The following is a 138,115-nucleotide window of genomic DNA, read 5'->3' on the forward strand; positions in this document are numbered from 1 at the left end:
GAAGCTGTGGACACCTCAAGCCTGGAAGCGTTCAAGGCCAGTTTGAAAGAGGTCCTGAGCAACCTGGTCTAGTGGAAGATGTCCCTGCCCACAGCCAGGGGTTTGGAAGTATAGGATCTTTCAAGTCCTTTCCAATCTAAATCATTCTGTGGTTCTATGATTTCACTGCAGTAGCCAGATTAAACTTTGGCTTTGTCCCTTCTAATTTTTGTCTCTGCATAACCTCATGACACTTAAGAGTCCTCCCGAGTTGCCTGCCCCTTTCTCCAAAGACAATAAACTCTCCCATTCTCCTGTGTTCCAGCCAGAGCTCCCTGTGGAACCCATTGCCAGTGGGACTCGTACAGAAAGCACGGAGTCAGGTCTGTCTTCCTAGGTCTCATTTCATAGGAACAATAGCTAGGAAATATCTCAATGGCAATTCTTGCCTGGTTAAGTTCATCTCTTAAATGAAAAGAACCATGCCCTCTTGCCTAAGGTATTAAAAATGACCAAGTGAAAGTTAAATACCAGAAATTGGTGCATCCTATATCTGCCTCTGCCATTGGCTTACAGCAGGCCAGCTTCCACATGCCTTCAGTTTTTTCCTCTCCCAGGCAGTTCTACCTCCAAACTAGCCTGTTGTACAGTGGCACCAGGAAGGGCATTACTTATGGAACCTCCCCTCTTGGTGCCTAAAGGCTTAGTAGCCTAAATTCAGCACACAGAACCTAATGGAGGCCAGCTAAGTGATATGGAAAACACCAAAAGTAAAGCTATGTACCCCTTTCTCACTTGCAATGAAACCCCTGCAGCTGGAATGACCGTGGCAAAGCAATATGCCTGCAGCCTGGGGGAGCCCTGGATGTGCAGGATTCACTTTCTGCCTGTGCTGGTCGGAGCATGGAAAATGAGCTGGGGCCGTTCTTGGTACAGAGGAGGCCAGCGGCAGCCATTCACTGCTGAGTGAAAAAAGGTGTTACAAAATTACTTTCTGAAGGAAAAGCAAACACAGCTGCACCTGAACAGCTTCAGGCCCTGGTGATGTTTCAGCAGGCAGGAACTGAATGCCTCGTCACCCTTCTGCTGGTTTCATTAAACAGAAATTAATTATCTGGAATTTCCAGCTTCTTAGGATCATTCGCACCCAGTAAATCAAATCAGGGACCTCAGGCCTGCGGGAGAATCACAGTGCAGATCCTTGTGCTACTGATTCCATCTCTCCCCACTTTTCTAAGTTCTTGGTGGCAAGGTCACTTAGGTTAGACACACAGATCACAAGAAGTGCTCCTGTAATACACACAGCTCACAAGAAGTGTTCCTGTAACTTTCTGTACAATGAATTAAAGTGAGATTGCACATCCCAAATCTTTGTTCCCCTACTGTCTGATTTGAGGAATTTCTGGAGCAGCAATCTTGCTTCCTAAAATATTTACTGTGTGGGGCAAGGAGCACAGAGAAAAGACAATGTTAAAAGCATCACCCAGGCAATGCTCTTTTGACTAGTTCTGCCCTGAGCTTTCCCTAGGAGGATCTGAAAGGCTCAATGTCCCTAGCAAAAGCTCCTGCAATGGCTGCACGCCAGCAGAGCAGGGCTCGCAGCTGTGAAACAAGTGCTGCCACAAGCAGCAGCTTGGCCAGGGCAGCAAATCAAGAGGTGGGAAGGAGCTGATCTGAAGGCCAAACCTCCTCAGCTCCTTCTAAAGGGGCTGCAACAGTTCCTCATTCCAATGAGGTGGAGTGCTGGACACCACAGCTCTGTGTGAGGACTGGACACAAGGTTGCTCCCGCTGAGTGCTGTGATGGTTTCTGCAGGAGCTGTGGGCTCCGGAGTGTGCCAGACACAAGGAGGAGAGAAGGAGCCAAGTGCACTGACAGACACACCTTTGCCTTGAGCATAACCCGGCCTTGCCCAAACACACTGAAAGCTTTCCCCTTTGGCCCATGGCTGGAAACGTCAGGTCAGCTGTTTGACAACTCAGGTTGGTTTGGTGTCAAGGAATTTCCCTCAGAAATACTGGGTTTGTCTTCCTCTGGGCCTTCCTCTCAGCAGCCTTGGGGATGTTCCTGTGTGAAGCCATCACAGTGGACTACTAAATATGATTGCTGGCCAGGCGCTTTCTGCTAGGAGAGCCCTGCATACTGTTCCACACATCCTTCACAAAGGCCATAAAACCAACTCCAAACACTCTGCCTACAGCAGCTTTTCACAAAGGATTTCCTGCAGAAATCCAGGACAACTTGCAAGTGAGCATCCAAAAGGTTTTGTCTTGTTCTGACAGCAGAATTCTCAATGATCTGAAGCAATTTCATTCAGATGTAACACAAGAAGTGAGTTTTGTATTGAAATGTTTCATAATGAATAACAAGAGCATGAGGTACAGGGTACATCGTGCAAAAGCATGAGCATATCCTCCAAAGTGACTAGTTTGACTGTCCATTTTATTACTCTTCTATTTATTCCACTCAAGTACCAGTACTGTTCTTACTGCTTTAGGAGCCTTAAAATACAACAGTTCCCTGCTCTTTACAGCAGTTAGCACCTCTGTCTTTTTCAGGGCCTAGGCCTGGCAGTCAGGCACCCCTGACACATTTAAAGCCTCCATTCACCCATGTTACAAGGTATCACCTAACTCCAGAGGCACTGAAGTCCCTAGAGAGCCTAAGTGTTCATGGGCTGATGCCTGCAGAGCAGTCGTGCATCTGCCCTGATGCTCAGAGCCCCACACCATGGTGCCAAGAGGACCCAGCACATGACAAAATGCTGATGTTCCAGTCAGTACCAGCCAGCTGGCAGCATCTGCCTTGGGTGAGCTGGAGGTCACAAAGAGGCAAAGGAGTAATAGTAGTCTGTCTCTGCAGCAAACTGTAGTGCTTACAGGGAGAAAGACAATAAAAGAGCCTCCAGATGTGAGCATGCAACACATTGGACCTGGCTGATGAAACCCTGCAATGGTTTGGCTCACTGACCTGACAGAAAACACCGTGTTTCCCTACTACATTCACTTCCACTGTCCAAAAGTGAACAAAGCCAAAGAAGGGCATGAAAAGTGGAAGGCTGCAGAAGCTGGGCCAGCTTTGCTGCCAATTCATTGCCTGGCCTGCAGAGAAGTACAAATCCTAAGGCCAGAAAAAATGTTTAGGACCTCTGCAGGCCACAGATTTTGAGTAAGTGAACTTCAGTTTCTGACAGGGCACTATCTCCCCCTGAAAATACAAATGATGATTGGAAAGTTTTGCAAAGCTCTCAAAGGCCCTGGGGTGATAAATAATAGAGGAATAGGAGTGGCTACCATGGTCATGCAGCAGTCTGCACCAGAACCCCAGCTTGCCCAGCCCTCCTCAGCCACGTCCCCAGGAGCTGATTTATAAATATGTGCTCAGGCTTCCTGCACAGTGCTGGCAGCTGAAAGTCACAGCTCCACAACCAGGTCCACCCTCCATGGGCAGAGGTGGGTGGCACAGCAGGGCCTCTGTAAGGAGAGGCCCATGCTGGTCAGGGCCAGTCCTGCCACAGTTCCAAAGGGAATTGAGATGTGATGTCCCTGTCTCTTTACCTCAGCCCATGAGCTTTTTTCCATCTTCCTCCCCTGCTGTCCCATTGAGGAGGAGGAGGAGGAGCAAGAGAGCAGCTGGGTGGGCAACTTGTAGCTGGCCAGAGTCAACCACCATGGATGACATTGCTCCACTGGATTGACAAGAGAGATGAACAATGAAGCATCTCCATGTAAGCTCCAAGAGAAACATTGCAGGGACCAGACTTCACACAGCCCACTCTGATTGCTACAAGATAGCTCCAATACAAAGGCAAGAGACACCAGCATAAAACACTCTTATAACTCCTGGAGGCTGCCTTTGGCAGGGTCTGGAAAGCATGGGAAGAGAGCTGCAGCTCTTCTAAGTCTTCTCGTTGCTTGCAGCTGAATTGCTGTTTCTAAAAGGAAAGTACAGGGCTGCAGTTGAGTTCTTCCCTTGAGGGACACAACAGAGTTGAACTTGCATGGTGGCTCAGTTTTGTTTCCCCACCATCTCTACTGAACACAGATTTCTTGCAAAAACACACACAGCTCCCACCCACTCTGTCAGCTTTTCCACTCTTCACATACTAAGCTAGAATTGTTCCCCATGAAATCAGCCTTTAAACCTTTGAGAGTATAGAAATGCAGAATGCTGAAGTTCAGACTGGAGCAGGTGAAACCCTGCAGACCTTCCCTCTCGCCAAGATAACAGAGCACTAGCATACAAAACAGCATTGAATGCTGTTTTTTTGAAACAGTTCTGTTTATTTGACTCTGACAAGTGAGAGGTGATAGCCAACAGGTCTGACAAAATTATGCTGAGAGGAATAAGATTTTGGTGCTCTTGGGAAGTGCTTTTAGCAAAGCTAAAAAACTGAAAGTATGCCTAAAAAAAGGAATCAACGAAAGATGAGATTCTGCTCACACCAGCAAAGCTTCCTGCACCAGAGAAACACACTTGCTTCCCAAACAAGTTGGGAAGCACAGAGTGTACTGATTTATCTTCCATTTCCACAGACATCTTCTCACAAGGACTGGATGGCATCCTTCATGGCCCCTGCGTGCTCTTGGACTCCAGAAACGCTATCTCTGCCTTACTTAAAAAGTGATCATGAAGGTTTGTCCTTTTTTTTGCTGCCATTCCAACATTTCCAGAACACTGCAGCATCCTTTCCCACAGAGAACCCATGCAGGGTGAGACAAAGGGCCAAAGGTCACATTCAAAGGAGCACACACTGAGGCTTGTCCATGTGATGGCCCACCAAGGCCTGGGAACAGTTCCCAGGCAGCATGGATGGAGCAGGAATACTACAGCAGATTTGTGTCTTCTGCATGTCCTTCACCATTCTGCAAAGCAATCAATGCCTTGGAGCTGCAGACTGAAAGACAAGAAGAAAAACCTGCCTTGACCGTCATTTTATTTCTTCCAATCGCCAAAATTTATATTCCCAATTTGGGAGGGTATTTGAGGTATTTTGTAGCCTGGCTGAACAACAGAAGCAATCTGGAATTTGGTCACCTTTTCAAAATAGTTTGGGTTGCAGCACTGCTATCAATCCATCCCTCTTTAAATGCTGGACTTTGATGAGTCCTGGGAAAATCACTGCTTCCCAGAGCACTCCTGAACATCTACTGAATGGCTCTGGAGCAGGATTTCACTCACACTGCTGTTTCACTCCACTGTACCAAACCTCAGCAGCTCTCCTGGCCAGGACTGAGAGGGAAACAAAATGTTCAGGCTGAAGTCTGAATTCAAGATGTATGAATTCAATGGGTTTGAATTTAGAAACAAAAACTACAGCAACAAAAACACCAAGAGACAAAACTGACATAATGCCCAAAACTGGGGATTCTTTTGTGAGTACCTAAAGGAGATAAAATTAGCATATTAAAGGCACTTTAAAACCAAACAATTCTAAAGAAAAGGTGAGCTTAAATTCTGTTAAAATGCTTCAGCCTCTCCACAATAAAAAGAGCCAAAACCCTTCAACATTTCTTCAATTTTCCCCTCCCTTATAATTCATTTCACCCCCTCTCTCTTCTGTGCGTCAAACTATTAGTCTGCTCATAATACATTTTGTCCTTCCACAAATGTATAATTTCTAAGTTGAATTGAATCTCATTTAAACTTCAAGCTTCCAGGAGAGCAAAATACCCCACTTCTGAGCTAACAGTCATCTTACACCAACACCAAAATAACTTTTAGGAAAAAATGGTGGGACTAAAAGGAGATGACCCACAATGAGCAGTGAGGGCTGTGGGTCTGGCCCATGGTGAGGAGACAAGGATGGGCCTGCCCATGACACTAGAGGACACTCGTTGTCCCACCAGCATGTGCAGTGAAGTTTCCTACTGGCAATATTTTGGAAGCACCAAAAAGGACCTGGGTGCCACCTAGTGCTGTTTTACTCAGACATTAATTGTATAGAAATGCAAAGGCTAATTATACCTAACTTTTACAGGTTCAGCACACCATGCCTCAGGCTGGCTTATCATGCTTCCAGGCACCTTTAGAAGATCCAGGGATGTGTGCCCAAATCCCCCTGTGCACTCACAAGCACGCTGGGTGCTGAGCAGATGCACAGCACTACATATTAAAGAACCATCTTGAATGAGCAAAGAATGGCAAACCAAGACAGAATTTATGGAACTAGGAAAGGGGATGAGACAGCCCTTGGAAGCACCAAAATGGTTATCAGACCCCTTCATAAAGCAACAAGCAAGCACAGGTTTCAGTGCCTTACAAAGGGAATCTTCTGTGGAATTGCCTTGGAGAGTAATTGATTTACAGAGAGAGGGAAAATCTTTCCCATAAGCATATTTCACTGGAAGCAGAGAACTGTAGAACAAGAACTTTTACTTTGAAACTCCTTTTATTTAAAGGCAATTTAGCCTGAAGAATCCACCAGAGCTCACATTTTCCAGAACAGCCCTCCCTTCATCCTATTAGCTTCCTTCATGAAATGTACCCCTTTCCCAAATATTTAATTGTAGCTACAAACTCCATTTCAGCTGTACACCTTACTTTGAGGAGTCTGAACACAGCATAGGCTTCAGAGAACCACGGGTTTGGAGGGGACCCAAGCTCCTTCCAACTTACATGTTCTGGCAGTCAGATGAAACAATCACTACAACTTCCCATCCTCCTGCAATTCCAGAGTTCACACCATGGGATTTTTTGCATTACAGAAATCACACTGCAGCTCCAGCAAAAGCAGAGTCTACCAACCTTCACTATTAGCCCTGCTTTCCAGAAAGCCAGATTCACTAAGGGCAGGAGCCTTGATTTGATGACAGGAACTTCTAACTTGAAGCAGCTGAAAGGGTCATCCATTCCTGTACCAGACAGTCTAAGATCATTCCAATTTGGCTCAGCTCTACACCACCTTTTTGAAGAGTCACAAATGGTCTCATCCAGTTGTGAGTGGGAAGATTTTCAATATTTTTGTTGATTTGGACATGAAGAGAGTCCTGGTGATGCCAGTTTTCCTGCGAGGAAACAGAGTCTGCACTAAGCTTCTCTCTCCTGTCCCTTCCTTCCTGGGAGCAGGGAACCAACACCCCAAAGGCCACAGATCAATTTCTGGAAGACTTAATCTTGGTTTATGCAGAAGCAAAAGGGGCAAAGGGCAAGACTGTACAGAAAGTGAGTCTTCCTTATCACCAAGCAGTTCTCTTCCATGCAAAGAAGGGTGAATACAGTACCAAGCTGATGTTTCATCGCAAGACAGCCCACACAAGAACTTGGTTATCAGGCTGTGTGCCATCTCCATAGTTTTTGGGTGCATTTCTCAAACATCTACATGCTGATGTTGCCAGGAATCAGGAATTCTTTAAGAAGTAGTTGTGCATCCTAAACCTTTCCTTATTTTCTCCCTTTCCATGCCATCCTCCTCTCCAACAGCACATTTTGCTTTTGTTTGTTTCTACTTAACCAAGGCCATTGAGATACTTGATTTGGGACAGAGAAGTCATCAGCAAAAGTCATTTTGGATGAATCCAAAAACGTGTTTGTTTTGTTGTTTTTTTTTTTAAAACAAGTAAATCACTTCCCATAACACAGAGGGAGGCCAAAAGCAGAACATCCATAACTCTGACACTGCACAGTGTTTAACAGACACAGGTGCATGTCCCACACAGGCAGCTCTTACTCCCCTATGAAACATCTAAGAATTACACAGAACACTGAAATACTTAGGAAGAGAGGCAACAAACACTTCTTGTCCCAAGTGCTGGTGAGGTACTAAGTCCCCTTGGAAGCAGAAGCATAACAAGAGGCAAGAACGTGAACCACCCCACTTTACAGCAGGGTGCATTTAGGAACGATGCACGTAGGCCATCCTCAAAGGCGAGTCACAGGTTGTTCCTGCTGTCCGATGATGTAAGGAATTTTGTGGAGCTGGTCTGGCACCCGCTGGCCATCTCTGGTATTACTCCTTACCACAGTCAGTTTATCTACTTCTGTAGCTGGGAAGGCCACAGCATGGAAACACATCAAACAAAAATCCCAGAGGCCCTGCAGTGGTGCCTGGACAGACATTAAACACACACCTATAAATGAGACATGGTAATAGCTGGGCAAATAAAACCAAAAGTTACACCTGAGGGTTTCCATCCTATTGATTTCTTGGCTACTTAACTGGAGAGGTTTGCACTGGACTTCATAGAAATTCTCATCCAACCTCCACTGCTCCAAATGAGCAGCTGTTCTGTCCTCCTCATTCTCTTAATTGCTCCCAAACTACCAGGATTAGATTAGAAGGGAGGACCTATCCCATTTCCAGCCTCTCTAGACAAAGGAGAAGACACACAGTTTAGTCCTCAACTGTCTTAAAACCTTGGCTTTGCAGATAAAGTTTTAAGGATTAGAAAGTGCACTGCATTGTCAGTTAGCAGCTCTCAGATGAGGGCAGTATTTGACCAAGGAGCCCAACTGTTTGCAGCTGCTACAGCCACAGTGTCACACAGAGCAGCTGCTTGAGGGATGAGGACAGGGTGAACTGGCTGTTCTAACCCCAAAGCAAGAGACCACAACTCACCCCCTGCCACCAGCTGGCCGGCATTGAAACAGATTCAGAATCTAAATGTCCGTGAGAATCAAGAATGAACAAAATGCCCTTAAGATCCCCCTGCTCTTCCTGCTGCCATCTTCTCTCCCAGCCCTACTCCTAGCAGTTTTTGGTGCATAGCAATGGACAGAGGCTATGCAAACCTTACAGGTAACAAGGGGCAGTGGTGGCAAGTTCCTGATGCCACCATTCCCCACACCCCAACAGTGCAAACAGGATACTCTGCTTGTTTTCACCCCAGTCCAGGGCTTCTGCTTCCCAACCCAAAGCCTGCCTCCATGCAGTGACAGGATTGCCTTAAAAACTGACACATCAGTTCAGCCTCATTTGGTGGCTTGAGTACAGACAATGTACAAGTGTTGGCACTTATTTTCACAGCATCTCAGAACTGAAAACAAAGCCCAGCTTTATACAGCAGTAAGACTGATTTACTGTCAGTTAAAACCCTCTGAAGACTGTGAAAGCCTCCACTTGCTGCCCTTCTACCTCCAGCTCTTCAAACCCAAGAACACCTCTTCCAGCTTTGTCCATGACACGATTCCCTGCACTTCCAGGCAGTGCTGCAACCCCCAGTGCAAGCCAAGCTGCGGACAAATCAATGGAGACGACTAAAAGAGAGGCAGACAAGAAGTCTGTAACAACTGAGCTTTGCTCCTCCACTAGAAATCTGCTTTCTACAAGCAGCATCTTTAACCACCACCTGAAGCTACCTAAGGTCTCTCTCAACAAACACCACGGGACAGGCATTTGGTAAAAGAGATGTATATTTATTCACTTTACAAAGAGGGTGGTATTTAGTTGCAACAGCTCCATTTATAGACAAATATATTATTGTACATTATAGTGGTGAATGGCTCAAACCTTTACCTTGTTTTGCTCTTAAAAACGTGTTTGCACCACTTCAGCTTCCATTAGCTGAGCAAATAGCTGTCCTTGTTCTGCCACTGAGATTAAAAATCCATAAGAAAGGTATAACTCTGTGCTATGTATTCACAAGCATTCATCTTCTCCTTCCCGTGTCACTCCCCTCTCCCCACCCAATTCAACATGGTCTGTCCTCTGGGTTAGCATTAAATTTATATACAGCCTCCATTAAAACAAAATTAGGAGCCAGTGATAGTTCTAATGTCCTTTTAAAGCACAAGAAAAGTCATTGATTTGTACATATAAAAGTCTTGAGTTCAAATTTGTTAAAAAAAAAAAGAAAAATCCATTTTTAAGTCAAGTCGGCATTTACATATTGCCAAAGTATGGCTAAGCCAAATGAAGGGGGGGGGAAGAAAAGAATTTCAGGACAGAATTTAAATATTACAAAAATATTTTTTTCTTTTTTCTGTTTCCTTTTTTAAAAAACAAAAATCAGAAGGATGCCCACTTGCTATTGCTAACTGAAGCATGGAAAGAAGGTATAGACCAGATGTCTTTGATCCTTGAATATTTGAAACAAATTCAATATAAAGCTGAACCAAGTTTCCCACACAAACAGCGGTGGCAGATTTATTTCACTTGAGATACAAATGCATGTCCACATGACAGGCATAATCTGACCAGGAGGTGGAGGAAATGTTTCTCTAAGTAAGCGCAGGGAAGGAGGGCGAGAGAAGGCTGGCACGGTTAAACATTCTGGATTCAGAAATGCAGTGCCCCACAGGCGCCTCTGCACACAGGCTGTGCAATATTCTGCACTCCTGATATGCAAATACAGCACCTTTCAGCAACAGGATCCAGAATCAAAGAGCTTGGTGGCCCACTTGTTCAAACCACTAAATTACTCTTTCGTGCTGTTATTCTTCTTCACTTTCATTTTCTGGTTCCAAATCAGAATCACCATTAATTTCCTTTTCAACAGTCATGTCTTGTTCATCAGATTGCTCCTCTTTTTCTTCATCTTCATCCCAGTTTTCCTGGGGGAAAAAGAAAACAGATATGTTTGAACCTTTGTTAGTCACACCATTTCTGCTACAAGCAAATGGGAGATCTGGTCCAACTCCACTTACGTCAGAGTCTTTATCTGCAATCATCTCATCATCTGAGCCTTCCTCCTCTGAGGACTCTGTAAAGAGAAAACAATCTTTCAGTCTGGGGAACAGGCTTTAAAATATTGTTGTGCAAACAAAGTCCAGTCCCACGTGCTGCCAAATCTTCAAGCTGTGCTATTTCCATACCAAAACTGATTCTACCTTGAGATGAGATAACCAACATCAGTTAAGACCAGGTCACTTCCACTACCAATACACAGGGTGAAGATGCAGCAGGAAAAAAGCCAAACTGGAAGTATGCACTCACACACATGGACACCCCCTACACTGATGTCCTGCTGACTCAAACATTGCAGTGCCTTCACTGTATCTACCTTAGCACAAGGGCAGGTAACAGTAGAAATTTTAGGTTGCCAGGTAAGTTAAAGCAGCACACCAAACTTCCAATTTGCTGATTTCTTCATTTGTGCAGCAAGGCTGGGAGGGAATTAAAGGAGATAAAAGGAAGGCAAGGAAAGAGTAATTAACTACAAGATGTCTACATCATTCGCCACTGATTTTCCTGCCATGGACATTTCACAAAACCCCTCTATCTGCAGAGTGTATGATGGTAGATAAGCACAGGAGCATGATGAACAGCCATCAAGTGTAGGCTCTCATGTGAATTCAAGAGCTCAGCTACACTTAGCATACAACACTTACCATCCTCATAGACCAGCTTTGCAGTCTGATTAACCTCGGGTACATCCTGAACTGTTTGTGATGCTGCAACCTGAATGGAATTTGCAGATTAGCCTTAGATTAAATCAAATATTTCAACCTTGAAAGACAACAAAACTCCTAACAATGTAAATTAAATCTACATTAAGGGTAGTACACACTAATTCACTTACAGTGCTGGTTTAACAGCCAGAAAAGTACAAATGGCAAGGTAAAATCAGAGAGGCATCTGTTCCAAAATGGCCCAGTGCCTCCTATTTATTCCTCTTTAAAACTCTGTGGGTGAGCAGACATATCCAGCAGGACAAAACAGTCCCAGTGAGCAGCTCAGGGACTGACAAGACAGTCAATTAATGGCCTGCTCTGAGCGTTATCATTGTCCCTGAACAGCAGCTGCATTAAAGTGCCCAGGACAGATCACATCAGATGCAATCCCAAGAGGAAGCAAAGTCTGCAAACAGTATCCCCGCACATCCCATGTTATGTAGTTGAAGCTCACCTGGGTGACAAGAATGAAGAGTCTTCCATGCAGACGGGAAAGCTTTTGCAAAGTTTTTACTCTGCTCTCCATCAACTGGTACAGCATTCCCAGCTGAGGAATAAGGTCTGGCAACTTAGGAGAAGAGACAAATGAAAGAAAAATGAAGCTGTTAACAAACACGTCCCAAATGTTTTTGGTTTTTTAAATTACTTTTGTTTTGTTTGGAGCAAGCAATGCTTGCTTACATTATCCTAGGCAGAAGGGAGTGCTGAGGGTTCACAGGAACCACCTGCAGCCTGATCAATTAACGCTTAGCCATGCTTAGAAGTATCATCTACTTTTAAAGCATGGCAGTTCTTAGACTCCTTTTCCTTTCCAGTCTCTGCCACATGCAGGGATGGAGCACCTGTGTAAGTGGGAACTGAACATACACCGGTGTCCGAATGCAGCCTCAGCAAGTGTGCAAGTTCTGCTGCTCAGCAATCCTGTAACAAATGGCAGAAAGGAAAGACACTGCCCAAACATATTTTCCTTAACCCACCAAGAGTGCTGTATCCATCACTTTTAAGGCAAGGTTAGACTTCAATCCAGAAGCTACAGCATTCCTTCTTATCCTGCCAACTTTGGCACAGCCCTTTCCCTATAAATCTGGCCATGCCCAAGACAGCCTCAATATGAGCATTACAGGAACAAAGAAAGCAGTTCTGTAAGATCTAATGACACAGGCTAGATTACTCTTGGCAGTAATTTTGTTCCCTCTCACAGGTGTGACATAACTTATCTTGGTTTGACTTTGGGATGGCTATAATTATGTCAGGAATGACTGAGGCCAACAATTTGTCAGCAATGTGCAGTAGGTTCAGCTGAAGTGGTGTAAGCATAGCTCTCTATACATTGATTTGAGCACTGCCATATGCAGAGAGCAGGAAACAGATTCCTGAAGAAAATACATTTATTTAAGCATTTAAATGTACTTTTACTTAAGTGCATTGGCATGAATGAAAAATACTTACTGTGGAAAGGTAGGATGCATGTAGGGTAAAAACAGACTTAAGCCATCGAACCATTAGTGAGGCACTAGAAAAGAGAAATAAATTATATCCAAGAGGTACTGGCTGACAGACACACATTTTACATTCTAGATGCTAAATAGTTCTATATAAAGCGATCTTTTTTAATTAGAGGGCAAGGTAAACGCTCTCTATAGATGGAAATGTAAAGTTTGGCTACCTATATGAAGTATGCAAGTTATTCATTAGGAAAGGAACAGACATTTCAGTAAGGGACTAAACCAGGCAAGCTCAGGGTATGCTTCTGAAATTTTTTATGGATGGTCTCAATGAATAAAAGATCAAAGCATGCTACTTTCTTCCCTACTTACAAAGAGGGAATTTATATTTAGAAAAAATAAAGTCAAACCCAAACCAATCTAACCCCCACAACTCAGCACAGCCCATGTCAACAAAGCTGTCCTTATAGCAACCATAAGATGGAGGAGGGGAAGCTGGTTCTGTTATTAGACATTAAGAGATGTCTAAATACATTTGATAATTAAACAAGCTCTGCACCTGAGAGTTATTTTATTTATTGATCAGATCCATAATGTAAACATCTGGGGCCTTCAGTTACATTCAGAGTTACACACTCATTTTAGGTATCCTTTTCCCTTTTTAATTTCACATTAGCCACCCTGACAAAGCACTGTTTTAAGTGTTTTAAGTTCCTCTTTCCACTCTCAATGAGATGAGTTACTACCTCCAGATTCTGTAGTTTAATTGCAGTTAGAATGGAAATCTATCACATACATGGGAGGAGGGACCATAACATACACATGTGAACAGTTTTTGGTGATTGAACTGTAGTTGAATTGTCTCTTACCTGTATGGGTTGCCCTGCAATCTCTTTGTAAGCTGAAAGAAAAACAAAAAAACAAAAAAAACAAACCAGCAATAAGTAACAAACACAATGAGTTTAACCCCAACATGAGATCATCTGATAGCCCCAATACTGGGGGGCAGAAAGTTCTTCAGGCATTTGAGGTTTTCTAGGCTCAGCCACTGCCAGGTTCCAGAAAATTACAATGCTGGCTCTACCACCCTCTACACAGGCTGGTAACTTGCAGAACCTGGGTTTCAGTATTACAAGAAAGCTGGAACTCTTAACATGCAAAATATCCACTGAAGCTTAAATGTGGCAGGAATAAGTGGGAGGAAACCTCTATCATGTCCATTTATCTGCTTAGTAGAGCAGTTGTTACAGGGTGGACAAGTTGGGGAAATAAGTGAAGAAAGCATCAGGTAAAGGCCACTTCACACAACAAGCCTGGAAGAAGACACAAAGGTCTGACCATCCACTAGGATTATAGAGCTAAACACTTGCACTTAGATTCCCCAACAAAGGTCCCAGAGAAGAAACACAGCATCTCATTAACATAAGCCTAAGGAGGTGCTGTAAGACCAAACTTTGAGCACCAGGCCATCTGCATAATTCAATTAAAATCAGGTAATTAAAATTCAATAAAAAAATTTGATTGCATTTGTGGTCAGCACATTAAAATACAGAAGAAATGGAACCATTCACTTATGTAATAGAATATCATTCACATAACAAGAGCTACAAACCATTGTTTGGTTTAAAAAAGTAATGTCCAGTCAAGGCTAATCATTAAAGTATTTCTGTCTAAATAGAGTTATATTTAATATCACTGCATAAGCTGTTCAGAAGCCAAATCCCTTTTAAAATTACTACTTGGTGAGGTTTGAAGTTTAAATACAGCAAATGGACTTACTGATGCTTCAAATTATCATCCATGTTAGTAGCTGAAAAGAAGATGTAATGGTGATTGTTTGCCTTGGACTAAACAAGCTTTTTCCTCATCTCTTCCCTTTCTTTTCCCACACAATCATTTAAGATAGTAATACATAATCTAATGCTCTTCATAGCTTTGACAGTGACACTTGGTCCTTTGGCTAAGCTTCAGCCAGAAAGATAAAAATGTATCTGGGATAAATTAAGAAACATTTCAGTCCTCTTATGGCACCAAACCCATTTCAAACATATCCTGGATTTTAGTAGCTAGCAGGCAAATCACACATGGCTTGTATGACAGTACAAGCACCGGCTCTCTTACCTCATGGAGCAGTGGAATGACAGCATGTATAGGCATTCTGGCTACTGTGTTCTTAACTATATTTTCTTTCCTTGTGTTAAGCACTTTCTGTTAGAACGAAAAAAAAAAAACGATCAGAGAATAATTCAGCTTTAACAGGTGTATGAGCAATCAGCAAAATCAGAAATTCCTGCCTGTAAATCTCTTCCTACTCCACTACCTTTGTGCGCTGAGGATGACAAGCAAAAGATTTGCAAAGAAAATTTTCTAAGTCAGGTACAATTAACAAAGACAAGACAGATAAACTCATCTAAAACAATCTAGTATTGCCTCTAGCCCACCTGCCCCATGTTACAAATGATGCATTACAGGCACATGAAAATCTCCCTTGATATTTTCTGTTTGACTTCCATAAAGAAATGCCTTTCACCAGTTATTTGTGACAAGAAATTTCTAGTCAGGATCAAATTCTTAACAGTTCCCTACCCAAGCACTATTATGTCCTCCCAGTCCAAATGCAAAGATAAGCTTTTCAAATGAAACTTGTCATCAATCCATTTTTCAAACAGTACCTGCTTGAAAAATGTACCCTCAGGAGACTAAGCACAGATTATGCTCCAGTCTAAGCTAAAGGGAACATAGCTGCATTGGTAGCATCACTTGTAAAACATCTGAACTGTGACACAACAAATTTACCATAAACAAAATGCCTCAAAGTTTAGGGACTGACTCAGAAAGCAAGGCAGGTAACAACAGAAAAGTAACACCACTACTGTAATTCAGAATAGCACTGCCTTGAGCAGCAAATCAGCTAAAAGCAGCTGGGAGAAAGAACAGGTTCTGAACTGTTAAGCCTTCCCGGCTTTCAGGAAGGCTTCACACCAGCCCCAGTGAGCAGATCCAACAGCACACACTGAGCTTGTAAGACTTACATTTAAGATTTCAGCATCATTGCTTTCCAAGCCCTGAACCAGCAGCACGGCAAAGCTGTCTGTTTGGGGAAGGCCACCTGGAGTTTTGACTTTGCTCACATCAATATCCAATGCCCCAAGGCGCTCCTCAATACTCTCCTGCAGAGGGGAAATAAGGGCAGTGCTACGTCAGTGTCATTTTCTCACAAATATCAGCTGAAAGCAAAGTACCCAACTTTGAGCATTCCTGGTAATTCCTGCTAATACACAGATTTGGTATATTCTTTTAAGTGCACTGACAGAAGATAGCGTGAGAAAACAAAAGCAGATGAAGTTTTGGCTGAAAAGCACTAATCCATCTTGGCATAGGCAGCAACAAGCGTGTGACAAAGTTGTGCAACAGCCTGGCAAAACCACAGGCAAGGCACAGAGGGCTTGAATGAAGGAAATGTTTTGAGCAGGGGGAAGTCTCTTTCATACAGAACCATGATATCATTAACCTTTCTTCCACAGCAAACAAAGCAAATTCAAGTTCACTTAAACAAGGTATAGCAAGGACTTATAATTCTAGTTTCTCCATTCTCACTGAGTTTGAAAGAAGGAGCCCATTACCTCTGTCTCTCCTGGTTTCCTCTTGTTTTTCTTTTTCTCCTTTCCCGAGGCTGGAGTTTTGACAGCTGTACTATGTCCTGGAATGCCAGGCACTAGAACTTTGGTGTCTGAGTTCACAACAGGTGTCTTTACCTAGTACACAAAGAAAACCACATTTACATGAATCGCTAGTATCTTGAGATTTCTTTCAATTTAAAATATAATTTATTCTGAGACTCTCACCAGCCTGACACAGCCCACTTTCTTGACATAATTAGGCAAATCAGACAAATATTTAAGAGAATGAGTAACCTCAAGAAACAAACAGCTAATTTGCACAATTAACTAAAGCAGTGGTCTCTCTGGAATCACCTGTGAACCACTTTTCTTACAAGCTTTTGCCTTAACATTCACAGAACTGTTTGTATTCATCAACAAATATTTGGATGTTTGCTGGCAATAGATACCACCTGTGCTAACCGTCAGCTCTATAAACCACACTTGCAGATTAATTCAGCATCCACTGGAAGGCAATAACTGACCAAGAAAAGCAGCACAATGTAACAGCAAAAGGTAGTCACTATTCCCTCCAATCCCAACTCTTCTTCTAGGGATTGTTCAGACACAGAACTCAGTTGTCTGAATTAGGCTGTGACCACAGTGACAGAGACACCTTAGTTTATACTGAACAAACTAAGGTATCATCTTCAATGAACACAAAGAAGGTGGAATTTTGTATTTAACAACCAAATGCTCCCCTGGCTCACAGAGAATGTAGAGCAGTATGCCAGTTCCAGAGTATCAAAAACACATTTTTTGCTACTTCCAGAACACTGCTTTAAACCATAGCACTTTCTATCCAGGCCCATTTTTTTAAGTACCTCTGAAGTTATAAAAGTATAATCTACTACACTGAGCAAAGCAACTTCCAATTTCCAAAAAGCTGATTTTCTGCATCAAGAATTTTATAATAGAACACCAGTGGTGATAAAATACTATCCCCTTTGCTCACCACATCTCTGACCTCCTCCACACACGGCATGCTCAGACAGCCAAGAGAAATGCGTCTTCACTGGAATTCAGCAAAAAGCGAAACCAAGATGGGTATCATCACTGCATGCCACAGAGGCCCTGCACCTGTCCCTGCAGTTCAGCCCTGCTACCCACCAGCTCTAGGACTGGGGAATCAGCATAAAACCCTGCCTGGCTGATAGAGCACCGGATCCAGTCGATAACTAAAGGGTCAGGAAAACAGCACTGTCTGCTCACTTCACTGATGCTCCAAGCATTTTGTATCTTCAAGACCTTGAATATGCACAACGATTAAGAACTTGACATCCTGTCTCTAAACACCCAGGGGATCCTGCATGAGAGGACACCGTGCCAAGTGGCCTCAGTGGACACTGCTGCCATGCAAGTGCCAAGCTCACATTCCCAGGTCCCTGTGAGCAGGAACACATGAAAAAAGAGCAAAAAGAACTTGCCCCTCAAGGTTCCACTACATTTTATTTAGACTCTAATACACAGTCACACCACATTCACTTCAAACTATCAGGGTCAAAATGGTTGTACAAACCAACAGACTGTAAGGGAAGGGCTGATCTTATACAGAAAAACCCCACCAATGAGTCCTGTCTCTGAAGCAGACCTGCTGAGTTACGAGAGGGCTACTGTGTGCTCTCACACATGCCAGCACACAAAGCAGCCATGAAGAACTCTACCCACAACTGCTGGAGTGCTATGGACATCTATAGCTACCTCTGCAGCTCTGAGCAGGTCCATCCAAAAATCCAATCTCATTTTAAGAGACCAGTGAATGTTACCTACTTCATTTCTGAAGTAAAACAAGAGAAGCAACAAAATCACATTTCATACAGAGCTCACCTTTGTCAGAGCAGCATCTGTTTTAAGTGACAACACTTTCTGGATGTCCCGTACCAAACATATGTGGGATTCACTGGTGTTCAAAGACTAGGACAAGAACAAAACCAGTTAATATATTTGACATTCACACTATGACACACTATATTTCACACTATGATTCATTATGTTACTGAAAGATGAGAATGAATTCAAATGGTATAAATTAGATTTTAGGTTTTTTCACTCTAGAATAGCAGCTCCTTTGCATATCTGCCTTTTGTTACGTCTGTACTCTCCGAGGACATTTACACAGGTAAACTGGAATTGTATTAAAACCAGTTTCAATGGCCTAATTCAGCAACAGCTGAAATGGCAAGAAACAGCCAGCAATGACGTCAACCTGTACTCCAACTGAAAAAATGGAATACAAATTGCCTTTCCAAACAACTCTGGGGCAACAGTCACAGCTCCCAAAACAAGGGCAAGGAATATGTTTTGTATTGTTATATCATTTCAAAACAGTAAAAATAAAAATAATTAACCTAAAAATTTCTTCAACTGAAAGCAGCATGCAGTCCATATTACAGAATCCAAACCCTCTCTGTTAAGTTTTACATACCACTTTCTCTATGATGGGCTGTAAGGTGTTTCCATACACCAGCAGCAGAGACTGTTTGTCTGTGCAAAATGCAGCTGCTAGAATAGGGACAGGTTTTGGTGTGGAGTCTCCATCATTCCCAGGTGTTGCTATCTGAATAGTACAGTTTGATGTTAAGGGTTTTTTGCAATAACTGGAAAAAAAAATTAAAAAATTCCAAGATGTTTAGCTTGAACACTTCAATATCTTGCACATCTAAGCATCTTTCATTAGCAGGTCCTCAGCAAACTCAGCCATTTTGCACCTTTTATGGATGGCTAAGATGAGGCACAGACAGACAAAACCTGGGTTAAAGCCACACGTGATACCAAAGTGCAACACAGTCCCCAACAAGTGAGTTCTTCAAAAATGTGTCCAGTAACCCAAGACAAAGAAGCAGCTGGAACCTTGTTCATGAGAATATACAAGAGCTAAAAGGCAACAGCATAACAAAACTGAGCTTTGCCTTGCAGTAACCCCAGACCTTTCCCAAAGACACCCTCAAGATGAATCCTAACTTACCCATTCAAGATATGTTCAAATAAATGCAACTGCCCATCTCTGCACACAACTGCTAACTTCACAGGCTGCAAGAAGGCACAGTAAGAGAGTTTCATTAGATCAAAGAAAAACCCTCCTGGAAGTTCAGGACATTAAGAGACAGTTGTATGGCTACAATTTGAATTTTTTCAGAATTTAAGAACATTACACTAAATCTGAAAGGAAGATCAAAGATGTAATCACTCAGGAACATGCAGTACAAGTGTTAGAAGATTAATATGCTAACTCTCAACTATACTGTGTCACTAGTAATATATCCTGAGTTAAACTATTTGCACAGTAGCAGACCCATGTCTGGAGGCATCGCTCTGAAAAGGTGCTGATGCTGTGAATATGCATGAGGAAACAAACTGAGATGACTGCTCTGAAAAACTAAATGACGGGGTACATTACAGAATACTCTCCAATACATGCAGGAAGAGGGAACTGGAAATATTAAAAAAATATAGCATGAAATACTGCTCTGAGAAATGGAATTTAAAGGCAGCAGGAGAAAAATGTTTTAAATAATTATGGGAACAGTTTGTGAACATGTTTCACATTCACACATTTTTCACAAGGCAACTACCTCGAAAGACTTGTGCTTGCTAAAATTGAGAGACTTGGCAAATGTACACTGCTACTTTAACTCATTGAAGGCTACTTACTTCCAAATGAAGTTACACTGCCAAAAACACTTGAAATCAGAAAAAAACCAGGACCATACCCAAAACAGATTTTTAGAATTAGAATTAAGAATTAGAATTAGAATTTAGATTTTTGTGTTTCTCTTTGCTGCCAAGTTCTAACAACCATTTTGATTACTAACTTCCTCTAAAAAGGAAGCAACTGACATTTCCACCATCACGAACAAAATTTCTGAAAAAACCCACTGAGCTTGCACTTAGTAGCTTTGAAAAGGAGCATTTCAAACTACCAGCTTTATAAATGCACCTGTAAATATATACAACCTTACACCCATGATTTGGGATTTGGATCTCATCTCTGCATAACAGAACCCAAATGCAAACCAAGCCTCTTTCTTTACACCCTTAAAAGGAAACTGATGTGTTAAGTGAAAATTGTTGAACATATTTGTTTACAAACTATTGCTCCTACCTCTTCTTTGACTTCTGATACAGTCAGGTCAACAAAAGTTGGTTCATCTGTTACTGTGAAAAACATCACAGCATTCTTTTCTTTCCTATCTGATCTGATCTGCCTGGAAGACACAAAAAGTACAAATTATTTACCACAGTACGACAAGCATCCCCTGCACCAGACAAGCATTATAAAGCCTATAATTCACTAGTAAATGTGGTGGTATCTACCATATCCAAAAGCACCACACTGACATTTTAGTCAGAAATTTCAGCTTAGAAAATGTTTTGACTTCCAAGAGCAAAGTGCAACTCCCAAGTGCAACTGAGAAAGAAAACTTTGAATAAACCGTAGAAGTAGTGCAAGGAACAAGGAAGTTTATTACACACTATGTTCTGGCACACACTAGTGATACAAATGGCAACTGGAAGCATGCTCAGACACAGCCAAGGAAAATCTCGTCTTCACTCAACAATCAGTGAGTCGAAACCACCATTAAAGAGATCATCACTGCATTTTTCCAGAGTGCCCCTTCTGCTTTACCTTGTCTAATCACAATCACTTGATGAGTCTATGCACAAACTGATCAGTCACAAATTATGCAAAGCTTACATACCACACACTCAATAATCGGTCGTGTATAGCTCCAGACAAGAAATAAAGTCCTGTAATTCCATCAAAGGGTTTACTTTCATTCATAGGTTTCACTGTGGTAAACATTAATGATGACACTGATGTAGCATGGCCTGTGAAATGCTAAGAGAAGAAACAAGATCTTTCCATGATTGTCATAAGCAGTCATATGGCAAAAATCAAAACATTAGTTAACAAAGATCATTAGGAAGATTCAAGCGTTACTAAGTCAACAAGGACAGCTCAGTGTCTTTTAACTAGTGATCACTTTCCTTGCATTTCTGCACATCAAGGAGGTTTTTTCTAACCTGCCAGATACTTAGCAACATTTAAAACTTAAATGGGGAATCAAAGGCAAATTCAGAGGCTAAATCACATCCACCTGTACTGCGCTTACTGTCACAAAGCACTCCCCTCTGCCCCCGCAATTTTACACCTCAACCTTTCCAATGGAACTAGATCATTCTCAACTTTACCAATGGACACGTTTGCTGACACTGAATCTGGGCAACACACCACCCCCAAGCCCCCCGCCCAAAACTGGTTCTTCCATCTACTTCAGCACATAGTGGTTTTGGTCTCTATAGAATGCAGACATACATGGTAGCTGCCATGTGCCAGCAAGCCCGCAGTAACAGCACATGTGTACACACTCACCTGACAGGAGATTCAGAGACTATCCCTGTCCTGTCTGCTAGCAGGCAAGAGAACACGGCAGCATTCACGGATCAGCTAAAGCATGGCCATTTGCTCAATGTCTGAGCCCTGCTCAGGGAACAATAAGGAGTTGCTCCTATGCCTTCCAACTGTTTCAACAGCAAAACTGATAATGCCATCAGTTACATGAAGTTTAGAAAGGAAACTCGAAGGCTTTGTGGAGGGACTCATATTAAAACCCATGCCAGCAGTAACTGATACGGTGGTGAACTGAGTTCTCCTGACAGAAGGGTATCAGACAGGGACCCAATTAAAAAGAACAGCATCCATCTTTCTCCTACAGCCTTGAGAAAGGATGCTGGCAGCATGCTCAGAAACAAAAATTTAATGTCCTCATTCAATTCTCAGCAAATGGAAACCACAGTTTAGGGTACCATCACAGCAAAAAACGTCCAGCAATCCCAAAACTGCTAATTGTATCCTCACTCACAGTGAAATGTTTTAGATGTCTGATCAGGAAACACTAGATAGGTAGTGTCACCAATCAAGAAGGGTATTTTTTTTCATCTAGTTTAACAGAGGTACAGTATTACTTACTCTGTAGACTTCTTTGGTCTCCAAGTCCCACAGTTTTATAGTTCTACCGGCTGACAGCAGCATTTTTCCATCTGGACTGATGCATAGACAGGTGACACTGCTATTGTCGCCTTTCCACTTACTAGAATTTGGATGGAAAGTTTTTGTACAAAAGGAGAAAGATGGAGAAATAGAAAAAACAGTATTCATCAGGATAATCTCAAAACCACCGTGATGGAAAATTTAAGGCAAAATTTAAAAACCAGTGATTTAAGTAGTCAAGAGGTCTAAACTATTCTGCTTCTGGACTTTGCCTTCAAATTAGTTTACAAGAAAACCACAACTCAAAAATATGAAGCTATTCAATAGTGAACTGTTGACTTATTTTTAAATATTTGCTTATTCTGAATTCCTCTCAAAGTTTTCTACTTCTGAAAATAGGGCAAGAAGAGCCATACTATTTTCAAGACTTCTCTATTTACCAAGCCATTCAAAAAGGCCTTCTCAACACTAAAATTCTGAGTTTCAAAGCCAATTCAGCTACTGGCCCTCCTCCCAAGTCTGTGAATGTCACTGACAATCATAAGCTTCACCTTAACGGTCTACAGTTCAAAGCAGTACTTGAAAATAAAAAAAAAAAAAAAGAAATGCTGTCATGAAAAGCCTGAATGTGCTTTATTGATACTTATGTGGTTCTTACAGGACAAAATTGCAAGGAAAGCACTAACACAAATCCTTTACAGAGAGGAAGTACCCTGCAACACACCACAGTTTGACTGTAAACAGCCTCTCTGGAAATACTTCCAAATAACTCTGACATGCCCAAGCAATACCTCTTCTATTTTCTAAAACAAGGATCATTTTTGATAGAAGCTGAACATTTTACAGCCCTCAAACCTGAAAAACAACATTGCACTTTACAGAGAGTATGACAAGATCTTGTATTCTTGTCCAAAGACAAGGTCATGACTAAGAATTTAAACCACTTATTAACGTAAAAAAGGTTCTGAGCACATCCAGCATAGAATTACAAATAGCAAATCGTGTTTAACCAACCTGATTGCCTTAATGAGATTGCCTTGGTTGATGAGGAGAGACACATTTGACTTCAGCAATGCTTCTGACAAGGTCTGTCATAGTATCCTTGCAGCCAAATTAGAGCTATATAGTCTGAATGGATGGTCTCTAGGGAGAGTAAAATCTGGCTGCACTGCTGAGTTCAAACAGTTGTGATCACTGGTATGAAGTCCAGCTGATGGCCACTGGCCAGTCACTGGTCACTGGTGTAACTCCCTCTAAGGACATCCCAATACTATTTAATATCCTCCATAACTGCCCTAGTCTTCATTAATAATCTCAAAACAGGAAAGAATGCACACATAACAACTTCACACTCAATCTCAAATTAGGGAGAGCAGTTGATATCCTGGAGGACAGGGCTGCTGTTCAGGGGCATCTCAGCAGGCCTGAGAAGAAACAGGCTGTCAGAATCTCAAAGCTGAAGAGGAAAATGTAAAATCCTGCAGGTGAGATGAAAAAACTCTGGTACAGGTTGGGGACAAATAACTAGAAAGTAGCTTTGCAGAAAAGGGACTTGCAGTCCTCAGAGTAAAGCTTAGCACAAGCAAGCAGGGAATCCTTGCGACAATGAGGTGAGCTGTCTATGATCTGCATTACCCAAAGTGCTGTCAGCAGGTCAAGGAATGGGACTCCTGGGCTCTGTGCAACTCTTGAAACTCCACCCAAGCACTGCATTCAGTGGGACGGGACAACAGTCACTAACATGGTGGAGTAAATCCAGTGGAGGGCCATGAAGGCACCTTCAGGACCAGAGCACATAATGGAAGAGGGAAAGGTGAGGGAACTGGGTGTGTTCAGCTCTAACAGAGAAGGCTAGAGGGAGATTTAGCACCTTCTGCTACTTTACACAGGGTCTCAACATAACACAGCCAAAGGAGGCATCTCTTTCCTAGGGGCACCAAAGAGGCTACTGATGATGGGCTGCCTGCAGTGCCCATGCCAACCTTAATAAAACCAAGAGTGCAACAGTGGGAAATGTCACAGAAAAAGGAACAACGTCAAGAGAAGAATCAATCAGCCATCATACAGTAGGCTTTTACTGAAGAAAGGTAATGAAGATTGTTAACAGAAAACTTGGTTTCTTCTTTAAAGTTTAAAAATAATTTGACTTTATTGCAAAAGAAAATAAATGCCTACAGCAGATGTTTTGGTACTCTGCACTGAGCTCAATTTTGCTCAGTGGTACTTTTAACAGTAGCAGCCTGCTCAGACAGCCAAGTGGAAGTGTCCCCACTGCCCATCAGCGGCAAGCGAAACCAAGTGGGTTATCATCACAGCAAGGCCTTTTGAGAAAAACTGAGTGCAAACAGCAGGGTTTACTGGAATGAGATCATCCAGTATCTGCTCAAGGACTTTTTTCTACAATTTAGATTTTTCAGAATTTAATGGGTCTTTTAGTATTTCAGTCTCCCTAGAAGATGGTATGGAGGGATCCAAACCCCTCACAGATCAATTTCATGTAGCCTTTCCAGTACACAGAGGAAGATACCCAACTATGACAATCATGCTTTCATCCCTTAAAACCACTTTCGACCTCAGAAAAATAACAGCCAACAGTCACTTTGTGGGCATGAAGCCTGGAAAGCAGAATGCAGCATTTCCAAAACCTGCAAGAAAGAAAATACACAAAAGCAAGTGTAAAAAAAAGCAAGCGAAAAGCAGCACTACACTCACCACTTTACTTTGCAGGTCTGTGTGCTCCATTCCACGATGTGTTTATCATCTGAACAGCTATACAAGCAGGAGTTGTCTTGATGCCATCTCACACAGTTTACTCTACTGTCGTGACCACCATCCTACAAAAGGTAACAGAGGGTCAACTCACTGGAGTAGTCTTGACGACTGAGTCTTCCCCACACCAACAATGTGAACAAGGTGCTCTTTCAAGAACTAAATTCCAATCACTGGCACCTTGAAGAGTGTGTGTGGTTTTAAAGAACATATATGACAGCTATATAAATTAAAGGTGTTTCATATTTTGGTACATACACAAGTATTTTGGCTTGGCTGATACAGCCTGGAGAAGAGGAGACGTTGTCTACAGCTTCCTCACACAGGGAAGCAGAGGGACAGGCACTGATTTCTCCTGTGGACAGTGATAGAACCAAAGGGAATGGCAAGAATTAGGAAGAAGTGCTGGGAGAGAGAGAGTTAGGGTGGATATTGTGAAAATAATATCCACAGGGCACAACCTCCCCAAGGAAGCAGTCACAGCCCCAAGCCTGCCAGAGTTCAAGAAGCATTTGGACCATGCTCTCAGGCACATGGTGTGATTCCTGGGACTGTCCTGTGCCATGTAGAAGCCTAGAAGATAGTTTAACATGTATGTCTCAAACACTGATAGCTAGACAGCCATGGAACCAACCAAGTTGGTAAGGACAGTATGTGAGAAAGAACAGGATGTAGCTGGAGGAGGGGACATGTGAAGGTAGGACACCACTTCCCTGGTCCACCCTTGTTCTGCCTCCAGGTGATCAGCACAGCACAAGTGCAGAAAAGACTCAAGAAGTGGGAATGTACTGTTGACAAAAGGTACCCCCCAGAAGGGGGGGATCAAGACCACCCAAGATCTCCCCCACAAAGCCCTCCAGTCCATTTCCAGAAAGGTCTAGAACAAACTGCACACGGTAACTTTGCCCCAGGTGTCTATAAAAAGGTGCTCCCACAAAGCTTGAGTGATGGATGCCCCAAGACACTGGACACCCCATCAGTTTGTTTGATGCTGGAGCCAGGACTGGTGACTCTTCTTTCTTCACTCCTTTCTTTCTCTCTCTTTCACCCTACCCCTTCTTCAAAATCCACTGCTATGCATTTATATTAGAAGACACCAATTTCCATGCCAAGCGTACAATTTACTGATAAAATTTTGTAGATTTTATGGAGCCTGTGCCTTTTGTCATTCCTTTTTGACCACAAGCATCTACACACCTGCATGCTTCCTTCAGTTTCAGGGTGGGATGCCACCAGAGAGGAGCTGGGCTGTGATGATCCCTTCCAACTGAGGATATTGATATTCTATGTTTCGACGATTTTTCTAGCACTTCAAAATTAGGGAAAAAATTGTCTTGCCTGCTATTTTTATACACACAGCCCAACAAGGTGAGCTGTATGAAATCTGCTCAAAGCAGAATAGCCACAGGTGTCTTGCTGAAGTCACCGAAGTGCCTCCTTCCTTAAGGGCACTCAGAGGTGAGTAGTCTCCCCTTTGTATCAGCATTCAGGAGCACACTATTATCAGACTACAAGTCCCTTTACGCAGTATCACTTCTCTTAACAACCAAAATCTCTGCAACTCTAAATATAACCTTAAATTATTTATGAAAATATTTAATGGAGCCTATTTCACTATTTGGACTGTAACAACCTGCTCAGATTACTCCCAAAGGTACTGCTGCAAATGAGCTTTAAGCAAGACAAACTACATTGTAATAAGATATTCTGTTCAGTAAAAATAGCGTAAAATATGCATTATTTTAACAGGAATAATCTTTTAATTCAACCTTTATGTAAAAAAAACCAAAGTGTTCATAAAACCTACTGTCTTCTGTGGAAAAAGACTATTTTAAAACAAACAATTAGACTTTTCAAGCATAGTTTTACCACACAATAGAGTTGATATTTGTTAGTTACTGTCACTTGCATGCATCATAATTCTCGGAAATTACTGCTTTCTCTAAATTCATGTGTTTATCACCCTACCAATAACTTTGAGTTTAGAAGCAAAAGAACACCCAGGTATCTCAAAAGTATTGCACAGCTATTCATATGGATTTATTTTGCTTGTTATGCAACCCACAACCAAAACAGAGGTGCTTGGGAGCTTGGAAAGGCAAAATTAAAGACACTGTATCATTCAAAAAAGATCATGTGCTGAGAGCTCAAGAGCTTCCACAAGGGAGGTAAATTTACAGCAGAGTCCATCAGTGTGACAGCTGTCCAAGCTTTGATGAGTTCTCTGCCCTTCCCTCCCACAATGCCATGCAGGAACTGAGGGTATGACAGTCCAATCAAGGATTTAACTGTCCAATGAGGATTTTCATCATTACTGTTATTTTTAATGGAAAGTAGCAAATCCATGGATGGTATGAGAATTTCGCACTAACTTAGAAACCAAGGTTTTTCGGCCTAAACTGACTGAAACCGTCAGTGTCTGGTAGTATGTGATGAAGAGTGCATTACTTACTAGCTTGCTCTGTAATTCTCCTTTTACTGTGCTGTACAACAAAATGCTACCAACTGCTGTACCAATAGCCAAGATATCTAACTGCTTGTCCACTTCTCCAACTTCAGACTTCCGTTTTTTCCTCTGGGGGCCATCCTGGAAAACCAAAAGAGAGAAATCATGAAATTAATCAGTCTGACTGGCTAATCTCAGTGTTAAAGCAGAGGGAAGAAAAACCTTAAGAGAAGTTTGAGACCCAGACAGCCAGCACAAACACCGCTAAGACACAAAATGAACACTGAAGTGTACCTAGGAACTTATCTTGTACCTCCGTGTACAGGGTAACAAACTTGCTATGAGTCACTTGGAAACACCTGGTGGAGGCCAGTTTGCTACCATCCCAATCAAATGCATGTGGAAAAAAAACCACATTTAAATTTTTCACAAGTTTCCTGCCCCAGAGGCAGAAGATAAACATGGTTAGAATACTTCATCCACAAAATGGAAACACTTGATTGATCAGTTTATTTTTTCTCAAAAGGTAATCAAAAGAGTCTTGCAAATCTGAAGCATTCATAATGCTTCTTAACAAAGTACTACCCCATTCCACAGAGGGAAGTGACTGGGATTCAAAGGGAAGGGCTCTGCCCAAGTCCTGCTGTCTGCACCAGAGGTCCTCATATGATCAGATAATTCATAAGTCTTCACTCTCTTGCTCTGCAAGTGCCATCAGCCACCTCAAGGAGGGATTTCCCTTTGTCTCCCTTAAAACTTGAGAATGCAGACCACTAGGAAGGGGAGAAGGAATAAAACTGGTTCTTAAACACATGAAACTAAAATAAAGAGGGCAGAAGAAGTCATCATATTCATTGTCACTGGGTTAATCACTAATTGCACACACACAAAAAAAAGCAAAAATAAAAAAACTGTTCAAGGATGTGAAGAAAAAATCACTAATGCCACTGAATGGTTTTTAAATTGGACCTTGGTAAGTCTCCTTACATTTGTTACATCATAAACATGATGTAAAAAGCATTCTCTCCAATTTAAAAATTACACACATCTTAATGCTTCCTCTATACAATAGATCTATTTGCACTGACAAGCACCCTGAGGAAGCCCAAGGAGACAAAATGTGAGAAACCAACTCTGTTCAAGTTCCATGTAGTGTAGCTGATCTGCTTTACAACAGACATGACACAGTGAACACAAATAATTTCTACTCAGGTCCAGGAATATGACAATCAGGATGTGGCAGTTTTCACCATGACTAAAAGTTTGACAGTGAAGGACAAATACTTTGTCTCTTTGAAGCAGGATTTTCTGTTGCTCTGTATTTAACAGAGCTAGCATCTTCTGCAAAGAATAGTGTTTTAGTTTAGGCTAAGAAATACAAAATTGCTGTAAAGCTAACTTTTACATCAAAAGCAGACTCTTGAGAAAAGATTACAATTAGGGCTTTTTGCAAGTAGGCAAAAAAGTAGGCTTTATCTTTCCTGGGAAATAAAAGTATTTATAAAATATTAAAAAAAACAGATGCTGATAAACTACTGGCAATTAACTGAGAATTAACTGAATGTATTTTTATTAATTTAGTATTATATTTTAATAATTAAGAAATTAAGTGAAACTGCTGTCTGACATGCAAAGACAAAGGCCACAGAATGGAAATGCAAGTACAACTCGTGTTTTCTGGTACTTTATGATGTCTTTAAACAGTTTTACTAGCTACCCCACACACCCCTGCTGCAAAGCAAAACCAAACTTAAAAACATACTTTATTCTCTTCCCCTGAATAAATCTTTCAACTAAATTTTTTTCATCCTACATTTCAGTTTGCTATGGCAAATTTCCTTGGGAAAAAAGGCACAACAGAATTCTCACAAATACAGTTATTTCCAAGGTCAAGAGAAAGCAAGGGGCAGTAAAAGTTTCTCCAGATTTGTTTCAACGTGCACTTCTTTACTGCCCACCCCTTATCAGCAATATGAGTGGAACATTTTGTCAGAAAGTTCTGCCTCAAGAAATGCCAGTGGCAAATTCAGACACCTGTTAATGTTTGAGATTATTTGAAAAAAACTCTAAGAACTTAAAAAAAATAACAAAACTAACTTCCATATCCTACATTAGATTAGTACCCAGAGAGAATAACAACTGCACTTAATATCCATTTGGAATTCACTTGTGGATCGGGGTCTTAAATAGAAGATCACTCTGTTGTCATGGGCAGGACAGGCTAAGTATCAGATTCCTTGTAATTTGATTTATTTTGCAGATTTATGGAAACTCAAGCTTATTTAGAAATTCTTCAACTTTGCCTGAAGAAGCACAACACTTTAATTAGTAGAGATGGTTAAAAGACGCCATTTAAAAAGGAACTGTGCATACATTTTCACATAATGTTCTTCCTTGACTTGATAAGCCACTGAGACTTTCTAAACAGAAATCTGCTGCTCACATATGAAAAAAAGCACTTAGAACACTGAAATGGGGAGAAACTTAAAGGTCTTCACAGTCGGCAGTGACAGTGCAGTTGCAGCTTGTTAGGAAGAAAGTGGAAGAAGGTGTTTTGAATGTTGGAGGTCCACCCTTGCACAAGGCACCTCGTGGAGCAGGAGGTGATGAATACTTCACTGGAAACACGTGGGCAGGGAGCATCCCAGTAAAGCCACCCCTGCACCAGCAATTCCAGAGTCTGCAGTTCAAAATGTGATTTTTAATATTCCCCTGTAACACGTGGCCTCCATTAACATGGCACCAGTCCAAAACATACTAAGTTTAAGTGCAATTTGGCCAAACACCATTTATAGCTACCTACCAGCAGAGTTCTACCCTGAACACCAGATACCAGAACTGCCTAGAGAGATGTCAACTCTCCAGGAACAAAAAGACTAAGTAACGCCAGAAAAAACACATTTAATGAAGTATTTTAGGCATAACCATCCCAATTTTAGTTCTACAACTCAGTCTATAAAGGCCTTATGGGACAATTATTGCAAGAAACAGTATGTTTCACAGCTCCATTTTAAAACGGACTAGCTTTCAAGTAGGGGACAGGATTCAAACTACTGGAATAACTAGAAAGCACTGAGGCAGCTATGGTTATTTTCATATAACCTCAAACCAGGTTAAATTCAAAGACCTGTGGGGCTTAGGAGTGTGTCTTTAAAAAAGGTTATATTAAAAAAACTTTAAAAGCCCTTCACAAACCTCCTGTGCTTCACTTACAGTACCACAGCAGCACAGTGCATCTACTGTCTAGTTTAATTTTATTTCACACAGGACAGCTCAAGCCCATTTCCATATGGCAGTTTCAGTGAATTTAAGAGCATAGAACCTATACAGCTTTGCAACTCATGAACGGATCCTTTTTACTTCAAAGTTACATGACAAAGGAACATGTTCAGTCCATCTAAAACTGACTCTTTCTACTTCATTCTTTGCATGTCCTGCGAGTTTTCAAAGTTCAGGGACTACGCTGTTCAACTGAGCAAAACAATGTTGGCCTCCTTCAGGTTGATAATCTGTGCTTTAAGCATTTTGAAACAGCCTTAACAGCAGTTCAAATACACTGAATTGCTGATATACCAAGACACCCTTTAAAAAGCACCCCTTACTTCTTATGATAAAGGGGATGGATTTCACATATATTATTCAGGTTTTGCACTCCTTTTTCTCAGGAAATGGTATGTTCCAGCTAAAGAATTACTTCAGCATAAAGAGGACCGAAAGGTACCCCAGTATATATTCTAGATATTTTCAGGTTTGGTGTTCACCTGAGCTGATGTTAACTAAAACTTGATCAAGGTGGAGAACATCCAAGAGCTCCTGGTGAATGCTGTGAGTAGCACTACTGAACACCTTGCAAGATTCCTGGACTCAGGAAGATGAATCACAGTGTAGCAGCTTGCATGGGAGTACTTCCAAGGGTAAGGAAGTGTGGAGAGGTACTACCTTTATCGGAAGGTGAACTAAGTGGGTGCCCAGCAGCTGACCTGCTCTGCAGCATCACCTTTTCAATTACGGCAAGACGTGCCATCAAGTAACATACCTCGCTCCTTCAAGGAAGGCTTCTTCCACGCAGATAATGAGAGACAAATGGTTTTTAACAGTCAGTGCTTCTGCCGAATTTTTGTTTTAAAAAAACACAATACAAAGCCTCCAGAGCCTCCTCCCCCACCGACACGTGAAATTTACCTTCAGCAGCGCAATCCTGGGAGGGGGAGCGGCTCCCCCCGCGCCCCCCCATCCCGAGGCGCGACACACGTGGACATACCCCAAACCCCGGGGCCACAGGGAGACGGGACGAGACGGTGCCCGAACCCCGCGGAGCCCACGGGACCCTCACCCCGCTCGCCGCGTCCCCGCTCCCCGGCCCGCCCGGCCACATGGCGCCGGGAGGGCGGGGTGAAGCCGAGCGGGCCGCGGCCACGCGTCAGGACCGCTCGGGTCGCCGCCATCCCCATCCCCATCCCACCCCTCACGCGCGTCCTCCCGCCGTCCCCGCTCCCTCCCCTCACGCACCTTGCTGGGGGGCTGCCGCGCCCCCGCCGGGGCCCAGGCCAGGCATGTGCAGGCGGCGCTGAGGTGGGCGGAGGGCACGTACTCGTGCTGCAGGCGGCTGCCGGCCGTGTCCCACACGCGCAGCCGCCCATCGGGCCCGCACGAAGCGAACAAGCGGCACCCGCGGGGGGAGAAGGCGCACGGAGGGGCCGCCATGGCGCGCGCTCCCCTCGGCTCTGCCCGGCCCGCCCCGCGCGGCGCATGCACCGCCCGCGTGCTCGCCACGCGCGCCTGCGCCGCCCGCCCCAATGACGCTGTGTGGCGTCATCGGGGCGGGCGGCGCAAGCGCACGGGGTGACAGTCGTGAGCGTGAGCCGCGCCCCCTTTTCCCGCCTCCGGCCGCTCCATGAGAGCCTGGCGCGCGCTGCGGCGGGCGGCCGCCTCCTCCTCATCCTCATCTTCCTCCTCATCATCATCCTCGTCATCTTCTTTTCCTGCCGACGGGAAGCCTCGGAGGCGGGCATGGGAGACTTCGCTGTCGCCGCTGGAGCGGCTGAGGCGGCTGCTGCCTCCCGAGGAAGCAGCGGCTGTGGCGCGGTGCGCAGCGGCGGCAGTGCCGCCGCCTCAGGCTCCCCCCGAGGAGAAGGAGGAGGAGGTGGCGGCGGCCGCCGCCTCCTGTCAAGCGCGGGTTGAGGCGGCGTGTCCCCGTTCCGGCCCTTTCCGCGCCGGGGAGCTGGCGCTGGCGGTGCTGCGGAGGAAGCACAACACGACGCTGAAGCTGCTGTGCCGGCTGGCGGCGGAGGCGGTGCTGAGCAGCCCCGGCGGCGTCCTGCCCCACCGCGACATCATCGGGCAGCTGCCTGGGCAGGTGCTGCTCGCGTCGGGCGGGGCGCGGCTGCTGCTGAGGCGGCCCTCGCTGGACGAATACGTGCTGCTCATGCCGCGGGGACCCACCATCGCCTACCCCAAGGTATCGGCCGGGGCTGGGAGGTCGCTGGCCGAATCTCACCTTTAATTTTTCGCAGATAGTAATGTGCCGCGTTTTTCTCGCTCGCAGGATATAAGCGCTATGTTAATGATGATGGATATCCACCCAGGAGACACCGTGTTGGAAAGTGGTAGCGGGTCGGGTGCAATGAGCTTGTTTCTGTCAAGAGCAGGTGAGAAACTGGCTTTAGACAACACAGAATTTATTTCTTTACCGCAGCTTGGAGGGTTTTGGTTTTTTTGTCCAGATGCTTTAGGCTCTCGTGGTCCTTACTACTCAGCTCATAAAAGCTTTACTGCAGTTCACACGTTCACGTGTAGTTCGTTGACTTGAGAGAGAGTTACATCAGCACAGGCACTTGGAACCATTCTGACTGTGCTTAGAGGGCTGTAGTGCAAGTGCTTACCGAAGGCCTCACAGAAAGCTCCATTTCAACCATGCCTTAAGATCTCTCAACTGCAGCTGGTCTTGATATTTTGGGCCCAAATTTCAAGGTCAGCAGTTGCACCTGTGCTCCCTCTCTCCTACCTCCTACTATTGCTATTGCTTGGTTTCTTCTGATCATTTTTCTGGAATAAACTAGTGTTTAGAATTTTTAATTCCATTGGGATTTTGAAACTAATATGGCATTATCCTCAAAGCAACCATTGCTGCTGTAGGAGCTAGAAGCTGACCAAACAGAAGATAAATATCAGTGCTTCTCTTTCCATTTAGAGAGAGGGAAAGAAAGAGTCATAAGCTTTCCTCACCTTGCCCTACAGGCAGACCCAAAACCCAAAGAGATGGAATGCCTGTAACTGGCTAAGGCAAAAGTTAGCTCTCACTAAATACAGCAACTGATTTATTTGTCTTGGGTATTCCACTGTTTTATATAAGCACACCTGAACTTGCCAATTATTCTTCTCGTTTTTCAATCTTGTCCAACACTTTAATTCAGCTGTAAATGGGCCAAGTTGGTAAAATCATTGGCATTACCAGGCTGTAATTCCATTACCAGGCTGTAATTCCATTGGCATTACCATTCCCCCCTATCCAGGGGAAGAATGCAGTTGTTGTGTGCCAGATCAGCTCCATTTTGAGGAGTGGGAAAAAGCTATGAAATTGCATTGCTATTTTCAAATTTATTGAATTTAAATTGGCACCAAATGCAGCCACTTTTAGTCACAACTGAACACACTTTGGTGCTGACATAGAAATAAACAGATTTGATTTGTTGTTTCCTAATGGTGGCTGCTTTTGCCACCATTAAATACACACCAGTGATACCCAACAAGGAAAACAGCTGCTATGTGGGTAAATGCTGGAATTCAGATCTAGTGGACACATTACCAATGTCCACGGAATTATTTAATTTCCAAAATTCTTGTTGATTTAACAGATTTCATTCATCTCTTGTTACTAATTTGATATTTTCTTTTCCATTCTTTCTTTAATCATTCCCAGAAACTACTGACATGAAACATGACAGGATAAAGTTAAGAGAGTGGTATTTGCCATGACTTTAAAACCTTTGAGAACTGGAAAATATGATGTCTGCAAACTTGACATACTGTAGCTTCACAGTAATTAAGTTTTGCTTAGCTATTTCAAAGCAGTTTCGAAAAGTAGGAATTACTTTGAATGAGTGGGGGTATGACTGACACCCCCAGTGTGAAGAATTTTATTTTTCTGATGTTTCTAAACTGATAATCTGAAGTAACAAGGAGTTGGTACTGTGACTCTACAACTGATTCAGGTGATCAAAGGTAACATGCTGAAACCTTCCATTTCTTACAAGCTGGTTCTAGCCTTTTTCTTATGCAGGATCAAGGAGCGACTGTTCGGAAATTCATCCCTTCTTTTACTCAGTCATCTGAATGGATTCACAGTGGGATCACATAGGTGAGGGAAGGAGCCTGGTGACTGCAAAGTGAAATGGCTTAGAAAGGCACAGAACTCACCCAGGGAGCTGCTGCTTCCTGAAAGCTCCCTGCAGCCGTTCCAAAGTAGCAGGGAGACAGAAGTGAGCGGTGGAATAGGCTTGAAGAATTGGAGTAATACAAATACGGAATAATACAGCAGTGCACTGCTGTCTGCCTGCACAGCCTGGAAATGCTTCCTTTTTGAGAAACATTGTACATTGGACTCATGGTAAATTTCAGAATAGTAAATTTAGACTTAATAATTTATTACTGTTGCAGACAGTAACAGGAAAATTACACAAACGTGGGTAAATCAAAGAGTACGCTGGAAAACTTGTCTGTGGGGCTGAGGTCAGTGAGCAGGTTTCCTTAGCCTGTGAGCTGTGAGCACTGGTGCAGCATTCTCAGCTGGTACCTCTGGCTGCTCTAGCAGAAGGATATTAACACGGCACTTTTTCTGCATATGTTTGTTTTAAATTTAAAGGAAACATAGATTGTCATTGATTGTTTCATATGATATAATTTCCTAAAGTGGAGATGGAAAGGTGTACTTATGTTATAGACTGTGTTTTGCTTTTGTTTTGTTTTGTTTTTCCCAGGTCTTTAAAACAGCAGTGTAAAGTGGTGAGTGGAGTGTCTTCTGTTTGTTTTCAGTTGGGCCCAAAGGACGTGTTCTAAGTTATGAAATCAGAGATGATCATCATAGTTTAGCTAAGAAGAATTACAGGCACTGGCGTTCTGCATGGGAAATAGGACACATGGACGAATGGCCAGATAACGTGGAGTTCATTCTTAAAGACATTTCAACAGCTGCTGCAGATATGAAATCTGTAACACTTGATGCAGTGAGTGAATCCAAACAACTCCCCCATTTGACACGTCTTTTCTCCATAAATGGAAACCTCTAGAGCTCACACTCACAACAGGATTCCCATATCAAGTGTAACATGAGAAATAATAATCCACTTCCTCATCAGTGAAAGAAACGTGTAATTTTTTTTGTCAGATACAAGTGTTTTCAAGGTTTCAGGTACAGGTTGTCAAATGAAACACTGATAAAGCTGTACTATAGAAGTGCTACAATTAATTACTCCTGCCTTGTAAGTGAAGACCAAGTCGTTTTGAGAAACTGATACTTTTATGATACTAATATGACATATTTCCAGCATTAAATTTTAAAAGAATAGAAAACCTTATTAAATACATAACTGTGTGACCACTTTGCTATCAGCTATATAGAATGCACAATGTAACTACTGTGTAATTTTGAATATGCTGTGTCTTGCTAGCCTGTTCTGCTTCTTTGTATCTAGAGTTCCTAAGAAAGGAGTCATGCTGGGGAAAACAGCTTCATGTTAATCACTCTTCCCTGTCAAGCTGACAAACTACTTTGAACACTTATTTACCAGATGCTTAAACAAATACCAATTTTTAAAACGGTACAAGCAAAGGAATATAATACATAGCATAAAAATAACATTGCAAAAAACGTTTTAAGTAACAGTCCTGCAGAAGAGATCAGAGATTGTATATCCCATTGTTCTACAATCTGAATAGCTTCCTAGCAGAAGATGGATAAATTGCCAAAGACAGAAGTTTTTTTAATTTTGAAACTGACAAGTTAGATATTGTGAAGATAACGTGTTCTTTTTATGCATTTGAACAATCTTCTTTTTTTTTTTTTTTCACATTTGAGAAATAGGTATTCAAATGTGTTAGTAAATGTAGTCATCTAAATTTTTTTATTACTGTCAGGATTATGGGATTTAATTACTGGGATGCTTAACTTCCTACAGACCTATTTAGTTGGTCAAATGCTAGTTGCTGTTTCAATAGAAATTCATTTGGAAGTAGAGAGGGCTTCATTTTGCATAAGTGTGCACCTCAGGTTTTGAGAGGCAGCAATAAAAGTGGCTGTATGCATCTCTTTTCCATAACCTTTTCTTTCTTCCCCATGTTGTGTATTACACTGATAGATGTACATACGTATTCACAGTAAACATTAATATATTTTTCTCTTGCAGGTAGTTTTGGATATGCTGAACCCTCAGTGTGCTCTGCCTGTTGTACACCCAAGCCTGAAACAAGGTGGGGTGTGTGCTGTGTACTTAGCAAAGTAAGTGTTTCTTTCTGGCACCTTTATGCAGGCATTACCTGGCCTTGGCACAAAACCAAGCATCTTCTGAAATACACACCCAGCATTAATGAAATGGTTAACAAAGTTGGGTTTTTTTCCCCATATAACTTTCTTTGGGACCTGTACTCAGTATAAATTACACTTGGCCAAATCCTTTGGCATCTACCTGGGGAATGTTCTCATTCAGGTCAGTGAAGTTTGGGCTTACGGCATCCTCAAAGTAACCGCACTGTTCTCCAATGCAACAGTCAGGTTGCTCCTTTACCCTAAAACTGAAGGACCTGTGTAACTTCAAAGGTAAAGAATGTGCCAAAGTCAGTAGAGCTGAGATTTTGTGATTTGAGTTTTCAAAATACTACTTTTTGTTTGCATTTCTTCAAAAGTATCACACAGGTCATTGAGCTTTTAGACAGAATACGGAGCTGCAAACTTCCTTTTTTGTGTGAAAGGATAATTGAGGTAACTCACAGAAGCTGGTCAGTCCTCCCTGCTAAACTCAAGCATTATAAATCAAGCCAAATGGTGGAAACTCAAGAAAATATTGAAGAATTACCTCAAAATGAATATGAAGAAATCCATATTCAGGATCAAGCAGTTCTTAAAGAAAGCAAATACAATGGTAAGAACTTTACTGCTGATGAGATACTCTATTACTGCACTTTGATAATCCAGGGTAGGAGAAGAAAGTGTTTTTTCTTAGGTCAGCTGAGAATAGGCAAGGTTTTAGACAGCATAGCATATACCTTGTCAGGTTTAAAACAGACTGTTAATTGTTATTTAAGTTTAAATATCGTATTTAGAATCTGGGCTAAATAGTAAATGAATTTCAATTTGCAAAAAAGAATGACTGCCCTTCTACTACTGTTTTCAAATTTTTGGTTTTTAAGACAATTCAGTTCTTTATAGTCATCTTATAGCTGCTTTAGAGGACCCTGATGGACTTAGGAGAAATGGTGGCCAGTGTGCTCTATTTTAAAGTTATGCTGTTCTGGCAAATCCAAAAATTATGTCATAGATATATATATTTATATGACAGATGTAAATAAATATACAGTATACAAATCTGCAAAATACATACTAGAACAAAGAATTCTGAATATAATGATAGGTGACAACAAAAAAAAAGAAAACATGTCAGGGAAAAATAGTACATGCACATTGTCTACTGTAGTCTGCATGTAAGTCTTAAACTTGTGGGAATGAGTAAAAAAAAAAATGTCCTTGTCACAGAGTCACTCAGTGATGCTGGTGAAACAAACCACTCTGTGCCTTACATTGCCCGACCATCCCACTGTCAGGAAGCTCATTCAGGTAAGACACTTGGAAAAAGTTTATCTTAAATGTTTAGGGGAATTTTTATTTCAAAGAAACCTACTTTTTTATTTTGTTTTTGGTTTTTTTTTTGTACTAGCATTTGTTATGTACCGATATAATAAAACAATAAAACTTATAATAATAAAATAATCGTTGTGTAATGAAATACTAAAGTAGTAACTTTTGTTTTTAATTAGCATTCCTTACCAAGCTGAGAAAGTTTCGACCACTGCATTCTTGATGCTGCTGCCTCCATAGCTTCTAATTTGTGTATTGTATCAGAATAAAATAAAACATAACAAAGCAGATGCTACATTTTGCAAGTTGTGTAACTCTTAAGTAAGGAGTACTCTGATTTCTACCTCGCAACAAGTTTGAAATGCCCTTATCCCACTACGTAAAGGGAAAAATTTGAAGTGAATCCTCACATCTGGTGTTGTGATGCAGCCCAGACTGTTCTGCAGATTACAGTATCTGTTTCTGTCTTATCAGGTGCATTTCATTCTCCATTGCATATAAACCAGTCCATGGATTTATCTTGATTCAGGGTGCTCCATGGTTGCCTTTTGCTGGACTGGCTCTGACAGTCTACCAGAAATAAGGAGAAAAAAATTTTAGTAAGAAAATAAGGGATCAAAGGCTGCCTTTTGAAATGTATACTTGCTGGCTTCCAACTGGTGACTATCGGTTTTTCTAAGAACAAAGTTCTTAAAGCATACCTTTAAGAGATACTGAAATTCAGTGGATGTGTTCACTTGATAAAGCTGTGCTTATTTCAAAATCGAAACAGTTGTTGACAGGCAGAGCTTTGGTCCCCTTCCAGCACTCATGCTGCAGGTTGCCTGGTTGCACTCTATACACACCGGTATTTTTATTGTTCCAGCAAATCATAAGTGTTTAATCAGGACTCTCAATTTCATTTGTAATGGAAGAGTAGTAATAAATGCCTAAATAGACTGGAATGCAACCAAAAACCTAGTAGTAGCAGATGACAGTAATATGAATGTAAAGCAATTTACTCAATGTAAAGTGATTGGTACTTCCAGGAAGTCAAGATACAATATGTGAAAATAAAAATGAATCTGTGAGGGTAAAAGCACAGTTCTGCCAAGGTACCTGCATGTGTGAGAGGGAGAGACAGCTGTCCCTTCAGCACTCTGAAGGGCAAATAGGGCCCTGGTTGCCTAAACTAATGGAAAATTATTCACAACATTAAACCATACCTTGGGCTCTGTTAGAAGGAGAGTCGATGAGCATTTTTTCATTTGAAAAGGTGTCCTTCAATTTTTGGGATGAATGTAATTCCATCATCTCCAAGGTGTCAGTAGATGAGGAGGAGGATGATAATCCGAGTCGTACGAATCTGCCTTTCTTACCGCAGAGCTGGCAGTCTGTAGGAGTAGCGCTGGGTCCTCGGGGCAGCTGCGCTTCATTGTTGTAATTCCTCAGAGCTCCACTGTGGTGCTCAGAGCGCTCTCGCTGCCAGATGTAATGTGTCGGAGCAATGGCCATCACCTGTGGGAGCAGCCATGGGATCGGGAAGAGTAAAAATAATGGGAAAACATATGGCTAAAAACAAGAGATCCAGTAAGTGTGTGTCAGGGAATTCATGTAGCTGACATGGGCATCATCTCTTATCTGTCTCAGATTGTCCCATTGCAAAGTTTGCTCCCTTAGGCAGGAGTAAGTAATCCCGATACCAGTCAGGTGTGGAAACATCCCAGCTTCCAGCCCTGTATGTTCACATGAGTCATACAAACACCAGCTCATGCTCAGCATGTGGGACACAAGGTGATGTCTTCAGCCAGCGACTGAACATCAGCTGACAGAGCTCATCATCACTGAAATAATGACAGTGGGAAGTGGGGAGGGTATGCAAGGAAAAGCATCCTGCACTCGCCTTGTTCCTTGTGCTTTTCCCATAGCATCTAATCCCATCCCCAGAAGTGGGCCTATAGAGTAAATGAGATTTTCTTTTCCACCATCTGGAAGTAAGCACTATGTACTTAAAGCATGACAAGGGTTTTTCCAGGTAAACACTTCACCTGAAAAGTGAGGAATATATTTTTTCCTTACAAATTGTAAAGCACACAAAATTATTTCTAAAGTAGATGAAGTGAAACAAATGAAGGTAGATTTAAAATTAAAAAATACTTGCATGAAGCAGATTCTGTCCAATAGAAACTTCACTTTTAATAGTAATGCAATATAAAATTTTTAGTTTACTTAAAAAACATAATTTCAAACAATGTATTTTAAATGGAGAAGGAAAAAATATCATGGAGGATAAATGGACCATTACATTTTAACAGCATCTTTGCTTTCCCACGGAATGTCTGGTTACTTTAGGGAAAAAACTGTACAGAGCTAAAGTGCTAGCTGGTGTTAATTGTTGTGATTTCAGCATCTACAATATGAAATCTCCCTCCCTACCTCTTCACAGCAGCGTCTGCTTACAATAGCCCTGTAGTCAATTCTACTCCACAGTTGATCTCTTAAATTTAAGAAATCAGGGAAGAGCTTTCTCCAGGCTTTGCCCAAAGCCCATGGGAAAATGTCATACTTTGCTTCTTCATTGTCTTCTTCAACTGTGTTTGCCAGATACCTTCAAATATATATATATATGTTTATGTTTGTAAATATTATTCAATCTTAAACTACTATACTATAATGATTTCTAACATAAAATAACAGACATATTGCAGTGGCTCTTTTTTCCTAGTATTGTGAGGAAAAAACACTAACAAAATACAGCCTTCTCTCTGGAACACAGTATTTTCTTAATTAGTTCCATAGGCATCCTTTGGGTAAAAAAGCCTAAGCTTTTATAAAAATTGTTTTACCCTAGAGTTTTTATCTAACACATTCTGACACATTTCTCCAAGCTGGCAAGAAACCCTTGAACTAAAATGAACAGTTTCTGTTTGATTCTTTAAATAAGGCTTAAAACTATCCTGTGAAATCTTAAACTTTACCTTTTTATATTTTATGGGTTTTAGCTATGCTTAGAAAATTACATTGCTCATATTAAATTAGGAGCAAACAACTAAATACAGGTCTAGCTTCAGTTATAAATCAAAAACTTAAATTACTTTTTTTAATGTCTCTGTTCTTCCCTTTGTTGGCAGATCTGTTACTTTTAGTTTTGGGTTGTCTTCTCAGACAACATGAAAATGTTTACTTCCTCTGAATCCACCTGATACTAAACACACTTAAAAAAATTAGGACTTTTAGTCTCCTCCCCAGTTTTCTCACTTGCTTCTGACCCCAGTATTCTCTCTAGTCCAGTCTCACCAGACCCTTTGTCCCCTCTAATCCTTTCACTGTTCTGGCCTGGCTTTTCCCCCCTTCATTGGAGTCAGAGGGCTCCCTCCTCTGTGCTCTGTGGGTGTCACCCCCAGTACCAGTGACAGGAGAAGGAGCAGCCACCTTTGCCCCTGCAGTAGTGTGCAAATCAGAGCATCTAAGAAGTGATGTTACAGGAAAAGATGACCAGAGCACCATAACATCGTGACAGAAAACAGAGAACCCTCTGCAGGTATAGCCAAATACAGAGGGTCAGGTAGGCCTGGTAAAGATGGATTGTTGATTCAAAGTATAATATAGGCATTTTATAATTGTTAAAAAGAGTTTTCAGAAATTCTCTAGCAATGTTTTTACAGTTGATTTAAATCATGTTGACAGAAACTTAATAACAAGTTACTCCTGAGATGCCTGTCAGGGTGAAATGTTTTGATACAAATGCCTTAAAGGCTGGCGAAGATATGAAATAAGGTTTTATACGAGCACCTGTGAGCCACATATATGTTGCTGTGTCCTGCATATATTTCTTGTAAAGCTTTAAAAAGCTCCCAGATTCAGTTTGGTAGGCAGAATGCCACTCTCTGTATCATTACACCAATACAAGCAACCCCTGTCTGCTGCTCAAGCTTGTTCCATCACAGGAGGAATGGTGAATTTGCACTATTTATGTACTATATGTAGATTGTCATAGAACCACAGAATGGTTTGGGTTGGAAGGGACTTTAAAGACCACATAGTTCCAGCCCCCTCTGCCATCCCCTAGGGGTGCCAGGTGGTCAGGTTTAGATACTCCCTCAAGGAAGTATCATCACATAATTATCAGAGTCATAAAGAAATAATGCAAAGTTTTTCCTAATAAAACCAGATAATTTTAAAGTACTTACAGAGCCACAAAGAAATTGATTCTGGTATGCTCGCTTGGTGTGAAGTTAGCTCTCTTGAAATAAACGAAAGTCATTGCCAAGAGATACTGTTTTAAAATGTAAAATAATAGAGTATCAATGTGTTATTTAGGCATAGTATTTCCTAAATTGATTCACACGTCTCGCACCAAGGTACTTTCATGATTTTCAACAATGAGGAAAGTATGAATTAAGTTTCTTGAAACTGCCATGTGAAACTATTAGAAAAAGATGATGTTCTGTATTGCATTAAAGTATCAAGTAATTAAGGGCAGATTTCTCATTCAATGTATATTTACTAACTAAGAAGGAAATATGCTTACCTTGTCTGCAATTTCACAGCAACAGTCCATCCAAAGGAAGTCTTGGATTAGATCATCATCTATAACAAGAGAAAGCTGTAGCATTTCAAACACCAAAACTGTTTATGTTAGAAGGTATTTACAAATAAATAACAGATGGTCTTTCATTAAGCCAAATAAAAGAAAAAAAGCTAGACCCAGCAGTAGGGAACAGAGGAATTGAGGCAGAGGAGAGGTCATATATGAAAAAAGCTTACATCACAAAGGACAACAGCTCTACCAGAAAGGCAAGGTGGAAAATCTGGTGACTGCATTACATTCATTCTCAGTAACAGCAACAGCAGGTGAAAGTGAAAAATAACCGGTATTTTTTTCTATTTGCATAATTTCTTCCTGTGTTACATGCTTCCAGGTGATAGTACACCGTTATTTCAGAGGACCTACAGACAGCTGAGATCCTGCACCTTGATTACATGGCAGCCTTTATAGGGCAATACTTGCTTATTTCTGGTCAGTGCTTCATCGTCCATGGCCATGTACAGTAGCTACCACAAACAAACTCTCATTCACTTCTGTATTTAAGGGTCAAGTCAAAACCAGCTGTAATCTTCCACTATTACTTAATGTCTTTGCTAAATTAAATAAATACAAAATTTTATATGAAAGAGAAATAAAGATGTTCCAGCTCCTTAGGTCAACTTCCCATTCCACTTCTCACCCCAGAAGTTTATTCCCACAGTAAATAACACATTTAAGAGACAAGAAGCCCTTTCTTAAAGCTGTGTGTAATACAAGATGCACATTGTTTTATGTGTATTTGTTGAAATGTAAGAGAAAATAGGAAGGAAAATTATCATAAAATAAAAAGTAGGAAAGCACCTTGGTTTCATTTGTAATTTAAAAAAGATACTTTTCATCAGTTTGGTAGTCCTTGTATTTTCAACTTAAGCATTAAATATCTATACACCAAAATATAACAACAAAACCTTTTGATAAAGAATTGCTATTAGTTTAGATATAAAAAGCATTCGCAACATTACTGAGCTTTGAAAACATTCTGTTCAGTCAATTCATTCATATCTCACATTATTAACCTACCAAATAATTTAAAGAAAGCTGTCATTTCCTGACGCTGTATAACTAGACATGGTCCCTTTGGACATTTATATTTCTGACTAGGAACCCCTTTTTCACAATTTTCTTGATGGTCTTTAAAAGCAGGTCGCTTTAGTCTAGTAAGTTTTTTTTGCTGGTGTGATCTGGATGCACTCGATTTTACATGAACAGTGACAGTGGGAGGTGTCTGACACACCAGATTGTGTTTCATTTCGTTAAGCAAAGGTTCCTGTTAAAAAAATAAGAAGAAATTAACTACAAAAATAGTCAGTTTCAGCACTAGTACATTTCTTTTGTTCACATGAAATGTTTCAGTAGAGCTTGTATGTCAGATGATAGAAAATTAGATAATCAGTACTGATTATCTAAGTCTAATGCCCTGAGACAGCCACCTAGAGTTCTTTGATTTAGTTCAAACTTTATAAAGCTTTTTTTTAGGTTTTTTGTTTGTTTGTTTTCTAATCCAGTAGAAGGAGCCTTCAATTTTGCTTTTTCCAGTCAACTTTGGAAAATGGGAAAAGAGCCTTTCCAGGAAAGGTTGCTGTTTGTCAGGTCCTTGTAGCTCCACACACTTAGACCTATCAAAAGAAACCTATGTTCTTCCCCTCCAATTTGTGACTGTCTTTTTTAAAAAGGTATGTTAATAGAATTAATGCAGCAGAACTGTGATTGAGCCGTGTAACATTAAAATCAAGTCTTGAGCTCCGAATTGCCATTGGGAATTAAACTTATCCCTCAAGCTGGACAAACCCTGAAGGCACAACCTAGGAAAAAGACCTGGGGTGTTTGTCACCGCAAAATTTAAGGGGATACCAAATGGAGAGTGAGGAAGGGTATTTTTGGCGGGATTAAATGTATTTACGCCTTCAGTAGGTCTCTCGGCGGGGATAGGCTGGCTCACAGCAGCCTATGAGGCTCCCCAGCTCCGGGGCGGCTGCCGCAGGGGAGCGAAAGGCCCCTGAGGCGAGGCTGTGGCTTTGGCTCCCGGCGCCACAGCTCAAAGCCGCCCGCGCCCGCCCCTCCCCGCCTTCCTCAGCGGCCTCCCCCTCACGCCTCCGCACCTCGAGTGGCGCCTCCCGCAGCCAATCAGCGTGCGCTGGGCACCGGCTTCGGCCAATCGGACGGCGGGACGCTCTCTCCTCCCGCCCCGCCTGTTGCCGCCCAGGGCGCGGCAGCCAATGGGAGCGGGGCACGGCGGGGGCTGGGCATGGCGGTGTCGGCTCCTGCTCCCCTCGTCCGTGAGCCGGTCTCAAGCCTGGCTGGGGTCTCTCAGCTGCTTGCTTGTTGCTTGCTTGGTCGCGCCCTCCCCTGGCTTTTTATAAGAAGATGCAGTGACAGGATAAGGGGGAATGGGCTTGGATTAGACATTAGGTAGAAATTCTTTAGTGTGAGAGTAGTGACAAGTTTCCCAGAGAAGTTGTGGATGCTCTATCCCTGGAAGTGTTCAAGATCAGGACGGATGGAGCTCTGAGCAAACTGGCCTAGTGAAAGTGTTCCTGCCCATGGCTGGGGGTTGGAACGAGACGGTCTCTAAGGTCCCTTGAAACCCAAATGATTCTATGATTGAAACATCGCCCCAGGATGATGAATGTCTCCCCAGGAGACGTGGGACACGAAGGAGGAGAGATACCTGACTCTAGAGATCATTAAACAGAGGTGCAGGATACCCTGCTGCTACCTTTCCACAGAGACAATTAATGCAAGTAGTAGTATGCAATTAGTCTAAGGCAGTCTATTGAAATGTAACAAGAATGAAAAAAAAAAAAACCAACAACTTTGCTAATAGGATTCTGTGTGAAATCTTACTATTGCCTTTTCTTATAAGAGCTAAAGATTTCTCCTAGGAAAATGGCAAGACATACACCCATTTTCATTGTTTCCCCCTGTGCAGGTCAATTAGAGCGTACCTGGCCTTATTTGTTATGGTAATAAGAAGAGAGACCTCTTTACACCTTCCTTATCTTCTATTAATAATTTGCTGAATTATTTACATGCTCTGAGTTAGTGAGCATATTCAGGAAAAGATCATGCTAAGTAAATGTACCAACTAACAACATCTCTGTATGGAACAGGCTGAAATCAGGAAACTTGGCACCAGGGCGGAGATAATCTGAAGTACAGCAGCAGGGCAAAAGTCTGTTTCTTTGAGGTTCTGTCTTCTTGGACACATATTCACACTGACTTACCCTGCATTAATTGTTCTCTTTTTTCCATACTACTTTTCATCTAAGGAATTCAAACTACTCATCAATTAACTACTGTTTATTTGATAGCTGTGAAAAACAGAGGAATGGCAAGTTACAGAAACTTCCACATAACCATCTAAATCTTTAAGACCAGAAAAAAATCAGCTTTTTTTTTCCCTATTGCAAAACACGAAGCTGCAATGATAATTGTGACACGCATGCTTCCTTATTCTTTACACCTTTACAATAAAAAGTGACTTACAATGTCAATCTTTATCCACACGGGGCTTCCTGAAGGTCTACCACATCTAATATAATTTTTGGGCTGGTGGTTCTGCAACAAAATACTAAAAGATTGATTTTTTCACTCAAAAATCTGTCACAATCAAGTTATTGAACAGGTACTGTGACTCTTCCACCAGTGTACTTCCCTCAACCTGCCAGGACTCAGGTCTCTGCTCTGATTCAGACTCATTGCACAACATTGGCTCAGACTCTTGAGGAAACTGAACTTTTGTGAGAGAGAGCTGTGAGAATGTCTACAGCTCTACCTTTCTTTCCTTGCAGGACTCTGCAGCCTGAGGTAGGACTGAGATGGGGATGACTCAAGGATTCGGCTTGGAAGCATTAAGGATAAACATCAAAATGGAGGGGCTGATCCCTGAACCCAACAAGGAAACAGAACTTTACCTGACTCTAAGTCCTCTGAATGAGATAGTGGAATTAACTGGTTCTCAGCTTTGCTTTTTATTAACCACAATTTTCAGAAGGTTGTTGAACAAGTCATTCAAGAATATCGGGAAGAAAGGAGCTTTTGGACTTCCAAGTCGCTTGTTGGGCATCAGGGAGCGCTGTTTCACCACCAGCGACTTGAACCGAGACAATGCAGCGTTTGTCCAGCTTAATACACGGGGTTTCATGTCGTACCTCTTTCCTAACCCTTCCTGTAGGTGGTCATTAAATCAGTTTAACCACTCTTCATTTCTATATGTAATCAAAGTTTTAAATTACATTTTTAATATGCAGATCCATAAATCACTTTTTTATAAATTTGTGTATATTTTTTTCTATTTTATATAATATTTATATTAATAAAATTACTAGGACATGGGGTTGAAAAACCTGGGATTCCTTACAAAATCTTATTTCTGGAAGAAAAAAATAATTCCATCTATACACTGGAACTCCATTATATGATATATATATAGTTATATACCTATCCAGAATTTGGTCCAAAAAGGCAGCTGCAGAACAGTTTGATACCTTTAAATGAAAAAAGAACTTAAAATTTTTCAGTGAATGAGCTGTTAACAGATAGATTAGGAAGCATCACTGAGGAAAAACACAGGGATAGTATTTTTATAAATCACATTTAGGATATATATACTTTTTTTTTTTTTTTCAGATTTTGGCATTTTTGAGATGCCTTTGGCCTCTGCTATCCTTTCCAGTGAACTTTGTTTTGCCTAAGATAATATACTATAGGTAAAACATCTGGTATTTCTTTTCAAACAAAGTCATAAAGAACTGCCATTGATTCTTTTAAATACAGATCATTATCCACAATAAAATATGTATTTTTCAGTTGGAGGCTTTTCCTACTTTCTACAGCACATGAAATAGGAAAAAAAAGTCTCTCTGCCCATCAGTAGAGATGACTGCTGTCCTTGCTGGAGGAACCTGGCCTCTCAATCAAATACATTCTAAATGAAAGGCTCATGGATTGAGTGCTAAAGACCCATAGTGAAACTGAAACATCTAAAAAGCAAACTTTGGATGTGAGGTTAATTCTTTCAGAGTAAAGGGTGTAGCAAGTCACAGAAGTAAATTAAAGTAAGTTAAAGTGGAACAGATGAACCACTTGAACCCACATCTGTCACCAGAAACCTGTTTTATATGTGGGAAGAGAGAGAAAGGATTTAGATGAGTTGTGTGAAACAAATTTTTAGGGCATCATGGTGCCTGGACTAGGACACTAAGCATAACAGACTGAACACAGATTACCTGTTTGCTATTGTGGGTAGTAAGCAAGGATACTGGAAAGGTGCCTTGCAGTTAAATCCTTGCTTTTGACAAATGTTACAGTATGATTAAAATTAAAAATGGCTCAGTGCCACTTAAGTGTATGTCACTGATGGATGAATGGTCAGGAAAATTGTTTCCAGCTTTGTTTACCTGAAAAGAACATCTAGGCATACAGCAGTGTTTTCTAATATTTAAGTCCCAAAACAGCTGTAGTTATTCTCAGGTACTGAGAAATTCAGGAGCTAGAAGGAAAAAAATTATTTGGAAATTATGCAGTGAACAAGAAGTGTAGCGACTAGATTAATAGAGCAAATGGTAAAGGAAAGTGGAGGCTGCCAGCAAACACAGTGCATGTTTAAACATGCTGCTCCTGCATACTTCAAAACAGCCAAGCACTCTGCAGCAGCAATCTCCATAAAGTGCCTGGGGCATAAGTTTGAACTTGTTCATTCCTACTGTAAATAGACTGACATATATCCTGTATGAACTTAACTAATTCAAAACAGACAGGGGAAGCCTTTAAGATTTATTTTTAAGGATTAGCACCTGTGTGCTGGCTGTATGAAACAAGGTAGTCTGATTTGGAGAGTTCCAGTTTCTCTGTAAAAATAAATAGATGAGATAGACTACATTAGGTCTTCACCATGTCACAAAAGATGAATGAAATCTCTCAACATCAGTAACTCAAAACTAGACGTGCATATTTTACATTAAAGGGAAAGGAAATTATCTGCAGCGTTTTCCTCTAAGTGTTTTTGGATCTTCTGACATCATCTGTCATATTCTAAGTATTTTTTAGCCACTGAAGATTGCATTTTGGATTTGCAAGTATTCAATAACCACAGCTATATCTGTTGCCCTGTTGTGCCCATGCTGTTTCTTCATGCTGAACTGTGCAAAGAGCCCTAATAAAAAGGACCTCCTCTCTACCTCCATGGCCCTGGAGCCATTTGTTCCAGATGCCAAGAGCAGCAGGCTTCCCAAGAGGCAGGTGCAAGGAGCAGGTGTGTACAGCTGTGCCCAGGGTGCTGCCCATGCACACAGGGTCTGGATTGCCTACATTCACACTGGAAAATAGGAACTTTCCACTTTTTCCTTTACTCCTCTTTCCTCTCAGAAACAACTAACAAACACCAGACTTCCAAAATCTTCCAGGTGAAAATGTAGCTGAACAGAGAAAGTTTCAAGAATTTGGCCTAAGAAATCAATTTTATAAAATGGCATTAACTAAAAAGTGTTTTATTCCATCTGGCAAATAACACAAATGCTTTGCCTCACTGATGTAATGTTTACATACACATTAATATACTAACTACAAAACATGCAAGGAATCCATTATCCAGGAAATATATCTTATGTTATTATCTATGGACATCAAAAGTAGAAATCAGTGGTGCTTTCAAAATAACATCCTAATTATTTTCCTGAAGGCAAGTCTCCTAAACAGTAGCCGTTTGAGTGGCTAAAGAATAGGTGAGAGCCTTCAAACTTTTAGCTAGCTGGCTTATGATTCTATAGTTGGGCAAAATGTGTAAATTTCACCAACTTTTCTCACCTTATTTTCCATTTTCAAAGTTTATTGGTCACATAATTCAGGTCACAGACTCTTTCAAACACAGCATCTATTTATTCTCTGTTTTTATACTGTTGAACACAATTGAGTCTTTGTCCATGACCACAGCACCTATAATATGAAACAATAGTGGTAATTAGGACAATTTTTCTGTTGTCAAGAGCTATATTTGCATGGCATGGCATTCAAAAGACTCACCCCATGAAAGGATTAATCCAAAGTAGTGTAGCTATAATTTCTGAAGCAAGAGGAAATTGTTTTCATATGCAAATAATTTGGCTCACACGCTCTTGTACTGCTTGGAAAGGAGCAGCATCAAGTTCAGCAGTGGGAAGGCAGAACTTCAAGGACAGCCCTTTAGAGACTAAAACCAGACAAGTTAAAATGTGACCTGGAAAAAGTCCAGGATTTACTTTTTTTAACTCCCATCCAATGGTCCAGGCTACACACAGTTAAATTAGAATTGCCAGAGTTTGTTAAACATTGAATGCCCCTCCCAAGAAGCAATGGAGTCTGTAATTACTCCACAACAGGTCAAAAAACTTTCTTGTTTCACTAAGTTCAGTAATCACAAGCTGTAAAAGATCTCTCTCTCAGAGGTTGAAGCAATAAAATGACTAGTACAAGAGCTGTAAATTAAAGTGCAAAGAGAAAGAGATGAACTTTGGTAACAGCTATGGCTAACTGAAACAAATAAGGGAAATTCATGAACTGTGGAAGCAGTCACAACACAAAAGCAATTTATTTCAGCGAGGGACAAAAAAAAGCAAAACACTAATGGCATGCCCAGCTCTTTGAACCCCACTCTGCTGTCCCTTGTGTCCGTGCTTGTGGGATGAGATTTTCTGCCCAGCTCATGGGTGTATTTATTCACCTTTGCTTGGGGTATGACTATGCACACAAATTAGAGTGAAGCAAGAGTGGGTGGGGATTTACAGCATGTCAGCTGCTCCCTGGAAACTGCGTGCTGTGTGCATGCTGTGACCCTGTTTTTGCTGAGGAATACATGGCTTCTGCTCGCTGCCAGGTACAGCCGTGTCCGTGGGTTGCTACCAGTGGTTACCTGACAAACTGCAAATCCACACCCTCACAGCCCCATAGCAACCTGCACAAGTCCAGCACAAGCAAATTCAATGGCAGATTTTGTCAATGTGCCTTCTGATAACAGCACACTGAGAGACAGGACAACTCTCTGTCTGTATAACCATCTGCTTCAATTCTGCCTACAGCCCAGAGATGTTGTCACACGATAAAAAGCATGTTAAAAACAACTTAGGGCTCTCTCAAACAGTTTTCAACAAGTGTTTTGACAAAGTTCCGTCTGTATCTTCTTTCACAGAGAATGGCTAAAGGGGGGGAATATCTTACATGCCAAAACTGAAACAATTTTAATGTAAACAGAGCTTCTTTTACTACAACTTGTGATCTCATGTTTTCTTCTGAGCCCTTCCAAATGCTACAAATTTGAGGGATTAGGCACAGTATGAAATTTGAAGGCAGTAGTCTGGATGAGGAGTTATTACAGTTTTTACATCTAATGCTGTTTATTTTAAGCAGCTTTGAATGCTGACAATAGATGTTCTAAAAATGCTATCAGTATTAGAGCCAAGGAGATGCATTTTCAGGTGCGTAAAGATGAGGGTGACAAACCTGTTACTGACCCCACCCTCTGGAGGTAAGACTAAGCCCTGGCAGAGAGGTGAGGATGCCACAACATATCAGACAGGTTGGTTTCTATAATCCTCAAAGACACAAATAGAACATACATTAATTGCATGAGCATTTCTCTCCTGTGGCTACACCCTGTCTAGTTTTATGAAACTATGAACCAACAGCTCTGTACCTCTTCATAGCTACTCTTACTTTCAAAGATCTCCAACCTGGTAGAGACCCAAGCTGTGGGCTTCTGAAGCCAAGGACAGGTTTGTGGAGGTTGCCACTGCCTCTGAACTAATTTCCATCTTCAGTGTGCATGATAGTTTTGTCAAAATGCACAAACACTGTGTTTTTATTAAAAAAAATAAGTCATGATCTAGAAACAGATCAAAAAGACCCAAATGTGTAAAATAGTCTTTTATTATGGGTTTTTTGGGTTGTTTTTTTTTTTGTTTTTTTACAGTGTTTGGCAGTAGTTAGTCTAGCATAAAGGCAAGACTGCTCATTTATTTTTTTTATTGGCTCTATACTTGACCACCTCTTGCCTGCCAAGACATTTAAGTTCTCCAGGACTCCAAATGTTCTCATTATTCAAATCAGTGTAACAAGACTTACCTGTTTTCTGGTGGTTTTCAAACAGGCAGGAAAAATAAAATACACAGAAGCAGCAGTTTTATCAGTCCTTTGAGCAGCAGCATGTGTCAATTTGCGACAACATGGAAACTTCAGAAACATAGTGGACAAGGTACTGCACAATATTTCTCAATATTGTTCTCTTCCAACAGTTCTTTTAAGGTTTCATTCAATGCAGATAATGAAGCCTGACAAAAACAGTTGAATGCAAACATTCTGAAGCTGGCCTAATAAAAAGATCCCGAGCAAGTCTATAATATAATGATATATGTAGCTATGTCTGCTGTCCAAAATACCTGCTGGCACTTTTGAGCATCAGCATTTCTGGTTGTTTCTATTTTTGTCAGCCTTAACCTGTTAAAAGTTATGAATTTTCAAAAGTCATTAATTTTGTTAGAAAAAGACTAATAAGACTATGCTTCACAATTTGGTATCATACATGACCTATTTTCTAGGGATGAGACTGGTTATCTTTAAGAGGGTACACCCAAAACCAATCAGGCTTGCAGCCTCTGAAGAATCCCAGTTAGACAGAGATTGCCAAATACCCCAGTGGCATTGATCACGCTCTCTCCACTCATCTCTCTGATCTGCTGACCACAGTGCATGTCACAGCCCCACCTCGCATCATTTCCTGATACTTCGGGAGTGACTCAGACATCCTTGCGACTTTCCCTGAAAGCAGGTTCTGTCCTTTGGGAGTTTCACAAAGCCCACTTACCTAATTCCTAGTGAAGACCTGGAAATGACCTCACATCATATCCCAATATCACGCTAATTCTTACTGGCTTCAGAAAGAGCTGGATTTATCTCCTTGGATCTCATTCACAATTCACTCAAGTCAATAGAACATCTTCCCCCTGGAGTCAATGCCTCTTGAGTATTTTAGTGAACGAATACTTTATTCTACAAATAGTTCTGGATCCAATGTAAATTACAGAGCAAAAGTAGAAAAATACAGATCACATGAGTTTTCGTAAAGTAAGCTTACATACTTCCTTAATTTAGAATTTGGTGACCAAAACTTTTTTTCTTTTTGCTATATAGTAGTGCCAATAATGCGCTCGTAGCATTTAAATTACAATTTGTCTGAGCTGTAATTATGCTTTAATAAGAGTAAACCACAACTAGCCTACACTGCACTGCCTAATCAGCAGTCAGCTGTTTGATAAGAGGGGGTATCTCCAACCGTTGATAAAATTATGCTGTTTATAACCAATATGCAAGGCTTTACCTATAGAGCTGTATGCTGACTAACTTTAATATAAAATAGCCATTGAATACATTGTGTATTTCAGCACAAAGGGGTACAAGCACCACAAAAAGTACAGAAATGACACTGCCTCCCAACCCCCCCAGACACCAAGGTACCTGTGTAATAAACTTCAACACTTAGGCCCTGTACCTGTTTAGCCTCATGTCTGCTCCACTGGCTTTGATTCTACTGAGAAGCTGCCCTCAAAATAACCTGGAAAGAGGGTAAGATTAACTCTGCTGTGAATGGTCCCTCATTTCCACTGCCTTACCGGTGAATGATCTCATGTAAAGCACCTCTCCTTCAAAAACAATGAGCAACGCTTAAACAATAATTTCTTCACATTTAGAAATCTGTTGAGATCACAGGTAGCGAGGCCCATTTTAGCCCCTGCAAACTGGAGCCAAATTAAATGCTATACCACAAAAAAGTAATATGATGCACCTGTGTTTGTAGCAGAGTTATCACAGTACTTTCTACAGGTGCTTACTCACATTTTGCTGCATGTTACAACATGACAGTGCCAAAACACACTGTGAGAGGCTCTAGTCCACACAAATACCCTAAGACAATTCAGCCCCTAGATACTAAAGGTTATAGCTATTTTTTGGACAAGATATCTACATCATGGTATTTGAAGCTGGTTGTAGAAAGAAGCAGGGCAACTTTCAGTGGCAGTCACTCCCAAGATTTCAAGACTGCTTGGATTTGTAAAACTAGGCACAGGGGTTTACCTACACAGAACACAGATCAGGAGAAGAAAGAGGACTAGATGGACACAGCATGTTCTGTTCTTCAACATTTACACATTAAAATAAATAAAATAAAGGCAAAAGCCCATCATAAAATTTATTGGTCATTATCAAGGCTTACGTAGGTCAGCTTGGCAATTTGATAATGACAAGAGAGCTCCTCTCATCTCAAACCAACCAGTACTTTAACATGGAATAAGAGGTTTATAGGAAGGCAGACATTTCTGAGCTTATTGCTCCTAGTCATCTTCCTGGAAAATGCCATCACTTGATGAAAGTGATGCAAGAAATCCATATCTGAGACTTTAGTCTTCTCAAGTTTTCATACTGCTAGTATGAAAACTTGAGAAGTTTTGAGTCTCTGACAAGTGTGTCAGAAGAACATACTTGTCTATCAGAAACTGTGAAAAACCACATAAAGAATCAAGAAAAATGCTGCAAAACTGATTGTGGCTGTACAACGAGCAAATCCAAGGAGCAGTCCTTTAACTTGGACTCATCTGAGTCAGCAGCAGGGCGCTAGAGACAAAAACAACATAGAGGTAAAAACCAGGTACAACACAAACACAGCTGTACACAGAGAAAAAAACACTATGATAGTTCAACTGCAACTTCCCTTCAAATATGCAAAGTTTTCAGTTTCACTTACTGATGTCTGCATGTACAAAAGCAGAAACACGTTTTTATTGTACAGCAAACTGGTAAGAATAAGCTTCAAGTCTTTGAGCAGAACGTCATTCTGGTCTTAACCTGTACTAAAATAACTTGTTTTCCTAGGGTGCTAATATATCTTTTAGAAAGATCTATGCAGATTTTTTAACTGAATAAATAAACTCAACGTTCATCCAGCATTTCCGGTGTACCAATCTTTTGTCTTCCATTTTGGCATTGCTTTTAGACTTTGGAAAGCCATCTTAAAACCTGCAGCCGGCTTTCCCGTGTTTCCTCCTCGGCAACCTGGCAGGGCTCTGGCATTACCTCCCATTTTGTAGGTTCCCACAAAGCTGCGCTTCTCAGAGACAAAGCACTCAGGACTACTTTTTCCTGAGCGAGGAAATGAGAATACTGTAGCGCCAGGAGCGAATCTTCAGAGCAACCCTGAGGGAGAGACATCTACTATGTATTCTGGAAAGGAACCGGAACCGAAAATAAAAACACATAATCAGTAAAGATCCTTACAAAAGTGTTCATTCTACACAGGTAAGCGTTCTGTTTTTCAGTTTACTGTGGAATTATCAGAATTTATGTCAAGTACGGTGTAGCTCACACGGCACCCCGGATGCGAACAAAGCTCACTACAAAGCATGAGTATTCCCTGCTTGCTCTCAGCTCGCCGAGAGTGAAAACACTCCCCGCCTGTCCCGAGGGAAGAGCCCGGGGATCCCAGGCCCGGGCAGAGACCTTGGGACTGCCCCGGCGCTCCGAAGGTCGGCGGCGGGCGCGGGAAGCCCCGAGCCGGGAGGGACGGGGGCCCTGCTCCCCCTGCCCGTGTGTCACGGGGCAAACACACCCGGGAGCTCCCGGCGGTGACTAACACTTTCCCCTCGACGGCGGGGCAGCTGTCCCCCAGCTCCCCGCCGCGGCCCCAGCCCGCCGCCCCTCCGCCCAGGTGGGGCGGTTTCACAGCCGGCTCGGTTTCACAGCCCAGGTAAAGAGCGGGCACGGCCGCGCCTCGGGACGCCCCTCGCACCGCCGCTCCCCCTCCCCGTTCCGCAGCAGAGGCGCTGTCGGGGCCGGGCCGGGAGCGGGTCCCGCCCTTCCCCATCCAGTTTCGCCCAGGTGCGGGGGGAGGAGGGGGCGGCGGTGGTTTAAGAGCGCGCCCGGCGGGCCCGGGGGAGGAGCTGCCGCCGCTCCCCCCGCGCGTCCCAGGTGTAACCGGAGCCGGGAGGGCGCGGCGCGGCCGCCACCACCTGCGGAACCTGTCGGGCGGCTCACAGCGCTCCGCCGCCGCTGCCGCGCACACACCGCTCCCTCTCTGCCCGCGTCCCCGAGGACTTTCCCCCGGCCTCTCCGCGCCCCACCGCCCGCCCCAGCCATGAAGCCGCTCTGCGGGGCTGCGCTCCTGCTGCTGCTGCTCTGCGCCGCCGCCGCTGCCCAGAACTGTGAGTGCCCGCACCCCTCTGGCCGCCCCGCTCCTGACCGACCTCCCCCTCCCCGGGACCACTTCCCGTCCCCCGCTCTCCGTAGGGCCGCTCTGCTGGGCGCCCTGAGCCGCCAAATGGAGAGACCATTCCCCCCCACCCCTTCGCCTTGGGCGCGGAGGGGGCAGGAGCGGCCGGCCCCAATCGCGCCGCTTTGTCCGCGCCTCGAGGGGACACCCAGGGCTGCGCAGGGAGCCCTCGTCCCGCGCTCGGGAAGGGAGCGAGGGCGGCGGCGGGGGGGAAGCGGGGGCTGTGGGCACGCCACGCCCGGCCGGAGAGGGGCGGCTTTGTGCATCCTGACCGGAGGCGGAGCGCGGGTGTCGGTGCCCCGCGGTTCCCGGCTCCCTGTCCCCGGTGCCCTCCGGTGCCCCGCGGTGCCCGGCTCCCTGTCCCCGGTGCCCGTCTCACGGCTGTGTTTCCCTTACAGCATGTGTCTGCCTGAAGAACAAGCGTGTTACCAACTGCAGGATGGAAAGCGGTCAATGCCGCTGCGACGCCATCGGCTCCGGCGCCACCGTGGACTGCAATACCCGTGAGTAAAAGGGCACGACCGGGTGGGTGGCAATGAGATGTACCCGCAGAGTGCTGGGGAATATGTGAGAATGACCGATTAGTTCCCAGCAAATAATGGGGGCGAGGAAGGAGCTCTTCTTCCTGGTCTCCAAGGTCAACTGGGCTTGGAAGACAAGCGTTTAAGGTTTCCTTACTTGTACCGATGTAGGCTCACGCCTCCTCTTCAATATCTGTTCTCCTGTGGCAAGAATTTCTTGAAGATGAATGTTTAGCTTTCTTGCAAGCACACATTCTCACTTTTTCTACAAATCTAAAGGGGAAAGAGCCTCGTGACAAGATTTCACTCTGGGCTCAAGCTCAGCTAAGCTGGGAACAAGCCTCTAGCTGTGAGAAATGGAAGCTCTTAAGTCCTAAGGTTGGACTTGTTAGGCTTTTGCCTTGAGAGGCTGACATACCCCCATTGTATTAATTTTATGTACTACTTACACGTTAGACATCTGCTTTTTTGTGTAATGGCTTGGAATCTGGTTGCTGCTGATGTAACCTTGTGTTTGTACTGACTCGGAGCTCTGTTTTGGACATGTGTGGTCTGATGATGCATAACGTGGCTTTCTGGTTATTTTTAGTGACTTCAAAATGCCTGCTGATGAAAGCAGAAGTGATGGGCTCAAAATCCGGTCGTCGTGAGAAACCAAAAGATGCATTTGAAGATACTGATGGCCTTTATGATCCTGAGTGTGAAAATAGTGGTGCTTTCAAAGCGAAGCAGTGCAATGGAACCACCTGTTGGTGTGTGAATACAGCTGGAGTTAGAAGAACTGACAAACATGATACAGACTTGAAGTGCAATCAATTAGTCAGAACGATGTAAGTCTTTCAACAGGGTGTGCTGTGACATGAAAACATTCCTGTATAAGGCTCTGCCTTGTGTGAGTGATGCACTAGGGATGAATGAAGATGGAGCAATCAACATTTGGGTTACTGCTGGGTATTCTTCTACAGAAATAAGGATACTTTGAATGGGCTTGGAAGAGACTTTGCTTTGGTTTTGTCTCATTGTTCTGATTTTTTAGCCTGGGGTTAGATTTTTTGGTATGTTTTATATCTGTGTACTTCAAGAATATTCATTGGTACTTCAGGTGGATCATCATTGAGATGAAACATGCTGAGAGAGATACTCCTCTGAATGCTGAATCTTTAAAGAAGTAAGTGATGATAGTAACATGTCATGGTAGTGTATGCATGTCCTACTAGATATCTAGTGTATTTCTGATCAGTTGCTAAAGGCGTTGTCAGACCTGTGAACTCGTTTGTAAGACATTTCAGGCTGCAGATTCTCCATAGAACTGCTTTAATTTGTATTGGAAACAAATTAACTGCTAAAGAGATTCCCTTCCATTTAAAATTGATTGCTAGTTCCCCCCCAAATCAATATACTAAAAGAAATGGATGGTAATGGGTGAAACTGTTAGAAAAGCAAACTGACAAAAATGGCAGGACTGCAAAGAAGCAGCAAGCGGAAAATGAGAGTTTAGCCTTATTTTTTTTTTCATTTTGTTAAAACAAAACCCTACTTGTAGCTATCAGATCACCTCCTTTCCAGAACAAAAGATGCTGCCCTCTAGCTCTTCTGAACTCTTCTAACTGGTGAAATTATTTTGTCTAACACAGGTGTTTATTTTACAGTAAGTGCATCTTCACTGTTAGGAGTGAATTAAACTCTAGTATGAAGAGAGTGGGTTTGGTTGGGGCAGGATTAATTTTCTCAGTAGCAGTTGGTGTGGTGCTGCATTTTAGACCAGTGATCAAAATGGTGTTGATTAATTCACTAGTGTTTTAGCTGCTACTGAACAGCACTTAAATAATGTCAAGGCCTTCTCAGACTCTCACTGTGCTGCCCCAGTGAGTAGGGTGGAGATGGGCAAGAGGATGGGAAGGGGACAGGGATGACCTGAATTAACAGAACAGGTAGCCTATACTGTGTAATGCCGTGTTCAGCAATAAATCTGGGGGAAAGTCTTCTCCCAAGTAGCTATTGCTCAGAGGTTGGCTGGACATTGATCTGCCAGTGATGACTGATCACTTGAGGTTTTATATTTCCCCCACCCAGCCCTTTCACTTACCAGACTCTTTATTTTAACTGATGACAGTTGGGTTGGTTTTTTTTTCCCTTGCTTTTGCCCTTCTGATTCTTTTCCCAATCCTGTTAGGGGGAAGTGAGTAAGAGACTAGGTGAGGATTTAGCTGCTAGCTAAGGTTCACCCACCACAGAGACTGCAGAAGAAAACAATTACACTGGTCTTCTCTACTTCTCAGCTGATCTGTGTGAAATAATAACTGTTTTTAACAGCCAGGGCTTTCATATCCTTGCAGGTTTTTCACGGAGACCATCACCAGTCGTTATCTGCTGAATGGCCGCTACATAACCAATGTTCTGGTAAGAGGCACATCATGTTTAGTAAAGTATCAGAACTTTATTTTGTTGTAACTATGAAAACTCTAATTTGACTAATGTAGTACAGCAAGAGTTCTAGTGGAAGCTCTCAAAATAGCGAGCAGTTAGCAAATAGCTGTATCTGAACAGAAATGCTGAGAAACTATACTGCTCTCCTTAGTCTGTAGATAACTCCTTTGCTTCACTTAAAAAGTGGAATTTGAATCCTACTGTAAACAGTTGGCTTGAGTTCAAAAACCATAACCTTGATCTAGTATGCAAGTTCATAAACTGGATCATAATGTTTTTGTGAATATTTGATAGTTGGATTTAGAGTACCTCCTTCTTAATACCAGACTATATTTTTATTGCAGTATGAAAAACCTTACATTACTATTGATTTGAAGCAAAATTCCTCAGAAAAATCGTCTGATGATGTGGATATAGCTGATGTGGCCTACTACTTTGAAAAAGATGTAAGTGTGTCACTTGTGTCAGTCTTAAGTCTGTCTGCCAGAGGCTGGGTGGGTGTCTTGCTTTGCACTCGGGAGTCTGGCTGAAGCAAGGTGAATTATTCTTGTGACAAGCTAAGTGCCTGCTACAATGTGAACTAGCAAGTCTCTCTTTTCCTATCTGTTTTAGGTAAAAGGTCAATCCATCTTTCATAATAACGTGGGGCTAAATGTCAGTATTGACAACGAACCGGTGAAGCTTGAGAAGACAGTGGTCTACTATGTTGATGAGATAGCACCAGAGTTTTCTATGAAGTCTCAGACTCCCGGCCTTATTGCTGTCATTGTAGTGGTAGTAATAGCAATAGTGGCTGCAATTGTTGTTCTGGTAAGTTCTAGCAAAGTTGGCAAGCAGAACAGTGCTGGTACAATTTGGGAACTAACAGCATACATGTTTTGGACATACAGAGTTTGGACTCTGATGGAAAGTCTTCCTTTGTAAATTGGCTTGCTTCTTCAGGCTTTGGAGGTGGGGAATTGGTGATAGGCACACTGTCACTGTTTCAGGTTACAACTGAAGGGTGTCACCCGGAAAACAAGTACTGGGAACAATTCACAGAGGTGAACAAAGTGCTTCCTGGTTTGAAGCAGTTGAGAATGACAAACAACCTCGTTTGTATCTACCTACCTCACTTCGGAAGGATGGGGAATGGACAGCTTTGAGTTTGTGTTTTTCAAGTCAAAAACAGATGAAGTTACTTGTATATCAAGACTTTAAAAAATAATGCATCTTTCTCTTACAGGTTCTCACAAGGAGGAGGAAAGGGAAGTACGTGAAAGCTGAGGTAATTATTTCTGTTTGTGGTACATATGTGGGGTGGAGGTTAACCAGAATCCAGAAAACCCTAAAGTTTGCTGTAGGTTAAAAGCTCTCTTCGGGTGTTTCAGATGTGTTCAAGGAGACTGAAAATATTCAAATTCTGTAGCTAGTTTTCACCTCTGTGTAGTTTTGCACTAGTTTCAAAGGCAGCTGGTGATCTGCTGCTTTTCCCAGTGCTGAGGAGGTGGGGTTCGGTTTTACTGCAAATTCTGTTTTACATATGTATAGCAAAGGGCTGTGCAATCCACAGGAAGTGCTGATAGGCTTGTTCTGTGACAAGCTCTTTACTGAGGTATTTGCATGAGTCTTGCAGTTGCCATTGAGGAGCTGCTTTCCAATGGAATACCAAATGATACTTCACACCAAGTGTGGAGCCTTTTGTGAAGGAATCCAAACAATGTTGTAGCTAAATAGTATTGTCTGCTTCCTGCATGTACCCTAATTAGCGGTTTTAGTGCTTTTGCGTTTTTTTTCTTTTTTTTTTTAATCTGGTGAGTTTGTCATGGTTGGTTCTGTTAGTGTTGCATCAAATCCATTTGCTAATGAAAATCTGGGCTGAAATCTGGGTTAAATCCCAATGATTTATTGACTCTTAAAGTTTAGATGTTGATCTCCCTCTACCTCCTCCCCTCCAGGTGAAGGAAATGAATGAAATGCATAGAGGACTGAATGCTTAACTAAATCAACTGAAGACAAGCCAGAAGACAACAAAAAACATTGGCGGCATGAATCTTAACTCTTAAAGCTTTCCTCCTGAAAGGGAGGTAATTGTGCTCACTTACTGAATGTTAAAACTTTTAACAACCACCACTGGTAACCATTCAACTACTTTTACTATTTTTTGAGAGTTAAATGCCCCATCTTACTCAAGTAAAACTTAACTATTGCTCCCTGATTTAGTTTTTTTTTTTTTTTAAGATGGTGAAATGAGTTGACAACTGCTGTTACTAGGATTTTGGAGCATACATACCTAAATGGGTTATTTTACCCTTGTGGGTTATATTGAAAGTAATGATTTTGTAGCCATGTTGTAATGAGACTGTCTCCTGTATAACTGAACACAGCGTTTTTTTGACAGTTTGTACATATTTGAAGTTGCTGTAACTTTTTTATGACTTGAATTAATAAAACTTTGAAACAGGCTTCTAATTCTTCCATGATGAAATGATAGTCTGCTGAATTATCATGCTTACAAATTTGTAATTTGATTCCTTAAAGCAAGGAACCTCAGCATAGTTGAAAATATTCTAGAACTCCAATTAGCAATTTTTATCAGCCATCTAGTATCTCAACACCATATTTTTTCTTAAAGCTGTGAAAAGTACTCAACAAGAGTGAAATGATAATATACAGATTGTTGTATAAAAAATCAACAGGCTGAGAACGCAGTCATTTCAGGAATGCATAGACTGATCTTTCCAATGCTATGTAAGTTTTTAAAATAAGCCTCTAACCTAGGACATCTCTGATGCAGGGTTAGGGGTGGGCAGGCCTGGCATCTGATGGTGGAGCTGGGGGAGAGCAATTTACCCCACTGCTGTAAGTTTCTGTGGCAAAGCCGTTGCACGGCAAGGAGCTGTTTCTGCTTTTATTCCTGTTCTCTGCCATAGATGCTTAGACTTCCACAGGCTCTCAGCCTCTCAGACCCTTCCCTGGACATGAGGGCTTGCTTTGGCTGTCAGTAACCTGTGCCATGGATGCTGGCTAGCAATCCCTCCAGCATATCTGATTTATGAAGGAAATGCTGTAACTCCTGTTGCCAAAGAAATAATGAGATGCAAGATAAGGAACTGAATGACAAACCTTGTTACTAATGTGGTGTGTGTTTTGACCCACCCTGGCTAGAACAAGAAAAGTAGGACAAACTACTGAGTAGATACTCTATGTACTGTTCATGAAGTTAAATGTGAAGTGTGGCCCATCGGTGTGCCTGTTAGATACCACAGGAGAAGTTGCTGGACTGTGGTGGTGTCACCTCCACTGTCACAGCTCATTAGTATCCCTTCTGCCCTTCAACAGGGTGGTTGAAGAACACCTCAGAGGCGTGCATTGCTGTGCTGGGTGTTGCACAAAAATCCTGAAGTAGGGAATTTACTGGAACATTTTGCAGCCTTTTCAGGCAGCTTTGTCGGTGATAACTTCTGCAGGGCAGGCTCTCCCTCTGCTGATCTGGGCCATTCCCTTTCTCCCTAGGTATGCAGACGATCTGCTGAGGTGTGATGAATTTTGTACAATTCTGTAAGCTGTTAACTAAATAAAGCCAAGTTTTCAGTAAGCTGGTCTTGTGCTGAGTTGTGTGTGTTGTCTTCCCCAGTGCTTCAGTCTCCATCTCCTCTACTTCCTTAAATGTCTGCAATATGGTAATCCTTGCCATTTCTTTCTTCCCAATATTCTAATGCCATTGTTTTCGCTCCTCTTCTCCTCCCCATTTCACCTGTGGGATGGAAAGAGGTGTTGTGTGCTGTGGCTGGGCAGGAGCTGCACATGTGCAGACTTGACTGGACAGGCTGGTGCATAGCTGCTGTGTGGCCTGGACCTTGTCCCAATTGGTTTGTTTGAACATCATCTTCTCCCTGCTTTTCCCACACTACAGGGAAGTGTTCAGACACTTTTCTGTTTTTTTTTTACTTAGTGGAGCTTTTTGTGTCAGATATGAAGCTTAGTGCTGTATTACAATCTTCTTTGTCAAATTTGCCTGAAACTACTCAAGGGATCTGAAAATGAGAAAGTTTACAGAAATTCTTAAAAAACACCCAGAGTTTAATTAAATCCACAACTGAAGGGAATGCACTGTTTCTAAACTCAGTTACTATGGTACTAACATGGTGCTGCTCAGGTCTCAAAATGGTGATCAGTTAATAGTTTCTTCATTCGTTTCCTGTTCTAAATAGTTTTGTTGATATATTGGCCTTTGTGTTGTTCTATTTACTAAACACTACACTTGTCCACCTGCATCGAAGTGTGTATTTACAGAGAAATGGAAAAGGATGAGGGGGAAAATACCTGAGAAATTAGTGTATTAGTGTCCTGCAGCTTATTGTGTTTTACAGATTTTTATACCGAGAGGAGACTAATGTGATGACATTTAAAGAAAAAAAAAAGAGCCATTATCAGATTGTCAGCTCTTCACATATGCACCTGATAGCTCTTCTCCCCTATAGAGGAATATGGCAAAAAATGATTGCTACTGAAAATTAACATGGTACAAAATAGCAGGACTAAATGCTGGCTATTTTGATACTTGGATACTACTTTTAATACTATTGGAAAACATTCAGCAAAGTTAAAAAGAGAGTTTCCTGTAAAAGAAACAGACTAATAGAACTTAGTAAAGGACTAGTAGTTTCTGCATCAATTTTTAACTAGGTAATTATTTTGGTACTTCCATTTGCCTTATTCATTAACTTCTTTATGTAAAGGAGCATATTTTTAAAATCTGAAGTCCTACACAAAGTTGAGATACCACGTTTCCTCTCTTTCCACATAATGTCAATTTTGAGAAAGCATATGAAGGGCAGATTGAAAATGTATTGAGACTGGATAAATGAGATTTTTGTGTTAGAGAGAGGGATAGACACAAACTGCAAGAAACCCTAGTAATAATACATATCTTAGTGCTTATATACAACATGGGAAAATAGTGTTTGTATAGGCAAGTGCAAATCTGTTACTCCCTCATTAATTATTACACTAGCAAATATGTATTATTATTACTGCAGAGTAAAATTAAATATATGCTTATGTAAAGACAATGACAGACTTTTTAGAAGAGGGTATGCTAATAATATATTTGAGAAAGCATGACCAATAAAATCTATACGTCTTTCTTCTAAGACCTGAGTAATGCCAAAGCACAGTTTCCACAGCTAAAAAATGAAAGGTCAGTGCTGCATCTGTGGGGTCTGTTGACTGTACTGTACCCATTACCCTCCTGAACATTCAGAGTAGTTTGATAAGAGAAATGACACTGTTTGTGAACCGTGTTTATTTATATCCTCCCCTGCTGGACTTTGATCACCAGAATACAGTCACTTTGGATGACATGAAGTAGCCGGAAAAATATTCTAGGAAACTAAAAATGCTACCAGCTCTGCTGCTACCAACTTTACAAGTGCAAGTTAGTGAATTCTAGCTGCAGTCTGGTAAAGGTTCATCCCAGGGCAGGCAGTCTGGCAAGGGCAGACATGCACAAAAAGGAGGTGGTGTGTGATGGTAGAGGAAACACTGACCAGTTTATAATAAGTGAAAACCTCACACATGTAAGAAGTGATTTTTTTTTCTCTACTATCCTCTAAATGCACAGCAGAATTCTTACACTTGCCTGCCAAGTAGAGTATAGCTGTGCCAAATATGAGTGAAAAAAGTAAACAAAAGAGAGTTAAAAGGTTCTCTACAAGGCAACAGCCATATTTTCTGTTTTCAAACTTATGTTATCTAAATATTCTTATCCTGTTAATGTTAAGTCTCTGCTGCAGAACATGTATGCACACACAGATACACATCAGTCTGATACCAGATTTTCTGGTGACATCCAGACATGGTGAAAAGCATTGGAGCTGCTACAGATAATGGCTGTATACTAATTAACCACTGGTGAAAAATAATTTATTTTTTCTCTTTTTCCCTGTAAAGTGGTTAAAGGACATGCATTTTCCTATCTGAAAACCCACTGTAACTTTTCTCCACATACTACTTATGCCTAAGAAGGCAAAAAAAAAAATTAATTAAGGCCCAGATTAGCAGCAGTTTTCCACCTGCCAAGGGCAGAACAATTACAGATGTCTCATTCCCGTCGCTGCTGGTAGGCGAGCTAAAAAGCAGGGAGTGTTAGAGCACAGTGCAAGAAGCCAGCCTGGCGACAGGGAAATGGTCCCCACTCAGAGCTGCCCTGCCAGGATCAGCCGGTCCCTGCTGGCGCTGGGAAAACAGTGGCATCCAGAACAATGGCAGAGGCTCCAAGGGAAGGTGCTCAGTGCTGAGCAGTTCTGTGCAGGGGATGCCACAACACAAAAGCTGTGGTCACCCCGCTCAGGGCGTTAGCGGCCGCTTTGGGTGGAGGCTCGCCGCGGATGGGAGCCTGCGGAGCTGCCTTGAGCAAAGCGCTGGACGAGGAGGTGCAGCCAGCCCAGGGCAGAGAGAGGGAAACGCTGAAGCACGCAACAATTACAGCTTAGCAGACATTATTTTACCGCTTTTGAAGATGACAATGAGGTCCCTGGAGTCCACCCTGTCTCCAGATGTTTGTATGGGACACTCCTTTTCTCCCTGTCCTGTCTCCTGCCTTATCTGTACCCATCGGTGTGTACAAAGACAAGCTGTCCCAGCTATTCAAAACGCGTATTCTGGGCTGACCTGGTATTATCGATGCTTGGCAAGGTTGCCTGACACTGTGAGTGCATTCCCAAGGTAATGTACTTGCTAAAAGACAGTTGTTCAGGCTGAATTTGCTATGTGAATATTGCTGCAAGCAAGCGCTTTTGGTGGAGAGAAGCACCAGACTAGATAGTTCAGCTGCTCCTGAAAAGAAGGTTAGGAAATGTACACTTATTCATACTGAAAATAAATACATCTGGCTTACCAGAGCAGTGTCATTTTTACAATTGTTGTGGAGATAAGAGGAAGATTTGGGGTTACTACAAAGCTGTCAAAGCTCTAGAGATCTGCCTGCTTTGCTCCTTCCTGCCTATGTCAAATGAAGGCAGATTGGACTTCCTCTACCACAAGAACCACCTGTGATCCTTCAGCACATACATTTACAGAGGAAATGCTAGAAAAACTGTGTTTCTTCAGGAGTACAGCACTGGGGTTTGTGGGGGGGAAGGCTGAAGTGTGGATGGGAAGCCAAGAATGATGCCAGGCAGGAATAGGGCAGAGGTGGGGACACCAAAGCATTCCCTGGGATGGAACGTGCAGAACGTGGCAGCACCGTCAGATCAGGGTGGCCCAGTAAAAAGTTAGTTTAGTGTGAAAACCTGAAGTAGTTCTTAAGTGGGCATCTGAGGGCCTTTTGGAAAGCAACTATTGACACCAAGAAATACTAAAGATGAGCACATTGATTCACCAGTTGTAAAGAAGAGAGAAGGCAGGTGAGAAAATCTAGAAACAGAGGTCCCAAAAGCTTTCCCTAGCTGGAAACAGACGGGAGGGAGGAAGAAAGGAAGGATGGGAGATGAGTTTCGAGAAGCTAACAGAGGGAAGAAATGAGAGAGAAAGCAATGGAGGGCAAACAAGGGAATGCTCTGTACGAGGTACACAAACCAGAACATAACATTTATGCAAGAAACAGTGAGGCATGCAAAAATAGAAGATGTGTTTTGTCTATAGGTGATAGTGTGCAGGCAGCTGGATTGGGATATAAGAATTTGGGAATTGGGGTACAATGGTTTCTGATTGGAAAGATGAAAAGCAGTGTAAGGTAAGAGAAGTTTCCAAGAAGACTTGACTTAGCTGATGAAACATGGCATTTCTCATTATTCTTAGACAATAATCACCAAAAGAAAGATTGTCACCTATACTGTTTCTATTCCTATGTGCCTTTACAATACAAGCTAAAACAGGCAAAAAAACCCGAAGAAAAATGCTTAGGACAGTACAAGGAAATGAGCATGAAAATCAAAAACCTAAAGCATTCTGGGCATGAGGACCACCCTGTAACCACGGCTCGGGATACCTCTGACTGCTGCAGGCCAGTCCCTGCCCTTTCTGTCCCTGGGCTGGGTAATCCTTCTGTGTAAACGAGGGTCAAGCATAGGATTTTTGGGCTATTTGCCTTGTTCCTTGTGCTGCCTGGGAGGAGCTCCTGGAAAGAGGGCAAGAGCTGCTCTCTCTTCGCTGGAGGGAACACAGAGGGTCTCTGGACACCATTTCTGCCGTGAGGAGAGGAGGGGCTGTCACCCACAGCCCCTGGTGGTGTGACTAACCCGGGTGACAGCCCTGCTCTCGGACTTGCTCCAGCACTCTCCTCCTCTTGGAGTACAGGCAGTGACCATCTCGGCACGGCTGCCAGGGGCACGCTGGTTTGTCCAGCATTAGCTTGGGCATTCGGAGGAATTCTGCCCAGGGAGGTGGTGGAGTCACCGTCCCTGGAGGTGTTTAAGGAAGGGCTCCACATGGCGCTCGGTGCCACGGCCTGTTCGGCACGGTGGTGTCCGGTCGCAGGTTGGACTCGATGATCTCAGAGGTGTTTTCCAGCCCAATGGATTCTGTAATTCCGAGATGACGGCGGCACGGAGCCCCGGCCAGGCGGCACCGGCGTTGCCATAGCAGCTGCGGCGGCGCGCGCGGGGCGGGCCGGGCCTGCGCGCTCCCGCCGGGCGGGCGGCTCAGGGGCGGGGCGAGCGTGACGCGCGGAGCGGGCCCCTCAGCGACTGGGCGGGCCGGGCGTGACGCGCGGAGCGGACCGCGCAGCGATTGGGCGCCGCTGGCGCGCGCGTGGCGTGCTTGGCGGGAGGCGGTGGCGGCGGCAGCTAGAGAGGCTGCACAAGATGGCGGTGGAGCCGCCGCGGGAGGCCGTGTGGCCCGAGGGCGCGGGGACCGAGGCGGGCTTCGTGCGCGCCGTGCTCTCGCTGCCCGAGAAGCCCGACACCACCGTGCGCTTCTTCGAGCGCGGCGACTACTACACGGTGCACGGCGCGGACGCGCGGCTGGCCGCCCGCGATCTATTCCGCACCCGCGCCGTCATCCGCCAGCTGGCGGGGGCACCGGGTGGGTGGCGGCGTGCGCGGGGGGCCCGGGACAGCGGCCCGGCTGTGGCGGGCCCCGGGTGGCCGGGGGGAGCGAAGGAAGGAGATGGTGGTGGCGGCTGCCACGCAGGGGTGGTCGGCAGTGCAGGGCCCTGGCAGCCCCCGGGAGGCCCTGGCAGCCCCCGGTGCCCCAAGGCCGAGGCCTGCGGGTGTCACAGGGAGCGGCCTCAGTGTGGCTTTCCGTGGGTGGCTTGGGCTCAGGCTGGGGCCGTGCTGCGGGTCCCTCCCGGGGCGGGTGGGTGCGGGAAGGGAGATGCTCAGAGGTGTCCGCGTTCCGGTGTCCGCTCTGGTTCTTCAGTGAGGCCGGGAATCACTGAATGAAGTTCTTTACTTTCAGATGTTTCTGTGTGTTTCATAAGATTTTCTTTTCGATGCCCCCCGTGCTGCTTTTCGTTTACCGTTTGGTATAAGGCAGTGGAGCTTGTAGATGGGGGATGTAAGAGCTTCTTCAAGATAAATTATCTTGTGGGAAGGTACAAACCTTAGTATTAGCCTTAATCACAAGGAACGCAGTTTTGGTGAGTTACTGGCTCAGATAAATCTCTTGAAATAAATATTTTTTTGTTTGAGCAAAGAGCATGACATTCTCATATGCTTTTTCCTTTCTCTTGGGACTGATGAGCTTATATGTAAAAAACCCCAAACATTTAAAAACCCCAGCTCCCCCCGAAGCTTGATGTGTCTTCCAGACTAGAAACATGCATCAGTATTATTGTTGTATTCAATTTAGAAGTTATTTTGTAGGTCTAATCACGTGACTACTAGCTCCAATTTTAAATCCTCTAAAGCCTTACCTACCATATCCAACTAAAAGCATGAAACTTCACTTGTTGCTTTCAGGATGATTTCAAAGTACACATCAACTTCAGCTGCTTCCCACCCCCTGCTAGTGTATTACCTTTTCTCAACTGAAATAATAAGAAGAGTTGTGTTTTGTTGGACAGTTCTGCCCTGGGGAAGAGAACATAATTATGTAGAATTAGGATTTTTACCTGCTTCAAAAAATCTTACTGGATGTTTGAGGAAAAATCCTATTTAAAATAAAGCCATACATACATTCTTATGGGCATGGAACATCTTATGGCTGTTTAACATCTTCCATGTAAAAGGAGGAAGAGCCTCAAATGTGATTAGGGCATCCTGCTAAAAGAGGGATATGATACTCGCTGTTGCTTGTGCTTGCTTAGTGTCTCATCTAACTCCAATGTGTCTGACACCAGTCTGAATTAGTTCCACTTCCCAACCGGACAGAAAGCTTAGTGTACTCACCTAAAATCCCAATTTGCTCAGTAGTGCAATTACCTTATTCTGTGAGTAGGCTGCTGCTGGAGCTGGGGAGGTAGGAGTGGTGTTGCACCTCTGGGCAGCTACATGGAATTAAAGTTATTCAGCTGCGTCATCTGCTTGCACATACAGGAGCAGAAGCAAGAAATTTGTCAATTAGGCACTTTCTCAGTAAGGTTTTAATGTAAACTGTTATTTTTTTTTAATGATATGCTGTTTTTACTGGATAAATTATGATAAAAGGGAAATGTCTTGGCACACATGTTGTGTGAGTGTGAATAGGTTGGCACTCTTTCCTGTCAACAGAAGTTGCTTATCCAGGAAAAAAAAGATGTTGTCCAGAAGGAGAACCTGTAGCAGAATGCTAATGCTCATTAGATCAAAATGTGTGAAATATTAATTAGTAAACTAAGTCAAGAATATTGTGAGAGGGGAAGGGTGAGAGGAACATATCCCTTTATATATATTACCATACTGATTACGTGAAATTAGGAATTTAACATTGTTTTTATTTGGTGGGGGAGTATGCTTTCTTCATTAGCATTAACAAGTATAATGTTGTGGGTTTGTGTTGTTTCATGGATTCTAAGTGTTTCCTTCTTAGATATTAACACAGTGTCTTCTGAAGGCTTGGGGATTTTGATTGCAGAAAATAAGAAAATAAGCTTTATGAACAAATTCAGGTATCTGATAATTTTCTTTTTTTTTTTTTTTCCTTTTCATAGGAACTCAGAAGCTTGAGAGTGTTGTGCTTAGTAAAATGAACTTTGAATCTTTTGTGAGGGATCTCCTTCTGGTTCGTCATTACAGAGTTGAAGTTTACAAGAACAAAGCAGGGAGCAAATCTGTCAAAGAAAATGACTGGTATTTAGCTTACAAGGTAAAATTTTCAACCTTTCTTTATAGTTGTGAGATGAAAGAAAAGAATCCTATAGCTTTTTCCTGCTTAGAGTTTTGGGATTTTAAGGGACTGATGATGAAAAATCACACTTGATTGTTATATGTTGGTTATATAGCTGTTATACGTATCACTTTATTTTCTACTGCTCTAAGGCTGAAAGAGCTTGCTCTGTGTCTTTGCTAGGTAGGGAAATAAAGGAAACCTGAAGTGCTTTCCTCATTGTAGGTGATATGTAAAATTCAAATGGTTACAAAAATAGAATAGCTGTGTATTTTATATGAATGGACTGTTCAATACTTAAGTTTTATCAGTTGTTTTTTAGAGAAAGAAAGGGGGTGTGTGTGTACACCTTTTAAAAAGTATTTTTCTTTTTCTAAATAGGGTTCTCCAGGAAATCTTTCCCAGTTTGAGGAAGTTCTCTTTGCCAACAATGATATGTCCACAGCCATCGGGATTGTGGGGGTTAAGCTGTCTGCTGCTGATGGACAGAGAACAGTAGGAGTGGGCTGTGTCGACACTACCCTGAGAAAATTGAGTGTTTGTGAGTTCCCAGATAACGATCAGTTCTCCAACCTTGAAGCTCTACTGGTTCAACTGGGCCCGAAGGAGTGTGTGCTGCCAGGAGGAGAGACTGCAGGAGAGATGGGGAAACTGAGACAAGTAAGGAAGCCACTGTGGCTGACAGACAAAGCCTCTAAAAAGCTCAGTTCTGTTTTTTTAGCCAAGTTCTGATTTGTGGAAAAACAAAGGACCAGTATCTTAATTCGAAGAAGCTTTGATTTATGCATATAAAATGTATTATTTATTGATTTATTTGCCCTTTAATCAACAAAAGTTCTGAAATCTTGTCTGTCATTCCTTTCTCTGCAGCCTAGAAGTAAATAAATATCACTTCAGGGTTTGCTTCTATGTGGTCAACATCTGCCCCTTAAATACTGAAATTAATTGATAACTATGTATGTTTGTGAACAACAGGTCATTCAGAGAGGAGGAGTCCTGATTACAGACAGGAAGAAGGCAGATTTCACAACAAAAGATATTGTTCAGGATCTCAATCGCTTGTTGAAATCCAAAAAAGAAGAGCAGCTGAATAGTGCAGCACTGCCAGAGATGGAAAAGCAGGTGAGCAATGCTCAATGTGTCTCTTTCTAAAAAGTGGACTGGTGCATGCACTTGATGTGAGCTGATCCCCGTGTACATTCTTGCTGAAGTGTTCAGCAGTTCTGCTCAGCTTGGGTCTGTGTCAGAGCTGGGTCCTGGAAGAAATGGAGGAAACCATTCACTTACCTCTTTAAAGCAGAAGCTCTGGTAAGCAAATAGACTGCAGACGAGGTGCCTTCTGTTCATAATCTATCTAGCCTAAGGACTGAAATACAATACTCTTGTTATTTTGCATGACAGGAAAATTGGTATTTGAAAACAGAGTAATGTTTATGATAATATTTTTGTGTTGTCTTACAGCTTAAGTATATGATTTAGTGCCTGCATGTTTATTCTGAACTGCAAACAACAGGCAATTTGTTGAGATAAACAAGTTTTAAAATGGCCTTCACTGTTGATGCTCACTGCAGGTGTAAGGTTCAGAATTATCCTCCCTTAATGTGTCATTTCATAACAGATTAGAGTTGTTTGAAGTGTGTGGCAGCTGAACAAGTCAGTCATGCTACTGCCTCTCTTTTGTGCCGGCACTCAGCAATGCCATGCAGTGAGTCAGATCAGATGCTTGTTCTGGCTGAAAACTAACCCTGAAACCATGTCCTCAGATGATCTAGCATATCTCATTTATCTGCAGTATAACTTGTTTGTGTTCCTGAGCTGGAAACATCCTGATAACAGCTTTGGAAAGTTGGCAAGGTGTGCAACTTGACATGTTATTTATCAGATTATGCAGATGTCTCGTGTGTTGTTCTTGCACCTGCCTAGAAAGATGCTGCAGTGCCATAGAATGTCCATATGGAAATAAAGTCTTGTCAAACAGGATGAGCCTTTCATAGCCCTGCCAGAATTGACATGGCTCAAAGTCTTCTCCAGCTGTAATTTTCTAAGAGCATTTATCAAATCCTCTTGGATTCAGGAATGTTTCTAACAAGAATGTGATGTGTTTTTTTAAAAAACTTCAGGTTGCTGTTTCGTCTTTGTCAGCCGTTATCAAGTTTTTGGAGTTGCTGTCAGACGAGTCTAATTTTGGACAATTTGAACTGACTACTTTTGATCTTAGTCAATATATGGTTCTAGACAATGCAGCTGTTCAAGCCCTCAACCTTTTTCAGGTAAGAACCACATACTTGAATTAGAAATTGGTTTATGATGTACTTAATTACTTAGCTGCTTGATAATGAGCCTGACTGCCCGATTGCAATTCCCTAGATCCTGATTAATGGCAACTTCTGCATTTTAGCTTTGTTCTCAGCTACTCCCCTGCTATGTGTGTTTTAAGCATTTAGATACTCTAACTGCCTTTTTAATTTTTGTTTCTTGTTAGTCTATTTTAAATGAGGAAGGGGAGAGAAGATAATCAAAGAGGTAGGAAGTATCCACAGTAGTGTTGTTATTGGGAAAAGAATACAAACCTGAGTTAGATGGTGTTAGTGGAACATGTAACACGTGGCAGGAGCAATGCCAGTGGTGTCAGCAAGGGAGGGCTGGCAGTGAACAGGGCAGTACTTGAGAACGTTATGAAAGCACCATGTCATGCTAGCTGTCACGTTTTGATGCCATTTTTACCTTTTTTACACACATTTTCTACAAATCCAGACAGATTGATAGACTCCTTCATACCTCCCACCAAGTGTGTTTTTCTGCTTTGCCCATTTCTATAGAAAACATAGGCTCAAAGTGATGTGTTGTATCAGTTTTTCTCCTCTATTTCCAAATTAGTAAGCCCTGCTTAATGATCTTTGATTGGACGTAATCTGCTTGCATTTCAGATTTATAGGAAGAAATCACAGATTATGGCCCCTGTTTACTCTGGAGGAATTTCTGCAGGGAAACAGAACATATATTCAGCATCTGAGCTGGTTAGCCCTGAAGAGAGATGTTCTGAATTTTTAAATTTTTTTTTTAATTTCCTACCACTGAGCACCTCTCTAGGGAATGCAGCAAAAATTACATTTCTTCTTAAGCTTTAATGGAGGGTGTTCTAGGAAGTTCTGTTTTAGCTACATTCCTTTACAAGTCCTTGCAGGTGTTACGTGTTTTGTGATAGGAAATACACTGCTTTGTCTGTCTTCAGGGGCTGTTGTGAGCTTGGAACAAAGGTTTTGTATGTAGCAGGAAACTGCATGCGTGGTAGGATGTGTGTGTGGAGGTTTTTGGACAGCAGTAAAGCAAAGTGAAACTACTTTGTAATTTGAGTTGCTCTGTGAAGTATGTAGGTAAAGTTCTTACAGTGCAACAGATGCAGTTGGTTATATGGAATGTACTGTGCCTTAAACATTTGATGTGCTGAAGTAGTGATACTTTCTTACATGAAGAAGTTTTAGTGTGTAATACTGTCCTGAGCACTGAAAATAGGCCTGTACCCTTTAGATATTAGATATTCCAGGGGCTGACTGTGGCAGTATTCCTTCTCACAGCATTCATTTCCTGTTGTTGTGATTCTAGTTCTACTTACAGGAGCTTCCAGACCTGCTTCTGTTTGAATGCTTGCATGCTGTTTTAATTGCAGCTTTTCTTGTGCAGAGAGGGTTGAAATTTTAATTTCAAAGTCAAGAGTTGAAACAAACTTGTTTGTTCAATATTAGTCAAAGTTTTTGCTTCATAGCTGTTTGTGCAAAAACCAAACCAAACCGCAACAAAAATGCCCGAAAAGCTGTCAGGAGTCCAGCTAATATTAAACCTGAATTATAGGTAATAAACTATAATTTGAACAGAGCTAAGTTTAGAGGTGTTTATAGCATGGCAGAGACGATCTGGGGATGCTTGAGAGAATTCAGGTAACTCTTCTACCCCATTGCCTGATTCTGTTGTGTCATTCCCCTCCAGCAGCCCCCAGAGTTCTCAAACTAAGCCCCTTGAGCTCAAGTCCTGTTTCTTGCTGGTTTTTTTGTGGACAGGACCCCTATTTATTTACCTTAAGAAGAGCAAACTAACAAATTGTGTAGATGTATTTCCACTTCTGCTACTCCAAGTGCAAACTGCCCCATGATTAGGTGCACTTTTAACTTTGCTGTTCATTCAGAATTGGTTCCAAAATAGACAGACCTGTTCTTTGCTTGCCATGTTCCAGGACCAGAGTGTAAGTACTTTAATGCTGCACTGTTTCATTTACCATTTTTGGTGGGTGCCAAGTTTAATGGAAAAAATGCATGTTCTATTCCTAAATAGCTGTGTGTCATTCAGTGGGTGCCAGTAAACTTCACTAACTAATTTTTTTTCTCCTTTTGTTCCTATATATATTTATTTTTTTTAATTCTTTCCAGAGTTCTGTGGAAAATGCAAATACTGCACAGTCTCTAGCTGGTTTACTGAATAAATGCAGAACCCCTCAAGGACAAAGACTGGTTAATCAGTGGATCAAACAACCGCTTATGGACAAGACCAGAATTGAAGAAAGGTAACAGTATTATGTGTTTAATAGACATAAATACATTAGTAACTATTTTATATCAGGCTCATTCTTTTTAAGCACAGAATGCTACAACTGAGAAACAGTAGTGGTTGGAGTCTTTTGTGTGCTACCCTGTAATGCATTACAGTTAGAGCAGAAATATATTTTTCTTGAGGTGCAAATTGACAGGTTACTGCTAAATGCTTTTTACAATTATTCATTGTAAAGAGGAGGTACAATATGTTTAGATGATCTGAATGATGCCGTGCTACAGGCTAAGGTAGTGCAGCAGCCACTTACTGACTGTTGTTCATATGCAGGTGTTCAGTCTGTTTAATAATATTTTGATATCACTTCAAGTTTACCAGTTAAAAAAAAAGAACACCAAACAATTAAGCAGTAATGACATCTTCCTGTTTCTGGAAGAAAGCTACTTCGGGTTACAGTAGGTCACTCTAATCATGCCTAGATATTGTGGGGGCTTTTTCTTTCTTGCTCTTTGATCCTGCCCTCCGTCACTGTGTGGCTGCCCTGCCAGTAGATAACAGTATCAGTTGATAAGAAGCCTTACAGACTCTGGTAAGTCTCTGCTGGGAATGCACAGATAATTCTCTGTCCTTCAGAAAGGAAGACTGCAAAGGCCGTGTTCCCTCTGTGTTTGGTTGTCTTGAGTATACAAGTTATGCATTTTTTAAACCACTCCTAAGTATAGCTGTAGTCTTATGATCTAAAACAAAATTCCATGGAACTCTAGCAATCAGCAGGTTAATGCATTACAAAATGTGTATTAAAGTGTATCTTGACAAAGCAGAAGAGGCTGGAAAATTGAATTTAACTTCTATAGATTCTCTAAGGCTCATATTTCAGATAAGGCATTGCAGGTATGTCTGTCTATGCTGCTGGGGATAGATCCCTACTACCAAAAAAAGAAATCTTGGCTTGGACATGCTGATATTTAAATAAGTTATGCAAAGAGCACTTGTTGTGGTTTAAGTCCAGCTGGCAGCTAAGCACAGAGCTGCCTGTTCACCTCCCTGGTGGAATGGGGAGGAGAAAGAAAATCCAAAACACAGCACTGTACCAGCTACTGAGAAAAAGTAAACTCTACCCCAGCCAAAACCAGGATGATAGTTTTCTCTCCAGATTTCTAGAGACTCAATTATTCTGCTTCTCTTCAACAAGTTTTTCTACTTTTCCTAATCATTTGCAGAAGAGTGTGTAGTAACATGATCACTTAGAGCCCATTTAGAAATGTTGTTAATGTGACACTGAAATATTTGTTCCCAGGTTTATTGAATGCTGTATCTTACTCTTGCATGTCTTACAAAAGCTTTCATTGCTAGTCCTTGACTGACTACCTGAGATCATTTGTGTCTGTCAGTTTTGGATCCTAAGATCTGAGCCAAATCCAATTTTGTGATTGTGTTGTTTTTAAAATTTTGAGTTAGAACTCCGATCTTGTAATTTTCTTATGTCAAAGTAAACATTAGAAATTTTAACTTTAGTGTGACACGTTTGCTTATTACTGCACATCAGAAATCTTTCAAGCTTGGAAGAGACAGTGAGTTGTAGGCAGAAAATTTAACTTGACCTGTTTTGTAGTTACCATCACCTCTGTGTCTTGGGTTGTGATTCTGTGTGGCTAATGTTGGCTGCACGTAGGAAAAGGTGTATTTAAAGGAGGTGGGGAGTAATTAAATGGAATTAAGCTCTTAATGAAGCTTGTAAAGGTCAGTATATCCAAGCGTTATGAATTTGGAAGAAGTCCACTGATAACCTCCTGTATCTTGCCTAGCTGCAGAGTCCTTGGGACTGTAATCTGTTAAAAGTACTTTGCTTTAACCTCTACTAATGGGCGCTGAAATACCATAGAGACACCTTTTCACTTTATTCTGCTGTATTGTCTAAATGCATCTTGCTTTCAAGTACTTACTTGGATGAATTCAATTCTCTGAGATAAAAGCAATGTAATTTACTTGTAAGCTTTGTCCTGACAAAATTCATGCTTCTCAAAGGATGTAGGACTGTTCTTTTTTTAATCCCAAGGAACAAGTATGGTAAGAGAAGCTGTTAGTGGGGCTGGTGAGATGTACTGACAGATTCAAATGTCTTTTGGAAGATAGGCAGTTGCCAAGTTATTTTCTGTTTATAAAGTTTCCACTTAATATTGTGTCTGTTTTAAGAATTGAAAACCACAGTTTAGAACATAGGGTGGCTTGAGAAGGAAATGCCTGGACTGTTGTTCCTTTACAACTCCTTTGTTGTCAAGGGGAGCTACTGATTGTTTCTTAGCTTGAAGTGTGCCATGTTGAAGGACCCCATTTAACACTAGCTAGTGCAAAACTCCTCAAACCAAACAGAACTGCCCAAGCTGGACTGATGTTCAGTGGCTGTTTTGAAGGAAGCCTCTTGTTTTGCTTATACAGGAGGTATTTGACTTAAGTGTTGTCCCAGTAGCATAAAATTGGTGTCTGAAAGTTTTACCTTTTTTTTTCACAAGTTAGACATTTGTAGTCCTCTGCTAAGACCTGCAGGTGGTGCAAGTCATCTTTTGGAGATAAAGGAATCTTCTACTAGTCTTTACTATTACTACTACTACTAATCTACTACTTCTTTCAGTAGTGTGTAATCTGCTGTGTGTTGCTAACCTGTATGTATGGATAAGTGGAACACAGAGTTGCATCTGCAGTCCATATTAACTACTGATAGAGTAACAGCACAAATTAAAGTATACGGTACACATGTTTTAGATAAAATGATGTTTACTGTCAGGAGCAGCTCCTGATGAGAACTGAGAAAGCAGAGGCTCCTGACAGCTGCCTGTCTTGTAAGACTTGGGGTTCTGCCAGTATCCAGCTGGTTTTCCTTGATTAAAAAAATAATTATCAGTCATAAGTATACACAATACAGTCCTATTTCTCCTATGTGGTATGTTCAGAAGGCAAGTACATGAGGTTCTTGCTCCTTGTCTCACAGTCAGCATATTTAAAATGAAAATGTCGTTGCAGAGCCAGCGTGTGCAAATACAAATATTAATTGCATAACCAAATTGACTGCAATACAGCAGGCAGCTTCAGTACGTCATGTTTATTCTTCAGGTGCTGGAAAGTCTGAGAAATGTGGCACAGTGTAAAATAGTGTTTGTTCTGTTATGTCCTGAGAAGAGAGTTCATGCTGAATATATTTATTTTTTTTTTATGTATTTGGGATCAACTCTATCTGACATTTATACACACCATAAATAAAAGATTCCAGCTCACCTTTTTAGTCTTTTATGTATACTGTGGTTGAACCTCTTATGTGCCTGTGTCCCATGGTGGAAGAGATACAGGGGTCTCAGAGGAGTTAAAAGCTGTACTCAAACATCATTTGCTCTGATCCAAGCCTGTTTTGAGCTTTCCTCCTGTGTTTCTAAATATCATGCTGCATGGAGGCCACACTGTAGAAACAAATCCTGTCTCTGGCAGAGTCAGGGAGTAATAGATTTGGGAAGCTTGAGGTGAATAAATGGCTAGAAGGATAAAACTTCCAAGCTTGTAGAATGTTTTCATGCATTGTGATTATTAAAGTAGCAGTTTGTTTAAAAAATGAAGAAGACTCAACCCTAACTTGTTGCCTTGAGACAAGAAGAAGAAACATAATCAAAGGCCTTGGCTCTCTTGGAGCACCTTGGGTGAGGCATGAGGATAGCTGAACTCTGGATTGTGTGCTCAGAGAGTTGGAGGGATCTCTGGTTTTGACTGAAGTTAGCCTTGTTTTGAGCAAGGGCTGTAACCAGAGGGCTGCAGTTCCAATGTCAATTGTTCTGCGGTAAGTTTTCACTACTTTTGTGTTCTTTTCTAACCTGCAGCTGTCCCTGCAAAGCATTGCAGATAGGCTTTGTTGCTTTTGTCATTCTGGTTAGCAGCTCTTCAAAGACCTTCAGTGCTTTTCTGAGTACAGGTCAGGACCTCTCCACAGCCACAGTCTGATTCCAGGCAGCTGAATTAGTGGTGTGTTGTGGCCTGTGTCCTCATTAAGGGAGGGGAAGATGTGATCAGCTTGGAGATTTGTCTAAATGACCTCTTTAAAATGCATTTTAGGCACTGGAAGTGCTCCTAATGCCTGTAGGGAAGCTTCTGAAACAGAGATTGAATCTGAACAGATTTGAAGACAGAAATGTGATTTCTTATTGTCATGGAGATCATGATGCAAAAAATATTTCCCATGAAAGAAGTTGTCATTCCAGTGACATGAAAATGGTGTTGGCTTCCAGTAAGCCTTTAGAAATGTTAGAAAAATGTCACCTTTGTCATTCTAACAGTTACCATTACTAAGTTCCCTAAAGAAACGTTTGGAGCTTGAAGCTCTCAAAGCTTCTTCTTTAACCGTCTTCACTTATGTTTACTGTTTTCAAACTACTAATTTACCTCTGTTTTCATTTGGGTTTGCTTGTAAAACTGAGGTTGACATTGAGTGCTGTCTAGAGACATTAAACAAGAGCTCTACTAGTCAAGCATACATCACACAGGCCATGTCTCTAGGAAAGAATTGCCATCAAAATCCCAAGCACTCAAAATCTATTCAAAGGCTTGGATTGTTGTCTTGCAAAAAAAAGAGTCCTTTCATGACACCTTTAGGTGTGAGAAAGACAATGTTGGTGTTTGTATTCTGCATGTTACCCAGATCGTTTGTCTTCTGGGTCAGGGATCAGCAATCAGTGTTGCAAATCTGTAGATCATAGGTGATTGATTTACAGATTTACAGAATCTTTAAATCATAGGTGGCATTGAGTGGTGCAGCACTGGAACAGGTAGTCATAGTATCTCCTAGTTGATACTTCCAGCTCACCCACTTCTTCCTGACAACTCCTCACTTGGTACAAAGTAAATAGAAGGATTAAGCTTTTGGTCATTTCTTTTGTGTCTCAATTTTGAGGCTCAATAGAAATGAAAATTAAACTAAAATTTGATTCAAATGTCAGATTGGTTTTCAGACTTGTAAGACACAATGAAACTGCTATTTATTTGGAGAAATGTGAATCTGTAGCTACCATACTGTTCTTTGACTCTCATCCTGCCAAAATGAGGTGGATGGCACTTACTGCTGTACTTAAATTTTGCTTAGAATCTGTGTTTAAGTATTCAGGACTGTATGGAAACTTACTGTGCAGAGGTGCAAAGCTCTCAGGTTTGTAACAATGTTCTTGGTAGTCTCTGTTTTGAACCCTGCATACAGAAATACAGTGTATTCTCTGTGAAAGAACAGCGACCACATTATTGTTTCTGCTTTGTTTTAATTTATGTCCAAAAACTTTAGAAAGGTGGCATGTTAGGACACTGCAATGGAAGCTCTTGGCAAGAAAATTTTGTCTTGACTTGTAATTTAATTTCATTTATCATGTATGAGGATTGTAGGAGTCTTTAATGTTTTGTTGACATACAGTTTTGAGTTTCTTCTGTATAGAATGAATGCAAATGAAGAAATATTTGTTTTTCGACGGCTAAGAAATAGAACTTGTTCAGTATGCTCTTAGTTTGCACAAGATTAAAGAAATGTGCAATAGCAATTTAAAAGGGTATTAATGTTGATGGAGTAGTGTAATAAGTGTAGCCTCTTAATTTTAATAATGTATGGAAAGTTGTAAGGAATAAGGCACAAAAAAGTAATAATGAAAATACCTTTCCTCAGATGACTCTAGTCTTTGAAGACCATGCAGTAATACAGTTTTATCACTGGATCCCAAAATGCCATATTTAATTAAAAAGCAAGACTGGCAGAAAACCTCCATGGTTTAAGGCATTAAGCTGGGAAACAGCCTTTGCTGCTTTCTATCTTGGGTTTCTCTGGAAGGTTTTGGGTGGAGCAGTTTCACTATGTGGGGTTAATGAAGGTGCCCACAACTGTGTAGTATTTGGTGAGTTCTTGCTCCATCCTCTTCATTGTTCTTTGTTACCATATAAAAAGTGAAGGTTTATTAGGAATTCTTAAAAGAATTCCTAGAAGAATTCTTAAAGAGATGGGTAGTTGTTGTTTTGTCTCGAAGCATAAATACTGTGTTATTCTTGTCTTTATTCAAATTAGGATCTTTTTGCCTTCATGTTCTTGGCACTTGCTCACACTGTTCTGTATGTAAGGTTTCTTTGGTCTTCAGGATTTAGTGTGAAAGTTTTTAATTTGTTTTTGACTCTTGTGCACCATGTAGCAGCCTGTGGCCCTGAGTTGTTTCATGGATGGCTCGCACTGTCTGTAACCACTTTAAATCAAAAGGTTCAGTCATGCTGCCCTGACTGTCGACTGCCACCTGCTCCCTTTTGATTGGCATTGGTGTTCCTGTAGCTGCCTTGTTCATCTTTTGATGGGGAGTGTATCACAGTTAGACAGTCAAGGCTGTCATGTTGGATTGCAAATAATCCAGAAAAACTCAGCAGTTGCCAAAAGGGGCACTCCATGCCTCCTACTTACTTTTTTTTTTTCTTTCTTGTAGCTAACAGTCAGTTTGATTTGGCTTATTCACCTGATAAAAACTAGTTCATGAAAAAGTGAGGGAAGTTGTAATCAAAAATTAATCCTTTTGCTCCTCTGTAGCTGGTCCATGGGCTGCTATTATCATGAACATCCTAAGTGCAGGTCAACAAATACCAGAAGCCAGGATTTGTTCAGATGTAATAATCTGACTTGAGTTTGCTTTCTTTTGGTACTTTGACTGTTTTAGAGATGATGCCAGTTGATTTATGTTGTGAGTTAGATTGCCAGACTTGCTGCAGGAGGATAGAATGGATATCTGCCTATCCTTGGATTGGAATTGTCAATCTGTGAAATGGAGCTGTGCACTACCATTGCTCAATAAACCTGCTGCTTTCCTGACAGATTTGCTGTGAAGATGCTATTTGAGTATTTTTAGCTCCTACAGAAAACAGACGATGAAAATTTTATGAAAAAGACTATATGCATGGAAATAAACATTGAGAAGACAAAAAAATATGTCTCTGATAAAGATTTTGGGAAGTACTTCTTGTTTTATGAGCTATCCTCATATGACTTTTGTCTGTACAGTTCCTTGAGGGTAAGAGACTGCTTAGTCCAGCAAGATTGTAATGGGGTTTGAGATGGGAAAGGATTTGCTGTGTCAAATATTCAAAATTTAGCTTTGCTGGTAGATACTCTGGTTTTTTTTCTTCTATAAGCATGCATGTTTAAAAGTTGGGAAAACTATTTATCATTCTGTGAAGTAGCGTGTTACTATATCCCCCTTTTATGCCAGTTCCTCTACTGTGGAGCTGTTTAATTCACTAAGGGTAATAATTTTGTTACTCCTTAACTGTGAAAGAGGAAGAGAGGGGAATCAAATCCGAACAGTGCTGTTACATAGAACTTAGTGGCAGTTCTTGGTAATAATTAAAAGGTACTTTGTTCTTACTTGGGAAATACAGCTTTTGGGAAAAGGAAGTAATGGTTTATTTTCCTTATCTGTCACTTGGATAGTGACTGTTGCTGTATGTAATACACCCAGGCTGAGGAATGGGAAATAAAAGACACCTGTTTCTGGTTTGAGCTGTGACTGGGGTGATTGTGTAGGTGTAGTTTGGATGAACAGGTGTATCAAAGTTTCTTTAGAATCTAGACAGGAGCAATACACCTTGTTTTAAATGTTCTGATGTTTTCAGGACCTGAGGTTTGTAGAGCCGGGGCTGGTGTGCCATGGGAATGTGGAGTAGTCCCCGCTGTGAGGTGAACCCTCACCAGAAGGTGGTGAGAGGGAGGTGTCTGTGTCCCTGCTGCAGGGCACAGGTGGCCTTGGGTCTTCCCTGGAGAGAAACAGTGGGAGCCCTGGCAGCTCTGCTCACCTCCTGCCTGCAGAAATGCTCCTGCAGACCCCCTCTGTACCCTGTGGGACACAGCTCACATCCTGCAGCTCTTGGGAAGGGGGGTGGTTCCATGAGGAGTGCTGCCAACCTGGCCTTGGAAATGAAGGAAAGATGATTCCTTTTCTTCTCTTTTCATTGCAGGGAGGTTGTGTGCCTGCCTCACAGTCCTGCACTTCCTCTAGTATTAGTTCTGGCTAGAGGAGGCCAAGCAGAGCTCTGCTGGTGTGGAGCTGTTTTATTTGCATGTTCTGCAGCATGATGCCATGCACTCCCTTCCCTCAGGAGCTAAAAACACTGCTGTTGCAGCAGTCTGCTTCAGCAGCCAAGTCTTAATTGCATCAAGCGGTACTTTGTTGACAAGAATTAAGACCAAATATTTTATTTTTCTGCTGAAGAATTGTTTTCTTCTTTACTTTGCTTGATCTGCTGAGGTTGGAAAGTTCATAAGCTCTTGTGCAAAAATAGTATCTTGGGAGGAAAAAACCCCAGTGGAATTTTGGCTACTTTTCCTGGTAATCCTGTTTTGTTTTTTATTCTGATCTTAGCTTACCTCATAGTCCATACAGACAGCTTTCAAATCTTTGCTTGATTTTTATGAAAAATAGTTACTTTGTGCCTGGTACCCCTGATAGAATCCCAGGGCTTTAATTTGCACTCTGACCTTTGACATAATATTCCAATAGTGTATTCATAAATTCATGTAAAAGGGTAAAGAATCCATTGCTTGCCTGATCCATATTAATATTACGTTACATAAATATAACTGATATAGAGGAGTGTGTTTATTTGGAAGACTGCATTTATTTGAATTACAAAATATATCTGTTAATGGACTGTCATGAAGTTAGAAATATCCATTATTGTTATCATGGTAGGATGGTTTAGGTTAGATGGTTTAATAATTGACTAATTAGGAAAGCTAGAAATGGCATCAGACTGATAGTTGAATATGCCTTTCTCTTATATTGCTTAATATTACAGGTTTAACAGCAGGGACCCTGATCTGTCCAGCTGCTTTAGTAGCACACTCCGTACCCAGAGCTCTGTGAAGTGTGTGCAGTTTGATTTCTGTGGTTCTCCTAGAGTCTAAAGCTGCTCTTCAAACCTTGGACTCCATATTACAAGGGATTATACTTCAACAGGGCTGTGAAAAATAGGATATTCATGGTCTCTTCAAGTTACATTTAAGATTAAAAGACAATAGCAGCGGGTTCCAAAGAGCTGCACTGTTATAATGGAGTGAAAGCCAGTTGTTAGTGCTAAATACATTCTGAGGGCTTCAGATATGTGCCTGCAGATCCCTTGGATTAGTTAATTTAAAACTGGAGGGAGAGAGTGTGGCAGGTAGAAGAGCGGTGGGTAGCAGCCCTATCTCACACTTGAGGTGGCAGTGCCGCTTTCTGCCAGCTTGGCAGCATTGGTGGCACTGAGGGCATAATTTCCTAACCAGTTTAGGCCAACATCAGGACATCTGGGCTTGCCCACAGCTGGCAGGGCTGCCCCAGGGTGAGGCAGCTCAAGGGAGCCAGAGGTGAAGAGCAAACACAGCCACAGCAAATGAAGATGTGTGCTTAAGGAGGGGGCTGCAACTGGGAGCATCACCCTCAGTGTCAGGCTGAGGTACCCACAGCTGCCTTTCCCAGGCTGCCAGGTTTTGTTCTTTCACTCTTGGTGGCTTGTCTGTGTGAAGAGCAGGACAGCTTTTCAACTGTACCACTGAGCCAGGGCATGTTTGGTCTCTCTTGACTTTTTTGTTTTGGCAGAGGGGAAGTTCTTAAACTCTCTTTGAGCCTAGAACTGTGAATGATTACAAAATCTTTTAAGAAGCTAGGAAGATCATCGGAGTCCAAGGAATGCTGTAATCTTACTGGCGTGACAGCATTGTCTTTGTAAGAACACAGACATTGCAGGTGAACTGTGAAATGCATCCCCCTGGGGTTTTGTTCCTGGTTTGCTGTTTCTGTTGATCTACTGTGTTATACAAGATCTTCTCATTTGTTAAAAGCCTGTAATTTCACATTTCTCACATAAAACAGTAATGCACTTCAAATTCTGAATTGAGGAAGAATATACACTGTTGTACTTTCTCACTGTTGTCTTCAAAGTTTTCTTTTATAAGTAGCTGTATTTTAGTTTAGCTTTTTGGGGGTGTTTAGGTTGTGGCAGTGGTTTCCAGGGAGGGAAGCTGTGAAGTAATTTGATAATACAGAAACATTCATAGCACGCTAACTGAGGAAACAAAACCAATTTTGTGCTCACGTAGCGAGAGGAAACAATGACAAGGCTGCAATGTTTGGGCAGGGGCAGGTGGGAAAGAGATCTTGAGCCATTTAGTGTGGAGGGAAATCCCTATGGAGGTGCAGGCTGCTCTTGTTCTGACAGACAGTAGAAAGAAGTCTTGACTTACCTCGGCACAAGCCTCTCACCTGAGTATCTTGGAATTGCCTAGGTTGTCTGCTTCTGGATTATGGGCTCTTGTGTGTCCATACCAATTTGGGAGAGCTGGAGAAGAGCTTGCTCAGGTGAACAGCTTATGATAATCAGACACAAGATTTTGGACCCTGAATGCTATTTATTGTATAGCCAAATTGGTACAATTTCATTAAAACAGCAGTAATATTTTGACCCCTTGCTTGGGATATTCTGTCTCATATGTAAGAAGTGCTGGAGAGGTATGTGTGCAGTTCATCCAGAAAGCAACATTCTGGTCAAATCAAAAAACCTGGATTCAAATGTAGCGTCTTCAGAGTATTGGGAGAACCAGTGCCTGTGAGGAGCCCTTCCAAGGCTATTCCTGTGGCTTGGGTAAATGTTGCCATCAGCTGGAGACTTGCTGCCAGAAACCAGAGCAACTTCTGTGCAAAGGCTCCAGCATGAGCTGAGTGGGGATTGAGATCAGTGATCCTGAGCCTATGATGTATGACTAAAATAAAATGGCTTTTGATGGTATTAGTCTCTCTAAAGCTGCCGGTTCTTTATTCCTAAGGGTTTGTGTTACATTTATTTCTAATTGTTTGCAAAGACCGCTCCAGTTTCATAAAAAAAAAGTCTTTTGTGCATAACTGAGCACTTCCAAAAGCATGTGTGGGTTGCCTACCTGCTTTGCATTGTTACTTCTTTGTTCTTGTCTGAGAAATTTTGGATGTTATTTTTATAAATATGTGCAACAGCTCTGATTGTCTAAGGCAAAATGACCTGGGATGGTCAGTGTGATTTTTATGCTGCTGTGTGCTGAATTACTGAAGTAATTCTCAGTATTAGGATTCAGATTTCTGATCTAGGCTCCCATGTGCCAATATGTGTCTGCCTTAATACTTCAAAGGCTGTAAAGCATACAGAACTTCTTTGGCATGAAAAGAGCTTTGTAAATTTAAGGTCTCTACTGCTTACCTGAGGCAGCGAACTGGATTATCAGCGAACTGATTTTTGGGAGAGAGATGATTGTCTAGGGAACGACCTGATCACCAGGAGAAGTTCATAAAGGGAACTTAGGTCAGTGCCTTGCTTATTACTGGTGGGAAAAAAAAAATAACACCTCAGTATTTATCAACTGCAGCAACTTGCTGTAGTCTGGGCTTCCTCCAGGGTGTTAAAATACTGTGTGCCTTGTGTGAAAAAGAAAACCCAATTAGAACAGCTAAGGTGGTGGGTATAATTTTACATGTCTAGGTTAACTACGTCCAGGGAGGATTTGCTTTGGCTACATTGGATTAAGAAGAGATCTGAGTTTGAAAGAAACCCGAGGGAAACAAAATAATGGTACATGAGTTGTTTTTCCACTTTCCTTTGTATAAAGAAAACATGAAATTAAACTGATACAGCTGTGCATATTCTGAAACTTGTGGTGAGATGAAAGTCTTAGTGTATTTTAAAGCAGTCCTTAATATGCTGCTTTTATAAGTGGTATTTCTTGATTAAAATTCTGCATAATCCAAGTAGAACACTTGGACTGGAAAGTTGGTCTTAATCTGCAGTCAAAGAAATCCTTTAGCAGGTAGAGAATACAAATGTGTGCTCTTCAGAAGACTCAGCTGTTAGACAGTCAGGGGAGTTACAGAGTTTAAAGTCTTAAAGTAAGTCAGCTTCTCCTGTAAGAGAGTGCATTCTTGATTTATTTCAGTGTTAACACTTTTTCCTTTGTGTTATGTGGAATTTTTAGTTAGTACAGTTTTTTTCTGAAAACATCTATGAGTAATTGGGATTTAAAGTCACTACCCTGAAGCAATAACTAAATATATATTACTCATTAAGTATGTAATAGTGATTATATATGGATCCCAGTTTCATGAAATGATAAAATAACCCCTCAGAGTCCTTCTTCGGAGAACAGGTGCTTGAGGGAAGTGTTTTCTTTCCTGCATGCCCAGAGAGGGTTTTGTGGGATGTTGGTGGAGGAGAGATTAAAATTTTAGGTGCTTTATAACGAATCTTATTGCATACTGCCTTTTTAGAAAGTTGTTTTGGTTTTGGGGTGGGTTTTTGTGGGGTTTTTTTGTTTATGTTTTTGTTTTGTGGGTTTTTTGTTTGTTTCTTTTTTCTTTTGTTGTTGTTTTTGTGCTGGCCGATCCTGTTTAGGCATTATAAAAACTTCATTCCTTCTAACTGTGGTATTTGATTTTAGTCTGTTAGTTTAGTTATTATTTCTGCATGCTGAATTCTTTCTTCATAAAATCTATATACAAATCTGGCATGGGTAATGTTTTCATGTTCACTTAAACTTTGATTACTTGTGTAAAGACCTAGAAGTATAATTAAACCCTCCTGAAAACATCTGTGTTGAGGCACCTTAAAATGGTGAAGAAAAATGCTGCATAGGTATAGCAAGGGAAGAAGCAATCTTTTCTCATGTCAAATGTGATACAAACATCAGTGGAATGGAAGCGGTGTGTTGAGGCTTGGGAAAGTGACATATATTAGATTGAAAACAGATTTTTGTTGTCTTTTTCTGTGTGTGCGGGTGGTACATTGCCCTTTTGTCAGTAGTTCAAGAGATGTATCATATTGACAGTAAAACTGGGCAAAAGATGGAATGTTTTGAGCTGGATTCCAGAATATCCAACAGAAACTTGGAGATGAGTGGGTTTTTTCCTCTCTCTGTCTCCCAAGGCACACTGAGGCTAGTGATGCTTGTTAATGCACAGAATTCAAAGCTGCTAAACAGCCATGGTTATGCATAGCAGGAATAAAAGGGGGTTAATGTTTACAAATTCAAGAAAAGTGCTAGTGTTGATTTTCAGTTGCATTAGCTGCAGTCTTGTTTGCTGTTTTTGAGGTTTTATTTGCAAATTTAAATAACTGTCTTGAAACAGAGATTTCCTTTATGTTCTAGTGTGGTTTCACTACTTATTGTTTCTGTTATCTTTACTGTGCTGTCTCAGATCTGTGGTGGAAAGTTTTGCCCTATTTTCCTTTCCTTTTGTCTGTATGGCAGAAACGAGTTATCTAGTGTTGTCAGCTGTTGTTTGGTTACACTTTCTTGGATTTTAAAAAATTGTTTATTTTTGTATTTTCTTTTTTTCTTATATTAAAAACAACTTGTCACTTGATTTCATTACTGCTTGTGAGCATTATTCATGGCTTATGGTTGCATTACCTTTCTGTTCAGCAGCCTTGTATGTATTCTTACCAACAGGAAATTGTTATGCAAAATGTGGCATGAACACAAACCTGTCAGATGTATTTTTGTGGCTGGCAAATGTAGGGGGGACGATAGAACAGTACCAGGAAGGTCATGAAATGTTAGTCTAATTATCATGGTTTTGGCAGAGGAAAATTGTTCATGCTGATTTGAGAACTCTTTGAACTTGTCATTGTGGACAAAAGCGGAGGGGAAAAAGATAAATTAGAGCTTTCAAAACGCCTTTGACAGGTCTTATCCAAGAGGCTGTTGAACAAGCTGAGGGAGTCGTGGGATGAAAGTGAAGGGTTTGTGCAAAAGGCACAAGCAGGAAAAAAATAAGTCTAGATCCTGGTAAAGATAAGCTGAAGACTATAGAAGCAGTGCTTGAGATGTTCTTGAATGACTTAGAGCAGCTGTGCAAAATTTATTAAGTTTTCAGAAGTGATTCTGTGCTTATATCCATATGCTGGGATTACTGCTTTTCTGAGGACCTCTTGGAAGAGAATCTAAGTTCTCTGACTTTAAACATAAGCCAAGAGAGGGCAAGATAGGATCTGATGTTGATGGTGAGCTTGAGTTTTGCACATTCTTGTATGTGTGAAATTGGTCATCAAAATAAGAAAAAAAAGTTGTTTTTATAGTTGAAATTTCAAAGTTGAAATCATGGAGTAGTCAGTAGTTTAAGGGTGTTGGATAAACCCAGAAAACTCTTGTTTCCTGCTGCAGGCAGGGATAGGATTTTTCTGGATTAAAATTCACTTTGGTAATGGATAAACATTCCAAACGTATCTTGATTTCTTCCTGGTGATTTTTTTAAGTGAAGGAAAATTCACAGGATAACAGGAAAATTCCTGCAATTTTCCTCATAATAAAACTTGAAGGTATTTGCAACTATTTCCTTCTTATGGGTTGATGGCGTAGTGGTATTTTGATAATGGAGAAATAATAAATAAGTTTACAAATCTTGCATAATGCCTGGGAAGTGAGAGGACTTAACATAAGGGTAGTATAACCTCTTGTGTGTTTGCCATGACTACAACTGCTAAAGGCCAAGGAAGGTAACAGTAGGAATACATGGGTATGCTAAATGGAGAAACTTATAGAAAATCCTGTTTAGTTTTTGCCAAAGGAATTGTTTCCAGATTACAGGACTAAAAATGACTGAGCTGCTTGGTTCCTGTGAGGAGGTTCATGTTGGCAAGTTGGTTCCTTCTCTGATCTCTTAGAGGGGAAGGAGGACATCTGGTTAGTGGGCTCATATTGAGGCTGTTAAGCAGTTGTTTCAGGTGTCTTTAGTTTGGTTCAGTTCTCATTGCTTTTTTTCCCTTAATATTTAAACAATATCTGGTCTTGAAAAGCTGTATTTGGTCACAGGTTGCCACTGGCGCTTCTGAGAGAAGTTGTGATGTGAGATTGTGATGTGAGTCCTAAGTGAGGTCTGCTTGGTAACTTGAAGGGATTTGTAACAAACATGGCAATGTATCTGCTGTGACAAGATCATGTAATTCTTGTTATTCCTCCAAACAATTTGACAGAAGTCTGAAAGCTAGAAATCGTGCTCAGAAACACCAACAAGGATCAGAATGGAAAATTGCTTGGCCTTTGTGATGTTTCTCATACAAGTCTTGTTCTGTGTTCTTGCAGTAGGTATCTTCAGTATATCCCTGTCTACTTCTGACAAGCTCTGTGTACATGCTGAAATTTCAATGTTTCTTTTGGAAGTAAAGCACCCTTATGTGTCAGTAATGTCAGTCTCTATGTATTAAAGCTGTAGTTGACTGGATGAACACAGAGGTAGGATCCTTCTCTTACCTTTTTCATTGCATTTTGTTATAATACAGAAGATTCATTGGAGCATGGGGGTAGAATACTTTTTGAAACAGAAAGACATTCCTTTGGAATTTTTTTTGTATACAGAAATGTGCCACTACCTGTCCAGGGCTCTCTACCTCTTGTGTTGCTTTAGCCAAAGCCTTTGTTTCCTGGCTGTCTTTGCTAATTACTTGAGGCAGTGGACTGTGTTAACCCCTGTGTACTGTTGCCAGTGTCTGGCACTCTGCAGAGCACTGCAGTGTGTAATGTGGAGATTACTGCTGTCAGAACGACAAAAAAATTGTCATTTCCAATGCAGTTTGCAAATGCAGATGTTACTGTAATTGAAACAAATGCATTTTTCTGCCAGTAAGCAAACCAGCAGGAATAATGTGGTGGTGAAAGCTGTTCTTTCTTTGCTTGCATGTCTCTAGATAAAATTAACTTCTCTGCTCAAGCAAAGATATTGATAGATATTATTAACCAGAAATCTGTACAGTATGTAATATGTTGAGGTCTCTGAAGGAGGCAGAGCTCTTCCTTGGTATTCTGAAAGTGTGATCAAAGAACACTTGACCTCCCTGGTGTTCCAAAATTAACAATATCCGACTTCTTTTTTTAACTGCAAATGCAAAATGTGTAGAGATGACAATATTAACTGATTCAAAAACCCCAAAGAAATGTATGAAAATTTGCTTGCATTCTAGTGGAGAAATACAGTTTAATGCTCCATCACTTCTTACTGAGGTGTATTTCACTATTAAAAACCCCCCATACCTAAAATTAAAAAAAAAAACCCAACAAAACAACCAGAAAAAACCCCCAGCAAAATACCAAACCAAAATGTCAGGGAGCAACAGCAAGGGAAGGCAAGCTGAGAGTCTGTGGTGACAAGGCTGGCAGACAATACCCTCTTTGATAAGAATGCAGTCCCACAATACCTGCAATGAGACAAACAGTAGTTTGGAGAAAGTTGGCGTGGATTTACAGAGGGAAAATTATGGCTGGCTAACCCAATACCCTTCTGCAATAAATAACTAGATGGCTGGATAAGGGAAGAGCAGGAAATGTTGCTTATTGTGACTTGAGCTGTCACTGTCTCTTGTTACATCTCACAAAGCGGGGACTGGATCAGTACAGTGTGGTGGACTGAAAACTCAGGCAGTTGCCAGGCTCAGGGGTATGAAGTGCCCATGGAGGTCAGTCACTGGGGCTGTGTTCCAGGGGTTGACACTGGGATCATCCTTGGGAATACCCAGAATGGGCCTGGACACCATCCTTGGCTTTAGCTGTGACCCTGCTTTGAGCAGAGGTTGGAGTAGTCAGTGCACAGAGGTGCCTGCCAACAGTAGGGTTTTTATTCCTACTTAATACCTCTTCTTCCATAGACTACTGGAAGACTTTTTTGATAGCAAATCTCAAAGTCAATTCTGAGTCAGCTTTGCCGACAGGATAGATGCTGGTATTTGCATTTGGAACAATTGCACTCCAGTGCTGTTCATTAGAAACCCTGACTGTTCAAAGTGACAGAGGCTTGACATAGGTGAAATCTCCTTGCTTTCACAGCTCATGTGTTGTCCTGTTTTCTTTTGGGTTTTTTTTCACCAGGGAAGCTGTCCAGTGGATACAGTCATAGAGAAAGTACAGATAGAAACTCTCAGGTAACTGGTGACATGAAAGAATTGCAGATCATGCTAATCATGGCTGTGATTTTCTTACGTAGGTTGAATTTGGTTGAAGCTTTTGTGATGGATCCAGAACTACGTCAGTGCCTTCAAGAAGATCTGTTACGTCGCTTTCCAGACCTCAACCGGCTGGCAAAGAAATTTCAGAGACAAGCAGCAAACTTACAAGACTGTTACCGAATGTACCAGGCTATCAATCAACTGCCTAATGTTGTAGAAGCACTAGAAAAACATGAAGGTAATGCTACCCCCATCTATTCTCAATGTTTTGTAGTATACTGATGATGCAAAGAAATAGAGCATAGATTTCTAAAGATTACTTTTTTTCCCTGTGTGCTTTTGTTGCCGGAATAAAGCTTAAGTACATTTGAATCTTAAATGAGCTGAAATTCTGAAATGCCAATCAGGTACATAAAAATATTCATAGACAAATCTTTGCAGGAGAATGTGTTCCAATTAGTGTATATCTGGGGTGCTTAAACTGTTGGGTGATGGTGTGGGAATCTTTGACATAGACTTGTCTCTAGGAATTCCTGACCAACTGTGTGAGTATTGTCATCTTACAAACAAGATACTATTCATACAATAGTGTTGTCATCCACTTTGGGTTGTAATTAAACACAAACCCCCCCCCCCCAGTTTAAGTGTTAGTGGTATAACTTAAGTGGCTTTTTGAAAAAATCATAATGCTCCTGTATTTGATGCAAGTAACATGGCAGGATTTCTTCCAGTCCTCATTAGTGGGAAGCACAATGCTGTGACAATCAAGTCTAGAAAGTACAAAAGCTGCTTTTTTTTTTTCTCTTTTCTGTGTGTTACCACAAAAATGCAGAATAAGATCAGCATAACAAGGGGCTGATTCAATTTAGCAATAGCAGTTCTAACCTACCAGAGAGCTCATTTTTGTAAAAGCCCATTAATTTGTTAGAAATTCCCTTTGTGTAAAGCAAGCACCAAAACCTTAAAAACAGATATTGTTTGAAATGGTATGGTTGCAAAAATATCTTTCCTCTATTTGAGTAGAACATAAAGCTACCCAGTATCTTACACTTTTCTGTATTATAGTTTTACAACTTCAAATAATGAAACTTCTACAATATTAATCTTACAATAAATCAATTTTTGCTTACTGGCTGTGTTATTTCCAAGAGCACTTCAGATCTGAAACTCTGAAGGAACTGACAGATATAACTTTTTCGTTTGTTTTTGTTCTTAAAGAGCCGTGCCACTTTTTTAGCTGCCTCAGTCATGTCCATTTGGCTTTTCCAAACAGACTCTTCTTGTTTTAGCCTTGACATGGAGCCTCTTGGATTCCCATCCTATACTGAGATGTTAGTTCAGAATGCTGGCTTCCTGTCTTTACTTCTTTTTATATTAGTTGCCATTTGGATCAACAGAGTTCCTCTGTCATAACGTTGGGGTGGGAAAGCAATTCCATTTTTAGAGTTTTGAGGAGCAAGCTGTGTAAGGCAAACTGCTAAGCTCACCATATGGAAAAGTTAATAGACTGCAAAAGGTTCTTCCTGTTCTGCACATGAATCAGTTGGACTTAGTAGGGCAATCACCAGCAGTATATTAAAGATAGTTTAAAATAGATGTCGCGTTATTTTTATTTTTCTTTGTACTTGTACCACCTGTTCAAAGTATATGAATGGTCTGGTAATTTTCAATGTACATGAGTAATTCAGACTGGATGTGGTAATTCTTCTGTTTCTGACTGTACAGAATGTTTTAACTCATCAGGGGATGGAAAATCAGAAAGATTTTTGACAATTCTGAGTATGTGCCAGTTTTAGAACTCCCTTGCCTATGAATGGCTATGGGGATTAGAGCAACTCTGGACATACAGAACAACCACAAAGTTATCAGCTGTGACTGCCTTTCCCTCAGCACGAAGCCTTGTTTTGCTGAAATACTTTTTTTTATGGATGGTAAAACCTGTGAAGGGGGGTGATGAGTGAAGATGACTTTTTTCTGGTTTAGCCATAAGAAGTCTGCATAAGATGGGAAAGGACTCTGAGTCATCAAATCATTTTGCTCTAGCTGGCAAAAGGGAGCAGTTGTTCATTACTCAGATTGCTGGGGCATGAAATTTGGGTCCTTACAAGATTTCTGTTTTCAAGAAGCTGCTCAAGCATCTTCCTTTCTATCTCAAACAAACAGTCTTTAAGTCTGTAAATATGCAGGATACAGGAGTTGTGTGCTGGGTTTCAGTTGTATTTTTACCATAGTGTATACAGTGACTTTTTGTTTCAGCCCTGTTCTTTCCCAGACTGTTGCACTGGTGCGTTACAGCAATGTTGTTATCAAACTTGGCTGTTTCCCATCCTTTGTCATATCCAACTGATTATTCGCTTACTCATGGTGGAAACACATTTATCTATCAATGTGTCGTCTTACTCAGTGTTACATTTTACTTCATTTCTATTAGCCCAGTTTTCAAGGTGTTGATCTATTTCTGATTTATGTAATTCCAATATAATCTAGTAATATCTTCCATACTGTGTATTTTAGTGACATTTATAAGCAGTCTACTTTTGAGCATTAAATTGAATTCACACATCTTAATAAGATAAATACTTCTGTGAGCCCTGAAGGAACTGATGTCCTTTCAGCTTGCTCATCTTTTGGAAGTGAGTGATGTCCTCTTCGTCTGCACTCTGGTCATGGCATAAACCATAGATCTTGCACCTTGGCACCTCCTGTGACACCAAGCTGAATGCTTTTAGAACAGCCCAAATTAGGTCTGCAGAGTCCCCTTTGTCTCAGGCATTCGGTATTTCAGACAGATGTTACACTATATGGATATTATCTGCCTGTAGTAAACCTATACTATATTTTATACCAATTTCCATTGTTCTTTTCCTTTTATCCCACTTTCCATTGCACTATCAAAATGACTGGTGCACTTAGTCATCGGGATTTGTGTATTTTCCTGGATAGAGTAGTGTCATTTTGCTGCCAAATGAACTGTGTGTTTCAAGTCTGAAGATTAGTGTTTTATTTTAATTGTCAGACAACATTTTAAAACCATATTAATAGTCAAGTCTTTAACTTGTGTAATAAACACTTGTCTGTGCTTCAGTAAGTAAATTATGGTTTAAATTAAAAACTGCACCTGGGCCCAGATAGGCTTTGTGATCAATATGCATTTCTGCTTTTGATGGTGCATAGCTCTGTTAGTCTTTTTCTCAGTGGTTAGTTTCCATCCTAATAATGTTGAGTAGGTGCAAAAGAGGATTTTTTTTTTTGCTATGCATCTTTCCTAGGAGTTTATGAATACAGGTGCAAGACATGTTGGAGTTTGATTTAGAATTTTTCAGTGGTGTTTCTTGCTCATTTTCTCATAACTCCAGGTGTTTTAAGAAAAGCATATGCATATAACTTTTGTAAATCCTTATTATTCGCTGACTCCACTCTTTTACTTCCTTCAAGTTCTGGATACAGAGTTAAAAGTTTGATTAAAAGTGCAAATATATTTTGCAGTGTGTCAGTTTGACCTGTATGTAAATACATTTGTATTTTATTTACTTGATAAATCAATAGATTTTAACTTTTGGATGTGACATCTTCCTCCGGTGTCTGAGATGTACCCTTCAAGCTTAAATAATGGAATGGCATCATGGTACTTCCCAACTTACTCCTTTCAAAAAAAGAAATTAAAATTGCTACTTTAAGTCCAAGCACAATCATTTTTCATTGATTCAAGAATACTGAGGGTCATTTCATTGTGTATTCTGTTAGCTGGAGCACTGGGAACTGCTCAGCCCATTTGGAAGAATAGACATGAAACTTTTTCTTCTCTTCAGTCTCTTCCTTCTTCATTGACTGCTTTTATTTTACAGGTTGGTTTAGATGTGTCTTCTTACAGGAGGGAAAAGACACAAGATACTAAAAGAGCAGGCAAGAAATTTGGAATTGAAAGCAATCTTTTTTTCATATCTCTTGGTTTTGAAAATTTTTAGTCAGCAGAAGACTCCATTTTTGCAAGTTCAGTAGTTTCTCAAAATATGTAATTTTTTCTCTATTAATAGATATTAGTGAGTTTAGAGCTTTCACTTTAAAGGCTTTGGGGGATTGGGGAAGCAAAAAGGCACAGTAGAAAAAGAAATCAAACCAAACATTTTCTTTCTACCTCAACTGAGAGAGGAGAGATTCACTTGGGTAATTGTGTCCTCACTGTGTAACTTCTATAAATTTCTGTGGCAATTTTTCTTAGGAAAGGCTAGGACTATTTTCTTAGTCTGGTAAGAAACGGAGAGGTTCTGGAATAGCCAGAGCTTAATTCTGTGTTTCTCTGTTCATGTGTAAAGCCTTGCCTGTAAACATTAGAGGCGAGCAACATAATTCTGTACATAATTCAGTGAGCATAAGGTCATAGTATTGCATTCATTTTGAGGCATTTTTTGTAAATCATATAGTCAATAATGCTAATCTTTCTGTAATTAAATCATAACTTGAAGTTGCTGCAAAGATGAAAACATGCATTTACTGACAGAATATTTTCACAGCTGGCTGCTGGATATAGGTGCTTATTTGTAGCTTATGTGTACCTGAAGAAAATACTTCTTTCACAAATTTGGCAATGTGAACTGCTATTGGTGTTCAATGCTTTTGGTGTTCCATTGACTTCCAGCCAATATATGTTCTATGCAGTTTGACTTGCTGCTACAGAGTATCTCTGTTAATTTTGATGCCTTCCTATCTAGTGGAAAGAAGTGACTGAAAAGATCTGGTCTTTTTTTGTGGAAAACAAAAGCAGACAGCATACACTTCAGTTGCTATGTCCATATTTTAATTACCAAATATTCCTGGTATTAGGTAATGTTTTATTTAGAAGAATTAAAAACTGTGAGTGTGGATGATAAGACCTACATTTTTTGCAGAAGGAATGTCAACTTCCTATGTGCTTCAGACAGCAGGTTTGCTTTTTTACCGTAGTTTGTACTTTTACTCATAGTAGAAGAGAATTAATGCCCCCAGTTATGAACAAAGATGACAGAACAGGTACAAGCTTAGTCAGAATGTAGATGGGATAATGCCAATTTTAGAAAAAGGTACGTGTGTTTCAGTGAAACAGTCATAGCCTATCTTTGTAAAAATTAACCAGCTAAGCAGTTGTGTTGTTTATCTTGGATTAGTGAATTCTGGTAAATCTGTGGGGGTTTGTGAATGACAATTTTTCTTGTTTGTTCCTAACAGGAGCTCACCAGATGTTGTTGTTGGCTGTATTTATAACACCTCTTACTGATACCTGCTCTGACTTCTCAAAGTTTCTGGAGATGATAGAAACAACATTGGACTTGGAAAAGGTATGAAATGTTGTGTGGGCAGGGTTTACTCAGCAATTAAAGTTTCTTACTGAGCTTTGCAATCTGCTCTATATGCACTAAATTTAATTGATCATCTATATTAAATAACTAATGGTAATTTAGCTGTTATTAGTGTTTCAGGGTACTCAACAGCATGTTCACCCACTATCTGAAATTATGTAGCCAATGAAAAGATGCTTTGGGTGCAATGATGCTGTGGACCTGAAACTTTTTTAAAGATCTCATCAGTATTAAAAGTGGAGAAGTAATTTTGTCATTTCTCTACTTCATTGTATTTTTAAAGTTACAGTGGTATGTCTCAAATTGAGATTGTAGGCATGTTATGTTTATTACTTGGGGAGTCTTTTAGGATTTTCTTTCTTTTTTTTTGATTAACCAGAGATTAGGCTTATCCTGAGTGAAGGTCTCATCTAACTGTAGAAATAAGAGAACTACCTAAACATGTGCCAGACATGGTAGTAAGGGCCATTTGTTGAACTTGTGAAAAATGCAATGGCTTTAAAATTCTGAACATGCGTGCTTTTCTCCGAAGGCAGGAGCGCTGTGTTGTCTTCCTTTGTATTGTGTTGTGCATCCATCAACTGCATTTTACTGTTTATGGAAAGACTTGTTTGATTGACATGTTGCTGTAATTTGTGATATATGGTAATGAAGAAATTTATAGCTTTATACCAGTTACAGACCATCTGTTGATGCAGTTTGTATGCCCTGGGACTATGTTTTCTTTAAAACTAACAGCTGTTTAAGCCTTCACCCTTCATAGTCCAGCTCTTCAATTTTTTTTTCAGGTTCTACTTTAAAAATGTTTTGTTGTCCTTCTAAACAGAATAACAAGTCAGTTATTTTTAGTCAAATCCCATAGAATATGGCATGTTTGGTTTGGTTTTTCTCCCCTCCTCCTTGAAGGTACTGGAAAATGCCTATAGATAAGCCAGCACTGGTTTTACCAGAAGAAGAAATCTTGTCCCTATGAATATTAGAATTTGAACTTTGACTTGAAATTCCTCTTGGATTCTGAGTGAGTTCAAATAAAATACGCAGTTCTATTCTGAGTGCAATTGAAGGATAGGTTGTCATAGCAACTAAATTATGTCAATAATCCATTCTAATATAAAAAGAAACATCTAAGTTCAAAAAGCGTGGGATATGGTTATTCATTTACCTAGCTGTAATAAAAGTTGAGAAACTGTCACTTCCATTCCTATTTATCACAGAATCATAAGGGGCCTTTGAAAAACCATCTACTCCAACCTCCTCCTCAAGTCAGGGCAACTTCAAAGTTTGGTGGTGCTTTTGGTACATAGTCACCTGGCAGTGGAAGCACAGGGAAGAGGGAGAAAAAAAGATGAAATACAACATGCTTCATCCTTGCCTCTGAGAATGTTAAGCTTAGAAGGAACTGTATCTGCTTTTCAACTCAAGAGCTGGGTTGAAATGGGTAGGATTTTTGGTGATACGATGTGGATTTCTTTCTAAATCTCTAGAGTCTTTTTTGGGGAAGAAATTACTTCAGTTTCCAAAGGCTTCTTATTTTGAAACACTCCATGCTTTTACACTCTGTCTTGATTAGCTGCCTAAGTCCAGGGTAGCAGACAGATTATGTACATGACAATTTCATTCCCTCTGACTTCCTTTTTTGCCCTGCCTACTGCTAGGTTGTTTGCAAATAAATGTGCAGACAACTCCATTTCAGCAGAAAGGAGTCTGTTAAATTGGTATATTTTGCTTGTATGAAGTATATTATCTGAGAAAACAAGTATTTGAGATATATTTGTTTTGCAGTTGAACCAGACCCCAACTATCACAAACAACAGAGCATGACAGCATAATATATATACATATATATATATATAAAATTGAGTGAATTAAGTAAATTCATTTCACTGTGTATGATCAGGGAGATGATTTTTTTTTTTCTAATTGCCTATGTTCATAAAAATTTTTTCTTGTTATTTTTCTCTAGGTGGAAAATCATGAATTTCTTGTCAAGGCTTCTTTTGATCCTAATTTAACAGAATTAAGAGAGAAGATGAATGAGCTGGAAGAAAAAATGCAGTCCTTACTAAAGACTGCAGCAAAAGAACTAGGTGGGGTTTGGAACTGCCTTTGCTTCGTGTCTCCTTTGTAAAATATTTTGCAGTCAGGTGATGAAAACTGGTAAAAAGGAGGTTTTTTTTAATATTTTTTACATTTAATTTTTATAATAATACAAAAGATGTTTGTGTTATTACATTATTGAGTTGGGGTGACTTTGGTTGTCACAGTACAAGCTGTTGAAAACAGGGATTTTTGGTTTATAATTTAACCTTTTTTTTTTTTTTAAACAGCATTCCAAAATATTTCAGAAATTCACATATATATTGCAGAATCCATTTTGTAGAACCATAGCTCATCAAACTCGTGGCTAAGTCTACTTCTGTTCTACATGCTTTGAGGACCTGCACTGAGACTTTTTTCTTCCCCCTCAGTGCATTATCCTGAGTGTCCATTCAGTTTTCTTTTGATGTTCCTTGCAAAAAGTAATTCAAAAATTAGCAATTTGAGACATTTAAAACAAACGAGACATTTAAAGAGTTGATTATCCTATGCAGAAAATTCCATGTGCAGCTGATGAATCGGGCTTTGAAAGAGATCTTTAAGAAAAAGCCACCAAATTTTAATGTAAATATGGCAAATTGGCAATGCTGTACTTATTTTGGGTTATACCTTCAAGAGGTCACTTTTTTTTTTGTCTTGATTATTTTTTTTAGTGTAAAGATGTTACGTGGATGGGAAGGAAAGCCAAGATTGTGTAGGGATGGAATGAGAAATCTTGTAGCAGAACTATGTGTTAGTTGAAGGATCACAAGAGTGCAGGTGCTGTGCTAACAGCAACAATGAAGTGTTCTTGCATTTTTCACCTTGCTGGAGAATTCACAGCAATACAATAATTGTGAGCCTGACTTGAATATGCAGTTTGAGAGCATTTTAAATTAAGAGCAGAGAATGAATCCATATATTTGTGTTTGGTCTGGGTGTTTCTCATACGTGTACGGAACCAAAGCAAGTCTACTCAATTAGGTCATGTAAGAGAGGCTAAATCTTGGGAGCTGAGGGTTAGTGAGCAGAATTTGTGATAATACAGCTGGTTTCTTTTTCTTTCTTTTTATCTGAAAGGTTTGGAAGCTGGCAAAAGTATCAAACTTGAGACAAATTCACAGTTTGGACATCATTTTAGAGTAACTTGTAAGGAGGAAAAAGCTCTCCGTAACAATTCGAAATATGGGATCATTGATACACAGAAGAATGGTGTGAAATTTACTAACAGGTATGAGATTATATTGGTCAGTTTATAAGCCTGTTCTGAAAGTAATAGAATTATTCCTTTATAATTATGCTGATAAACTGGATTCCCTACAAATTGTCACCTTTTTAATTGGCTCACAGATTGAAATATTGAGCAGGACTGGCATAGAGTTTATGTTAAAAGCTGCATTCCCCATTTATATTGCCAACTGTTACCTATTTGACCCTTTGACTTGGGCTAATTTCTCTGTTTTAGCTGTAGCAAGTATCATAATTGCTTTTACTGTGAGTGTTTATACAGACATAAGCTGCAGTAGGGAAAAAGCTCTTTATGTTTATCACCAAAAGCGACATGCAGAATTTTGTTGGTGATTACACTTTTCCCCCGCCTTTGTTCCAAATCCTCTCTATTTTCTGTTAGCCCTGTGTATTGAACCTCAGTTCTGTGGCTCTTTTGATTGAGCTGTTAAAAAATTCAAATCTTCAGGTTAATTGCATTGAGGCTGTTTCAGTGTGTACTTGTCTGGACAGCAGTTTTGGCACAAATCAGCTGAAAAGTCTATATTTTTTTGTTGAATTTTAGCTCTCTTAGAGCATTTTAGCAGGAGCAAGGGCTGCATCAGTCATCAGATGTTTCTCTGTTTTTACACTGAGTAAATGAAGTAGAAAGTTGCATGAGCAGAATTGGGTAATAACTTAGGTTGAAGGTTACTTCTCATCCCTCACTTGAAGCAGATGCACTTTGGAAATTAGATTTATCTCAAGCTTAGGTGGGGTAGCCCAAGGCTTTTCCCAAGTGTCCATACTCTTAAGTATCTTTCAGAGCCTCTTGGTGCACAAGTTCCAGTGCTAAGTTACTATTTATGAAGACTTTTCTAATCAGATCTAATGAGAATTTTCTTTGCAAAAACTTGGGATCTCCGGATCTCTTTCTTTTGCTCTGCACCTCCAAGGAGAGTTTGTTGCCTCCAGGCTGACCTCAGATTCTCTCAGCCTGGGCAGGCATCTCTCTCAGCCTTGTCCTTGTGTGCTGTGTGCTCCAGCTCTGTGCCTTTGTGGTGACCATCTGCTCCAGGTTCAGTGTTGGGAAGACAGAACCCAAAACCAGAGATGTTGTCTCAGGAGTGCTGAATAGAGGGGCAGAATGATTTCCTTCAACATGCTGGGTCCACTCTAGTGCAGCCAGCATGGGCTTGGCCTTCTCTGCCGCAGGGGCACACTTCTAGCTTGCGTTCAGCTTCTTGTTCACTGGGTGTGATGGTGTAGTGACTGCTTTCTGTTAATCTCTCACTTTCATAGTTATAAGTCCTTATCTTTGAAAAGGAGGGCAAACATATTGGTTCACACAAGCCAATATGTTGGTGTATTTCGCACCAATTTACTTAATTGAACAAAGTGTAAACCTTAATTGCATTTTGTTTTAACATATACTCAGGGGATATTTTTTAAAAACATCCCTGAAATGTAAAACAGCTTTTTCTGGTTCTAAATATGTTGTGAATCTAAATGTATGATGAAGTTAGGTTTTTCTGTAACTGAGAAGATGTACTTAGAACCTGTACCGTGTCATCTGTTACTTTCCCTTAGTGAAGCAGCCCATGCATCACTAATAAAAAAGACTTCTCTGTGCTTCGTTAAGTTATAGTTGCTTCTGTAGGTGGTACTAGAAGCACAAGACTGACTTCTGCCTATAGTGTGGGCACACTACTTGGGTGTGTTTCTTATTCAGTCTTGCAGACTTGTCCTTTGTTTAGGAGACAAGCTTGAGAAGAATAAAAACTTGTTTAAACTCTTTATTTCAGCTTACCTTAGTTTGAAGACCAGAACCTGTTCATAGTGACAGTAATTAACTTGGGTTTTTACTAAATGAAGGAAGTCAATGCCTTCAGATCTGATAAGCCTGTTGTAGGACTCTGGGCTAATTACACAGTTGCTTAGCAGCAAAATGTAGCAAAATAGCCAGAAATTTGCTTAAAATTCAGTTTTAAGAGCTAGTTCTTACTACATAGCAGCTCTATAACAAACATGGAGGTTTTTAAGAGTCATGTGTTGATGCTAGAATTTTTGGTTTGGCCCTTATGCGTGATCTTAAACTTGGAATTAATCTTGAGGCTGTCTTGGTGTGGATGAATTGTAGGTCAGGTGTTTTCTTGTCTTTGTGCTGAACCTTGCTGGTAAAACAGGTGGGGACACTTGGTGTTGACTCAGATGGGGAGGCCAAAAGTTTGGCCTTGTTGGTGAAGGCAGAACATCACAGCTTCTAAATACTCTTGTTTTGTTCGCAGCAAACTGAGCGCCATCAATGATGAATATATAAGGAACAGGGAAGAGTATGAAGAGGCTCAGGATGCAATTGTTAAGGAGATCATTAACATTGCTTCAGGTGAATATGCCACTGCTGATGTGTGTCACGGTCTGGAGTGCTGGGCGGACTTGCTGTTTCTTTGAGGGTCTTTTACAGAGACAATCTGTAATATTGTCCTAAGAATTAGTGTAGAAAAGTGAATTGTGGCTTTCAGACAGCTGTTGAAAGTCTGAAAAATGAATTGTCTTCTGTCACGAGACCCTTTCCTGGTATTGCTGCAGATGTGCAGTGATGAGGTGTGTGCAAATGCTAATCCCACAATAGGAACAAAAATAAGACAATAAAGGCCACATCTATCCTCCACCTACCTCCCTGACTCTAGGCATCTTCACCCAAACAGCAGAAGAGGTAAAGGACAACAGACAACCAAAGGAGTGGGACCTGAGGTCTAAGAACATTGGTATGCAATATAAGATCAAGTTAGTCATTGCTTTTATATGGCAATAGAAATTCTTGGTTTTCTAAGTTATTTCCATATATTTTGCTCCAAGAATACCTACTTCCAGGGCATTCTTTACTATCCTTCACCAAAAGCAGAAGAGACACTGGGGAATCCGGGCCATAGACTCCAGTCCCTCATCCCTTTCACTGAAGAAAACCAAACACCAAAAGTCAAAAGGCTGGTACTGGGGATGCTGAGCCATCTAGAATGGTGTCACAGGCACTGTATCTGACAGACCTCTCCCTCCCAGCATTCACACAAACATAGATGGCAGCTGTGTCTGGACTGTCTGTGCTGTGTCTCTGGTGTCTTTGCTTGCATGAGCATCTGAATGCAGTGTGTTATTCAGGAAGGAAACTTACTGGATTTCCAGATGAGGGAAGACATTCAACATGAAGATATTCAATAACCTCCTCTTTTTCTTGGTCTCAAGAAGTCTCCTTGGTATTCAAGGCATGGCAGCTTTAGGATTGCATCCTCGACTCTCCCAGGAGGTGCCTTTCACCTTGAAGGAAATTGTTACTGTAGATGAATTAACTTGATGGACTCAGTATAGGCTTCAAGGTACCTTCTCAGCAAGAGCAGAATGGCTAATGACATTGAATTTGTATCTCCTCAATGCAAACCAGGTTATGCAGAGCCCATCCAGACGATGAATGATGTGATAGCTCAGCTGGATGCCATTGTCAGCTTTGCCCACGTGTCGAACGCAGCCCCGGTGCCCTACGTCCGGCCCGTCATTCTGGAGAAGGGACAGGGCAGGATTGTGCTGAAAGGTGCCAGGCATCCCTGCATCGAAGTGCAGGACGAGGTGGCCTTCATCCCCAATGACATTACATTTGAGAAGGGCAAGCAGATGTTCCACATTATTACTGGTAAATATTTCTGTTCTCATTTTTGTTTGTTATTTATAAATGCCTCGAGTATTTCCAATAATGATGTATTTTTAAAAAGGAAAACCAACAACAAGCAAAACAGATCAGCAACCTAATAAAATTCTGTCCAAACAATTACATCAAGCTACTGAGCAGCTACCGAGTTACAGATTTCTCTGCGTGGGAAATAAGATTTAGCTCTGGAAAAGAAGGGAAGGTCTTTCTAAACTATTATTTATTGCTATTATTGGTTATATTTTTTTTAAAAGTGTCCACAATGTTCATGTGAAATGTTACCTTCGACTATGGATATTCTACATGTTTCTGTACATACAGGCATATTTCTCATCATCCAAACTTAACAGTAGTGGACTTGGTTATTGTGGTTTTAGTTGTAGTGCACTGTTTGGAGAAGGTGATCACTAATTTCAAATAATCAAATAATTTTCAAAATAATCAGAGTCATTTGTGAAGAAAAGAGAGGCTGCTAGGACAGTAGAAGAAAATAAATTAGTCCTTCCTTAAAATAAGGCCTCAGTGAATGTAACTCCACAGGCCAGGCAACCTCAGGAGCTGGAAAGCTTGGCTCTTCTAAAGTGATCTGGAAAATTCTACTAGGCATCACTTGTACTGTAGCCACATTTTTGTAGGCAAGATTTTAAGCAGCCTCTTTGTTAGTGTTTTCTTTGTGAAGTATTGAAGTTGATTTTAAATGCAAAACATGTTTCAATGACTGTACCATTTTTTACCCTTTTCTCTGGTGTAATTAAGATAATTTTACTACACACGAAAACATTTTTAGTGTTTATAGATTTAATTGAATCTTAATTTCCATCCAGATGTCCTTGACATACGTTCTGAGTAGCAAAGATCTGAAATTAGGGAATGATTAATGAGCACTTCTAACATAAAAAGAAAAACTGAAAATCTGAATAAATGCATGGTAACATACTTCTTTTTCTGGTTAGCAGAAGGATAAGATTGGTTTTCATGATCAGTTTTCTGGATAATACTTTTTATTCCATTTGTACTTCAGTTACAATTAACTGCTTAATATCTGGGTTTGCTGATTCTGAGTCACACATTAGCTTGTACCCGGTCTGTTACTAAACTGTTACATTTTTGCAGAGAAATTTTAATAGTTGTTTGAGGTGAAACCAAATTATTACAGTTCTTAAGCAGAAATAAATACTGATGATTTTTAATTTAAAGCTTATTAGTTTTAGGTATGAACACGTGTTTTAGATGACTGCTTATACTTTTGAAAAGTTACAAAACTTACAAAGGCCCCTGATGTTCTCTAATCACCTTTCCTTTGAAAAAGGAGCATTCAGTGAGACAAACAAGCAAGCCTTGTTAGCCCTGGAACCACTTGTTGCACCCGTTAGACAAGTTTGCTGCTCTTTTCTGGCAAGAGAGTGATAAGTTTAAACCCTCTTTGTTTTAATTTAGAGCCTGTTCTCCTTTAAAAGAACTGTTGAATTGTAAAAGGATGATGTTTTTTAAAGTAATTTTTGGAAAATTTCTTCTTTAGGCCCTAACATGGGGGGAAAATCCACATACATCCGACAGACAGGGGTGATTGTTCTTATGGCCCAAATTGGGTGTTTTGTGCCGTGTGAGTCTGCAGAAATAACCATTGTGGATTGTATCCTGGCTCGGGTGGGAGCAGGAGACAGCCAGCTGAAAGGAGTGTCTACTTTCATGGCTGAAATGCTGGAGACTGCTTCAATCCTCAGGCAAGTCTTGTGCTTTTGTTTGATTGTGTTGGTTGGGGTTGATGGGAAAGGAGGTGCTCTGAGAGAGATGCATTTAAGATTTTTCTTTTGTGGGGAGCCTTAGTGGAGAATCTCAAGTTCTTTTTAGCTGGTACATAAGTTCTTGAAGTAGCCTTCTGTTTATTCCAGTGGTCAATACAGAGTTGCTACCAGGGGGCCAAAGTCTAAATGGGATAAAGAGCCTAATTTAGAATTATCTGTGCGATGCTGTGTCTGCACTATATTTGTAAATAAGGAGGGTCTTTTGCCTCTTCCATGCTCTGCATCCATGGCGTAACTTGTGATACTCCAGTATCCAGAGTTCATGCTGCTATCAAACAATTAACAAATGTTCTTGCGTTTTAGGACAGCAACTGAAAACTCCCTGATAATCATTGATGAGCTGGGAAGAGGAACTTCTACCTATGATGGCTTTGGCTTAGCATGGGCTATCTCAGAATACATTGCCAGCAAAATCTGTGGGTTTGCCATGTTTGCTACACACTTCCATGAGCTCACAGCTCTTGCTGACCAAGTGCCAACAGTAAATAACCTCCATGTCACTGCTCTGACCAGCGATGACACACTGACGATGCTTTATCGTGTCAAGGAAGGTAAGGCCGTGTCTCAACTTCATTTTGCCCTGAGAGAGAAAAGAAAAACCTTAATGGAAGGAAATCCCTGCCCAGAATTTGTGTCATACTCCAGGCTTGGTGTTTATTATATATATATACTGTTCTCTCTCCATAGTGTGTGTGACAGGAGCTCTGTACATGTGTGAGCACAGTGGGTCATGATACTGATGATTGTTTCTTAAGCTTTCTAGGTTATTTCTGCCACTCAAGTTGATGCTTTTGAGTTGCTCCCTTTTTCTTTTTTAAAAACAGAGAGAAGGGTTCCAGAAGGTTATTTTCTGTTTTCCTAAAACAGACATTTTAATCTGCTGATAGAAGAGATTTTTATTTCTTAAATTGTTCTTTTAAAAGAAATGAATGCACCTTTTATGCGCTGACAGTTTTTAATGTCTATTTCATTGTAATAAGACTTAGTCTTATGTTGCCCAATTTATACAGTAATTTGATGAAGGAAAAATCATTTGGGTTATTTTTTGCAAATGGCATCGTAATGAAACAACAAGTAGCCTGTTTTGTTAGTATAAGATCAGTTAGATGTATTTAATTAAAGTCTTTTAGTAGATCCAGTTATTCCTTTCAGTATTAAATAATTTTTAATTAGGCATAAATTTCATCTATTCCTCCTCCTTCTCTATATCCCTCATCATTTGTTTTTGCTCCCTTCAGCAAGAGCCTGAATTTATTGCTAAATAAAGCAGAGCTGTAACTGTGGCTTGCAAGGTGTGCCCATTTATGGCATTCTAGTTTAGTTGTGAACTCTACAGAGATTTTGAATTGTTCTCAGTAGAGCATTTCAGTCTGGTTGGCAACCTCTGGGCTGAGATTTTGATTTAAAATGTGGGCAGAATACTCCTTCTTACTCTGTGTACCTCTTAATTTTTCTCTTCTGAGTTCCACAGCAGAGGAATGAGTTAGATAACACTCAAATGGGTAGAACAGGGTTACTGTAGATCTCCTGAATCTGATAACCTTGCTGGTTTTACTCCTATGACATCACTAATTGACTATTTCTTACTCATTTCTTCTGGTTTTAAATCCATGAAATCACTTCATTTCTTGCCCTTAGATTACATGTATGACCACTTCTAATTTTGTGTTGCCCTCTGCTATAATCTTGCAGTATGGGTACTTTCCCATAAAGCTTGGGAGACTGCTCTGAGCAAGGGGAATCACAGGAGCAGGTGTACTGCTCTCCTCTGGCTTTGCAGAGAGTCTGCTCAACGCTGGGTGGATTAGCTCTGTCTGCCACAGCCCTGTACCTTTAAACTCTTTGTCCTTGTCTTTTGGGATCTTTATTCCTTAGAAATGGGTTCTGTGGGTGCACTTTCCCAGGGAATGCCCAGTTTTTGCTTGAGTATTACTCTGAATTGTGGTGGCCCTGGTTCCCAGCCGGTCCCAGTGGAGAGGTGGTGTCTGTGGTTCTTTCCTAGTTTGCTGTTTCCTATCTTCTCCAGCACATGTTGAGCTCACTCTGCAAAGTGAAGCTTCATAGACCTCTGAATGCATTGCTCAAATTGGTGCTTAGAAGGTGATTTAGTGTAGCATTGGACCTGAAGAGAAATAGTCATAAACTGCTGGAAGTGTACATGGAAACCAAGGGGTTTGGTGCAGCAAGAAACGGTGATGTACAGGATCTGCAAACAAGCCATCTTTAGGTGCTTTGTTTTGAGCAAGTTGGTTGAGGAGGGAATCAATATACACTATATTAAAACCTCCTACCTTCTACATCCTTTGGAACAGCAGTTTGTACAATAAAACCCCCTAAAATTCCCCAGACAGTTGGGTGAATTCTCTTTCTTCAACCCGCTTCTTTTGTTTTTAAAATCTGTATTAATTCAGCCATTCTGGCCGTGATAAAAACTGTAGAAGCCCAGTTTCATATTTTCCTTCAATTTATTTTGCCATTTTTAGTCATACACATCTTTTCCTTGTACATGCAATGTCTTTTTGTTCCATCCATTTTCTTGGAAGCGTTATTGAGCATGGAGACACAATATTTTTTATGTATTTACTTAAACCTCTGTCAGAGGAAATACAACACCATGAAATCTTCATCTTTAAATATCTGGTCTCCAGTCAGATATCCATCTTTCACCTAAATTTTTTAGTGTTTAGTCACAACCTTTAGTGTTGTGCTCTTTCTCTTTTGGAATTATATTGGAGTTATATTGCTCCATCAAGGATGTGTGTATAGGCAGCTCACATACAGCTGTGTTTTGAAACAAGTAACAGGTTTGATGTCATTTGAAATGTATAAATAAATGTGAAAAGCATGACATGGAGCTTTTATACAGTGTTTTCAACCATCACTTTGTGGTTCAAAAGTGACAAAGTCACCAGAAGAGAAGACACATGAAGTGCTGCTCTCCAGACCTCTGCTCAGGATTCTCTGAGCTGAGAACTGAGTTAGCTCTGGGTCTGGGGAGGTGTGTCTTTTTAATACAAAATCAAGAAGACTAATTTCTGCTTAAATGTGTTAATTTCCTTTAAGAAATCAGAGAGATTGCAGGGTTAATTAAACAGAAAAAGTCTAAATGATGAGTCTTCCTTCACCTATTCTTTGGTTACCCAGTATTTAATAGATGATTAGTTAAAAAAAACAAACTGTCATTTTGCAAGTGTAATTAATTTATTCTTAACTCCTTGCTGGAGACCAGAATTAAAAGGATGTAGTAATATCTGTAGGAAGACAAATGGAATTATGATAATGTAAACAAATAAGGGTTGATAGATTTTATCAGAGGGCTTTTGATACTGAAGTGAAAATTGTTTTATATAACTGTGTATAATTGTCATATTTCAAGCAATTATGAGGACTTTTCTCAAACACGTCATAAACACTGTATTAATTGAAGTAAGTGTGAAGTTACAGTTGAAAGATTTTGTATTAATTAATAAGATGACTCCTGGAGACTGTGGAATTATGTGGTACAGATGCAAAGGAGGAGAGGGATGATTGAGAAAACAACATTTTTAATATTTATGTATAAATACACATATATGTATTTATATAGGTATAGAGTAAATGTCAGAGATACCTATTAAAAACATGTAAATTATTATATTCTGCAGACTGTGCCAAAACACTTTAATAAAAATCGTTGTTCAATTTCATTCAAGTACTAGGGGGAAATTCTCTCTGCCTGAAGAGTTTTCCATTTCTCCTTGAAGCACTTTGGAGCTCTGCAATTACTGCTCTAATAGAACTTAATTAAATAAGACCATATTCTTTATTCTGTGTTACCGTTTTTAGTAGAAAAGGTGAATCAGAAAGTGTTGAGGAGAACAAAATAATGTCACGCACAGAGAGCTTGTACGAGCATGTCCATATAAACTCTATGTAGCCATATTATATTCTGAGAATTCTTAACTGTTGGGTTTTTTTCTCTCCATCCAGGTGTTTGTGACCAGAGTTTCGGAATACATGTAGCAGAGTTGGCAGCTTTCCCAAAACATGTAATTGAAAGTGCAAGAGAGAAGGCGCTGGAGCTGGAGGAGTTTCAAAATATTGGCAAGTCCAATGAATCTGAAGGAGAACCACCAGCCAAGAAATCATACAGAGAAAGAGAGGTTTGCTATCAGAAATAATTCTTAAAATTTGAATAGCTGAAACAAAATCCTGTAAGGATTCAGATTCCCCCAAAGCTCGAGGATAATTGCCTGTAATGTGTTTTTCCATAACAAAATGGCTTGGCTATGATGTTCATTAGGAGCTGAAGAGATGTTCAGGGGTAGTGGGTTTGATTTAGATTAATTTCAAGTTAATGTAGGCAAGAATTTTGTCTGAAAACGGAGATTTAAGATACAGCTTTTGTTACCAATGTGTAGAATATTCTTGGCTCTGCAGTTGGGTCACACCTGGTTTTGCTGCCCCTTACTTGAGCATTCATTGGTGCCGAGTTCTTAGAGCCCAGTGCGATCACATCTGTTCAGACCAGGGAAAAGCTGAATGCCCAGCCTTCTCCTTTGTGCTCTCCTGTGTCCTGTCAGAGCTGTCACATCTCAGAAGCTGATCATATCCAAGAAAACTGCAGTCAGTGCCTGGAATGTCTGATTAACAGGTGCCATAAAGCAAAGTTTCTTTAAAGAAGCTTCGTTAGCAGGTAGTGTAAAGGAAAACAAAGGCTGCAGGAAGCTTTTACAGAGTATCCTGTGTCATCTTGTTTGTTGCTGGATTGAGTCCTGACAGTGGCATCTGTGGCAGCCTCCTGGGAAATCCATGTGCTGCTGCCTTGTGGCTTGCATTGGTTGTCAGTGTCTGGGTCTTCCTTGCTGCGTGCCTACAAACCAGAGTTTAGTTCTGCGTCCCAGCAGTCAGCCTGAAACTCCACAGCCTTGTACCACATTTATCTCCTTCTGGCAACCTCCCTACTACTCCAGTGTATGGAAGCCTTGAAGTGTTAGTCCACATCCAAAACGCTTCCTACATTTAAAAAGCCTTTCCTCTGGACAGAGGCTGTTACCTGTTACTTTATTTTCAGTTTCAGAGGTCAGCTGCATTTGTTGTTCCTGGCTCAGTAAGTGGATCTGATGCTTTAAATGAACAATCTCTGATTTGTTCTGCTTTCTACTACCAGAAGGCTTTCCCTCCAGTTAACCTCAGTTGCTCCACTATTACCTTTCCTCTGTCAGGCATCATGGTGAAGGAATTTTTAGCTGGACCTGGCTGCATGGTCCTCAGTTGTTGTAAATGGAATTGACATAGCAAACATTTGTGACAAATACGGTATCATGTTTTATTCTTGAGTGTTTCAGTTATACATAATATTCCATAAACCCTCTAGGCAATAGAATGGCAGAGCTTTAGATGTCTCATCCAGAGAATTTGTCTGCCTTGGTTAACATCGTGTGTAGAGGGAAAAGGGTGCTATTATGTTTTGGAAACTTCTGCACTGAAAACTACTGCATCAGTCTTAAGTGGTAAGAGGAAAACTAAGTAAACTTTTCAGTAGAATTCTACAATGCAGAGGACTAGACAAACTTCTGCATTCTGGACTAATTGTTTCCAATACAGGGATTCTGAATACTGTTCATTGCAATGTTTGTTCTTGCTATTCAAGTCAGATTGTTTAGAAGTTCCACTTTGCCTGTTTGTGTAAAAGCATATGCATAAAGCTTAATTATCATCTGTTCTCCTTGGTGACGGCCACTCTGCAGTTGCTTGGTTACAATTTGTCCTTTCCTTTTGCATATTGAAACACTGCTTTTGATTGACAATCCCTTCTAAAAGTAACTAGGTTGGGTAAATATGACCATTCTGGTGCTATTATTGCTGGCAGTCCTCACCTCATGTGGCTGCACACTGGAATTAAATGTGGAACACTTACAGAAGATCACAATGTTAAATACTCTATTTATGCTGATCAACTGGTGCTTTTTGCTCATGCATTGGAAAAGAACTTCTGGTACCAGCATAAGTGGTTTGTTCTGGTGTTCAGAACTTGATAGCAAGCACAAACATAACCATGAATTTTGCCTGCACTGAGTTTCTGCTGATAAGCAATACTTTGTAGGGAATTTGGAAAATTCCTGCTTGCAATCTAAACATCTTTTCTGGGTTTTTTCCTTCTCTTCTCTCCATTTCAGGAAGGTGAAAAGATAATTCAGGATTTTCTTTGTCAAGTGAAAGCATTGCCCCTGACAGATATGTCAGAGGAAGACATCAAAGTCAAGTTGAAACAGCTGAGAAATGATGTGCTGGCAAAGAAGAACAGTTTTGTGAATGAAATAATTTCCCGAACGAAAGTTACATCATGAAATGTGCAAGAGCAGGATACAGCTCTTGAAGCATGTTTTGTATTGAAAGAACTATAATTTTCTTGTCTTGTAGCTTTTATACTTTATGATACTTGTACTGATTTATGTAGGCATTTTTTCTTGGATTGTAATTATTTTGTAAAAAATTCTGAGCACATTATGTGCCAGATTCTTGCTTTAGTTGGGATCATTTTGTCCTTTTAGAAATTTGCAATAAAATGGTTTTTCATATTGAGAGTTGTTGACTGCACAAACAAAATGTGTAATACTTTACCAGAATTGTGCTAGAAAGTCTAACAGTGGAGGTGTCAAACAATTGCCAGAGCCTTGGAAAGCAGCAATGCGTACACAAAATCTTTGTCCTAGACCATTCTTTTTTGTCTGATGAAATTACATTAATTCACTTAAGATTTACTAATGCTGTGTTAGTGCTCCATTAGGAAAAAATCCATCTATGTGTGCCCAGCTTGCCAAGAAGGCCAATGGCACGTGGCCTGTATGAGCAGGAGTGTGGCCAGCAGGACTGGGGCAGTGACTGTCCCCCTGTACTGGGCAGTGGTGAGGCCACACCTCGAGTGCTGTGTCCAGTTCTGGGCCCCTCACCACAGGAAACACTGAGGGGCTGGAGAGACTCCAGAGAAGGGCAGTGGAGCTGGGGAAGGGTCTGGAGCACAAGCCTGATGGGGAGCAGCTGGGGGAGCTGGGGGTGTTCAGCGTGGACCAAAGGAGGCTCAGGTATCACTCTACGACTCCCTGGAAGGAGGTGTAGCCAGGAAAGGGTCAGCCTCTTCTCCCAAATAACAAGTGATAGGACAAGAAGAAACAGCCTCTAACTGCACCAGTGGAATTTTAGATTGGGTAATTGGGAAAAATTTCTTCACCAAAAGGGTTGTCAAACCATGGAACAGGCCACCTGGAGAAGTGTCAGAATCACCACCCTGGAGGAATTGACAGTACACATGGATGTGGCACTCAGGGACAAGGTTCAGTGCTGGCCTTGGCAGTGCTGGGTTAAGGGCTGGACTCCATAATCTTTGGTCTCTTCCTATCAGTTGTTTCTGTGGTTTGTCAGAATTTTTTTGCATGTGTACCTGCACAGGGCTAAGGAGGGGTGAGGTGGGTGGGTATGAGGGATTTTTTTTGTTTGCTATGTGAATGGAAATGCTTGAGTCAAGTATACTACAGGCCTGCTCTTCCTGCCAAAAGTTGTGCTTTTGTAATGTAAGCAGAGGCTGGGGTGAAGTTATTTAAGCTGGTCATAATTAGTGAAGGCTGTCTACAGAGTAAGAATACATTGATTTTTATCTGATGTTCTTCTCTCATTGAGACAGTTTGAAAGCATGCTGGTACAATTTTATTTTCTCCTTGAAATTTAGCATTTTAAATTGTAACTGAAGAATACTACCTATATTTAAAACTGTCAGCGTTGAAAGACTAATGGGAAAAGGTGTTTGTCGCAGGTGCTGATAGAAATAAAATCATGCTGAAGATGTTAGGCAAACTCTTGCTGTGTTCAGAGATTGCATCAGTGGGCGTGTGCAGGGGACAGCAGTGCTGCTGTGAAAGCTGTGCTATCGCCCTGTGTCAGGGATTGATGTGCTGTAGTGGTCAAATAGTCCAAAAGAGGTGTGATGTTCAGTTTGCCATTGGATAATGCTTGTACATAGACTAGGACTAGGACATGCTAGATCTGCTTAACAGAAACACTAAAGGCTTGTTAGAGATTGGGGTACTGCATAAAACCTTTCTGGCCTTGAAATTAAAATGCATTCTGGTTACAAAGACAAAAACAGATTTGCATGTACAAACAGCACAGTTGATGCATGGTCTGGAAAAGCGTGTTAATTAAAAGAATCTGTTGTAAAGTAACAGTGTATGTTTTTGCAATTTTGATTGTTTTAACCACCAAAGTATCCAAAAATGTTGGATCAAACTGCTTTAGGTGTTGCAGTTCCTTTGAGGGACTGGAATGGCTGGTACCGACAGCCTCTTCCTGTGTGTGCTGAGATCCCTGTGGTCCGAGCAAAGATGCTGCTGGCTCAATGCCATGTCCATGTAACCAAGAGAACAGGCATAAGACCATCAGAGATCATCTCTTCCAGGAATTTCTCTATTTTCCCTTTGACCCTGCATGCACTTTAGGTGTCTGTTTAGCCGAGGAGTTCCTCACTGAGCTGCCACCAGCAAGAGGGGCCACTTCTCTGCTTCCCTCAGTGCCCTTTATGTTCTTTGTGTCCACTCTTTCCTTCCTAGATGTAGTACATCAGTTCTGTGTGTCTGTGGTGTGCTGAGGACAGGCTGCTTTTATTTTTGTATTGCAGGTGGAGGCTGATAGAGGTGTTCTCTGTGGCCAGATTTGCCTGTCTCAGGGTTAAAGGTGCTTGTGTGTTACCCAGGAGTGATGGATCAGCTTTGAGCAGCACCTTCTGTGTGCTTCAGAAAGGGTCTTGTATATCTGCAGCAAAGAAGATTCAGATTTTCTCATGCACTTCAACACTAGGAAGAAGGGTGCAAGTTAACAAGATTTTAAAACTAATCTTTTGAACTGTTTTTCTCTTTTACACTACACTTCCCCCTCCCTCTGCTGCTGGATATAGGCAAGAGAAGACCAGGCAAGGTTAAGTCTCCATATGTCAGTGCTGCTTGCAAAGTGGGTTACAGGTAGTGTGATTTCATGTGAGCAGGCGGGGTGGCTATTTTTGCTAGTTCAAATTTATCTTTTTGTTCAGAAATGTACCTATGGGGCAGGAGCAATTCCACAACTTGTCTGCTTATTACAGAGCTGTGCCAGGGATTCAAAGATTATCAAAGTTTCAAAAGGAACTAACGAGGCTGTTGAGGAGGGGTGAGGCCATGTACTGTTAGCCTTGAATAAAGATGCAAGGTTCTCTTTGCTCACTCACCTCAGAAAGCTTGGCACTGAATGCTGTCTTTTTGGTGTCTGCTGTTACTGTTCATCTAGAAGGCTCTTTATGAAGAAAACTGCATTAGATGGGGTAAAACAAAAGCAAACACTTAAGGAATTAATTTTCCTTTGATGATTTCACTGCCCTTTTAGTGATCAGGAGCACCTGGTAGCCAGCCTGATGGGAAAGTAGGTTTACCTCTTGGGTTGTGGTCGAAGGCTCCAATTAGGGTTGGGTGACTCCAGGGATCAAGCTCACAAAACCAGGGAATGCTGCCTGCCAGATCTGGACCAGCCTCTGCATGTTCCAGCTTGCAGCTGGAGCCTGTTCACCTCAAATAATGCAGCCACCAAGTGGCTCTGTGTATCTTTCCTCTGCTGGAGCTGAGGTGGTTGTGGAATCAGAAATGGCAGGAATGGGACTGAGGTGAGCTCTTGCGCACTGGCAGCTGCACTGACACTGCCTTGAGGAGACCCTCAATCCTTGGAGAGCTTCAGATCCCTGCTGGTGACAACTGTGGCCTGGCTTTGCAGAGCACAACAATTTGCATTGGCTCTCAGTGCACGTTCTGGGCTGTTCTGGGCTGAGAACTACCCTGGAAGTGACTGGAGTGCTCATGGTCTAACTTTTCCAGACACAGGGAAGCCTGGGGAGAGCTCATTGCTGAGGTCTGGGATTGTGTGAGCAGTTTCATCCAGTTTGGTGTGAGATTACGATGATGGTTCAAACTGGTTTTCATGGCATTAATTTAATGAGTTTTTGAATACCCAGCTACTACACAGGCTGAGCAATTTCTCTGGCTACAAAGCAGTGAGACAATTGGTCTTGCTATTCTACAGCGGTGCAGATTTATTTGAAAAATCACCGAAGAGCAGTTGCTGCTCTGCATCTGAAGTAGTGTGAGGTCATGCATTGAATTCTTTGCTTCCTGCTGACCTGGGAAGAAGGATAAGAAGCAGCCTCAGGACCCTGAAGCCTTAAAATACAGGGGAGAGATGCTGTCATCTTCCTGAGATGGCTGCAACCCTTGCAGGTATAACTTGGCTCCTGATGCTGTTTGCTGAAAAAGCCTTGTTAGCAGTTGTCTCTCAGATATTCCTGTTCCTCTCCCAGCCCTGCAGCTGCCTTTCCCAGCCTGTTGCCTTTCCTCTCTCTGTTCCTGCCAAGCTCCTGCACTGTTCCTGTACCCAAGGGAGCACCTTGCAGCACTTCTTTTATGCATGTGTCTTTTTATTTGCACAGAGTGGGACAGGGGTGGATACATCCCTGCACGTGCTGCTTTGACAGTCAAATTGAGAGGGATGAATCTCTGCTGTTAAAGAGGGAAGTGGCAATTTCTGATCATTTTTAGTGACAGCTTGGAATTACCCTCCTGACTCGTTGTCACCTGAGCCAGTAGCAGTGCCTGTGGCTGAGGGAAACAGTCGTGTAAAGCAGATGACAGGTTGTGTTTGCTCCTCCAGCTGCAGTGAGTAGTGCTTTCCTCGAGGTGAGAAAATGTGTTTGGTTTTTTCCCTTGGTGGGCAAAAGGTGCCTTGGCACCTGGTTTGAGCTGCTGGATTTCTGTGGCAGTTTCCTTAAGGATGTAGTAATCGTTCTGTCTTTGTGGGGACAGTTGGAAAGCTGAAAAGAGCTGTGCTAAACAATGAGAGCCGAGGGAAAAGCTGAGAATAAATAGCCTGTGCTTAAGAGAACATTTCCCCTGCTGATCCACGCCGTCCTGCTACACACTGAAAAGTCATTGCTTGTAAGGGCAATGCGCTCACACAGGGGTTGGCTTCAGTATGTTCTTTCTTTCTCCAAAAATTAGGCAACTGTTCCCTTGTGAGTTGCTGTGGACTGGCAAACGCCACGGCAAAGAGCAGACGTGCACAGGGAGGGCTGCTGCACATCACTGGCAGTCTGGTCCCATCTCCAGCCTGCCGCTGGACCATGCTGTGGGGGAGGCAGGAAGTGGGGCAGCTCTCCTGAAGTCTGTCTGTGCCCACCTGATGATGCTGCTTTATACCCTGAGCAACATGAATTTTTTCACACTGAGCTTTTGAAATATCATCTGCGCTGCCCCTTTCTTTTTGTGCACAAAACTTCAGGAAAGCATTCACCATTCTGGACTTCAGACCAGAGATTGTCGCTTTTTTCAGCATGCCAGCTGGCTTCCCTTGTGTGGCTGTTCCCAGATGCCTCTGACAGCGGGCAGTCCAAGCTTTTAAACCTCTCTGCATGCACCTGACCCCATCCAGAGCTGCCTGGGGACCTGCCCTCCCTGTGCAGGTGCAGCCAGAGTGGCACTGCAGGGAGAGAGAGAGAGCCAGCAAACTGTGCCACGTGCTGCATCTCCTCCCCAGGGCCTGTGGCTCAACATAAAACACTCCACAAAGGATCAGAAATGTAGCTGTCAGAATGTGGTCCCAAGCCTTGCAAGGAATGACAGCATGTGTTACCATGGTGCAAGCCTTGCGGGTTTTAGGTGACTGGGGAAATCTCGTTCAGAACCAATTCCCTTCTGCCTGGATATTTGCAGTAATTCTTTCTCTTGTCTTTCTGCTGGAGATTGTTACTGACCTGACTGTCCCTTTCTTAGTTTTCAGAGCCTCAACATAATGGCAAATAGTTTCCTTATTAGCTTTCATGTGCTAATGAAGAAGGTAAAAATAAAAACCAAGCTTCATATCAAAGTTCAACACCCAAATTACCAGGAAGATGATTCTGATGTTCACTTTAGTGCTGATGCTCTGGCTTGCAGTCTTTTTTTGCCATGACCTGGGAGGGCAGCGTAGGAGTTTTGGTTTCTGTACCTACTGGCTCTTTTCACCTTGGGCAGTAATAGATTTTTCAAGCTCATGCTCCCTTTCTGCTTGCAGGAAATCATCTTTCATATCTCCCTTCTGGCATTTATCATTCAATTCAGGGGCACTGGGATGTGCTGTAGCAATCCTCTCACACCTTGGTGGCAGTCAATGATATTAAAAGGTAAAACAAAGAAGCTTGCTTACTTTGTGCCTGCTGTATAAAAGGATGGGTGTTATAGAGCCCAGGGCTGGTGATGTAGGGGCAGGAAATCAGGGGGTGCACAGAGCTCTGTGAGAGGCTCCCCCTCTCCGTGGATGTACATCCCCAGAGAAACTCAAGTAGCCCCCAGGGTTCTCCATGCTGGCACAGAAACCTGAGATGACAAGAGTGACTGCACCAGCTGGGAGCAGCCACCTGGGGTAACTCTGATAGTGCAGAGTCTCCTTTGGTCCAGTTTGGGGGCACCATGATTGCTGCAGGAGCCCTGGCCCCAGCCCAGGCTGGCCTTTCTCTGGAAGTACCCTGGAAAGTGCTACTTCAGCACCCATCTGGCCACTGCTGGTTTGCTCCAGTTATTGTCTTTAACTTAAAGAAAGTCATCTGAGACCAAAACCACCTGTTCGGGGTTGCCCCAGAAAATGAGCAGCACTTACTAAGCAGGCAGTAGACCACCAGCACTATGAAACACTTGCATGGCTGGCTGGCTGGCTTGCTTAAAATATTTGATGTTCTGAAGGGGAAACTCCTGTGGGACCCCAGCTTGGACCTGCCCTTACAGTGCACAGTGACACAGCCCTGGAGCAGAGCTAACCTGGCTCTAGCAGACCTGAGTCACCATTTCCCCTTCAGCAGTGTTTTAGTAGCTCCTTTTCTTCTTCTTTTTTTTTTTTTTTTTTTTTGGCTCTGGGAAGGAAATCGGTTTCTGAAAGGGAAACCTTGCAGAAGCCCCTCTTTCTGTGCTGCTGTGGCTGGGTTTCAAGGATGATGTAGTATGATACAACACTGGTTATGAGAAAACTGCAGTGCTGTTTATCTTTCTGCTGTAGAGAGACACAGGATTAACTCTGTAATCTCTCTTGTAAGAGGTGTGCTCATTCAGTGTGAATCAGAGGAACTGCATAAAGTAAATGTGTTTTTTTTTTACCCTGATATTAGACTGGCTGTTGATTTGGCCCATGAATCCTCGCTAATGCTGTTGCACTCTCTGTAGCTCTCAATGGTTTAATTCCTCTCTGGAGTGTAGTTTGTAGATAAAAGTGTAATTTTCTTACTGGAAAACTTTGAAACCTGATGAGTATCTTACCCATTAGTATTACAAAGTTCTGTTTTGCTGGTTTTTTTAAGAATGAGAGCTGATCTCCATCAGTGACTAGATGCTTATTTATCCTGTGCACATGAGAGGAAATCAAACCATCCAAGGCTTTGCTGCACTTCCCACGCATCCTGAGGCATGCATTTAGGATTTTTCTTTTCTTATTACCCTTATCAAAGGATATCATGCAAGGCATCAGGCTGCTTGAAGGGGTTTAATGTGAACAAGGAGGTTTTTTGGGGAGTATGGTAACCAGTGCAGTAATCTAACATTTGCAGATAATGCCTGAAAACTTGCTCTTTGGCCCTTCCAGGAGGACACAGTAGGGCAGGAGGGATGCCTGGTATGAAATCCTGAGCTGCTGGGCCTGCTTTGGGCCAGTCTCTTTATGAGGCCTGCCCAAGTAGGATCTTTATCCAAATGGGGAAATTTAATCTAGAAAACAGATTGCAATGCATCTGGTCTGTAGAGAGCAGGCAGCCAATTAGGAATTTCACAGAGAGCTCAAGGAAATCTCCATAACCATCAGTCAAGAGGGTTTTGGAAAATCTTCCCATGGCTGTAGTGGTCAAGTGCCTTGTACAGCTTTAGGATGGTGTAGGACCCCTTTGGCTGCTGAAGGAGGGATGCTCTTCTCTGCCTCTGCTGCAGTTTAGTGTATCCCCAAACACAGTCCTGCTTTGCATTGTAGCCAGCACAGTGCAAATGTTCAATGTAAATTCCTCTGGTTTTAGTGCTGTGGAATTGGGTAGACAAACAGGGAGCAGAGGAGGAGCCCATCCATGAGGAGCATGTGCTTAAACTGAAGTGGAACAAAGGGAGAACAGCAGGGTTTTCACTTCATGTACCACAGGCTGCTTGATTTTGCTGTTATTTTAGTGAGAAAATTTGCACCAATTTGAATAGAGCAGGACAAGGTCACCATGAGTCTGTGTGTGATGTTTCAATTCTCACTTCCTTGGGTAGTGGAAACAAGCCCTGAGCCCTTTGAAACTGAGTAGGGTCCTGAACCTGAAGGCTGAAGTGAGGAGCAGGTGGGAGAGGCTGCAAATTTTGGGTGCCCTTCACATGCTGCTCTAAAAAAGCCACACAGACAAACAAACCAACAAAAGCTGTTAGCACTAAGAAAATAGTCCTATTTCTTCTAAAAAAAAAAGTGTACACTAGGAAAGTCTCTCCATTCCAGCTGAGGAGGAAAGTGGCTGCAAAGGTTGATGCTCCTGAATGTGTGCAGGCAGAACAGCTCCAGGACATGGATGGCAGAAAGCTTGATGTCATCAGGTTGTCTTGTGCCTGCTGAAAATTCACCTTTTTAGAAATGCTTTTTTCCACTGTTCTGCACCCTCTGTCAGGTCATGTTAAAAACATCCATGAGAGTGGACAAGCTGTGATGAGTAGGATGTGAGTCTCCATGTCAGAGTGTGAGCTGTGGAAAAACCCTGGCTGGGCTCTGCTTGTAGCAGTTTCAGAGAGACCAGCTAGAAACCAGCCTAAGAGAAAGAAGTTCTCAGCTTCAATGTACCCTGAAAGTCAGCAGTTCCTGTCTTAAAATGGACTGAGTGGCCAGAAATGATTGCTGGAAAAACTTAATAGAAAAGCTGTTAGTCTTTATCCAGTTCAGAGCAGAAAAGCACATGGACAGACATCCTCACTGATGTCCTGAAAGGATACAGGCTCTTTACTCTCCTGCTGAAGCAGGACCCTAAGTAAAACCACTTGGGTGTCACCCTCACCTCCCCACTCAGCCCCTCTCTGGGGAGAGCAGCATTTATTCTAACTCATATTTTTAGTGGCTTGCAACTCTACAGCCTGTCCAGATAGAAATGTCCATTGATAATATACTGGGATTTGAATGACTAAATTTGTTCAGCAACTGGGGAAGAAAATCCATGTGGGGACCTATCATTTCTCTCTCCCTGGATTGTCTCCACAGGCTGTGGCATTTAATCAGAGCAGAGGAAACCTTTGCAGTTTGAACTGAACACCACACCAGTCAGAGGGCAAATATTGCCTACTCAGAGCTCTTCTCATGGTCTCAACATCCACCTTGCAGGTGCTTTAATACCGCCCACAACAAATTTCCTGCCTGCACAAGAAAGCACTGATCCAGGCAGGAACAAGCTCTCTGGAAGATGATGCTCCCAGACTGCCAGAGCTGCCAGCATGCTGTATTAAACACTAATGGGGTACTAGAAAAATACTGGAGGCTGTAGGACTGATGCTAATAACACCCAGCTGCAGTTTCTGGAGTTTTAAAAGATTTTAGAGCAAAGATGACTGACAGTGCTGAATGATGCAGTGAATGCATCCCCTCCTGACTGTATGGGGTGCTGCTGGCACTGACTTGAGCACATCAAAATTGTCTCTTGCCCTGAGAAACCTTCCCCTCGGTCCTGGGCATCTGTGGGTACCAGCAGTGTCTTGGAATTATTTTCTTCATGAGACTTGTTTATCTCCTGGCAGGTTGTACAGATCCTCCATGTCAGCACCACATTTTCCTCAGAAATGTGGCAGATGTGGGAATGGTGCCACTGCTGAGCCAAAGGGCTGATGGGCAGAGAGGAAATGTGCCAGATAAGCAGGATGAGAGGAAATGGTTAGATTGGATATTAGGAAATGTTTTTTCATGGAAAAGGTTGTCAGCTATTGGAACAGGCTGCCCAGGGAAGTGGTGGAGTCACCATCCCTGGAAGTATTTAAAAGTGATATAGGTGTGGCACTCAGAGACGTGGTTTAGTTGTGGGCTTGGCAGTGCTGGGTTAATGATTGGACTCAGTGATCTTACAGGTCTTTCCTAACCTTAATGATTCTGTAATTCTCTGCTTCTCTGAAAGACCTCCTGTGAGCAGCAGCGTCACCCTGAACGCCAGGCTCCTGCCAACCCACCAGCCTTCCTCTCCTTCTGTTGGGCAAAGACAATTTCTTTAAAACCCTTTAATAATATTATATCCTTAAAAAACTGGCTTTTGAATCTCCTCTGCTGGAGTTGTTATGTATTTATCTGCTTGAAGGGCATCCAGGAGCAATTCTTTGGGCACCGGTGCCAAGCCATTTCTGCTTGCATATGGGATGGATGCTGGCTGTGCTCTGGATGCTGCCCCAGGCTGACAAGGGAGCTGAGTGTCACTGTGTTTGCCTGGGGCCCTGGGGCACTGCAGCTGCTGCAGATGCCCAAGAGCCACCTTGCCAGGGAGACCTGGGCCCTACAGTGGCACCCTGCTCAGAGCTTGACCCTGAGGTGTCCTGCAGCTCTGACCAAAGTGAGAGGTGAGAAATGGCTAAAACACCCCAGCTGATGTGCTGAGCCAGCCCCCTGTGGTGTCCCCATCCCTCTCAGTTGTGCAGGAATAACCCTGGGAGAAGGTTCTGCTGAGATGGATGCTGGTCAGCCCCCAAATGCAGCCCAGATTCCCCCAGAGCCACCCAGGTCTCCCCACATTTGGCTTTAGGGCTTTGGGCACCCCGAGCATGGCAGTGCACAGGGAGTTATCCCTGCCTGCACTGGCTGCTGCCTCTGCCTGGGTTAAGTTGTATTTTCTACTGTGGAGATGCTCAGAGGGTGTATGAGCCCTCTCTGATGGTATGTGCTGGCTGCACCCACCTTCCCCACCTCTGTGGAAAGGCAAGCAAGAGCACCTGTGACACGAGGCAGGATTTTGCGCTGGTTATGTTTCCATTTGCTTTGGAAAATAAAATTATGTGCTCTAGCGAGAAAGTGCTGTGATATTTCTGGGGACTTTACAGCAGAGCCTCTCTGTGGCTCCAGGTTTCTCTGTAGTCTCTGCTCTTTGTTGGTGAAACCAATCAAAGAGTGAAAAATCCCTCATAAATTGTTTTCACGTGCACTTTTGATGCGATTTTTTTACAGCATTGCAGTGTAGATCAAAATGCATTTAGGCTGGGATGTGATACCATAAAAAAACTTCTAAAAAGTTAGCTCGTTGACTTTTCAGTGCCTAGGTACAAAGCAAAAATAAAGTAATTTTTAGGACAGTTTTAAAAATTGCTGAGAGATGCAGCTGTCTTTTCACTGGCAGTTTCAAAACCTAGAGCTATGCTTTTTTTAGACTGCTTTGATAAATGTTTTGTTACAATCCCACTGAGCTGAGCTGCTTTCCGATTCCTTCTTCCTAATTCTGATACCTGCACAATGGGAGGATTTGTCCCCACCAGCTTTTTAAGTGGCAAACATCTGCTTTCAGCTCTTTCAATGGCCTTTTATAATAATAATCTCACTGGCCTGGTGTCCACTTTTACCAGCTTTGTGTGCCCAAGGGAGTTGGTCTGGTGAAAAATCCAGAAACTGCTGAATGCTCTGTGTTTCTGTTAGAGTGCTCAAGATTTGTAGGGTCAGGACTCTGATCATCTTCAGGAGAAAAATGTGCTGCCTATAACATTGGCCTGGGGCTCAAGGATTTGCTATTTATTCCTGCACGGGTCTCCCATGTTGTGGTGGACAAGTCCTTAACTCTCTGGTGTCTTTTTATATACAGACTCACAGAATCATTCAGGTTGGAAAAGACTCACAAGACAATTAAATAATGTATATGAAATGAGGATGCCAAAAATGTCTCATTCAGAGCCTTGTGGAGAAGCTTACAGCTGGTCACGAGATGCTTGGAAATCACCAGCGACAGAAGGGAGCCAAGATGGAGTATCTGATTCATCCACAGGCTTCTCATTATTGAAAATGCTCTGAGGGGCTAGAAAAAAGGTAATTGCACTTCAGATGGAAACAATGACTAAAAAATTATCCTTGATGGTTCATTTTTTTTCTCAAAAGGGCTGTGGATATAGCCTGTAACTGCCTATAGCCATTTTTAATATGAGGTAATTTCTGCTTTAATGATCTCGCAGATCTTAAGATATGCTAACATTTACCATCAACTATTAGATCTGCATGGGAATATTTCACTTCTTCAGTACTAGCACAGATGATTCTCATGAGAGGTTGCTTAATTATACCTACATTTTTGAAGATGAGAGATAAAAATAAATATTGGTACAAATCAACATGATTATATGGGTATGAATAATCTTGTCCATATTGGCTTTCTCCTTTCCCATTGCTGATGGTTTTTACCCAGTTTGCAGAGATTTCAGGGATGAGTGTTTCTCTCCCTGCACAATTCAGATGAATTGGTTTGATTTTGCATTGCAAATGCAATTGATGTAATGAGACATGGGCTGGTGCAGCTCCTGGCATGCACATGGCTCTGGCCAGGAGTGCAGGAGGAGAATTCTGACTCTTTCTGACCAGACAGGAGTGAGCTGGGGAGAGAGAGCCTGAAGCACATGGATAAAGCAAAGGTACCCCTTCATCTTACCCCAGAGGAGTCCTTCTGGTTTGGTCCATCCTTTGATTTCATCATTTGTTTTTCCATGTCATTAAGCTGCAGTGGTGTGTCAGGCTGAATCACTGGATATCACAGGTTAGCAGAAATCCTTTATTTGAAAGACACTCTCAAGTTGCCATGTTTCCAACTAAAAGAGCAAAGACTTGGGGTCACTTGTCCCATATAAATTCCCCAGGGAGGGGTAAGTATGGCCACTGGTCTGCAGCTCAGCGAGGATGGAGGATTTATCTCTTTTGGGGGACAGAAGATCTGAGGAACAGCACAGAACTCATCTGTCAGTATCCACGTGCCTCCAGTGCACAGGCCTGCCCTTGGTGTAATGCATGGCAGGAGACCAAGCCATTCTGAAAGCAGAGAGGTGCCATCAGATGGCTTCTCTTAGCACAGCAAACCCAGGCACACCAGTTATGGCTGCACTGGATCCTCCCCACCAAGGGTTTTGTTACTCCTTTCTCTGGTTCAGCAGGAGCATGAGAAGGTCAGAATAGATTCCTTGGCCAAGTGAGCCAAACATGCAGTATTTTGCCAACTGGTTGACATTTAGGTGGTGATGGACATATGGACAGAAAACTTTGCCCAACAGGCATCCACCTGCAGCTGTTGGAGTGAGGGCAGGGGGCTCCTTCTCCTAATTCTGCCAGTATGCCCAAAGGGAAGGTGTCCCCAGTTGTTTGCCACTGCTCCAGGGCTGGATCACTCAGGAGCATCTCCCTAGGTGTCAACATGATGTGTGTGTTAAAGGCAATCAGAAGTTTTCATGCAGAATATCTGTGACACTCAAACATCAATAAATTCCAAAATAAAGGGTTTGATCATACCATTATAAACTTCCCACATGAACCATTTTGAATGACTGGAAGGTGACAATCTAAATATAAATGTAATTTCTTTTTTAAAGCTGACTTCAGGCACATATATACAGCTTCGGTTGACTTTCAAGAGGAGTCTGTGGGAACATCTGACAGCAAAATTAAGTTATATGTTTCTTGTGGGAGTTAGTTTCCTCCAAAAACAGCAAACGCCTTGATTCCCTGGCACTCAGATTTTTAAACCTGTAATCCTAGAAGGATATGAACTGTTTTTAATTACCCCCAGTGACAAAATTTTGAAGGAATCACTCGGGGCGTGAAGGGGAACAAGGACATTCAGTGCAAACGCGAGGGTGTGATTCATTTTTAGAGCTGGTGTGGTGATCAGCTCAGCCATGGAGGTTTTGGCACCAATTTCAGCAGGTCACAGGGTCACACACAGCTCTTGTATTAGTTTGGAAGAATAAAGCAGTGGGAAGGAAACAGAGAACTTGGAAGCAGGCAGAGGAATAAATGGGGCAAGAGACCAATTAAAGTGGATAAAAGCAAAGAGAAAGACAGTGGGCATGGTGAGGGCTTTAACGACTTGTACAGCACATTTCAAGGGTATTTCAGGTGAAACCTTTTTTGGAACACTCATTGAAATAGCGTCATTTCCCCCAAAATAACTGGTTACATGACTAGGGTGAGGTGGATTTTAACCTTTATATAATCTTCCTGTATAAATGCAACAGTTGCATAAACAGTACTCTTTGGATGGGGTGTAGACAGAATCACAGAATCAGTTAGGTTGGTAAAGGCCTCTGAGATCACCCATCCAACCTTTGACCAAACACCACCACATCAGCTTGGCCATGGCACTGAGTGCCACATCCAGTTGTTTCTTGGGCACCTCCAGGCATGGTGACTCCACCACCTCCCTGGGCAGCCCATTCCAGTGCCTGACAGCCCCTTCCATGAAGAAATTCTTCCCACTGTCCAAGATGAACCTCCCCTGGCTGTGTCCTCTACTCCTGTTACTGGTTGCCTGGGAGAAGAGACCAACCCACACCTGGCCACAGCCTCCTTTCAGGGAGTATTAGAGAGCGATAAGATCACCCCTGAGCTTCCTCTTCTCCAGGCTAAACACCCCCAGCTCCCCCAGTCACTCCTCATGGGATTTACCCTCTAGACCCTTCACCAGCTTCATTCTCTGGATTCACTCCTGCCCCTTGAAGGTGTCAGTGTGTTTCTGGGTGTGTGATCAGGTGCCCACTGGAGATGGAAGGACAATGAAACCCAGTCCCGGGGAAAACCAGCAGCAGTCATCTCAACCCGATGAAATTTGCAGCTTGGTGTCTGGAACCACTGAAAACCCCAATACACAAGAAACCCCCAAATCTCAGGGCACAAGGTCTAATGAATCACCGGTAATTGCCCCATCCCTTAAACACCAGTCCCGTGCAGGGCTCTGTCGGGCACATTTGCTTCTCTCAAAATTAAGGCCGTGTCTTCTGCCCTGTCTCAGTGAGCTGGGAACAGGGTGGAAGTGTCAGAAATGCACATGTGCCCGCTGTGGGGGATGCTGGAAAGGAGGGAAGCCAGAGTGGCACAGTAGTGACATGCCAGCAGGCAGCCTGGACACCGAGCCTGTACTGGTGTGAGCATGGGACAAAATCCCAGTGACACATTTGGGAACTCGAGTCAGCCCCATCATCTTGGTAATGTAAATATCAATGCAGCCCTTATGTGAGGGCTGGATCCTGCTGTAATGAATTGGATTAAGGGCTATTTTTACATTCCTGCCTCTGGAGGAGCTTTGGGGGGGCCTGGAGGCAGATGCATGTCATGGCTGGGTACTGGCAGCCCTGTACCCACTCCTAGAGGGGTCACCAAGCATCTGAGTGAGCCAACCCAGGCTTACCTGGGGGCAGCATGGGTGAGCTTCCCACCAGCAGCAGTAACAAGGGAAATCATTTCCCATTGAACTTGCTGCCTTCTTCCACCTCCTGATACGCACCAAGACTGGATGCTTTCACAGCAGCCCTCTGCCTACATCAGGACAAGCCCCTTGAGAGACCTCAGGAGCAGCTGTGGGAGCTGCTGGTGCTGCTCATCCAGGTGAGGTTTCTCTTCCACTCATTTGCTTTGTTGCCTTCTTGGAGAGCAGAGCTCAGCGAAATTTTTTTTTTTCCCATTAGGAAATGAGCTGAGGAAGATGGTGGCTCCTCAGGGAGATATCTGTAAATCAGGAAGGCTCTCCAGCAGTAACATCAAAAAATAATGATGTAAAAAGGGTAATTGTTAAAAACAAAATAAGATATTTTCTGTAATTATGAATATTTACCAGATTAGTAGGATTTTCCCACCACACTATATGATGGAGAACTTTTTGGCTGGAATTGTGAAGAATTTGAAACAGTCTGAAAATCCTAACTTCTTTGAAGCATCTGAGACCCTGAATAAATCCCAGGGGAACTGGACTCCCAGCATAGCAGTTCTGGGGACACCCAACATCAATGAAATAAGTGCTAAGTGGCCAAAAATTTCCCTCTTCCCTTCACTGCTGGGCCCAGCATAACTTTTGGTGGCCACAACTCTTCCACCCTTATCCTTTCTGCCAGCAAAATAAGTTGTGTGTGTGTTTCGGCAGGCAGGGGCTGTGTCTGGCTGGACACTGCAGCAGCAGGTGCCATCCACAGCCTATGCCCAGCACCAGCTCTTGCTTGTTTTATTTAGTTGAGGAGATGGGGACAGCAATAGGGCTTTGCCTGGGTTTATAAACCAGAAAGGTTTGCCCTCTGGGTCCATGTTATTTGGCAAGATTAGCAAGCCTCCACGTTTGGTGCAGTGACATTTCTCTGTTCGCTGTGTGATTGATCTTTTAAGTGCCTTTCTAGCCAATATCAAAATTCCCAAGATTTATCTTAATACTTTGGACAGATGGCTTCTATTGATTTGAATGGAAGTTGTGGTGAGGGGATATATATCGGGAGTTCCTGGTAACTGTTTACAGAGCAAACAGTTTCCATCTGCTGTCTATTTTATTGTGAAAGCAAAGGATCACACAGCTGCAGAACTTAACAGATGACCATTGGGTACATTGGAAGCACGTCCCACCAGTTGTTATCCCACCTGCCTCTGCTTGACCACACACAGTTTACCCAGCATCTGGGGAGCTGTGGGATCTCCACATATGGCTCTGAGGTCTCCACACGTTTCCAAGGGGGTCTCTCACCCAGGAGGTGCTTCTGCCTCACCTCCCACTCTCCATGCTCAGAAGAAAAGACAAGAGTACTCGCATACACATCCCAGGCAACATTTTTTCTCCTGTTTATTTCAAAAGCCTTTGTAGTAGCTTAATTGTAACATTCCAAACGTCACCTGGAATATGACATCCTCCCAGATGTAGAGAATCCATACTCAATCATGTTTCACGGCATTAAAAAACACACAGGAATGTTCCCTGGACACCAGCAGTGGGTTCTTCCACAGTCTCCTTAAACATCAGCTCTACACATCCTCTGCCAATGCCTCTGCACTGCTCTGCAAAGCAGCTGCACCTCAGCTGTCTCTGCCTCCTGGATCCATAGCCATGTTTCTGTGAATGAAGGGGTGCCAAGCCCAAAAAACCCATTTTTGTTTGCAAACTGCATATAACAAACCAGTAGAAATGTGATCCGTGTTTGATTGGCTTTGTATATGGCTTTTAGTCCTCTTCATTCAGAGATCTTACAGTGGAAAAATCCTGAGCTGACATCAACAATGGGACTGATTTGTTAAGAGCCCTCACAATTATGGTATAAATTGGAGGCTAAGTTCCTGTCAACCCAGGATTAAAGCATTTTTAAAACTGCCACTTGTTTAAATAGATTTCAATCTTGAAATTTATTCCAGTTTAATGTTTTGCAAGGAAGCATTATCTGAAAGAGAGTAAAAATCTATGTTTTCCAATCAACAATTTGTCAACAATCAACAATCAAATCAACAATTAATAGAGGAACTTATGTTTCTTCATTTCACCTATTAACTTGGTAAACACAGCCAAAATTGTGATGGAAAAATACATGCATCTCCTTTTGACTTCTGCAGGCATTTAAGTCATTCCATCCATTTAATTAGGCTATTTACTACCTGCAATTCAACCAAGTTCAGATTCAAGCCACAGGAACACTTGCTTCCTAGACCCTACCATCTCTTTTGGCCTATTTAGGTAATCTCTGTGTGGTTCGACTCTTTGGGAGTATGTTGAGTGATGTCAGGCACTGGGCCCTGCTGCAGCAGGATGGCAAAATATCCTTTTTCTCTGACCAACACTCAGCTGAAATTTCTCTTAGTTGTTAAAAATGTCCCTGGCTAATACCCATAAGCACCAGTGACAATAAATTGCTTGTGTAACACTAGCCATCATCCTCTGATTTCAGTACCAGGCACGTGAAATGTCCCTAACAGTGCAGAAACAGATGCAGAGATTTGTTCAAAAAGTGCCATTTTGGTGCTGCAGCTGTCTGCAGGGCGATGTCCAGTACCCCAAACATCCAGCTGATGCTCTGCTGAACCCAAACTTTTCCCCCTGCCGTGAAAACATCTAGCTGCTGCCAACAGAGGCAGCTCTGCTCACAGCTTTTGCATGTGAGATCCTTACCACCTCATTCGTGATTATTTTGCTTGTCTGAAATGCTGATAATGGGTGTTTGGGTTTTCTGTTTGGGGTTTTTTACTCCTTTTTTTGAAAAACCATGACCACTTGAAGGTCAGCTGCCAAATGGACTGAATGATCAGTGCAGGAAAATTGAAAACCATAACAACTTGTGTGTAGGCTGTGAATAATGGGCAACACCCTTTTGATCATTAAAATAGAAAATGATCTCTCTGTTTTCCACTGTTTTTAGTCCATTAAGAAGGCAGGGATAAGAGCACATTGTTGATGATTTGCACCATTCTCCTGGCAGTACCATCCCTGGCTCCAGACCAGGGGCTGGCAGTGGGATGGATCCCACCCTGGCAGGGGCTTGGCTGGAGGAGGCAGCTGTGGTTTGCCATGACATTCAACTGCTCTCCAAAAACCACAGAGTCCCCAAGGCAGGGCCATTTTGTCCATTTTCTGCTGGGGACTGGACCAGTATTCATGGTCCACAGGCAGGCTTAAATGTGGGGATGGAGGCAAGTCCATCCCTGAGTACTATGCAGACCAAGGCATGTCCTCAGATACATTTTGCTTTCTTAAAGAAATAGAAGCCTTGCATGCCCTGGTGCTGGCAGAAACCAAGGCTTTTTCCCAAAAGACGCAGGTGCATTGAGCATTGGAAAAGAATGATAATTTTGTGACACATGCCTGAGCATTGGGGTCCAATTGTATATTTTAGCACCTTACTTTCTGTTCAGAACACCACTTACTTTTGTTGATTCACTGTACTGGTGAGACAATTTTTCTTGTTTTTACCAATAAGGATCTCTTAGCAAATATAGCCAGACTCAGTAATTGATTCATGTTACAATATTTATATATGCTGTCATCATATGGAAAGTCTAAACAAATCTATCATTTTTATGAGAAGGATCACAGTGGGATTGCTGCTTTGCCAGTGCAGAGGCACTGCAGAGAGCAGACTGAGTCGACAGCTGCACCTGTGTCCCAAACACTCCAGTTTCAGGAACGACTGAGGGCTCAAAGGTGGCCAGAAACAGCCTAGCACAGGCTACAGCACTTTGCTGTGCTTCTCAAGGGAGGCTCAATGCTATGTCCATTATCTTTTATTACTTTTTTAGTACTGGCAAACATCTCCTGAGGCTCAGCAGAGGGAACTGCCTGGATCTACCCAGCCAAGCTGCTTTAACCACCCCAGTGCCAACTCCCAGCCACCAAACCAACCTCCAAAATAACATGGTTGTGTATCAAGAGTCCATCCTTGGCCCTGTAGTGGCCTTTTTGATAAAAGTGGTTAGCAGCCAGTTGAGCCCTGTGATTCATGTTCCTTTGCTTGAATTGAAATTGCATTAGCATGCCCTTGGTTTGCAATGGCCAAACAGGTACAAATATTCAGGTTTTGAAGGTTTATACATGCAATTCCGTTTGCAGCAACCAGGCAGGCTCGGTTTCAGTCCCCCTAAAAGCTCCATTCATAGGAGCAAATGTACAGCATACGACATTTTTCAAATGGGACTTACATACTTCTGACTTTAAGAATTTCAAACAGATAAAATGGGAAAATGAAATAGGCAGGCCTTTTTACACAAAAACTGAATCATTAGCATCCTTCACAGAATTCATGTCAAGCAATTCTGTTGGCAGGAAAAATATTCAGTTTTCTAATTTCAACCATGGTGTATTTTACAATCAGATTTTAGATTTTACAAAACAATTTTAAAAAAGAAAAACGTTCATAAAGAGTCTAATTTTGGTGTGTCTGGGAACATTTGCTGGTGTTAATATTTCAGCTATTTGCAACCAATGCAAAAGGGAAAGTGATACCAACCAGAAAACAGCACAAAACTGGTCATTCCTTCTAGAATTCAATGCAGAAATGAGAAAAAACAAACAAACAAACAAACAGGAGAATTATCTGCAGAAGTAAAATTTTGAGGTTTGTAGTAGGAGATAACAATGCCAGCTCAGCTAAAGAGATCTATTGATCTGTGCCCTTTCAAAAAGAAACAAAAGAAACAGGAATACTTTTCAACAGGTTATCTTGAAACTCGAGTAATTTAAATTGGCTGGAAATTTAGAATGAACATTTTTACTGTGAGTATCCAACAAAGTAGCATTCTAGTGACCTAAAAATGGGTTGTATATGTAGAATTATAGCATTTTTATTTTTGTAAATAAACAGTGTTTACACACACAACCCCCCCCCCCCCCACAAACAACCCCCCAATCATTTTTTCAGATGTGCTTTCAGATACTGAGGTTTTACAATAAAACTGGAACTGAATTCTTGCACTGCCTGTGCAGCCCATGGAAGTTACTATGAGCAAAAATTTCCTGGACTTAATTTTATTTGCATGTAATAGGAAATTATATCCATCAAGAAAACCTTGTGTTTGATTTGCACATTGTCAGAAATACTGGAAATTTTTTCATGTTGTTTATGTATGTTATTATAAAAGCATTAATTTTGCATTGGCTCCCTGGCTTTAAAAAGTATTCCTACAGTCTGCAAAGTACAAAAGGAATATGGGGACACCTTTGTATTCCTTAGGTTTGAAAAAGCATCATCTGCTGAAGGTCTGATCCTGAAAACACTTGGGATGTTCATGATGGGATGTTGGGATGTTACACACTTTCAAACCCAGCTACATCCTCATGCCAAGTCTGGGCTTGGGAGCTGGCTGGGACATTCCTGGGCATGACATGGCCCTGGGACTAGGAGGACTTGGGGGTATGGGAATCTGTACCTCTGATACACCCAAAATACGGATCATCAACCAGCATGGCTGCTTTCCAGTAAAAGCTGGGCAATTGACTTCCTAAAATCAGTGCTGAATGAAGATGGTGTGGTCCTTTCTCCCCTGTGTCTCACAAAATACCTCTCCATGTTCCAGAGGAGGTAGCTGAGCCCACGACACCACAGGAGCTCCTTGGGGTGGTGACAGTGTCACAACGTTGTGTGACGAGGAACAAATGCAGGAGCAAATGCAAAGTAAGTCTTTGGTTTTCTGCTGGATTTGCTGGAGAACACTTCTAAGCCTCTCCCTTTCCCCACGCTTTTCATTTCTCAATAACAGCACACTTGCTGTAGTTTTTTCCCCCCATGCTAAATTGCCAGTCTTTTTTGGGTAATTTGCAGTAAACTGTATCTGTATTTACTCCCTCTTTTTTTCCAGGGAAGGATGAAGCACAACACATTTGAAGGCTGCACATCTGCAGCCCCACTTCAAAGCTACACTCTGGATCCTTAGAGTTGAAAGTTTGGATTTGACCTTAGACCTCTTTTTGCCAATGCAAAATGTAGGGCAATTGCATTTTCTTTTTGAGGGGTTTAAAGAGATATTGTAATTAAAGGGTGGATGTTACCCATTTAGAAAACAGAGAAAGAAAAAAAGATATGTGTCTTCATTGGTAGGGGCACTCAGGCTGTGGCCATGTAAACTAAAGCAGTCCTTCCAAAGTGCCATTGCTACACAATGCATACTTTCCCTTATTTTCCACAATGTAGTGCCTCTCTTTCCCTAGCATTCACGAAAGCATAATTTGAGCTCAAACATGGACGTATTCACAAAAAAAAAAAAAAAAGGAAAAAAAAAATTGCATATTAGTTGTACAATGTGCAATGCACCCTTCATTACTTATTTTGTGTGAGTCAAGTAGTAATTTTTCCTAATTGAATTTATTATGTAACACAGCATTTGCTGTATTATTTAAATGTAACACTGCAGATGTGTGTTGGTTTGGAAAGGCACATTAGTAATCCAATTAGAGCAGCAGCCATACCCACAGATTTGCTAGGCTAGCAATCAGCAAAGTATGGCTTTGTTGAGATTAGCTCTGAACATTCACTGAAATGATTTGCCACTGAATATTTTTCAAGTTAAAGGCTAGAAAAATACTAAAATGTGAGAATGGTCTCATTGCTACAGCTGATTTCCATATAGCCATAAATTCATCCCACGCAGGCAATCAGGTTTATACTGAGCCCACATGCTTGGCTATATGACCTCCACTGCTGCTAAAGTCTTTCAGCAGCAAGGCATGACTGAAATATGGGTAAATGGTCATGGTATACTCAAATTTTCACCCACAGAAAGCTGGGGAGGAGAAAAGACTGGAGGCCAGGGCTGAAGCCGTGCTGGGACAGCAGCACTACATCAATGGGGGCACTTCTGGGTAACCTGAGCACAGCACAGGGCAGCCCCAGAGAGCTCTAGTGGGATTCCTGCCTTCCACCAGTAATTCTGGTTGCAATCAGAGCTGGTAACTGCCTAAAGAACCTTTGTTTGCATTGCTGTGCAATGCTGCTTCTGCATGGAGGCAAAGCACAGCCTTGTCCCTCAGACACTGCTGTCTATGGCTGAGGTCACTGAGACTGCTCTGAACATCTACATGGTCTGAAGGATGTCCTTCACACTGCAAGGAAATAAAGAGCCACTTGAATTTTTTCAAAGTGAGAACTCTGTTTGCAGATGGGAAGAAAACAATGAGAACCAGATGACATCTTGCTGTGACTCCAAACTTTGTCCAAGACAAACCTGGGGAAAACAGACCCCGAGAGTTCAGTGTAATGACTTGCCAAATGCTACAGGTTTCACAGGAAATTAATCTTTGTGAATGACCTCCAGGGCTAAGAGAAGATGTCACTTGAACTTGGTCATTGTTGCTCATAAATTCTCACCTAAGTTTTAATTTTCATCTTCAAGGTATTAGTGCAGGTGCCAGGTGAATGTGGTATCTCCTTTGTCCAAACAGCTCACACCCGTGCCACTGCTGTTCTCACTAGGGGCCAGCTCACAGAGAAGTCCTAATTCCTGCAGCTTTCTGCTGCTCCTGATTGCTCTTCCCTGGGCTCAGGCAGCAAAAGACCTATCTGGGAGACAGGGTCTGAGCTCAGGTCTGTGCTGCCTGTAGGCTCAGCAGGCAGCTGGGATGTCTTGGTCTGTGTAAGCAAAGAGTTACAGCTGCTGCTCTACAGGGTGGTGCAGAGGGGGTTGTACCAGGGAAGATGAACTTTCAAAACCTAAGTCAATCATATTCTTTCAAGGCTATCCATAATTAATTCTGAAAAAACAAAAATCATTTGAAGGATGTAATACAACTCCCAAGTTACCTGAAAAGAAAGTGCAATCTAGTGCAGTGTGCTTTCACTTTCCCACTCTGTTCCTCCCATTTCCATCTGATTTCTTGTGCTTCAGTCTGTGTCCAGGTATTGCTGGTATCTGCTTTGTCTGTGAAAATGAAATACCAGGAGGAACTGCACTTGGTGCAACTGGTGCATGTTTAGGGGTTAATTCACGAACGGAGCAGGCTACCCTGGGGAATCTGAGTTGGACCACACACAATAAAAGTTCAAAGAGGAGTTGGCATTAAAAAAAAAAAAAGAAAAGCTAAAGGAAGAGCACAAGGGACTAGGAAAGACTCATCTCAAACCTCCTATGTCCTCTTAGCTCGTGTTGTCATGCACAGGGGTGATGGGTGCCCAGGTAGGGCTGGCAACCTGAAAAGTAGAGATTTGGAGCTTCGTTTCCATGCATCCTTGAAAAATACTTCTGCTACTGAATATGAAGGAACTGTAAGGCCACCCTTCAGCAGATGCTTCCCAGTGAGACCCAGGTCACTGTGCTCTGACTCTCTTATAAACTGAGCTTTGCTGAGCCAGATGTGTTTGGGGTTTTTACAGGACTTAGATATGGCCTGGCAGTCCCTGTGGTTGACTTATGTCAACTTCTGGGGATATGTGACCTGCAAGAAACAGGGCCACTGGTAAATAACTGGGCATGCACTTTCTATGCCTCTGAGGCTAAGGAGAAGCACAGTGGAGATTACCAAGGTCGTTGGGTGTAAGTAAACATTAGATCTAAGTGAACAGAGCAGCAATCTGATGCCCAAATGCCTTGAGATGCCCAGCTCTAGGAGCTGGTCCAACTTCCTCTGGAGTTAATAGGAACTGCAAAGGGTCCTGCAAAGGCAACCCTGTGACTGATGGTACCAGAGAGACTTGGAAACATTTCAATCATGTTACAGCAGACTGTGTGTCTGCCTTTGCCTGGACTCAGAAAAAGTACAGAGGAGGTATGTACAATTTCATATTACTTCACTGTAGTTGCCAGGCTGGAATAAGTAGTTTGAAAACAATTCACAGATTTACAGTTTAAACAGGATCCTAATCATAGCTGTAATATTTATCCTTTAAAACAACTCACTGAAAATAAAAAGCCTCCTTAATTTGCAAATTTGTTACCATAAAAAATAAGAGTTCTTGAGCTCACAGAATGTTGATACACTTGAGCAAGTTTTTATGAGCGAAATAACAAACAGGTAATTCTGCTGTGGCTTGGGGTCCTAGCTGTTCAAACTCCTAAGCCCTCTGGGACAGAGCCTGTCTGCCCTGATTTATGTAATAGTTCTAATGAGTAATAGTCCTCATGATGACAAATGCACCAAGATACAACCCTAAGAGGTCGGGCTGCAAAAAAAAAGCAGGGTACTATTCACTCTTTTGATAAACAAACACATAAATCATCATAGTAAGAGATTTACCTGTGGGGGTAATCCCAAGGGCAAATAACAAATTTTCATTCTTTTGGCTCTCTGCCTGTGCTGTTTCCCTTGCATCTCTGGAAGGCACCTGCCTGAACTGGGTCCTCCAGCAGCCAGAGTCTTCTCCAGACCATGACCTGTCCCTGGACATCCTTGCCTAAATTTATCTTTCAGTGGGCTTCAAAAGGAGCCCCAAACACCTCCTCCTGCCTCCAAAGAGGATGAGTGCACAGACAGTCAGGCACTCTGACAGATGGACCTTGAGGAGTCTCTCTACCACCTGGAGAAAACTCCTGCCTCTTGAATGCAGCCCCTACCATATCACAGAATTTTAAGTGTGAGTCTGTGCCAGCTGGAAACACGTTACAATCATCACTGCTTGTTTCTGGCCAAACACATCTTGATAAAAGCTGTGACATTTACAGTGTGATACAGACCCATGTGTGATGGTTTATCTCCAGCTCTGATTCCTTTGGTTAGGAAAAAGATACATTCAACACCATAATTCAGCTGGCAGGCGCAGGTGTGCAAAACCTCCAATTTAAAGTTGGTTTTCCAAGGGTAAATTCCAAAATATTTTACACTTCTACAAATTCAAAAGAAAGTAAAAATGATGGCTACTCCAACCCCGTGCAAAACAAAGTAAGTAAATAGAGTAAAATATCTATATAAAATTTAATGGAAATATTTTCAAACATTTCTAATATTCCTAATTTGTGTTCATCAGCTTGTTCAATTTATTCAGTGACCAACCTACTACTCATGTATCACCCTGAAACTAGAGCCTTCCGATTGTTTAGAATACTGTTCATTTTTCTTTTTTCTTTTTCTTTTTTTAAAGGAGAAAGGGTGAGATGTCACCTTGGAAACTGAAGCCTTCTGATACTGTTTTCATAGTTTTAGTTACATTCACATGAAAGTAACATAAACGTAAGTTGTTTATCACATTCCTTCTAAGAAACATCTTTTGATGGACATTTCTCATGACCAGTGTGATTGGGAAGGTGGTAACTTAATTATCCAATCTCTGGTCATTGTCAAGAATCTATAAATACTGGAGTCAGAGAATAAAGGGACAGTTTTTTGTTCTGACACTGAGAGATGTTTGTGTGAATCATTTTGTGTCCTCTAGCGACACTCATGGTCTTGCCTACAATTTTTCAGTAATTTTTCGAGAGAAGGCTTCTCAGAATATAAGCTTAAGGGTTTGTTTCTTGTTTGGAATCAGCAGAAGCCGTTTTATCATCTTCACAGTGTAGTTGAGGGAATTTAGAGAAATGATCCAGAGCTGAGCATGAATTTTTGAATGA

General features: G+C 41.7%; 5 protein-coding genes and 3 non-coding genes across 10 annotated transcripts; 3 read left to right on the top strand and 5 right to left on the bottom strand.

The window, feature by feature from the left end:
* Positions 1-9,759: 9,759 nt before the first annotated feature.
* WDR43 (WD repeat domain 43) lies at positions 9,760-32,409 on the bottom strand. Its single transcript, XM_058835825.1, has 18 exons — positions 32,131-32,409; positions 27,628-27,762; positions 25,119-25,240; positions 22,386-22,506; positions 21,115-21,254; positions 20,517-20,619; positions 19,380-19,444; positions 18,840-19,011; positions 18,242-18,328; positions 16,379-16,510; positions 15,788-15,925; positions 14,877-14,963; positions 13,625-13,656; positions 12,760-12,823; positions 11,765-11,878; positions 11,248-11,317; positions 10,564-10,619; positions 9,760-10,470 (listed from the first exon to the last, which is right to left on the bottom strand). The coding sequence occupies exons 1-18, from the start codon at positions 32,323-32,325 to the stop codon at positions 10,351-10,353; spliced, it is 1,953 nt and encodes a 650-aa protein (XP_058691808.1). The 5' UTR covers positions 32,326-32,409; the 3' UTR covers positions 9,760-10,350.
* Positions 17,398-17,476, bottom strand: LOC131578367 (small nucleolar RNA SNORD53/SNORD92). Its single transcript, XR_009277459.1, has one exon. It is a non-coding gene; the product is annotated as a small nucleolar RNA SNORD53/SNORD92 (small nucleolar RNA).
* On the bottom strand, positions 20,931-21,014 carry LOC131578370 (small nucleolar RNA SNORD53/SNORD92). The gene has a single exon (XR_009277461.1). It is a non-coding gene; the product is annotated as a small nucleolar RNA SNORD53/SNORD92 (small nucleolar RNA).
* LOC131578369 (small nucleolar RNA SNORD53/SNORD92) lies at positions 24,647-24,724 on the bottom strand. Its single transcript, XR_009277460.1, has one exon. It is a non-coding gene; the product is annotated as a small nucleolar RNA SNORD53/SNORD92 (small nucleolar RNA).
* Positions 32,410-32,461: 52 nt separating the features above from the next.
* Positions 32,462-47,193, top strand: TRMT61B (tRNA methyltransferase 61B). 3 transcript variants are annotated; one of them, XM_058836586.1, is made up of 7 exons: positions 32,462-33,079; positions 33,167-33,269; positions 35,653-35,843; positions 37,023-37,114; positions 37,519-37,754; positions 38,366-38,446; positions 46,826-47,193. In XM_058836586.1, the coding sequence occupies exons 1-7, from the start codon at positions 32,516-32,518 to the stop codon at positions 46,843-46,845; spliced, it is 1,287 nt and encodes a 428-aa protein (XP_058692569.1). In that variant the 5' UTR covers positions 32,462-32,515; the 3' UTR covers positions 46,846-47,193. The 3 variants fall into 3 exon arrangements, with proteins under 3 accessions (XP_058692569.1, XP_058692567.1, XP_058692568.1); XM_058836584.1 differs by lacking the exon at positions 46,826-47,193 and adding an exon at positions 43,369-43,484; XM_058836585.1 differs by lacking the exon at positions 46,826-47,193 and adding an exon at positions 38,647-38,775.
* Positions 38,949-44,283, bottom strand: SPDYA (speedy/RINGO cell cycle regulator family member A). Its single transcript, XM_058836587.1, has 6 exons — positions 44,055-44,283; positions 42,978-43,036; positions 42,637-42,722; positions 40,883-41,054; positions 39,673-39,964; positions 38,949-39,037 (listed from the first exon to the last, which is right to left on the bottom strand). Exons 1-6 carry the CDS (start codon positions 44,281-44,283, stop codon positions 38,949-38,951), a joined length of 927 nt encoding a protein of 308 aa, XP_058692570.1.
* Positions 47,194-56,020: 8,827 nt separating the features above from the next.
* Positions 56,021-62,840, top strand: EPCAM (epithelial cell adhesion molecule). Its single transcript, XM_058836709.1, has 9 exons — positions 56,021-56,254; positions 56,721-56,825; positions 57,433-57,673; positions 57,946-58,011; positions 59,180-59,243; positions 59,615-59,716; positions 59,883-60,080; positions 60,496-60,537; positions 61,208-62,840. The coding sequence occupies exons 1-9, from the start codon at positions 56,188-56,190 to the stop codon at positions 61,247-61,249; spliced, it is 927 nt and encodes a 308-aa protein (XP_058692692.1). The 5' UTR covers positions 56,021-56,187; the 3' UTR covers positions 61,250-62,840.
* A 5,184-nt stretch (positions 62,841-68,024) lies between these two features.
* On the top strand, positions 68,025-112,696 carry MSH2 (mutS homolog 2). The gene is made up of 16 exons (XM_058836084.1): positions 68,025-68,276; positions 70,324-70,478; positions 70,881-71,159; positions 71,475-71,621; positions 72,620-72,769; positions 74,921-75,054; positions 92,051-92,250; positions 97,215-97,324; positions 99,309-99,432; positions 100,502-100,652; positions 102,916-103,013; positions 104,067-104,312; positions 105,847-106,051; positions 106,436-106,683; positions 110,102-110,274; positions 112,291-112,696. The coding sequence occupies exons 1-16, from the start codon at positions 68,057-68,059 to the stop codon at positions 112,459-112,461; spliced, it is 2,811 nt and encodes a 936-aa protein (XP_058692067.1). The 5' UTR covers positions 68,025-68,056; the 3' UTR covers positions 112,462-112,696.
* Positions 112,697-138,115: the final 25,419 nt, after the last annotated feature.

The sequence above is a fragment of the Poecile atricapillus genome, chromosome 3 (assembly GCF_030490865.1).
Source record: "Poecile atricapillus isolate bPoeAtr1 chromosome 3, bPoeAtr1.hap1, whole genome shotgun sequence".
In the NCBI taxonomy this organism is placed as follows: domain Eukaryota; kingdom Metazoa; phylum Chordata; class Aves; order Passeriformes; family Paridae; genus Poecile; species Poecile atricapillus.

What these genes read in the sequence shown, in the direction of transcription:
- WDR43 (XM_058835825.1), bottom strand. Translation starts at nt 32,325, where the DNA reads ATGGCGGCCCCTCCGTGCGCCTTCTCCCCCCGCGGGTGCCGCTTGTTC. An exon ending in TCATTCCACTGCTCCATGAG is followed by an intron (nt 13,657 to 14,876) that starts GTAAGAGAGCCG and finishes TTTTTCTTTCAG; the next exon opens with CTTACAAAGAGATTGCAGGG. An exon ending in TTGCAGATAAAGACTCTGAC is followed by an intron (nt 10,471 to 10,563) that starts GTAAGTGGAGTT and finishes TTTTTCCCCCAG; the next exon opens with GAAAACTGGGATGAAGATGA.
- TRMT61B (XM_058836584.1), top strand. Translation starts at nt 32,516, where the DNA reads ATGAGAGCCTGGCGCGCGCTGCGGCGGGCGGCCGCCTCCTCCTCATCC. An exon ending in TGTGCTGTGTACTTAGCAAA is followed by an intron (nt 37,115 to 37,518) that starts GTAAGTGTTTCT and finishes TTTCTTCAAAAG; the next exon opens with TATCACACAGGTCATTGAGC. An exon ending in TAAAGAAAGCAAATACAATG is followed by an intron (nt 37,755 to 38,365) that starts GTAAGAACTTTA and finishes TCCTTGTCACAG; the next exon opens with AGTCACTCAGTGATGCTGGT.
- SPDYA (XM_058836587.1), bottom strand. Translation starts at nt 44,283, where the DNA reads ATGAAACACAATCTGGTGTGTCAGACACCTCCCACTGTCACTGTTCAT. An exon ending in AGCTTTCTTTAAATTATTTG is followed by an intron (nt 43,037 to 44,054) that starts GTAGGTTAATAA and finishes CTCTTGTTATAG; the next exon opens with ATGATGATCTAATCCAAGAC. An exon ending in TCCTTCTAACAGAGCCCAAG is followed by an intron (nt 39,038 to 39,672) that starts GTATGGTTTAAT and finishes TATTTCTGGTAG; the next exon opens with ACTGTCAGAGCCAGTCCAGC.
- EPCAM (XM_058836709.1), top strand. Translation starts at nt 56,188, where the DNA reads ATGAAGCCGCTCTGCGGGGCTGCGCTCCTGCTGCTGCTGCTCTGCGCC. An exon ending in GCTACATAACCAATGTTCTG is followed by an intron (nt 59,244 to 59,614) that starts GTAAGAGGCACA and finishes TTTTTATTGCAG; the next exon opens with TATGAAAAACCTTACATTAC. An exon ending in GGAAGTACGTGAAAGCTGAG is followed by an intron (nt 60,538 to 61,207) that starts GTAATTATTTCT and finishes CCTCCCCTCCAG; the next exon opens with GTGAAGGAAATGAATGAAAT.
- MSH2 (XM_058836084.1), top strand. Translation starts at nt 68,057, where the DNA reads ATGGCGGTGGAGCCGCCGCGGGAGGCCGTGTGGCCCGAGGGCGCGGGG. An exon ending in AGATGGGGAAACTGAGACAA is followed by an intron (nt 71,160 to 71,474) that starts GTAAGGAAGCCA and finishes TGTGAACAACAG; the next exon opens with GTCATTCAGAGAGGAGGAGT. An exon ending in AGCACTAGAAAAACATGAAG is followed by an intron (nt 92,251 to 97,214) that starts GTAATGCTACCC and finishes TGTTCCTAACAG; the next exon opens with GAGCTCACCAGATGTTGTTG.